Genomic DNA, 144,179 nt, shown 5'->3' with positions numbered 1-144,179 from the left:
ATTCAACACAGACAACGATCTCGACTCGACCACCCAGGCCCAAACGTCGTCTCTCTTTAAAGCACGTACTCTCACAAGGACCCAACAGGTGGAAACCGAAGACGCTCCTTCCGAAGAGAGCGTCCCCTGGTCCTGGGCGAGAAACATCATGCTTGAGAAACCTGTACTAAAAAAGACTGCTAATCTGTAAACTGTATTTTGTTGTTAAAAAAAATAAATAAGCCAACAGTTTACTTTTATTATTTAAGAAAATGACTGAGCAGTAAAATAAAAATTTATAATCAAATCCAATTTTTTGAATCTTATTTGTAGCAAATAAATGTGTGAAATATTGATTTATGATAAATCGAAACATATTTTGCTTAATGTTCGTTTGCATGCTTATAGTTAGATATAGAATGTTTAGTTAGTTTTGGCAAAAAAATCAGTCTAGGATACATTTTTTTCTCACGTTTAAATGAATTGTCGTTATTAAGTAATTGCATAAAAAAGCAATTTTTGACTATTTTCTAAGAAAGATTGAACAGTTCCATTGTAACATGTATTTAAAAAATCTATTATATCCCAAATGTAAGACTTAGAAACGAAATAAAACGACTTATCAAATCATTTTAGCAATAAACATTCCTCCTAATCTCCTATTTTCATATTTTTTTAGTGTGTTGTTCCTTGGTCGACATAACCACCATTGAAGATGACGATAAGCCGACCATAATAATCGAAAACAACGAAGGCGTTCGGTACGAAAATAAGGGTAGTCGACAATATCCCTAGGTCCTGAAAGCCTTCTGGAAAATTTAAATTGTCTAAAAATAACCCAACCTGTAATAGAGATGATACAGAGTCAAATAAACAGCTCTTAATTTAAAAAAGCAGTCCAAAATGTTACCTTTAAATTAGCTAATTCCAAAAATATAAAACGAAAATTGAAACTATCTGTACGTTCAATCTAGCATCTTTTTTTTCTATTTTCTCCCGATTGCAAATCCGAAACGGGCGACGACGGAACTGAGAAACTGGCCTATTGCATGAAAAACCTTTTTTGTAATTAAGATATTTCTGTTTAAAGGGTGTATGATTGGTTGCGGAGATGCTGCTTTACAGTTTGTGATGAACTTCCCATTTTAATTCGAAACAAGCTGTTGTCAATAAGAGTCTTTTACCGACAACAGAGGATTTATGCTGCTTTTGTTAATCAAATTCATCATTTTGCAAACTGAATTAATATTTTTTTAAAATAATTCCATCCTTTTACAAAAGAATTTCTCTCTTTCGAAAATTACATCACTCTTTTGCAAATCAATTTTGCACTTTTATTAATCAAATTCATCATTTTGCAAATTGAATTCACATTTTTTTTTAAGTAATTCCAGCCTTTTGCAAAAGAATTTCTTTCTTTTTGGCATTACATTCACTCTTTTTCAAATCAATTTTGCACTTTTGTTAATCAAATTCATCCTTCTGCAAATTGAATTCACACTTTTGTAAATAATTCCACCCTTTTGCAAATCAAATTCTCCCTTATGTAAATTAAATTCATTCTTTTGCAACTCGATTCCAGCCTTTTGCAAAACAAATTCACCCTTTTGCAAATCAATTTCACACTTTTGCAAATTTAACTCACTCTTTTGAAAATCAAATTCACGTTTTTGCAAATCAATTCTACTCTTTTACAGTTCAAGTTCATACTTTGGCAAATGAATTCCACTTTTTCAAAAAACCATTTCCCATTTTTGATAAACAAATTCATCCTTTTGCAAATCAATTCCACCCTTTTGCAAATTAAATTCACTCTTTTCCAGATCAAATTCACATTTTTGAACATCAATTTCACACTTTTCCTAATTAAATTCACCCTTCTGCAAATCAATTTCACACTTTTGCAAATTTAACTCACTCTTTTGAAAATCAAATTCACCTTTCTGAACATCGATCTCACAATTTTGCTAATCAAATTCACCCTTTTACAAATCAAATTCACCCTTATGCAATTTAAATTCCCTATTTTGCTAATCAAATTCACCCTTTTATTTACACACAATTTAAGTTCATTCATTTGCAAATCAATTCTTCACTTTTACAATGTAAGCTCATTCTTTTGCTAATCAAATTCACGCTTTTGCAAATCAATTTTGCACTTTTGCTAATCAAATGCATCCATTTTTAAGTCAATTCCACCCTTTTGCAAATTTACTTCACTTTAAATTCACACTTTTGAAAATAATTCCACCCCTTTGCAAATAAATTCCACACTTTTACAATTTAAGCTCATTCTTATGCAAATCAAATTCACGCTTTTGCAAATAATTTCACCTTGTTTCAAATCAATTCCACATTTTTGCAAATCAAATTCACCAATTAGCAAATCGATTCCTTCTTTGTACAAAACAAATTCACCCTTTTCTTAATCAATTTCCCACTTTTGCAAATTTAGTTCACTTTGTGCAAATCAAATTTACGCTTTTGGAAATCAAGGATTTCTACATATACATTATCTTTGGAAAACATCAAATAATGTTAATTAGCTACGAAGACATTTATTACAAATGATCGAATGAAAATTATAAAAAAAATAACCGTATATCCCGTTTCCAAAAATGTCGCTAAACACGCGATTTTCGTTAACTTTATAAAAATAATTTCTACTCGATAATTTTTACTAAATGTCTTACTAATTAACATTACTTGATTTTTTTAAATATAATATATATGTAGACATAGATACAATGTATTCATACCCTATAGATATTACATATGTATTAGAAAGAGCCAATTTAATTTGGAATAGGGTGAATTCGATCAGCAAAACACTTTTTTGATCCACTTTATCCTTGATCATTTAAAAAAATAAAATTATAACAATCGAAGGCCGATAAGTAATTATATAGACTATTCAATAAAAGATAAGTAATACAATAATTACTACTACGAAGACAGAATAGATTGAAACAATGATTTGGTTAAATTGATTACAAATAACAAAGTTAAAAAAAAAAAAAAGGTTCGTTCACGTGGAAATTGGTCGTAGGTTAAACTCAGAACAAGCAGAATATGGGGAAAACACGACCCTTTTGAAAATCTCAAAACCAGGCAAACATGCCAGAGGATCTGAAAGACCAATTATAAACCAAGAATGAGAAGGTCAATAATGGGTCCGCACAAAGCAAAAGGAGAAGTGGACAAACCTCAGAGGTGACAGACACAGAAAATCTATTAAAGAACCCTCGTCTCATACGTGAATACACGTTGCTTCAGCTAAACATAGTAAAAATCAAAAGAACGATAGGGCTATATACCGGCTAATATATGGGAAAACATCTAAACAACATGGAACAATGAGGAGAAGAATCTGCCTTCGAATGCGACAGCTCAATGGAGACATAACTTAGGATATCGAGAAAAAGGACCCCAGCAATGACAATCAGTGTATTTCTACTTCTTAAAATAAGGATTTAGGATCGAACTGACCGAAGGACCAAGGAAAAGTTCAATAAGCCAGGCTGCAATGCTTGGGGAATAAGAAAATTTAATTCATAGAAACATTATATGACAATGGAACCCACCTGGTCGGAAAGAACATAAAAACCTTCGAATCTCTTTGAATAAGAAGTATTTAATTGCCTCCTGCAATCGTCTTTGGTCCTAATATTCTCTTTTGGCCGGCTGGGAAAGCATAATTCGCTTAATGGAAGGGGCGCGTTTTGTTTCCGCCCCGGTCACGGTCGAGAGTGTATTTTATTGTTTGGATTTTTTTGCAATATGGGTTTATGAGGATATTCCAGGGTCATCGATTTACCTGGAAAAGATGGGAGTGGTCCGAGAAGATAATGGCCGGGGCGCCGTCAGTACCGTGGGCCTTTTTCCAGAGGGTCAAGGAGAAAATTGATGATGCTCATCAGGCAACGCGTATAACCCATGTCAGCCGGCCGAAACTTGGACAAGTCGGCAAAAACTTTTACCTCTTTTCCCCCGGTTTACCCATCTCCAAAGATAATTTATGAGTAACGTTATCGTGCAAAATGTGTCTTATTGTCGAGTAAAAAGGTCAAAATTTTTATCGGACAAAGTAAATAAATCCTCGTAATGATTTTTCCTTCGAGTTTATTCAAAACTAAAATTCCTTTTATCACAGAATACACAGGGTTCCGCAAGGCGTTTTCTTCTGAGAACAGTGCAAAAAGAAATTTTTTGGATTCGTTTTGATTATCAAAAATTATTGCTTAAATGAGAAAATGTCAAATTGTCAAATACAGGGTGTCTGAAACATGACATATACTTTTTCTTCTTACAATCAGGAATAACTAGAACCAAATTTTAAATAGTAACCCCATAAAATCCAGCGTAAACATCTGCAATGGTGAAGAGGTGAGCAATAAATGTAAAAAAATATAATATGTTAATTGGACAGTGAAAAACACGGTTGAATTTATTTTTAATGACACCATTTAAGTTAAATTTTTCCTATCAAATTACCCTTTTTAACTTCAAATTAACCTTTTTCAATTTCAAATTAACCCTTTCTTTAAAGCGTTAAAAAAACATAAGAGATTGTATGACATCTAAGCATGTATTCAAATTCCTGTGTAGTTGATTTTTTTTTAAATATAGAATAATTAAAAAACACATGAAAATTACAAGTAAACTTCAAAAATTATATAAAATTAATTATAAAGATTTTTTTAAATTAGAGAATTATTTTAAAATATAAAAAACTTGGCTTCTTAAAACCATGAAAATTATTTGCAAATTAAAATTTAAAAACTTATATAAAATTAAATATTAAAATACAGGATTTTAAACTGAAGTACATGTACTATACAACGCCAAAACCTTTCATTGTTAAAAAAATGTATTAAAAATTTTCGGTCAAAGTAGCCCATTTCAATTTCAAATTAATCCTCTTTTTGCTTCAAATTAGCTATTTTCATTCTCAAATTTACCCTTTTTTTAATTTAACATTGACATTTAAAACATAGAAGAAAGTTAAAAGATAGTTTACGCGTGTAAAGTAAATTTCATGTATATTAGCTATTTCTTTTTTAAATATAAAATGGTGGGTATGTTACAAGATCAATTTCAAATGAACCTTTTTTTTCAACCCTCAAATTAACCATTTTGAATTTCTTATTAACCTTTTTTGACAAACAAATGAAGTCTTTTTAAATTAATATCAACTTTTTACTTTAAAATTAACGTTTTTTAATTTTATATTAATCTTTGTTTACCTTACAATTAAACCGTTTAAATTTCAAATTAACTCTTTCTAATTTCTAATCAAGCATTTTTAAATTCGAATTCACCTTTTTTCATTTCAAACGGTCCCTTTTTAATACTAAATTAACTCTTTTTTAAAACATTGAAACAGCATGTATATTTGTGATTTCTTTTTTAGATATAAAATAGTTGGGATCTTAGAAGATCAATTTCAAATTAAGTGAGGGGAAATTAAATAAATAGCCTTCGCCCCACCTGAGGAAATTCAATCTATCATCCATCGCGTCTGGACAGGATGCACGGCCCTATCGGCCGACCGAAATTAATTCAACGGTTTAACCATTTCCTGGCAGAAGCGGAGATATATCAAAGGTACAAAATTTGCATATACCCAGGCCAGGATGAAGGCTGTTTCGTCCGCTGCACTTTTATATATACTATATATACAGCTTTTTTCCGCCAAATTAACCCTTTCTATAAGCAAGGAAAAAAGATATACACGATGTACATTTTCCCCCATTCAGTTTTTGTACATTCATCAATACATTTAAAGTCTTCCTGTATGTTGCAAGTTGCTTGGATAGGATTCGGATTAGAAGACAATTCAAGCAGTGTATATGTACATTGTATAAAGGATGGAACCTAGAATGCTCCCGTACGAGGCGCCGCGCCGGCCTGTATTGGTCCCAGGAGTTCGCCGATGTATTCTGTCCTCCTTACTGCAGTTTTTATGTTGAATTAGTTTTACAGTTTCTAAGTCGTTCTCTTTTTTTTTTTAATAATTATAATTTTTTTATCATTTTAATGTTAATTAATGTTTACGTGATCTCTACTATTTTATAAATTAAAAAGGGTTAAGATTCACTTTGCCCCGGGCATTGTTTGGACGAGGACCACCCCGGTCGAAGCAGGTCAGCAGTGCATTAGCTTAGCCGAATATCTTGTACATCTATCACAGCACATAGGGTGCGGGGGACCGAGAATATCACTTAAAAAATGTTTATATTTTTTGGAAAAATACAAAGAAATTTCATGTTGAATCGACATAAATAGAAATATAAAGTCGGCTCTAATATAAATACTGCTCGCAAATGAGTTTCTACGTGAATTCTCAAAGCTACCTTCATAATTTTAATAGGAAATAAACAAGTTACGGTTGAGGTGCACGGTCTTACGTGGGAACTTTGAAGAAAGGAATACAATCGGCCGCTTGTTTTTCGAGAGAGTTCAATGAAGGTTTGTAATGAGGCGGTCGAGTAATTCTTCTTTTCTTGGCCATGGGAAAGGACGTGAGGATGAGTGGAGACGGGGTCATCGTCAAGGCACCATCCTTCATCCTGCGACATGTGCGCGTACAGAAAAGTCCTTTTGTAAATTCTTTGCTTTAGATAAAAATTACATTACAAGCACAATTACGTATTATCGTTCCATTTTTACTATCTATCCTCTGTGACCCTGAGTTAAAATTAACATGTTTGCGTTATCCCTCATACTTTTCCTACTTTTGCCCTAAAATATGACCCTACATTTATTTCATTTTAATTAACTATCGCAAATTTAAATTTATAAATTCATTTACGAAAACAACTTGAAAGAACAACTCAAAATGTTTAATATATTTCATCTTGCCATTCATAAAATGTATTGTAATAATCGTCATCCTTTGAATAACTGTTAAAATTTGATCGATTACTGTTGCGATATTTACAAAATATCGATGCATTAAAAGTATGGACGCTATCCTTTCGATATTAATAATGATTAATACATCGATGTATGAAAAATATCGACGTATTAACAATATCGATACTGGAAAAGTATCGACGCCATTCTTTCGATATTAGTATTACTGAACCGATGTTAGAAAAATATGGGATCAATTTTCAAAAATTTCGATATGTCAAAACTATCAGTACATTGAAATTATCGATATATGTACAACCGTCTGCTTTGATTTTCGTAAAGTATCGATATTGGTAAAGCATCGACATAATACCCACCACTCGTTCGGTATTTGTAATTATGATGTATCGATATTAGAAAAATATTGGATTAATTTTCAAAACTTTCGATACATCATAACTACCCATATATTGAAATTATCGATACTTTACAAAAATAGTCTGTATCCATGTTCGAAAAGCGCGTATCGACACTGATGAAGTATTGACGCCATTTTTTTTATCTTAGTAATTATTACAGTATTAATATTAGAAGAATATCGGATCAATTTTCGAAAAATATCGATACATTAAATTTATCGATACATATATTATAGAAATTGTCTGTATCGATATATTAAAAGTATCGATATGTGAAAGGATCTATATAATACAAGTATCGATATAATAGAAGTATTGATAAAATAATAGTAACAATATATTAAAAGTATCAAATAATAAAAATATCGAAACAAAAAAATTTCGGCATGATAAAAGTATCGATATATTAAAAGTACCGATGTATGAAAATTTGTTCAGTGAACATTTAAACCGTGTCAGCCAGTTTTGTCTACAAATCAGCCTCAATCACGAAAGGCATTATTGTGACTCGGTTTAATCAGAGAAGAGGACAAGATAAACCAGAACTCCGACAGATGCGTTCGAGACAATACAGTATCAATGATTTTAAAAAAATATTGTGTCCAATAAACAAAATTATGTAATTAAAACCTTTTATTTTGTTAACTTTCAAAATTCCTCAATTAAATTTTCCATCAGTAAAAAACAAAATAATTATAATAAATTTTAATGCAATTTATAATAGAAATAAAATAAAAATGCTAGCGAAATTAAATACTACAAAATTGGTAATGGATCCCTGTTCATTTTTGAGCACTATATATAAAAGTGTCCATGTAATACTAGTATGAATACAATAAAAATAACCATACAATGGAAGTATCGATGTAATAAAAGTATCAATTTAATGAAGTATCGAAATATTAAAAAAGTATCGATATAATAAAAGTATCAATTTATTATGAGTACTCTGTTGGAATGAATGTAATTTAAGCATGAAAGGAAGGGGTTATTTACCCCGCCCCGAGGAATATCGAGTACTCTGGGGTGAGTGTGTGACGTCTGGAGAGTAAAAGTAAGTTATTAGCGCGAATGGAGTGGGTTCAACCCCGCCCCGAGGAATATCGAGTACTCTGGGGGAGTGAATGTGACCAGACTTCTATGTTTGTGGCGATATATATGTTATGTATTGTATGTTGTGTATCTATTCTTAAATTGACAACCTGAGGTACTAACAAGAGGCTAGCTTTTTAAAATAACGACGTAATATACAAGTAAAAGCAGAGAGTCAGTAACCAGATCGAGATACTCAAATGGCTGCAGTTCAATACAAAATACGCGAGAAAGACAGAAAAGAGAAGGAATACATGCGGAGGAGGATATATATATATATATATAATGAGTATCGATTTAATATAAATATCGATATATTAAAATATCTATATAATAAAATTATCGATATATTACAAAAGTATCGATATATTGCAAAAGTATTGATACATTACAAGTGTGGATATAATAATAATTCCTATATAATAAAAGTATCAATATATTAAAAATGTCCGTATAATCAAATTGTCGATATATTAAAAGTCTTGATACAATAAAAGATGACAATTTCTATATAATAAAAGTATCGATATATTGCAAAAGTATCGACATATTAAAAGTATGAATATAATAACAATTTCTATATAATAAAAGTATCAATATATTAAAAATGTCCGTATAATCAAATTGTCGATACATTAAAAGTCTTGATACAATAAAAGATGACAATTTCTATATAATAAAAGTATCGATGTATTAAAAATATGAGTATTTTCTAAATAATAAAAGTATCAATGTAATAAAAGTATCGATATATTAACAGTATCAATATAATGATAATTTGTATGTAATAAAAGTATTAATATTAAAAAAGTATCAATATAATACCAATTTTTATACGATAAAAGTACGATATATTGGCAATTTCTATATAATAAAAGTATCGATATAATGACAATTTCTACATAATATAAGTATCGATATATTAAAAATATTGATATAATAACATTTTAACTCCCACATGTGGTTCACCCCCCCATTGTATTGTACGAACGTATTTATTAGCGTGAGTGGTTTAGCATGCATGGGTGCGGCTGTGACTGAATATTGAGTAACTCACAGGCCCACCGCTTTAGGTTAGTGATAATACATTTATAGTATGATTGTGGGAAGGGTCGACAGAATCTTGGTTGTAGTAATACTACCGAGATGCTGCGTCCTTTCTAGTATGATCGTATTTATTAACGTGAGAGGTTATGTGTGAATGGACGTGGCTGCGAGGAATATCGAGTACTCTACAAGCCTGTCAAAAAAACTTAGGATTAGTTTTATGGATGAGTGGAATTTGTACATACTGTTTGAATGTATTTATTCGCGAGAATGGAATGAGGTCGGTAGGATTAGAACCATCTTGCCGACCTCCACTTTAGTTGTAATATTAGGAAACTAGGTTTATTAGTATAAATGTGTATTATGAATGTGTGTGTATGCAAATGGTCAAATACTTCAATTTACCACCTGTGGAGGGATACAAAGAGAAATGCAACAAAAACCGTAAGGTCCGATGAGTAGCCAATTAGAATGAAGTTATCAGTAGAAAGTGCAGATTTTTCAAAATGTGAGAAAGATATACGCGTGGTGCCGGCAATGACCGAAAAAAAAACATTTTCTATATGATAAAAGTATCGATATACTAAAAGTAATAAGCATCGATATATGAAAAGTTTTTCAGGGAACATTTAAGCGTGCCAGCTAGTTTTGTCCCCATATCAATTACAATCAGCAGTGACATTTTGGTAACACTGTTTAATCAGAGAAGAGGGCAAGATGAGGCAGAGCACCGATAGATGGGTTCGGGTCAATTCCACCGCTGGCGCTGGTGCATGGTTTGTACTGGATCCAATCGTCCGTGGAAAAAGTGTACAGAAGTGAGAACACATGTTTCGCGAGACGGGCGGCTGTACACAGCAACAACTGCGAGTTGACACTCGACATCCAGGGAAGGCGTCGATGCTGGTTGTAAATAAAGGGCGATTCAACGGGAGGACGGAGCGGCACCGGCTCCTCGTCTCGGCTCAACCCACTTCTTAAAAAAGTCCCTCCCGAGATGGACGTAAAAGTCCACTTGTTCAGAGGAAACGGCTCGATAAACAAATAAATCAAACCCCTCAAAACACTCATCGCCCCCTCGGATTAAAATGTTCAGTAAAAAGCTTCATGCGGATATTAAAAAGTCAACACAGAAATTGCAAGATCCGAAAAAAGACACCGCCACTCGGTTCAAACATCTTAGAATCATTTTAGGTAAGCGATTTTTTTTTTAATCCTCTGGAAATTTTTGTCGGGACGAAACGTCAAACGGCATCCAAACGACCCAAAACAAAGACAACAACTTTTAAAAATCGTCGTACGACAAAGGACTCCAGAAAACTTCTCTCAACTTGAACGTTACCGATTTTTTCCCCACAGGCTAACTTTATTAACAATTATCACAATGTTTATTCTATACCACTTTTCACACGGTGAAACAAAAAAAAGTATGCAAATTTTTAGTCTGATTAATTAATCTTCCTACAATGATCACAGGAATCGTTCACTGTTCATTTAAAAGTCGCCCCATTTTTTTTAAAAATATTTTTTATACCCATTAACATTTCCTTTCTGGCTCCGACTGATCAACTAAGTCCGTCATCGTTTCCACTTAGTTTTACACACTCGACAATTGCTTATATATAACTTGTCTCACTTGCTGTCTCCTTACTGGCATTGGCAGACTGAATTTTTTGACTGAGTCTCTGGATGACTGAATCAGACTATACACTCAAAAGTCAATTCTTCGACTCATCTCACCGGCTGTTCTCATTTCTTGTTCTGCTGACAGAGTGTGTTCTCTTTCTGCTGTGTGCTAGAAACTCAACACTCAAACAGAAACTCTTCTTGCATCGGCTTCTTCGACAGTCGATTCTATTTGACTCATTTTGACCCTTGACAATAGGCATCGTGTCTTGACCGAGTGGCTTACTGAGTGTATGACTGAACGGTTTTTTGCTTTTCCAATCTATCCCTTTTGTATTTGTTTACCAATAAGGGTGGTGGGAAGGAAAAGCAAAATCCATTGGGCCTGATGTTCACCACCCTTCCTGTAAGGATTGGTCATGATCTGGCTGTATGCGCAACACCCTATAATTCAAGGGAGCTTCTATTACGCAGCCTGTTCCTCTATCAATGTCCTTCCAGGTTGCAAAGCTCATCTGGCTGATGGGATTTTATGGTGAACCTCAACCCGATGAGCCCTGTCCATGATGTACAAATTTCTCCCAATAAATAACTTTTTTTTTGTACACATTTCTGCACCCTTCAGGTTTGTGGGAAACATTCGTTTCTTACTGGATTGGTTTATTTTTACAGCCCCATATAAAAATTACATACAAAATTCTCTATACTATTTCCTTACATTAACAACTATTACTAACTTACTCATTCTAACTTATATAAAACAAAGACCGGCTTATATCTGATTCCATTTTAGGTAAGAAAATAGTCAAATTTCTTCTGTTCCTTGGGTCAAATATTTTTCAAATGTTGGCCACTTGTGGTGTGGCTTCCTTTTTCTACATTGAGTGCTTTTTATAAAAGTTAAAATTGTCTCTTTATTTCGACTAGATTTCAGCAAATGATCTAAATTTAAAGTCTGTAACACTAGATGTTGGTGTATAATAAGTAACGAAAAGTTAAATAAATTTAATAAAAGCTATTTACAAGGACTACATTGAATTTGATGACATGTGAGCTTGATAAAAGGAAGTTACTAAAAAAATTGCATTTGTACTGAACATCTAAACTTTAAATCTGAAGGTCAAAACTTTAAAATCACAATGGTAAAAAGTTTTGGACTTACCCAGGTTTATCCCGAGGGTGCAGATATATCCAATTATCTGTTATGTTTTTATTTCATTTATTTCTTTTTATTTTTAAGGGATTTCCCTCCTTAGCACTTAAACTTTGCAGTTCTGTCTAGTTTTTCCTCCCAATATTATTTTTTTGTTTCTTTAGTTGTATTCTTTGGTTGTTGCCCAAGAGTCCAGTCCGACAAAATGGATTTGGGCCTATGAATTGTTCTGAGGCTCCGTTTTTAGCTAAGACGTCTGCTGCCTCATCGCCCTGAAATTTTCTCATGACCTAGGATCCATTTAAGTGATAGGCCATTTGCATATTTTTTTAGGATATTTACGCAGTTTCAGACAAGTTTTGAGGCTTAGAGAACTTTTAGACCTGGCTATCTCATAGTATTATTGTTGCACTCTTGAGACGTATTTCTTTGGCTAGTTCGGCTTGGAAGATGGTTGTGATGGACTGATGTGGGGATCATTGTTTGGCCCCTTTATAACCATTTTTGTACCATTGATCATTGAGCACCAGGTCTTTCTTAATAGAACTGCAATATTTCCATTTTGACTCCTTCAATGTTAACTTTTGTTAAAAGTAATATTTTTCTGATGTCAGAGATAGTTTTAGACATGTTATATATGAAATTTATAGAGCCATCTAATAGCCAGCCTATATGAGTTATTCATGATAGAATGAGTTCCCAGAATCATTGCATAGCCATGGCTGACTGATAAATTTTTATGGTCGTCGCCAAATAAGTTTAATTTCCTTTTATCTTAGTAATGAACTTTATCTGTGGTTCAGTGATATAGTTTTTAGCAATCTCATGTTCTTTGTGTTTCTATATGTTCATGTTCTTCTGAAGTTTTAACAGTTTCACTTTTAATCACTTTTTTTTAAAATAATTTTTTTCTTTGTTTTGCATCTTAATAATTTTGTGTACCTCCTGCCAGTTTCTTCATACTGTTTTTATTACATTTGGCACTATGGAGAAATTTAATTTTTAAAATTTGCAATTACCTGAATTTGTTAACAAAGCAGTTAATTGAGCCTAAAACTCAATGCCCTCATGTTGAGGTTTTTGTTACAACCGAGCTCTTAAAAAAACCTGACAACTTAAAAAAAATGTGTAAATAAATTAAGAAAAAACTAAAACAACAAACAAACATTTTTATTTAATCGTGTAATACTTTTTAATTGACGTGTCCATTGTTTTATATTATTTTTAACGCTTGATGAGTGTTAAATTAAATTATGTAACGAGAAATTATTAATTAAGGCTGATCAGTCAGTTTAGCAGTAACAATTTAAAGTCAGGAAATAATTCAGTCATCAGTCAGTTGAACGGAGACTTATTTAAGTTAGAAAATTTTTATAATACAATATTTACTACTGTGTTTAACTGATTGCTCTTAGATCTCTAATGTTGACAAGTTCCAAAATATTCAAATCAAATTTTTTCAGTCAAAATTTTTGTGTGTATTTTATTACTTTTAGTAATTACGTTCTCCTTTTAAAATAAATTTGGCAAAAACATTCATTTTCTATACAGTATAAATGTAGCTTTTTAATACATTATATTTTATATTATAAAATTTTATCAAAATTCTAATATGGTACTCGCTGTACAAAATTGGAATAAGAGCCGTTCCATAGTGTTAGAAACTAGATTCATCATACTAAAATATTCAGTTGTTATTCAATTTTATCACATGTGCTTTTTCTTTCAGGAGATAAAGATAGCTTAATAAAGTTTGCCGTTTGTTTCAGAACATGTTGATGTGGAAGAAGCAAAAGCGATATTTGAAAATAATTACAACCACATTTACTACATATTTTATGATAGCTTCATAAATGCAGAAACGAATCTCAGACAGAAAGGTAAAAGTTTTGGTTTTGAATTGGTTAAAAAAATACTAAGTAAATCGTTAAATTTTGAAATAATTAAAAAACAAAGCATTACAAAATAACTTGGTCAATTGTATTAATATGCCAATAATTATTTTTTGTTTCTTACAGAATTGCCTTTTCACTTGGGTAAGCAATTTATTGTGGTTTCCTATTTCTTTTGAGCACGGAAAAGTATTTTATTTTTAATTTTGTAGATATTAGTTTGTGTTCATCTTCCATGTTCCGTTTCCTTTTCCATTGGTAGATAATATTTTTTTTACCCAGATTAAAAATTCCTCTATAAACTATTTGGAAAATGAAATAACTCTGTATTGCCTGTTAAAAAGAAATATGTTTTGTGCCGTTTTCATCATAACGTAGAGTTTATGTACAATTTGCCTGAATTTTGATATCAGTTTTGTTTTATTTAACTAATCGAGTGATGTTTTCAAAAAATGCATGACAATTGGAATTTTATATTATTAAAATAATACAGACAAATAAAAAGCTTATTTTTCTTACATTTTTTAAGTGAAAACATTTTATGTCTGCCTTTGCAATGATCAGATCATAATATATATGTTACAAATTTTATTTTCTCATTAATTGACATCTGTAAAAAGCATGATACTTGGTGTTTTAACGTAATGAATTGATTAGATAGTTGCATGTAAAAATAAATAAATAATAATATTAAAAAAAAAATACCGTGTTGTTTTGAGCATGGACCTATTTAAGCAACAATATATTCATTAGAGTGCAGACTGTAAGAACTTTAGTTTAAATTAAATGCTCTTTTTATTAACTAATCTAAACTGAGCTAAAAGGTAGTTTAATCATTTTAAATATACAGTTATATTGTTAACTTTGGGCTCATTTGTAGGGGGAAAAAGCTCCTAATGCTTTTTTCTTTCTTTTAATTGGATTTTCACTCAACTAATTATATTTTTCATTAATTTCACTCAATTAATTATATTCATTGCATTCCAAAAATGTTTTGAGGTAGACTAGTATACTATATATTTTTCCTGATAGAATTTTTTATTGTATCATAAACACCATTTGCAATTGTATTATACTATTAAAAAAAAGGCAACTATGAGAACCAACAATTTATATTAAAATTTAACAAAATGTCATGAAATCTACAAATTCCTTACCTTAAAAAGATACAAGTTTTTGTTAATGATAGAAAATTTTAATTATGAAGTTAAGAGTTTTCAGTTACTACTTTTAATTTAGTGAGAAACAAAAACTAAAATTCTAAATAATTTGGTACTACATATGTTGGCACATATAAATTTAATGAAAAACATTTTATTTATTTTTTAATCTTTCCATTTCTTTTGTTTGAACTTCTTGTTAGAATATTATTACCTGACAGTTTGATAGTGTCCTGTCAATATCGATATTTACATCAATATATAGTAAAATAACTGACGGAATATATAAATAAAGCTGGAAAGTGGCGATGGCTGGATATCATTAGTTAACTTTCTTTATAGATTTAAAAAAAAAAAAAAAACACTCGCATATGTTCCCTGCTTCATGGGTATCATTGAATCATGGATATGACACCATGTAAAAAAAATTATGGGTTAAAAAAATGTATTACAGCTTTTTTCCATCAAATTAACCCTTTTAAATTTCAAGTTAAACTTTTTTACTTCAAATATACTCTTTAATTCAATAAGAACCTTTTTAATTTCAAGTTAACTTCAAACTAACCCTTTTTAATTTCAAAGGTTGTAAGGCTTTTTTGTATGTAATTGATGTAAGTAAATTTCCTGCATATTTGAGAATGTTTTAAAAATACTTTAAAAAATATAAAAATATAATGGGCTCTTAGACCCCATGAAACTTAATTACAATTAAAATTAAAAATTACATAAAATCAAGCATAAAAATTAAGGATTCTTGTTTTGATGGTAGAATTGTTTAAAATGTAAAATAGGTTCTTATCTGAAATACCACATGAAAATTAAGTCAATTGAAATGAAAAGTTATATAAAAATAAATGTAAAAATAAATGATTCTTCTGTTAATTCGAGATTTTTTAATTAAATAATTATTTTATATTTTAAAAAATCTCAAAAATGGTAGAAGAATTGTTTGTTGTTATTTTTAATTTTACATCATTTAATTTTTATTGTAATTGATTTTCATATGGTTTTTAAGAGACCAAATACTCTATATTTTTTAACAATCGGGAATTTAGAGAAGAACCATGATTTTATATTTAATTTCAATTTTTGTAGTAATTTTATATCAATTTTGTATTAATTCAAAACATAAAAAATATAATTTTTTTATATTTAAAATAATTAGTAAATTTTTTTTTGTATTTAATTTTTATAAATGTTTATATGATCTAAGAGCCCAACTATTTTGAACTAAAGAAGAGTCGGCATCGTGGAATGATATGATTTATGAATGTGTGTGGGGGGGAATGCAAATAAGAAACAAACTGTAACGTTGTTAGTAGTTCAAAACGATTTTGTTTTCTCATGCCACTATGGGCCATTTTGGAGTCCCATCCTTCCTGTCTCACCACAGGGAGAGATCAGTGGGTACAACATGGGATCACAATGTCTGCTTAAAACTGATATTAACTTTGGACCACTTTGACTATAGTGCACAATGATGTGTCAATGACCTGGCGGTTCTCCTTCTGAAGACCGGAATCCAGCTATTTCTTCTTCTGTAGGTTTGGTAACTCTACATACATCCATCAGTACACTTTCAACAAGATGCAAGTTGAAGTTGAAACTTCCGTCTTTCATTGTTTCATCTGCAGTCCTCTATGCTTCAGCATAAGGGTTTTTAGCCAAAATACCTCCAAGGGCTGTCAAAACCCTGTAGTCTAGTTTTTTATTTTCTGGGTGCCCTGAACACATCCACAGCTTTGGAGGAGTCTATAAAATAAAATTGCCCGAATGATGGACCTTCACCGTGGCAACAAATTTGATTGAAAACAAATCTGATATGAATCGGTGAATCTATCTTTGTATTTTAAAACAGTAGGAGGCCCAAATTCCAGGAATTTGTTTTCTTAAAGAGGCAAATGTTATATTGTTTATAAAATTGGGACAATGAAGGATTACTTCCTTTAACTCTAAACTGATTTGTGGTTCTGGTAGTGAAATAAGGCCATTATGACAGCAGGAGTTAAAAATGACCGCTGTTTTCTCGACCTCAAAGTGTTTAGCATTGTAGTGCACACATCTAGCTGTGCTCAGGTTTGTGGTTTTCACTCAACACATTTTGTCAGAAATTGTATATGGAGTGAGAAAGACTTTTTTCATGTTTAGAACGGAAAACCTGCCCTTGCTTGGGTGGGTGGCCACTGATTGATACAAGTAAACATACAATGTACAATTAAAAAAAAAAAATACAATACTAAAAAAAATATAAATAACAACAATATTAGTATTGAAAAGTACTGTTTTAGTTCAACGGTGAGAATGGTTAATTTGAAGTTAAAAAGGGTTGATTTGAAATTAAAAAAGGTTAATTTGAAGTTATAAAGGGGTAATTTTACACTAAAAAATGTTTATTTCTAATTTCAGTTGGTTAATTTAAAGTTAAAAAGGATTGATTTAAAATTTAAAAAAGGCGAATTTGAAGTTATAAAGGGGTAATTTTACATTAAAAAATTTTAATTTATAATTTCAGTTGGTTAATTTGAAGTTATAAAGGGGTAAATTTTATACTAAAAAGCATTTATTTCTAATTGAAATTGGTTTATTTAAAGTTAAAAAGGGTTAATTTGAAGTTAAAAAGGGTTAGTTTGATGGAAAAAATCTATCAATCATATGTTCGTTGATGCAGTTTGCATTGCTTGTAATAAACGAGTGCTGTCCAATTTTTCCTCAACCACTGATCTGGGTGTAAATAGCCATATTTATTTGTGGATTATATATACTGGTTCAAAATTGCTGGCATTGTCTATATATTTATTTTGTGTAATTTTTTCTTTTTGTTTTTAGTGCACAAAGCTCATAGAGAAGAACTGGAAGCTGTACTAGCTGTGTTAGATAAACTTTTGACGTTGCTTCCAGAATTAATTTCAAAGAGATGGCAGTCGCACAGCCTTACTAGGTTAATTGCAAAATTATTGCACCATGGAAACTCGCATAAACTCAGAAGAGAAGCAATAAGGTTTGCTAATATTTACATCTGACTTTTATTTTTAAAAAGACATATATAAATAATTTTGCTTGCACCTAACTTCTACAGTTTAACGCTTAAGCCTAATTTAGAATTATATTATGTTTTACTCTGTTAAAACAACTACGATGATGTTCTAAGTTCAAGATCTGCTTGATGTAACAGACACCGTCTTTTCAGTTACCTAAGGGGCAGGAAACAAATCGAGAATCTGTACTCATGGGGCAAAACCCAGAAATTTAACTCCCTGTCCTGTCATACAAAAAATCAGATTTTCAATAACCAAATGCTGTTTTTTTTTTTTTTTTTCCTATACCAACTTTGTGTCGTCTACATTTTTAAGAAATGGGATTCATCTTCGTCTGCAATTAAAATATATTTTCATGTTTCAGGTATTTCCTTTTGTGGTACCAAATTTTAGGCGATAATAGCCATGAAGAGGCCAATACACTTTTTACTAGTCTTGTTCCTGGTTTTCATAAGTCACATCTTGACCATGCTGGTAGTAATTCAACCGCTATCTTTCATGATAATTTCCATGGTAACTATTATACAAGGACAACGTTTATGTTGAACTTCGTTACTCGTTTAAAGTCATTAAATAACTAGGCAAATTGTCAGATATTCCATTTATTCCACATTTAATTTTCAGGACCGATATCTGTCGTTGAAATACAGTCAGTATATCCGCCACAAAGCGGTGAACGCTCACCAGATGATCTTACCAAATTTTATATGGATGCATTGCTTGAATTTATGGTGACTCAGGTTAGATCATGAAATTATTTTGATCATTTTTATTGGTATTATATTTATATGATTCCAGCATAATTTTTCTTTTTTTTTTTTGTTGCAGGTATCGAGAATTGAATGGAAAGATAAAGCTTACAAACAGTCCAAGTGTTTCACGTTTCTTTTTGACCGCTTTAAAGAAGTTTACTTACCTCAAATTTTCCCCAATTTCTCATCTAATACTAACCTTTTTAAACCGTACTTAGGCAAGTTTCGAATTTTATATTTTACACTTTAGTGCTGGCATTAACAGTTATTTAAAAATAATTTCCATCAAACAATCGTTGAGGGACATCGGTGGCCACAAAGGTTTAGGTTTTGACATGGAGCTCGGTAAGTGTTCCGGGTTCGAATCCAGCAACCCTGCATTTGGACCCAACATACTTACAAATGAGCTTTAAAAAAACACAAGCACTCGGGGATTGATATGACCTCCGCTGTTGGAACCCTGAAAAAATAAATAATAATTAAAATAAATTAATTAAATTAAAAAAAAAAGTTTTTGTAAGAGTTATTCTTGAGTTTGGTTCCTGATTTTTGTTGTCTCATTGCTTACTGCCACTGAATATGGTGAAATGTGACAAAGTATATCTAATCTAAACCTTAGACCTGAAACAATAAAACAACATATTTTTGTTCAATTAAAAAATTTTTAAAAATTTACTGCAACTGTATGAATGTCATCAATAACAGTCATCAACATAGCTCTTAATACAACTTATAATTATTGGGTTGTCCAGAAAATAATGTAGGTTTTCATGTTTTCTTTCAATTACCCCTCTATATAATAAACTGTTTATAACATGGATTTGTCTTTTGAACTAATGCTAACAATTTAATCTTCTTCCTTTACAAAAATGTTTGTTTACCTCAGAAACATTTTGCTACTTGAGTATAATTCAGTCCTTGCTACGATGTCAATGTGCGATTTTCGTGTGATTTCTTGTTATGAGTTTAAACTTGTCCAGAAACATTAATGAAGTCTGGGGCCATGACAGTGTGAGTGAGAGCATTGCTCTGAGTTAATTGAAAAATTTTTGAAGGGAGACAAAGAAGGACTTCTTCCCTAGATGATGATGTTCTGAGAGCTTTGGTTGAGTAAAATCCCAAAACAACTGTCCAAGAACTTGCAAAGTTCTTTTAGTTCGCTGACCACCTTAAGGCAATTGAAAAGGTGAAAAAGCTCGAAAGTTGGGTTCCTCATGCATTAAACGACCGCCAAAGAAATCATTATGAAGTTTGTGTAACTAAACAAAGCCCCGAATTCATCAGAAAAGTTTGTGATGACTCTTTGGTGGGCTGATTTACTACAGCATTTTGTATTCTGGTGAAACAATCAAGCAGCAGGTCAGCAATGTATTGCTCTCAAATTGAACCAGAAATTGACATTATTGAAACTGTTGGTTATGAGGTTCTGCCTCACTCACCCTATTCTCCAGACCTCTCACCTACCGATTGCCTTTTTTAGACACCTGGGCATTTTACAACATACAAACTTTATTGATCAAAAGTCGTTAGAAAATGTGGTTACAGAATTTGTTAATAATAAAGATTCAAAATTCTATTCAGAGGGTATAGAGAAGTTGTCATCACATTGGGAGATGTGACTGAGAGTGATAAAAGTAATTAATAAAAAAATTTAAAATCATTTAATTAATTGTTTTTATTTTTAACCATAAAACTGCATTATTATCCAGACAACCCAATAATTATGTACTTAGCGTACTTATAAATGAATAATTATATACAAATTGGATTTTGCTTTATCTTCATTTTTTTTTTATTTTTTTTTTTTTTTTAGAAATTCCATCAATGAGGACACATACCAATGTTGATAATGGTAAACTACCTGATCCAATCATAAACTGCAAAGTAGCTGTAATAAAATGGATTGCAAATTTTACACATTTAACCAAAACACACCCAGTCCCTCAGATAGGAAGGTCTGCTAGGTATGTAATATACATATAAAAATAAATAATAATATTAAAAAATTATAAATTGTAATGCATACATAAACCGATTGTGAATGTTTAAACCTCATATATTAATTTTTGTATAAATAATATTTGTTGGTGTTATTAGTGTAACGCCTAATGAAAGCGAGGGAGAAAGATCGCCAGGCTCAGAACTAAGAAGAGTAAGTGTCGGTCAAGCAGGTAATGACACAGCAGTCAATGCACCGTTCACTCCTCCATTTGATATTCATTTAAGGTAAATGTCAAACGTTTTAAGTCATGTGCTTTTTTGTAAGCGGATGTCTTTCAGCGAGGATCCCAACCTGTCCGCATTCCAGACTGTCAGGGATGTACTATACTCAAACAGGGACAACGTGAATCTTATACACGAAATATATCGGCAGGCGTTTCTCTTGAATTTTTCTTACGCACCGGCTATCCGAAGGGCTATCACTGTTTACAAAGACTGGATTCAAATGAATGTCAGTCGATATATTCTTTATTACTTGATGTAGTAGTTATTTACTTTAATTATATTTATAGGTTATAGAAGTACCACCGTTTATGTTGGAACCTGTTGAAAGCAAAAGTTCTGGACCTTCTTCAGTGGACTTTTCTAGTATCGAAGTATGTATTTTACTTTCCTTTACCTAAAAAATGTATATACTTATATCCTTTTATATTAATAATTTCATATTTAATTAATTTCTAATTTATAAATATAATAAAGGACAAGCAAGTGTATAATAGATTTATGTATAAATTTTTTCCATCCAATTAACCCTTTTTAATTTCAAATTAACATTTCTTTGAAGTTAAAAAGTGTAAATTTGAAATTTAAAAAAAGTTTATTTGAAGTTATAAGGGTGGTTAAAGGAGTCAGCCTCTTTAAGACCTTATGCACCATGACCAATATTCCTTTTTAAAAATATGGTTCCTATCACAGTAAGCTGTTTACTGTGAGTAGGAACCATCTTTTTAAAAAGGATTGAACTCTACAACCACTCCACCATTCGTAATTTCTATGACCAATATTGGTCAATTTTGGAATCGCTATTATTACCTAGCACTCCGAGATTTTTTCTGAACTTTTACTTTCCTGGGTATAGGAATCTCAGCCGGCATAGGCACTAACAGAAGCCTTTTCTTTTCCTTCCTGGCAATATCTCAAAATATGCTTATTACACATCAAATTATTAAGGAATTCTACTCTAACAAAATTATACCAAAAAAAATTGTGCTCTACAGACGCATGTTTTCTCTGCTTCACTGAAAAACAATGAATCGTGGATATGTAATTTAACTGTAAAACCAACCCTAATTCAACCTATGTGCACTCCCTGTTATGTAAAAAAATGCATATAACATGAGTTTTAATTGTTACAATTAAGCAAGCACTAGTAAATATTTAATGCAGAGTTATTAAGTAAAAGTCTATTTAGAAGAAAACTGAATGTTGCTTGTTAGTTTAAGCCTAGTAGTATCGCATTCAGAGCTTTTGCTTTTGGTTTATCTTTTATAGGGGCCAGATGACTATTCCAAATTATCAAAGTTAAGGAATGATTCTTATTTAGGAGCTATTAGCAAAGAAAATTTCCAAATTCGAGCTGGCCTGCAGGTATGCTGTTTTAAAATTTTGCGAAAGACACTTCATATTTTGATGTTGGGTTTTATTTTTAGAATGTTTTACAAGTTTTCATAACAGATGCGGCCAATGTGTTTTTGTTAGAAGTTAATCCCGATTCGCTCGACCTCCTTGACGATCAAGTCGAAATCTGTAAAAGAGTTCTGAATATATACAGATATATGGTTATGCATACACATATGGAGGCTAAAACTTGGTACTTTATTTTATATTACAATTGTACAACATAATATTTTAATGTTATTCATTTGTAGGGAACAACTGCTTATTATACTACTACATATCACCTCCCTTATAGTCTCTCCTACTCCACCAAAGAAAAAAGAAGAAACACTCGGAGGAAGGCTCGCTCCTGCAATCTTTCAGGTATATTGTGTTGTATTGATTATAATAACTTTATTTGAGTTAATAAATAGTTTTTTAGTCAGACAATTTGGCTTTATGTATGTTTAAATTTCATAAATAAAATGTACTTTTATGTTTTTAGACGTTGATAGTGACTTGGATTAAAGCAAACCTTAATGTCGTCATTTCCCAAATTCTTTGGGATCAATTCTTTAGCGTTCTAAGCATGTTGACTCAATGGGAAGAACTCATTAAAGAATGGGCGGTACGTTTTTACACATTAAAACTTACTAGTTCGCTTACTAAATATTTCTATTCAACAGAAAACACTTGAAACATTGACACGAGTACTCGCCCGCCATGTTTATAGTTTGGAATTGACTGATTTACCTTTGGACAGATTGAGTGAACAAAAAGCCAAACGTCAAAGGAAAGGAGTTTGCGGTACAAAAACGGGAAAATCAGATGCAATACCACCGGTGGATCCTGAAAATATGAGTAAAGCATTGCCTACAGCAAGAGGTACTAAGCTTCATAATTTTGTTTTCAACAAATTATTACATTTCTATTTTTAACAGCGCACATCACATACAAACTGTAGCATTATTTAATGTATAATTTGGCAAATGACTATTTGAAAGTTTTTAACCTTCGAGTGGTCACACAAGAGTACCAAGTTAACCCCAGCCTATTTCTTAAAAATTATTTATATATATGTAGGTTTATAGATAAACAAAAAATATAGGAAATTATTTTTAAAAAACTTACATAATAAGTTGCACAAGGTGGTTTTGTACCCCAAGAACGGGTTGTCCTCTTTGAGGGATGATTGCTGCACACTAACATTCCAGCTGCCACCCTAGCCATACTTCCTTATAAGTTATTTCTACAATTGAATGAGCCTAGAGGGGTTTGATTTTGTGGACTCTGCAAGACATAGTAAAAAAATTCTGGGGTACAAAACTACCCCAGTGCGACCACTCAAAGGTTAAGTAAAAAATTTAAATAATTATCATTTAATAAACTGGGTGTCACTTTTCATGTAGACAGCCAATTTTATTGTAAACGAAGCAAAACATCTTTTTTTTTACTTTTATCTGCCGAAGATATATCACAGTTGATTCCCTAATTGGCAGTTATGCACCTGAGGTCCATAAGAAGCATAAAATAGAACAGATTATAAAATAGAACTTGTCTTTTTATAATGAACATGGCTTTTTTGAACTGGATACATCATTTTTTTTACCGTTTTGCGCTATCTGGGAGTGGGCATAGGTGAGGTTAGGTTAGGTAAGGGTCGGCTTAGAAATAGGTTAGGTTAGTTGGTTAGAGTTAGGTTACATCAGGGCTAGGGTTACAGCTAGTGTTAAGCACCCCTTAGACGATCAATATTATTGCACAATATTTTGGGTTGTGCAATTTAATTGATCGTGTGTAGACGATATTGAAAGTTGGTGCAATACATTGCATGATTGACGAAAGATTGAAAATATATTGTACAACCTGGAAAATATTGCACCATCTGTTGGCATTATTGCGCAATATCAGTCAGTTTGTGAAGTATCAGCAAGTACACAAAATATTGCACAAACTTCAATATCGCTTTCAGACTATTCAAGTTCATTGCACAAACAAAATTTTGTGCAATATTATTGAACGTTAAGGGGCAACCGTCAAATTATTGTGCAATCTATATTGTACAATAATATTGACAGTCTATGGGCCACTTTATGCATAGGTTAGGTAGGGTTAGTGTTTGATTATGATAGGTCAGGTAAGGTTAGGGTTTAGTGAAGTTAGATAAGGTAAGGGTTTTGGCAAAGTTAGATTTAATTTAGAGTTAAGGTTAAGGTAATTTTTGTGTAATGTGTCAGTGAAGATATAGTTTGTGTTGATAAAAAGTAAATTTGTTACCCAGTTATATTATTATGGCTGTATACAATTTTTTGATGCCATATAAAATATAAACAAAATTATTTTAAAAGAATAAGAATTTTGTATTAACAAAATTTCAGCCATTGAATAAAATAATTTGCCTCTTTTGGGCCACCCTTTTGTCTCCTGTTTTATCGACTCATCTTTTAACTTAACCCAAATGAAATAAGCTGGATCAGTTAAAAACCTTTTAAATATTTTTTAATATATTTTTGTTCAAACTGCTTCAGACAATACAACAAACATCGAAAAAGAAGGAAATTTAAGGCGTACTACTAGTGAAGTTAATGTCGCATGGGCTAGAAGAAAAATTTCTTATCATCTCCAATCCCCAAATATTTCTGGTTTGTATACATTTATATTTTTTGAGATATAAGCTTTAGGTTTCAAATTCAACCGGCAATGCTTTTTAAAGGCGTATGTGAACTTGACTTGGAAGATGACCGATTGCCTGCTCTCAGCCATTTAGGATTGGAATCTCGACTGAATCGAAAATGGCATTCAGTGGATTCTTTAAGAGGTGACATTGATTGCTATATTTTTTAATTTTTCCGTTACATCCTATTTATTAATAATTTATTTCTGTAGCAGTTAGGGTGAACGTTGATTATGATTCAGAGTGCGCAACGAGGACACCGTCTCCTGCACCATCGAGTGGAGTTGAAAGCAATTCATTCAAAGATTCTCCAATGCAATTGGATGTACTGAACAACGAAGGTGATTTAACAGGTATTTCCGAAATTAAAATGTATAAATGACAACTTTTAGATCATTTGTCTAATGTTTGAACTATTTTTGTTAAGAAAATACTGAAGATGGAAAATCAGTTATGAGTGGTGGTACTATCCGTGGTTGGTTGCCAGATGTAGCGGCAATCCTTTGGCTGAGAATGCTAGGAGCCCTTGGAGACATAAACAAAATACAAATGCCAGTTTTGCACTATAACGTATTTCTTTTTCTCATTGATCTTTTTGAAACACTTGCCAAGGTAAGATCGTTGAATTTTTACTAATATTGTTTTATATTTTTTTTATTTTTTATTTTTTTAGATAAGACTTAATCAAGGAATTCCGAGTGATTCTCAGATAACTCCCGCTCCTCCAGAATTAGTGCCCCCTCTTACTATTTTCGCACCGTGGAGTTTTCAGGTTAGATTGTATTTATAATTAGTAATTAAATATTAATTTTAGTAAATAAACAATTTTTTATTTCAGTCTCTTAATCTGTCTGAAGCATATCATAAGGGGAAATTGTGTGCATTACGGTTGTTATGTAATATGACCGTTCTAAATCATGATGTGCCATTACATCCTAAACATCTGTCCCTTTTTTATTCTATGCTTCACAAGGGGTTGCTTTCCAAAGATCAAGTAAGTTTTTTTTAAGACTCATATATAAAATAGTGTTCTTCGTATGAAGTATATGTTATGTCAATTTTTTTAGACAGTCATTAATACTCTTATCAAGCATTGTGGCCCTCGGTTTTTCTCAATTCAGCTACCTGGTTTTTCATTGCTGATTGCAGATTTTATTGAAGCGGCAAATTCTGTGATATCTTCATCTGATTTGAGAACGGTATGTGCATTTATTATTGTTTGTTATAGTTATTAATGATGACAATTTATTTTTAGAGCCCTCGAGTAGAGGCCATTTCTATTCTTGGAGCTTTGTTATCGTTTCCTGATTATTTATTGGAGCTTCCAGTTTTAGAAGCAAATCCGGATGTCATGAGGGCATCAAAATGTCCCAATTTAAAGGTAATTCTATTTCACTTGAACATTTCAGCATAATATTCTGAATGTGACCTTGTTATCCAGGATGAAGTTTTGAAAACGATTTTGAGCGCGGGCAAAACAGAAGGTGCAGGTGTAGCACGTTGCATAGCGTTATCAAATCTTGGCATTTTTTTACATCAAGAGTTGTTAAGGGGTGCAAAACATCCCAAAATTAAAGAAGCAATCAATACTCTTTTGCTTGCACTTAGGGTAAGTACGTACTTACTTTTTTTTTACACCTTCTCTATTAAATTATTTTATAAAAACAAATTACCACTACATTAGTGTATGGTATATAAGGTATTTTCCTTATATACCCTCGGGGTGTCGATGTTTTTGAAAAAAAGCCCATTTGTAAGTATGTCGGGTTCGAATGCAGGGCCGCTGGATTCGAACCCGGGACCTTTACCTTATATTGATGAGCGCCGTGCCAACGCCTAAACTGTTGCGGCCACCAACGCCCCTATAGGCTTTATTATGTAAAGGTTTAAATAAAATTCATGATTTTATGATGTTTTGGCAATCTCTTACCATTTTGAAGACATGTATTTATTTATGGAATTTTTTCAATACACCTTTAAAAAAGGCCTACCAAAAAGAGATTTTTTGTTTTATTTTACATTTATCTTATTTTTAAATACTTAATATACAGTGAAATCCCGTTTAACAGACCCCTCTATAAAACACCTTTAAAAAATTCCTAACAAAAAAGTTTTTATTTTTATTTCACTTTTTTTAAATACCTAACCTATCTCTGAGCCTAACACTAGTCTCAACGTGTGTGGTGTTTAGTGACCGTTAGTTAATGATTATATGGAGATCATGAGATGTGTTCTGGTGTGACCTAGGTCTTAGAAAAAGTTTCTTTATCGTGCCAACATTTCGATCTTTATTGAGATCATCTTAGATCAAAGGCACAATAAAGAAAATGTTTTTCTAAAACCTATGTCACACCAGATCGTATTTCACGATCTCCATATAATCACTAGTCTGAATCTTAACCCAAATTTTTTAAAATACACCTTTTAATAAAAAAAGGTCTACCAAAAAGAGATTTTTTGTTTTATCTTACATTTTTCGTATTTTTAAATGCGTAATATACAGTGAAATTCCTTTTAACAGACACCCCTCTGTAAAACACCTTACCTAACCCTAATCCTACCTAACTTAACACTAACCAAACCTAACCCATCTGTGAGCGTAACACTAGCCCCAGCCTTAACCCTAAACTGAGAATATAGTGAAAATTCTATCTAAACATTGCATTTACCCCCTCTAACCTTTTCTCTTTCTACTCCGTTAAAATCATATAGGTCCTTCTATCTCACCCTTAAATTTTTTAATACTATAGAGAGATTTCCACATTTTTTAAAAAAATATTCTCAAGGTGTATATAACATCATGAGCTTCAATACAATTTTAGATGCAATATTGGTGTGCAATATATGAGCTTAGCCAGAACTGATAAACAGCAGAAAAATAAAATATTGTCCTGTTCCTTAATTTACTTTTGCTTTTATTTATCTGTTGTGTAAATAAAAATAGAACAAGTCAAATCGAAAATGATTTAGGTATAAGGAATAATTGTTTGTGTAAGCACATAACCACCATGTACTTTGTTTTAGTTTAATCATAAAACAGTCGCCCAAACGGCTTCAGATGTGTTACTCCTATTGTGTGACCACGCTGATGTTTTATTAAATCGATTTCCAGAAATACCACCGAGAATCGTTGAAGTATAACTTGTTGCATTTATATTTCATTTACAAGGAAAATGAAATAACACAAGCCACATTTCCAGGTTTTGGTCGGAACTTTAAATCATCTGATGCCAATTGGTGACAGTGATAAAAGACTTTTGACTTCATTGGTATTCTGTTTAGGAGAGTGGACGATGAACATTCCTCTCAATCAACTTGTAAATGTCCACAATCGCACATGTTTATTAAACAATGTTTTCAAGGTATTTTTTTATACATATATTTTCAAACTAAAACAATAAATGCTATATTTTCATGATATATATGAAAATTGTTGATATTAGCCTAACAACCTCATAACGTGTGTGTGTGTGTGTGTGTGCGTGCGTGTGTGTGTGTGTGAGAGAGAGAGAGAGAGAGGGAGAGAGATAAATATGCACTCAAAGACAAAAAACTGAGAACTCATATTTTGTTGTTCATTTCAAACTATATGTATGTATTTTTATGGTTTTATGGCTACCACTAGTCCTAACCATACCTAACCTAATCCATCTTCAGCCCTAACCCTAATCCTAGCAAACTTAATACTAAGTTTAACTTTAATTCTAACCCTACCTAATGTAACACTGAGCCAACCTAACCTAACCCATCAACCTAAGCCTAACACTAGCTCTCACTCAACCATGCAAACCCTTAGGAAAAGCATAGTTATTTTAATTTGTGTGAAAAATAATTTTTGATTTGTGGTAAATGCATTTGGTACCAATTTTTGTATGTGTGTACCTCAGCATAATACTAAACAATCATTTTCTATATATATTCTTTTGTTAGTGTGATAAATTATTTTGAATAGATTAAATGGTCATAACACCCACAATTGATTATAGGTTTTAGATGACTTGAGTGAAGGCGGGAAAGGACGAGGTGTGCAAGTTGGATCATTCCATCCTGATCTAATCCAGGAATTTAATCCGAATATCAGTTTTGACGATTTAAAGCAACAAGATATTCCACCAACAAGGAGAACAATATTTGCCTCAAACCCAGCATCGCCGGCTCATTTAATTTCCACAGCGCATTCCATTCAACTTGCTGCTAGACTTGTAAGTTTTTACATTTGTAACTTTGCTTTAGTATTGAGCCTGGTTACATCCAGCATACCGTGTCCTTAACAATCAATGTTTGTAACAGGTGACCTCACATTTGGTGAATAACTTAGGCCATTTTCCTCTTACAAACGGAGGTGCAAATCTCGGTTCAATAGTCGTGGAACAGGATGACGTCGTCGGCCTTCCTGCTGACCAATTGTCATTACAATTATTTACTGTTCCAAACATTCAGGTAAACTGCCTGATAAAAATGTTACATTTTTAATAATTGTATATCATAAACTATTATATTTAATTTTCCAGGTACTTGTTACAAGCCTTCAGCAGCTTGTTTCTTTGGTCGAAGTCCCAGCATTAGACGTTCCTGGAGGCAGTGTGGCTCAAGGCTTGGTGTCAGCTCCATCTCAAGTCAGAGTTATTATCAGGGATCTGGCAGGAAAATCTTCGTGGGATGCTTCAGCGCTGTACACAGCATCCCAAGAATCTTCTGATTCAGGTGAGGAAATATTTTTAAATATTTTGTGTAAATATAATGTACCACATATTTTGCAGATACAGCTTCTTTTTGTTTTGATGTCAATTGCACTGACGTAAATGTTAATAATTCAATAATGAATTCGCTGAGTGTATGCTCACTGCCGCAACATACGTTAAGGCACCGAGAGCCTTATTTGCTTCCGACGTACTCAAATTCAGCTGAAGACATGGACAACTTAGATGATGTCAGTAAGAAAGATTTGTCCTGTTATGATCTTCTAACAGAGCAATTTTTACATGTTTCTTTATATTTCATTCTAGCTATTGCAATACATTGGATACTCTTCTCCAGAAATATTGGAGAGTTTGGATATTCCTAGAAATGTACCTTCAGCACCTTTATGTGCAGATTTGGAGCAGGAAGCAATGGGTTCTATTTTAAGCATGCGTATAATGCAACAAGATTATATTAGCAATTCAGCTAATCAAATACCAAGGTAAATGGTAACATTTGCCTTAATATTCATTACACTGTCCATTTTATCTAAGAATTTAAAGCTAAGAATCCTTAAATCAATTGTAACCGTTCATACTTAAACTGACCCATTTTTAAGCTTAACACTAACCCTAACCTAATCTAGCTCTATCGAACACTAACCCAATGTAACTACCAAAGACTAATCAAACTTAATCTAACCATACCAAGGGATAGTAATAAAAGAGGTGGCCACAAGGTTTTCTGCACCTTGACCTGAGTAGATCTATTTGTGCTCAATACTATCAAACCCTAACCTAACCTGTACCTTATCTAACTTTGTGTAACCAAACCCTAACCCCATCAAGCCCTAACTTAACGTAATCAAACTCTAACACTCTACCTAACCCTAACCTAATCTAACTCTACCTTACGTTAACCCACAATCAAACCCCAACTAACTAACTAACCCTAACAAGTCCTAACTCCAATTAATACCAAACGATTACTTTATCTATCCTTACCAAACCCTAACCCTAACCTTATGTAACTCTATGAAACCTTAACTCTAAATTAAATCTAACTCTGCCAAAGACTAGCCCTTACCTTATCTAACCTGTCATAATCAAACACTAACCCTACCTAACCTATGCATAACACTAGCTGTTACCTAACTCTAACCTACTAACCTAGCCTATTTCTAAGCCGAACCTTATGTAACCTAACCTCACCCAACCCAACCCATGCCCACTCCCAGATAATGCAAAACGGTCAAAAAAATTATGTATCCAGTTCAAAAACAGCCATGTTCATTATAAAAAGATAAGTTCTATTTTATAATCTGCTCTATAGGACAGTCATTTTCTCAATGAACATAATGGCTATACTGCCACTTCTATTATGAAAAATTTTAATGATGAACTTTCTTCCATGTCAGTTGCCGTAGAAGCTGCAATTTCTCCATCTTTATGGTTTTCAGAAATAGAATTCCTCTTCGTTCCAATAATAAAAAGAAATAGCCTCCCTGAACTTTTCCTGAATTTGATTCCTGGTATTTTGTTTCTCCAATTTCAAAGACATTGCATTAATTGTGTATATATATTTAATATATTTATCTTTGTCAAGTGAATAGAACCATTTCTGTACACTCCTAGATACTCATTAGTGTTATAATAGGTATGAGACGTAATATAAAAGGGATTTGAATGATATTGACGATTTGCATAACAGTGCAATATTGTATATGTAAGTTGGGCCTGATAATGATATTTTGTTTTAGTGATATTGGAATATCCGAAGCACCAGTTGAAAAATGTGAAGAAGCACCGTTTCAATACTGTCGCCTCCTATTTTCTCAGTTTGGAATGCATGGCTGGGATCTACGTTCTCAGCTGTTTTTGGTTGACAAAAATGACAAACTTCTGAGGGAAATGAGGAATCTTGATTCACAAGTATTATATTTCTTAAGAATTTTTTCTCAGTAAATAATTCAAGCTTTGCTATTCTACGTTCTTAATAGTTATAAAACTTTGGAGAATTTTAAACTAATTAATGTGGAAAATAAACTTTTATCGAGCAGTAAAAGTAGACTTTATGGCAAAATTGTTAGTTGAAATATTAAATTTGCTTTTTTTTCTTCTTCTTCTTCTTTTGCCTAATTATAAATTATATTTCATTGTAATGTTTCAGAGATGTCGTCAAACACATAAAGTTGCGATAATTTATGTCGCACACGGTCAGGAGGACAAAAACTCAATATTATCTAATTCAGGAGGAAGTCATGCTTATGAAGAATTTATCGCAGGTCTGGCTTGGGAGGTGAGCAATATATAAATCGTTATTTTCTCCTGTACTGGCCTGTGCTTATAAGCTCAAAACTTTTTTTTTTCTTTCTAAAAACCCCAAAAAACACAATTACATAAAATTCTGCTTCAAATGTTACCTCATTAATTGAAAATGGTTCAGCCGTTCAGGAGCTATTTTATTTACAAAAAAGATTAAGACGATGTTGTTATTTGAATTTATTTTTTCCTTTTTAATTTATCCTTAGTCTCATTGTAAACTGTGGTGTTAAACCAAGCATCCCAACCTCCAAATAATTCACTCCAATCCCTCGAACCATTATTTCTAACCCTATTTTCTATCCAATCTTACCCATTTGTTCTTGAAACCACAAAAATTCAAACCCATTGAGTAAAAACACGTTTTTATATTAAATAAGTTTATTGTTTGGCAACATTCCAGCAGTACACCAAAATTAGCCGTTTTTGTGGTAGAAAACTGCACTTTAACCCTATTGTACAATTGTCATACCGGACAGTTTGTTTCACAGGAAAACATTGAATATTGATTATGTAACCTATCCACACAAACAAATAGCTAACAATGTGACTATACTGCTATTTGATTCGACTTAACATCTAACATTGGCCCTACCCTGTTAGATCAAACAATGTTAAATAGCCCATTCTTACAAGTCTATGTCATCCTTTTTCTTGATCAAACAACCTAATAGAGTTAACAGGGTTAAAACAAAGATCGTGAATAACCTTACTATCTATTTTTGCCATACCTTAACATTATTGATTCTACCAAACCCCAACCTCAAACCTACTAAACCTTATGTCAATCTAACTCTACCAGACCATAACCATATCAAATCCTAACCTTATCTAACTCTACCAAACACTAACCTACTAAACCTTATGTCAATCTAACTCTACCAGACCATAACCATATCAAATCCTAACCTTATCTAACTCTACCAAACACTAACCTTACCACACCCTATCAATCCTTACCTCTACTAAATCTAACGATATCCAACCCTTACCCTTCCTAACCTAATCTAACATAATCAAACTTTTATCTAACCTACCAAACCTTAAACTATTTTAACCCTACCAAAACCTAACATAATCTAACCATAACTAAGCTAGCACAATCAAACCTTTATCTAACTCTAACAAACCTTGACCTATTCTAACCCTACTCAACCTAACATAATCAATACTTACTTAACTCTAATTCTATAAAACCCTAACCTAATCTAATCCAACCCAATGCAAGCACACTCCTTGGTAAAAAGAACAGGAAGTCCGTGGTGTGAAAACATTCATGTAACCCTCCCAAGAACATATCCATGTTAAAATAGCAAGTTAATTTTATTGAGACAACAATGATTGAATTTTTCCTAGGTGGAACTAGAAACACATATGGGATTTATGGGAGGTTTACAGCGGAATAAAATGACCGGAATAACTGCGCCATACTACGCCACTTCATTCACTGAAGTCATGTTACACGTTTCAACAAGGATGCCATCATCAACCCCTGAGGCTTTACTTCAAAAGGTATGTTTTTCCTATAATGTGAATGAATAATTTCTGGTCTATTGTAAATAAATTGTGTGTGGTGGATTATTCGGGTTCACAGACAAGACATTTGGGAAATGATGAAGTGCATATTGTTTGGTCTGAGCATACAAGGGATTATAGGCGTGGTATCATTCCTACTGAATTTTGTGACATTTTAATAGTAATCTATCCTCTGCCACATCAGCTTTATAGAATTCAAGTATCTAGGAAATCAGATGTAAGTATTTAGGATGCAGTATTTTTGTTTTTCTAGAATAACATAAATTTTTGTTATTATTTCAAGGTTCCATATTTTGGCCCTTTGTATAATGAAGCGATAGTCGGCCATCAAGAACTGCCCGGCTTGGTGAGAGCGACTGCATTGAGTGCTTCACGAGCAAAACGTAGCATGCTTCAATTTTATCAGCAATAGTAATGTTTATTTTCATAAGATAGTGTTACACCTGTAAAGAAGAAATTAATGAAATTATAATCCAATTTTTCAGTTATGAAGAACGAGGCCGTTCTTTAGAAACAGTTATTAAAAATCACAAAAAGCCTTCAACCTTTGAAGAATTCACTGCAAACATATTCTCACCTCTTCAACCCACTGCTGAACTTAATTCCCAGCAGAAACATCCTGGTAGTTATAATCACGTCTTATATAAAATATAATATATAAATTTATATATACTTTTTTTTCGTTAGGTTCCATACATCCTATTATGGAAGACGGTTCGGTTTCATCAGCAGGATCGAACGGCAGTTCGACTCTCGCAGCTTTATTAGATTCTACTACACATAAAATGGCATACAACTCTCATGCCGGGGGAGGAGGTTCTTAATACCACACTTAATCTCTTGTAAATAAAGATTTCTAATGGTGATAACTTTTAGGCGAAGATACAGGAAGTTGGGCCAGCGGAGAAGGCGGGGACATTTCCTGCAACCCAGGCATTTCTCCCAGACCTCATAAAAAGTTAGTCATAAAAACAGGACATCGTAGACAGCATAATCAACCTATGCTAACACCGCCTGATAGTCCTGTATCTAAGAGATCTAAATAGTTATAATAACTGAATAATTTGTTAGCATCATTAGAAAATAACTGTTTCTAAAGCCCCACATTTTGTGATAGTAATAAGTAAGTAACATGTGTACTTACATTATTTAATATTTTGTTGAGATGTATAGTTTTATAAATGTGCGTGTGTGTTTGTGTGTGAGTGCTTTCACACATTCAGAAAAATTGACAAAAGACAATGCTAAGAGTCGTTTTACAATATGAACTTGTGTATTACAACTTGAGCATTTTTCGGTAAAGACAGACCCGTTCAAATTATAACTTGCCAACTAGGGGAAGACACAAAACCGTCTTGGTTTTCATCCTCGCTTGTCGTCTGGCTTTTGTCCACTCAATATGGTAGGACAGTCATAGCACCCGTGCTTATCGAATATGTATGGACATAGTTTATTGAATGCCCGTTGGAGGTAGCTTCTCCTTTAGACACCATGATGAAGGCGATTCTGTCAAGCTGTAACAACTGTGATTAATATGTACTGTTTTAAATTTAAATTTTAATGGCTTCTTGCCAAAAAATTGCATGTTGGTTTGTTAATTATTAAATATAACTTGTATAACATTAAATTTTCTTGTGATATTTCAACTTTTATTTTATATTACTTAACACACACAAAAAAAACCGTCCATATATGTATTCAGTATTTTAAAAATATAATATCCTAATTTGAAGATCATTTTTTTGATATTGTTTATATTTTGTATCATTTTATTTATATTTTAATAGATGTAATAAAGAAATTACAACCAATGGAAGTATAAAATTATACCTTAGTAGCAAAAATCAAATTATCCATTTTTAATATTCTTTTTAATTGTATCATAATTAATTATGTGTTCATGGCAAATTGTGGTATATCGCGACTGTTTTGTCTATCTCGCTAACATGTTTTTGCAATAAGTTGGTTTCATTAGAGATACATAAATGGCCAATATTTATTCCATATTATTTTACATATTTTTTATGAACTTGTTGAATACAAAATTACTAAATACAAAATCATATTTTACAACAAGGGCAAAATGGTATCCGAATTATTCACACTTTTGCAATTTAAATTAACCTTTTTGCAAATTAAATCCACTTTTTGCTAATGAAATTCACCCTTTTGCAAATTAAATCCCTCTTTTGTCAATCAAATTCAAATTTTGCAATTGAAATACTACCTTTTTTCATCTGAAATTCATACTTTAAAAAATTAAATTCACTTTTTCATATAAATTGTATCATTTTGCAAATAAATTTCACTTTTGCAAATCAATTTCACACTTTTACACATTAAATTCATCCTTTTGCAAATTAAACTAACCGTTTCGCCAATTAATTTCACCGTTTTGCAAATCAAATCACATTTTTGTCAATGAAATTCACCCCTTTGCTTATAAAATTAACACTAGCTAATTAAATTTACTCTTTTTCATATCAAATTTACCATTTTGAAAATCATTTTCACACTTTACAAATTAAATTTACCCTTTTGCAAATCAAATGCACCCTTTTGTAAATAAATTTTACTCTTGAAAATCATATGCACATTTTTGTAAATAAATTTCATTCTTTTGAAAATTAAATTTACCATTAAATTCACTAATTTTGTGGTCCGCTTGGCCAATTAATATATTACAATTAATTAAGGTTTTTAGTTGACGTAAAAAAGTCAATGGCACGAGGGGGATTCGAACCCACGATCTTCGGCTAGATACGCTGCTGCTCTACCACTGGCGCTATCGTGACCTCGATCATCGACTTCCCATCTCAACTACACCTTTTGAATTTTCCCTCCTTTTTTCAAATGTCGTGTAATCGGATTGGATTCTCAACGACAAATGAATAGCTCAAGTGGTAGAGCAGCGGCGTATCAAGCCGAAGATCGTGGGTTCGAATCCTGCTCGTGCCATTGACTTTTTTACCTCAACTAAAAACCTTAATTAATTGTATTAAATTTACCCTTTTTCAATTAAATTTTACCTTTTGCAAATCAGTTCACACCTATGCTACATACCACAGAACAATACAAATGTAATACAAAATACAAAAATTGTGTGTATACAAAGGCTAAATGGGATCTGAATTCTTTTTCCTTTACTTTAAAATTATGAGTCAGGAAACAGATTGGGTCACATGACATTGGAGACACTTTAGTTAAATTGGAGATTATTAAAAAAATTATTATCCCTGTACAACATCAGAATGTCTTTAAGTTCCCCCCCCCCAAAGATCTTTGAACCATGATAACCTCTATAGGCAGCTTATTTACTTCCTGTCTTCCAGCAGGTTTTTCTCAGCATTATCTGGAAAATGATCACTCGATAACAATTTAGATGGATAGTCCAATGATCAGAGGGATTCAATCTGCAAGTCACAATGAGCAGTTTATTTTTAGCAACCAGGATGTGGCAGTTGCTAAGTCGGCGAGTCTTATTTACACCCTGCTTAAATCAAGGGGTGTTGTTAAGAATGTACTATTGTCTGTATTCAGTAGTGGTGACTGAAACTTTAGTTACCACAGGCAGTCAGAAACAATTTTGTATTATGTATTTTGATAGATGGTAAATTTGTCTTGAAGGTAGCTGTCTTTTCCCACCCTCAAAAATAAAAAGAAGGCTGGAAGTAAGTAATGGCCAGGTTCTTGATGTCACGCCAGCCACAAGAATTTAATACATTACCCAAGAAACCTAAACCTACTCTTACTAGTGACTATCGCCCTATTAGTATTCTTCCATCTCTATCCAAAGCATTTGGCATCTGGCTTCCGAAAATCTTATACTTGTGCTCTTCTCAAAATCTCAGATGATATTCACCTAGGCATTGATGATAGTGTACTATTATTGTTCTACTTGATTTTTTCAATACATTTGGTTGTGTAAATCATAATCTGCTTATTTGGAAACTGATGCATCTTTTTGGGTTTTCTTCCACTGCTACTAATCTCATTTCCTACTATCTGTCTGACAGAACTCAGAGAGTTAAAGCTTCATATTCTACCTCCTCTTCTCTCTCAATTTCAGCTGGTGAACCCCAAGACTCTATTCTTGGGCCTTTACTCTTTTCCATGTTTCTACATGATCTTCATTAGTTCTCAATTTCTCCCAATTTCATCTTTATGCTGATGACACTGAGCTTTATAGTCAATGTCCTACAAGCAACATCTGAAGCTATATCTCTGCTCAACCGTGATCTTCATTCTCTCAACCAATGGTCAAGAAATAATGGCATTCTTTAAACCCTAACAAATCCCAGTCCTTATTAATTTACAATAAACCCATTAGTACAGATTGCCCATCTCCTCCTCATATCAACAGCTCCCCTATTAATTTTTTAAATTAATACATAATTAAAATTGAATCACAAATGTCCTCAATAATCTATGAACTGTTTTCCCTCATTCCTTAACCAAACGCACCAAACATATCCCAAGCCCTCAACACTCTTCTAAACCTTTAATCTTATCCTTCAGAATTGCAGGGTCAAGACTATGGAATTTGCTCCCCCGAGAAGTATGTTCTGCTTCCTCGCTGGCTTGTTTCAGGTCCAAGGCATCTGAGTTTTTAAAAATGACATGAATCATCAACTTTTCTTTCATCTTCCTTTTCTTTTTCACTCTTCCTTTTTTTCTCTTTCTGCTTTTCTTTCGTGATGTGGTTGGTAATGTTTCATTGTTCAATTATAAACAATTAGAATTTTAAAGAATATATTATTGTCATTATTGTTCTGTATATATTATTACATGTTTTATTATTATTTTATTATATTTATAAAACTTAATTTATTTCTAATATAAGTATATGTAAGGGGGCATAAAGCCCTATTAGTACTTAAAAAAAAAGATTTATATGAAAATGACAGGTAATTATTACCAAGGCATCCTCATTAAGGACCCTCTCTGATGCACACCTGCGTAACTCATTGAATCTTGAGGTTCATTGAGATGTATATAGAGCTTGGGGATCAAGGTAAGATAAAATTACTTTAAAAAAAACTCCATAGTTTGGGGGAAATTACTATTTAATTGAGTTTGTTACAAAATGCTGATCAGTGTGTAAGTATTGTTTTAGCACTATCGTTATAATCTAAATCATCTGGGTCTACATCTTCACCGACAACGGGAATTGGTAACCCACCTCCTTCTTCCGGTTTGACGATTGCTATTCCACTAGTTCCCACACGGATGCAGTCAAAAGATATCTTAAACAGAAATTACATTTAATAACCATAAAACACACATACACAAACAAATTTGTCGTACATTAAAAAGTTCGAATTCCTGCCATAATCCCACTAAAGTGAGGCAGGCATGAAGATTTCGTCCTATCATATAAACGTTATTAAATCGCAAACATGCCGTTCCTGGGAGAAATCTTCTCAATGGCAAGCAGATAGGAGGAGGATTTTTACCTGGAAAGCACAAATGTTAACCAGCACATGTCTCTTTTTGTTATGTAGTTTGGGAAAAAGATCAGCCATGATTTATAAATTCATACCTGAAATTGTGTTCTGATAGAGTTGTCTTTCATTGAACATGACTTTATAAAGGAACTCGAAGTCATCTGGATCATAAGCGACGTTGACGCAAATTTTGTTTCGCATTGACACATTGAAATTGGTCAACACATTACCAGTACAACAATTGCAAGAGCCTTCTTCGCATTTACAGGGCATGGTGCGAGTTTTGTTTACTGAGTTGACCACTGATTGATGTGGATATGTGGGATCTGGCGCTGCAGTTGAAGAACTCCCTTTAAAAGGGAGAAAATCTACAACAGAAATCTAAGCTTTCAAGATTTATCCATCTGTAGAAGACTGGACGGGTCATTAGAAAATGGAGGGTCTTGCTGAAAAAATCTGCTTGACTATGCAAACTAACACACGGCTTTAATTTAATTTATTTAAAATGGACATAATGAGGAATTATATGAAAAAAAGTTAATTGCACAATAGAAAAAAGATTAAACAAAAATTTGGGCTAGATTATAGCCTGAGGCACTTTTTTTCCCACGGTGCTGTATTGTCCCACTTAGAAATTCTTAACTACACTGAATTTTATCCAAATTCAATGTTATGACAACTGATGGAAAGCTCGATTGTTCTACTTCCAACCTATGTCAACAATCAAAACAATCAATTTGATGAGGAAATTTTTTTTTTCCTAAAAAATGATACACAAGGATTTTTGAGTATATGGGAGCAAAAAATGAATACCAACTTTGAGTCCTACTACAAATAATTAACCTACAGAGTAAGGGTGGCATAGATATTGAAATTCAAATTCACCCTTCTTTTACAAATCAAATTCGCCCTTTTATAAATAAATTTTACTCTTTTGAAAATTAAATTCATACTTTTGCAAATCAAATTCACCTTTTGTAAATAAATTTCACTCTTTTGAAAATCAAATTCACCTTTTTCAAATAACTTTCACTCTTTTGAAAATTAAATTTAAATAAATTTCACCCTTTTGCCAATCAATTTAACACTTGCAAAATCAAGTTCACTTTTTGCAAATCAAATTCACCCTTTTGTAAATAAATTTTACTCTTTTGAAAATAAAATTCACCTTTTTTCAAATCAAATTCACTGTTTTACTAATAAAATTTACTTTTTTGTAAATAAATTTCACTCTTTTGACAATTAAATTCACCCTTTTGTAAATAAATTTTACTCTTTTGAAAATAAAATTCACCTTTTTTTTCAAATAAAATTTACTCTTTTACTAATAAAATTTACTTTTTTGTAAATAAATTTCACTCTTTTGCAAATAAAATTCACCCTTTTTCAAACCAAATTAACCAATTTGTTAATCAAATTAACTTTTTGAGGAGAGTCCTTTTTTGCAAAAACAAATTATATTCGCTCTTCTGCAAATCAAATTCGCTCTATTACATATCAAATTCGCCATTTTTTCTCCGGCGTCCTATTGTTCCATTTAAAAATTATAAGAGATAATAACATAAATTATACGCAGGAAAGAAATAAAATTGAAGAAGTTCCGATGTTGTATGGTCCATATAATCAAATAATTAGTACGAGCTTATAGTTTACAAATTGTATCATCAATTTTACCCAGGATGCCTTTTTCTTTGTCTTCATTCTTTTGGCAGTGCACAAAGAATGTCGTCGCGCAAAAAATGGTGAGCACACACGCGCGTCTGAACCTAGAAAAGTTATTACTTAATTATTACCTTGCTATACAAATTGACAACAAAATTAACTAAATTAAATAAAATAATAAGCAAATTCGTATAGGAAATAGCATATTTTATGAAAATGTACAATTCTCCTGAAGAGGAGAGAACATGTTTCATTGAACTGGACATGAAATCAGAGACGTACACATTATACAGCACAGACCAAATGAAACCAAGAGAAAAACTTTCAAACTTTCAATGCAATTTTTACCATTATTGTTAGTACAGCTTTTACCAACTTTTAACTACTGACTTTTTCATTTTTTTTTTTTTTAATTTTACTTACAACCCTTTACTGACTCCCATTACCGATGAAGGTCAAAGTCGAACTGAACCGCCTTTTCAAGTCGGTCATCGTCCGATTTCTTTTCTTCTAAGAAAATAATTCCCCTCACACTTTCTCTTCTTTATCCAGCAGAGGTGTCGAGTTATTTTAAATGGATATCAGACCGATGGCTTATTTGACCAGTACATGAACCAATCAACATGGAGAAGCAATAAAAGCCTAAAAAATAAATGTGTCGCTAAGACGTTTTTAGTGATTATGTCGATTAGAATGTGAAAAAATCAAATCTTTAAAACAAACTGTGTATGTTTGTTTTATCACCCATCCCACTTTCAGGAGGGTTTCCCTCCTGAGTGTGTAGGCCACCTGAAAACCTCATTTTCGCGAACTCCTTTACAATTCTAAAGTTTTTTAGAAATGAGAAAAGTTAATTCGAAATTCAGAACCATTTTATAATATTTATGTCATATTATTTTCAATTACTAAGTCAAGGGGCAAAGCTAATACTCAATATAAAAGGGTTAAGGGGCAAAGGGTGATTATAGTAGTTTAAGGCGACGTGGCGGATCTTGATGATGGAAAAGTGAAAAAAAGGCTTTGGCAGTATGGAGGGTTGAAAATTTAATGGGTTACTTTTGGAAGCGATATCGGATCACCTGAGATAAAAGTAATGCCGGGGTCATTGTGTTTTTTAAAATAAGTGACTTCGTCTTTGACAATTTTTTTGAGGACTTTTGATCGGAAGGATGCCCTAAATATTGGATGGATTGACGGAACCTAATAGTTCTACTCTGTGTGTCCAAAATTGTCTTAGTAATGTATTGTAAAGAGTTGAGTGTTGACGGCCAAAAAAAGATTTCCATCCTAAAAGTTTTGGTACTTGTCCAAGCCCTCAGCAGTCTGCTGTATAGGTATAGTCCTAAGTACCTGACGAGTGGAAGTCGGTAGCTACCTAGTTGATGTAAAGTGGAATTTTTTCAATATAAATCGCTTTGCCCCAGTCTTTAGCTCAGTGTGTTGGATGATAGAGGTTGCTTGGATAGGGTTGGCCACCACTACAAAGTGACAATGCTATTGGCGAGGTCTCGAGGTTTAAGGCGACGGGGCGGGTACTCAAGATAGGAAATTGTGGATAAAGCTTGGGCAGTATTGCTGGGATTGGTCGAAAACATAATGTCCTAATTTTGAAAGCGATATCGGATCAACTCAGACAAAAGTAATGTCGAGGTCATTGAGTATTGTCAGGTAAGTGACTAACAAGGGAACGACCAGGTTGGTGTGTTAAAAATTTGGAGTAAACCTTTTTTAACGTCCTTGTGAATAGGCCCTGGTTTCGCCAAAAAAATCTGAAAGTTGACATTTTCCGTTTTTTAATATTTTTATTTAGCCGTTCTACTTACTCAAACCAACGATGTTGATATATCATTTTACAGCTTTTTTATGTAGATTGCAATAAAAATATAGTAAAGGTTATCAAAGTTTATCAATAAATTAAAAAATTCAAAAAACCAAATTTTTTCAAGTAACCTAGGCCATAAAATTTTGGTTTCGTGAAGCTAATATGAAATTTCGTTTTAGCACCTCTAGAGACCCCTAACTATAAATTGTTGTTTGAATTTACATTTATCGATTTTTTGACCCCTAAAATTTTTCCGATTTTTAAGAAGTTGAGAATGTGCTGGAGAGTTTTGCTGATAAACGTCCTATATAATTAATTTCGAATAATTAAATTTATTTTATACTTACAATTTTTATTAATATTTTAATTTTATTTAATATGAAATTTTTTCTCTGACAAGAGATTATTTTCATTCATTATTCAAAATTCATCATAAAGGACGTTGATCAGCAAAACTCTCCAGCACATTCTCAACTTGTTAAAAATCGGAAAAATTTTAGGGGTCAAAAAATCGATAAATGTAAATTCAAACAACAATTTATAGTTAGGGGTCTCTAGAGGTGCTAAAACGAAATTTCATATTAGCTTCACGAAACCAAAATTTTATGGCCTAGGTTACTTGAAAAAATTTGGTTTTTTGAATTTTTTAATTTATTGATAAACTTTGATAACCAAATATAATTCTGGTTTAATGAATTTATTTACATTGTATAAATTAAAATATTAACAAAAATTATAAGTATAAATTCACTATTTTCGTGATCCGCTTGACCAATTAATATATTACAATTAATTAAGGTTTTTAGTTGAGATAAAAAAGTCAATGGCACGAGCGGGATTCGAACCCACGATCTTCGGCTNCATACAAATGAGTAATCCTGTAAACGTAAACAGAATATTTTATATAGATTTTTTTTAATGAAAACTTAAAATCCTGCATTATTTTCCGGACAACCCAATAGTTTCTTTTTTTTTGTTTAATACCAAAATCCTGCATTATTTTCCGGACAACCCAATAGTTTCACAAAACAAAAATTATATAACCTAGATCACTTGAAAAAAAATTGTTTTTTAAAAATATTTTGGTTATTGATAACTTTTACTATATTTTTATTGCAATCTACATAAAAAAATGCTATAAAATGATCTATCTACATAGTTGATTTGAGTAAGTAGAACGACGAAATAAAGATATTAAAAAAGGGAAAATTTCAACTTAAATTTTTTTTTTTGCCAGGGCCTATTCACAAGAAGTGGCGGATACTCGTGAATCACCAAAAAAGGTTTAGTCCAAATCCCTGACACAACAGCCTGGTCGTCCCCTTTTTAATAAGGTGCTTTGACAATTTCTCTAAGGATTTTGTTTGGAAGGATCCCCTGGATGTTGGATGGCTAAAATGATCCCTCGTGGGACGCCGGCTTGTGTCTGTCTGATATCTCCGTATTCGTTCCCTTCTCTACTCTGCAACATCGGTCAATCAGACTCCAGGAAGCGTTTCAGTTTATAAAGGATTGGACCTAAAACGCTCCCTTGTCGCTCACACCTTACTCTGTCTTTCGATGATTTTGGACATCACAGGAAGAAAGCTGATGGTTCAGCAGGAGCTTTGCGAGCTTTAGGATTTAGAATGATGAGGTTCCATAAGAGGGAAAAATGAGAGGATGACGTTTTATATTTTGCTTTGAAATACTCTGACCTTGTGAGTAAGGTTTCGAAGTATACAGGAGATTAGTAGGCATTTAAGTACTTAACTTCATAGGATGGCTTGAGGGTGTGGTGAGGTGAGGAGGGGCACCAGTCCTAGGGTGGTAAATACGTTTAAAAAGGTTAATTATTATTGTACTTGTTATAATTATTTGTATTTAAAGTAAAGGTCCAGGAACAAAGATACAAAAGTTTTATTGTGTTAAGTAAACAAAATACAAGTTTTGTCATTACATTCGTCAAGAATAGTACAACAGTGAGGAATTTTGTTACTTTAAGTTTAAATTTTTTCAGTTAAGAGTTTGACATCACCTGGTAAATTATTGAAAAAATGTATAGCCCAATATTTACAAGAGTTTTCACATTTTTTAAGGTTCTGCTGTTCAGGAACTATTTTATTACAATTTCTCGTATATTGTTTATGTGCAGAATTGAATTTTTTTATAGACGCACTTTGTTTGTAACATGCATTACACATTGTAATATATATAAGCTGGGCAAAGTCGTAAGGTTTAATTTAGTAAAAGTTTCTCTGCAACATTCCCTATACTTTAAATTCCTTAAAATTCTTATAGCTTTACGTTGTTTTTTTGAAGATTAGTTTGTCATGACTAGAATGACCACAGACCAATAAGGCATGGACAAAATACGATTAGAAACAAGAGAAGTAAACATTTATTAAAACTCTTTGAGAAACCCATTACATTTCAACCACCAATTAACATTTTTCAATTAATTTTTATGAAAGGTATTGGTTGAGATAAAAAAAGTCAGTGTCACGAGCGGGATTCGAACCCACGACCTTCTGCTAAATACTACTCGACCACTTGAGCTACTTCGATCTGCTGGGACACCAACTTCCCATCTCAACCTCACCTCTCGAATTTTCCCTCCTTTTTGCCATTTTTCAAATGTCGTGTAATCTATTAAATCTATCTTTGAGAAACATTATATTTGAGGCTTTTCAGTAAAAATAATTGTTTGGTAAGTTTAGATGCTACAAATTGACAATGGGCATCCCAGGAGAGATGTGAATCTGTGACTGTACCCAAGTGTTTTATCGGTTCTTTGTCTAGACTATTTCTTGAATTAGAAGTTTTTAGAATCATAACCTTTGTCTTCTCTTTGTTTAGCAATAGACCATATCCAATGAACCACTTTTACAAATTGGATTTCAGTTCAATATTTTGTTCGACCAGCTCTATCTCACTTGGTCCATCCAACTGGGAACTGCAATCATCAGCATACGCTGTAAAGTGAATTGTGGGAAAGTAATTGTAAAGGTCATTCGTGAAAATTATGCATAACATGGGGCCTGGAATGGGAACCCTGAGGCCGCATTTTTTTAATCCGATGAAAACCTTCCATTATACTTAGGTAGGATCATTTGTGAAGGCGGATCTGCCAAATATGGAATATCGTCGATTTTATCCTGTCCATCGTGGACATGAAGAGAAAACGGTACAGGTACAAAGCGGAAGTTCTTGAAGGTCCGGTTGATTCGAAATGGCGTATGAAGCCTGCGGTCGCCGGTATCGCACATCCGCAGCAGACGTACGAAGACGTCTCCAAAACGGGGCTCGGGAAATGCGGTCTGCCGGAGAAGCGTATGTCCCGTTACAAACGGTTAACTAGATGTAATTGGTTGGAAATGGAAAGTAGTAGGGATACCAGAAGAGGGAGGAGCAGAAGGATCCAAAAGGAGTTCTATGGTGTGAGAGGCACAGTTCCACAAGAGCTTGCGGTCCGTTACCTTCGGCCACACCGAGACATACCAACAAGGTAAACGTTTAAATTTTTTTTCCTCACCTGATCTTTGCAAAGAAGAGTCACCCAATACAGAATTATTTTGAAAAAAAAATCCAAGTATATCTCTTAAAATTTAAACCACTGAAAATGTATCAGATCATATGAAAAGCATACTGCGAACCTGCGTATTTTTTTTTTAATCAGTAAATCTAATCTAAGAATAAAAGCTCGTTATTAAGCCCTAGTGGAAAATCAGATTTAAATTTTAAGCCCAGGGTAGGAAATATGTTGCAATATGACTGACGGACAAAGAAAGCGACCGAAGCGGATATCCTAAGAGAAAGAGGTCAACTTCATCGCGCAGTGGGTCACTAACACGTCTTTCACCGGTTCCTCGGCTCGCACCTCCTTATTTACCTTCTTCGTTTTCGACCTATTAACAAAAAGGAAAACATGTACCAGTCGTGTTTTCAACCCTTCGTCGACAGGTTTCTAGTCTGCAATTCCTTTCCGGTTAGATTTCCACTTTCTCTTCTTCTAAACATTGTGCGACATCATTTTCAACAAATTAGCGGGTAATTTTTCAACTTGATTCAGTTACATAAGTCGTAATGTTGATAAAGGTATAGTCAACATTAACTCACAACATTCTATTAACAAGTTCAATTTTTTTTCTATCTCGGTGTACCTCGAATTCGCGCTTTGAAGAAAGCAGAAAGAAACTGGAAGAACCGATGCCCGCTTTCCACTTTTACTTTCTGAAGTAGCAACGGACGAAGGCAACTCTATAATACAGATAACATCGAAAATATACGGACCAGTACTAATTCATACGACAAGGGTTAACTGTTATGGGAGGCGGCCTAAAATTCGAGAAATCACCGCCACAATTAGTGGCAATCGAGATACAAATTTATTACGATCTAAATGAAGGGGCTTACAATGTAGCGTAGGTAGAAATAATCAATCAACATCATAACTAATTAAAATTAACGGTTATATTATTGTGATACAGGTTTTTCAAATCAAATTCACCGGTTAACAATTTATATCTGATCCTTTTGAAAATAAAATTCACTCTTCTGCTAATCAAACTCACCCTTTTGCAAATTAATTTCACTCGTTTAATTATCAAACTCTCCCTTTTGGAAATCAAGTTCACACCTTTGTCTATTAAATTCACTCTTTTGCATATTAAATTCAATCTTTTGCTAATCCATTTCACCCTTTCGCATATCAAATTCGTTCTTTCGCTAATCAAATTCACCCTTTTGCAAACCAATTACACGCGTTTGGGAAATAAATTCACTCTTTCGCATATCAAATTCGTTCTTTCCCTAATCAAATTCACCCTTTTGCTAACCAATTACACGCGTTTGGGAAATAAATTCACTCTTTCGCATATCAAATTCGTTCTTTCCCTAATCAAATTCACCCTTTTGCTAACCAATTACACGCGTTTGCGAAATAAATTCACTCTTTCGCGTATCAAATTCACTCTTTTACTAATCAAATTTGCCATTTTGTTCATAAATTTCATTCTTTTGAAAATTAAATTTACCCTTTTGCAAATAAATTTCACCCTTTGCGAAATAAATTCACTCTTTTGCTAATCCAATTGACCCTTTTGAAAAATCAATTCACTCTTTCGCATATCAAATTAACCTTTTCGCTTATCAAATTCACCGTTTTCCAAATAAATTTCACCCGTTTGCGAAAGAAATTCACTCTTTTGCTAATCCAATTCACCCTTTCGAAAAATTAATTCACTCTTTCGCTTATCAAATTCACTCTTTTGCTATGTAAATTCACCCTTGTGCAAATTAAATTCACTCTTTTGCAAATTAAATTCACCTTTTTCCCAATTAAATTCACCCTTTTGCTTATCAAATTGATCCTTTGGTGAAATGTTTAACCTTTTTCATATCAAATTCGATCGTTTGCAAATAAATGACATCTGTGGTACATACCACAGCAAATTTTACAAATCAAATTCACCCTTTCGTAAATCAAGTATTACTATCTATACTATCATATTTAAAAAACACATCAAATAGTGTAAATTAATTAGTAACATCTATTACAAATGATCTAGTGGAAAGTATTTATTTAGGTAAAAGGTAAAAATACCTAAACAGCACGTAATTAGCAATTGCAAATATGCAAAAGCAAAAAAAATTCCGATGAATCTACAAATTTAAAGGCTATTTATTGAAAAACAAGACTTTCAATTTTAAACACTTTTAAGAAATTAAAAAAAAACACTAATTATTGTTGCAATGTTTGAAATTAGAAGTTGTACTACATAATAAAAAATAAATTTTATTTTGGTCGAGTAGTTTTTGAAAAAACCAGGGGTGACTATATTTAATTGACACCCTGCATACTTATTGTACTTTGTTGATAAGGTAATGGGTAAATACATTAATAAAAAAAGAAATACATCCAGAGTTTACTAACTTGACTACGAAAACATGCCATTTGTACTTTATTATAATTCCTACTCGATCATTCGTAATAAATAGACTAATGAATTAGCATTATTTGATGTTTATATATATCATATATATGTTAAAATAGTTAACAATATATATAAGTAAAAAGTTTGATTGACAAAAGAGTGAATTTAATATGCCAAAAGGTGAATTTGTTTTGAAAAAAAGGGTAAATTTGGTATACAAAACAGTGCATTTCATTAGCAAAAGTTTAATATGATTCGCAAAAGAGACAATTTGATTTTATTTTATGTACGAATTTGATATCCAAAAGTGTGGGATTATTTGTAAAAGGGTGAATTTACTTTTGAAAAGGGTAAATTTGATTTGCAAAAATGTGAATTTGATTTGCAAAAGGTGAATTTGATTAGCGAATGAGTGAATTTAATATGGAAGCAGGTGAATTCTTTTGTAAAAGGGTAATTTTTTTTATACAAAAGAGTGAATTTCATCAGCAACAGTTTAATTTGATTCGTAAAAGAATGAATTTGATATGCAAGTAGGTGAATTTGTTTTGCAAAAGGGGTAAATTGTTTACACAAAAGAATGAATTTCATAAGTAAAAGTTTAATTTGATTCAGAAAAGAGTGAATTTGATTTTATTTTATTTGCAAAATGACGAATTTAGTTTAGAAACCCTGTATTACTTCTTACGGTCTGCGGGATGATAAACCGATATTTTATAAATTAATGTGTTCTGGCGATTGGAGTCATCAGAAAAATAACTACTCTGAATTTGCCATATCAGGCGAAAAATACATCAGCTTACAGTCCTCATACTTCTCAACTCCGACGGTCCAAAACAAAAGCAGCGACGTGAGGCGGACCGAATTGACCGGAACCGTCCGTAATTCATCTTCCCCCAGATCTGAGGATAGAAAGTGAAAGAAATGTTTTTCCATCGCCGGTGAAAAGTGGCGAAGAAGTGTAAATGTTATCCGAAATTCATGGCATGTTATTTTTATTAAGGGTTCCCAGGTCTGAATGATAATTAAAGGAAAGAAAGCGACTTGGAGCTTTAACCAGGACTTGCGATCCGATCGGCTTCACATGGTAGTAACTTTGTACTTCAAAACAAAACAAACAGACTTATTATTCCTTTTGAATATTCAAAACGTAATCGTATTTTTTTTTTTTTTTTAAACTCGGCCAGTGAGATTATGGTCTTGGCATACCGATCCGAGGTATGTGAAATCGGGTACGAGAAACTTTCCAGTCCGTTCCGGCCTCATCGTAAAAAGGATTTCAAAAAGTAATCAACACGGTGTGAATGTAAAATGTTTTCACTGAATCTTCTTTGTTAGTTTGCTATGTTATATCAAAATTGACTTAAATTCAAATTGTTTCCTTGCACATTTCGAGCAAAATAAGTAATGAGGGAAACTTTTGTTTCCTTCAATCGTCTTTTATTATATACTTACTATACTTGTCGTAGTTTCATACCTTTTTTAACAATTGCAAACTATTCAAAAATTATGTGGTTTTTAGGTATATACATTTTTTTAAATCAATTATTGGCAGAATTTAAGAAGGTGTAGAATAATCAGAATAATAGTCCAATCTAGAATCAAAGTTTAATTAAAATAATCCCTTCTTATATGATATTTAATTTGTTTAATCAATGGTTCAAAAAAATGCAGCAACATTTTGCCAGCATTGGGCCCGATTTCCTTTTGCAGATCAGAAAAGGCGAAGGCAATACTTTTTTCAACTCGCCAACAATCATTTTAAAACACAAAGTAGCCCTTTTTAATTTCAAATCTAATCGTTTTACTTTCAAATGAACATTTGTTTTATTTTCAAATGAACCGTTTTAACTTCAAATTAACTCCTTTTTATAACGTGGAAAAACCTAGGAGTTGGTATATAATATAAAAAATCTAAAATAATTGGGTTCTCAGAATATATTCATATATCACCATATTAAAATTAATTGCAATTAAAAACTACATAAAAATACAGGATTTTTCTTTTAATTTGAGAAATTTGAGAAGCTGTAGTTTTTCGGACCTTTTACTATTTTAATTTCAACTTAACCTTTAACCATTATTCATTTAAAATTAAAAGGAGTTACTTTTCAATCAAAATGATTTGATGCGAAAAGGGTCAATTTTAAATTTAAAAAAATAAGAGATTGATTTGAAATTAAAACGGATTAATTTGTTGAAAATATTTTTTTTAATCAAATTCTTTTTTTTCACTCAACCCTTTTTAATTTCAAATTAATGTTTTCTTTTAAACATAAAAAACTTAGGAGATGGTATGTAATACACGCATTTATAGTAAAATGCCTGTATGTTTGGGGATTTTTTTGTTAATATAAAATAATTAGACTCTTAGAAGACCATATAAAAATTAAAACAAAATTAATTACAATTAAAAAGAAAAATGATGAACAATAAAATATAAAAATGAACTATTATTCTTTTAATTTGAGAAATATGAGTCATTGCTGTTTTTATAGCCCAATTATTTTATATAAAAAAACTCCAATTAAAAGAAGGCACTTGTTTTTTTTTAAATTTTACATTATTTTTAATTTTGTCTGAAATTAATTTTTGTATGGCTTATAGCTTGTTTAAGAAATTTCGCAACCATTATATAAAAGAACAATCTTTTATTATTATATTTTATTTTATATATTTTTTAATTTTAATTGCAATTAATTTTCAGATGGTCTTTTACCTAAGATCCCAATTATTTTATACTTTTTAAAAATTCTCAAATTAGAAGAAAAATTACAAAAGAATCCTTTAGTTTTATATATAATTTTTAATTGTAATTGTGATTAATTTTCATATGGTCTTCTAAGAGTCCGATTATTTTATATTTAAAAATAAATTCTCAAATATACAGAAATTTTACTTTACACGCTTGTATTTCATACACCTGTGTTTTTTTGACGTTTGAAAGAAAGGGTTATTTTCAAAATTTAAAAGCCCTAATTTGAAATTAAAGGGTTAATTTGAAGTTAAAAATAATTAATTTAACGAGGAAAAGGTTAATTTGAAATTAAAAAGGGGTAATTTGCTAGGTAAATAGTGAAATTAAAAAGGGTTGATTTGAAGTTAAAAATAATTAATTTAACGAGGAAAAGGTTAATTTGAAATTAAAAAGGGATAATTTGCCAGGTTAATTTGAAATTAAAAAGGGATAATTTGCCAGGTAAAGGGTGAAATTTAAAAGGGTTGATTTGATGTCAAAAAGGAATTTGACGGAAAAAACCTATATAAAGTAAAGTGCCGTCAGAAGTAACAAAATAAATGGGGTAGTACGATTTTGTAACTTGAAAGCTTAAATAAATGAAAAATGAGAACGTGAATAGTTCAACACTCGGGAAAATAAACATAGAGAAATTAAAGCAGACATTAAAGAATGCGACAACTCAATTAGTTACTCGTGAAAAGAAAATTATTCACGCTTAGAATTCGGCAAACAAGAATCACCCATGGTTGTCATAAAAGAACCCCCTGTAAATTTAAAAAGGTAAAGATTCAAGGCAGATATAACACCGAGTGGTTGTTGTCTTATTAAAACAATAATTTAAAAAAAATTAATATTAATGAAATGAAAAAGTGAAATATACCGTTTACGTTCATCTAGTTTTTGGCCCGCCAGACCCTTTTAAGCTTTGCCATCTTGAGTGGTAAGTTAATTTTGGCTATTGACAAACACACAAAACTACAAGAAGTGAAAATGACGCCAATAGTCCGTAACAATGTTCAGATGTATAACATCTATTATGCTATGGTCCGAGTTTGCGTTTTTATTTCAACTTTTTAAAGCATGATAGTGTGGATGTAAAATCAAGCAATAACTTAGTCTTTCTTTTCCAGGTGTTCTCTTCACATTTCCCACTGAGTGAAAACTGGATTCTTCAAGAATGCGGCTTTCCACCGTGTTCGAACTCCTCTTGATATTCCTTTTTATCGCTTTCGCCGCGTCGAGGAATGTCGGTAAGTGAACCTTAACAATTTAAAATGTGATTTAAAGAAAAAAAAGGAAGCTCTTTTAGTTTAATTAAAACAGCACCGTTACAAAGAGTGGGGAGATAATCGTTTAATTACTTCCCATTGATCACGAATCCTGACTAATTATGTTCCTAACCCATTTACGGGCTACTGGGTCCATGAACCCTCCCCGGAGCTTCTCTCTCTCTTCACGGGCCGAGACTAATCTCGGCGAAGGATTTTTCCTTTTTTTAATAGTTGGATGAAAATTAGGATCATGATGCGAAAATCGTGTTTGTATACGAAGGCGGCCTCGTTTCGCATCATCAGGCAGAAAGCACATTTGGCGACGAGGGAGATCTGCTCATTCCATGGTGTCAAGCCAGCAACTAACTCTTTTTGGTCCGTTTGATCCCGTCCCGCATTGAATGACCGGCCCGATTCCACTTTAAAGTTTCAACCTTTATCTTTACGCCCTGCGTTTCGGCCTTCTGATGCCTTCATTTCCTCGTTTGAAACCTAACACTCCTCCTTTCCATACTTGTATGTGTTATTAACATCAGGACCCGATCGGATGGAAGAAACTTTCTTGGTCGATTAATAGAGTTTTAGAGACCGATAAAGAAATTGAACGAAATCTTGGAAAAGCTTCAAATTTGTCATGAGAAATTCTCAAAATCACAGAATTTCAAAGGGGAAAAGTCTTCGGCTCCTTCATCGCTACGACTCTATCCTTGTTTATTTTATATACGGATCCAATGATCGTTTTAAAGTATACATTGTGAGGTAACATGCAACATTGTCTGAGAATACAATGAGTATTTAAAAAAGTTTAAAAAAATATATAGCTAGTTGAATATGATTTGGAAGGGAGTAAGAGAGAGTGGTGTAGGAGAGAGAGAGAGAGAGAGAGAAAGAAAGAGAGAGAGAGAGAGAGAGAGAGAGAGAGAGAGGGAGAAATCTTTTTAAGTTCACATTTGGGCTTTTTAAGTTCAAATTAGCCTTTTTTAATTTAAAATTAACCCTTATTTAACCACTCGAAAAACTAGGAGAATGAAATATAAACATGTAAAGTAAAATTCCTGTCTATTTGAGATTATTTTTAAAATATCCAATAATTGGGGTCTTAGAAGATGAACTTAACTAACCCTTTTTCATTTCAAATTAATATTTTATTTAACTACAAATTAATTTTGTTTAACTAATCATAATTTGAAAATAAAAAGGGTATTTTCCGTCATGTAAGCCTTTTTTTAAAATTTGAAATTAATCCCTTTTCGCACCAAATTAATCAATTTTAATTTGAAAATAATCTTTTTTATTATACTTCAAATTAATTCTTAACTAACCAATTTTAATTTGAAATTAACAAGGGTTAATTTGTACATATAAAGCATTTTTCCGACAAATTAACTTTTTATTAAATTTCAAATAAGACTTTTTTACAATTAGCCCTTTTTAATTCCAAATAAGCTATTTCTTTAAAACATAAAAACCTTGGAGAATGTATGAAATGTAAGCATGTAAAGTAAAATACTTGCATTTAAAAAAAAATGGCCCCTTAGAAGGCCATATTTTAAAAAAATTCTCAAATCAAATAAGAATCTTTTATTGTTGTATAATATATGATTTTATATAGTTTCTAATTCCAATTGTGTTTAATCTTTATATGGTCTTCTAAAAGCCCACTAATTTAATCTTGATTTTTTTTATATAGGAATTTTAATTTACATGCTTACATTTCATGCAATCTCCTAGGTTTTTTCATGTTCTAATGAAAGGGTTAATTGAAATTAAAAATGATTAATTTGATGAGAAAAAATCGTTAATTTAAAATTAAAAAGGGTTAAGTTGACGGAAGATATGTATAATAAAAATTCCGAAAAATCAAATTTTTTTTCATTTCTAAAATTAAAAGAAGATTCGTTCATTTTTATATTTAATTTTATATAATTTTTTCATTATAATTAATTGTAATATGGTCTTCTAAGTGTCTAATTATTTGAAATTAAAAACAAGATTTTCAAACATATAGTAATTTGAATTTACGTGCTTACATTTCATACAATCCCCTAGGTTTTTTTATGTTTTAATGAATAGGTTAATTTGAAATTAAAAATGTTGATTTGATGGCAAAAAAAAATATAAATATGAAATTAAAAATTGTTAATTTGGCGGAAAATAGCTATAGCAAAAGCTCCCAAAAACCACAATTTGTTACATTTCTCAAATTAAAAGAAGATTAATTTAATTTTATATTATTTTTTAATTACAATTAATTTTAATATGTTCTTCTAAGAGTCCAATTATTTGAAATTAAAAACATATCCTCAAATGTATAGTAATTTTAATGTGCGTTTCTTATTGACCTGTTGTTTCATAATTTGTTGAAGTCGTGAGGAGCGGCCAAGAATGAGGTAGTTTAAAAAGAACAACTTTTTAATTTTTTTGCCGACGTTTCGACCTTTATTCGGGTCATCTTCAGGCCCTGGGTAAATTACAAAACATACGTTGGTTGGAAAAAATACAATTTAAGATGTAAATATAAATTTCGAACCAAGTATTTCATACTCACATAAAGTGTGGTGCTATTCTTGTGGTGTCATATTGGTGTTGTTTATGACATCACAAGAATAGCACCACACTTTATGTGAGTATGAAATACTTGGTTTAAAATTTATATTTACATCTTAATTTGTATTTTTTCCAACGAACGTATGTTTTGTAATTTACCCAGGGCCTGAAGATGACCCGAATAAAGGTCGAAACGTCGGCAAAAAAAATTAAAAAGGTGTTTTTCTAAACTACCTCATTCTTGACCGCTCCTCACGACTTCAACAAAGTAATTTTAATTAACGTACTTACTTTTCATACAATCTCTTAGGCTTTTTATGTTTTAATGAAAAGGTTAGTTTGAAATTAAAAATGGTTAATTTGAAGGCCAAAAAACTATTAGTTTTGAAATTAACAATTGGACGGATAAAGCTGTAGTAGTTTATAGCTTCACCATCGCCAAATTTACCATGAAGTCTGTAGATGCAGTCACTTTAAGTCCTATTGTCTTCTAACTTTCATCTTTTGTGTCCGAGCTCTGCTAATGGTTTACAGAATTCTTCTCAATGGTGTGGTATGAGGTCTTCAGGTATAACAGGATTGAATATTGTTCTGTTGTGTCTATCTTCTCTAGGATATCGCTCCTATTCTCACTTTCCGCTTTGCAGTAATTATATCAATTAAATAATCTCCCTAGGAAGCAAACATTCCAAAAAGGACATCGGATTGAGGCAGGTGCCAGGAACCAAGCCGGCGAACGCGCCCAACCGCTATTGTCAATGCGCCAACCTCATGTGCAACTGCTGCAGGGATTTCTCACTTCCAGTCGTATCTATCAAAGGACCTGGTATCTACAAATCAATGCGATTCTCTTTTATTACATTGATATTAATATTGGCAATTTTTCCCCAGGCTGCGCGACGATAACCTACCTAAACGGTGACTCGATGCGACTCACGATGAGCTTCGGCGACAGGGTGCTGAGAAACATGACATTAACAGGTAAATTTTTTGGTTTGGTCGTTTCTCATCATCATCTCGGCCCAGCGAGGCGGAGTGCAAGCACAATGCAAACTGGCCGGGAGTCTCAATCTATAAAATACTTTCGAATTTCTTTAGATCTTAATTGATTTCGTGAAATTAAAGAGGATTGAAATCAAAAAAATTTCACAGGACAAAAATTCTAGACCTGTGCGCCTAAACATCCATGGAAAGAAAATTACCCTGGTCCAAGGATAAACCGAATAAAGTCAAATAAAACAAATAAAAGGCAATTAAAAGTTCAATTATTTTTTATCTTAACTTAAACTTAACAGCTCGATTGGTCTGGAAGCCGGTTTTCTTAAGGATATTAATGTACCAATCGACTTTTCTTAGGAATTATTAAGTTCACGATTGTAAAATGAATCTAATGTTCACAATTTCTTCATCTAAAAAGAAAAGTATTTTATTATTACTAGGTAAAAAGCCGAGACCGGTCTGCATGGGTCTTCCTGGTGGGGTGTCCAAGTTCTGCGGGAGGATCTACGGCATCCAGAGGGACGGTGAACAGTTCAAAGCGTGCCTTGCGCTGGAATTGCGCGCCCTGGACGACGTCGAAGCCGCCCTGAGGGTGTCGTGTTTCAAATTCGGCCCTCAAGGAGTTAAAGTAAGAGTTTTACTATATTTTGCGGTTTTAAACAGAAATTTTGAAAATCAGTCATGATCCGGAAAAATCAAAACAAAACGCGTCAACGCTTAAATTCCTGAATCTGCCGACCACCCGGTTCTTGGAAACTTGAATCGGATGGTATGCCTCATCCGAGAAAGTGCCGGTCAAAAAGAAAAAAAACCGACCACACTTTCTGACCCGGTTTTTTAAAGGTTTGGGTGGGGGGGTTGATGCTGAAGACATTAGACAGTAGACAGTTCTTTTTTCCACTGCGACCTAAACAGGTCTATTGTTGAACCCCTATAGCTTATAGCCAGCCATTCCTTCGAAAGTGCGCTATTCTTTATACAACTGAAAACTTTCCTTGATGCCTCTTCGTGGATCTCTTTTGGAATGAGAAATGTGGCTGTACCGTAAACGCTTTACAATCGCAAAGGATACGTGTCGACGTCTCTTCCTGTCAGAACTGGCATGTTCCCATCGTTTTAAGATGATAGTAACCTATAATTCTCCTCAAATCCTGCCTGCTGAGCCAGAGGAGTTCCTTCGCCTTCCGTTTTGAGAGTCCCTTAGCTTGCCTCATAATTGGCGCTTGAGACTTTCTTTCTTTGAGATTGGATGAGCGTTTCTTTTTCGTTAGATGTACTTTGGGTTGGTGTAGTGTTCTCTTCCTCTGGGAGTTTTTTGAACCCTTCAGAGAAGCATCCGTTTCTTGCATGTCTTGTTTTTTTAATTCGATGTGCATCTTTGCTTTACCAAATTTGAAATTTACCCTGTCCATTTTCTTCAAGACCTTTGTTGACTCGTGATTGATGGCCATGGGATCTCTAATTTGAACTTCTCCTTTCTTATGACAACCTTTCAGGCCTACTTGGAATCCTTCATTTTTTTTCTTGAAAAATCCGAGGATTTTCTCATTAGTGTCCCTTTTTATATCGCAGTTTGAGAAGTATGCCACCACTATCTGCGGTCGTGGGAGCCTTTTTGTTCTACCACGTGCAGCGTGGCGTCTTTCCAGGTTGTTAGTTCCTTCTCTAGGCTCTTTATCCATGCTTACTTAACTACGTTGGCACAGTTTAGAACCAACCATCCTTTTTAAAAAGATATAAGCCCATTGAAGGCTGGTTTTATGGTTTCCTCAACTTGCTCTATTCTCCCCAACAGGCACAACTGGATGGCATCTAATTGCTCAACCGTCAGGAGAACTTGCACATATTCTAGAGGGACGATCCCGTGTCTTACCTCTTTAAAAGCCTCTGCGTAAGACCTTTTGACAGGGCCTCTAGATTTTTGCCGGAGAACTCTCCCACCTTGGCTTTCTTATTCTCTATTTGCTCAGGGGTCTTTTTCACATCTCGACCCCTCTTTGAAGGCTGGCTTTTGCTGTTCTGAAAGCTCAGCTTCTTCTCTGCTGTGCCCATGGCTGCGAAGCCAGGCGTAGCATTTCCTACTCGACCTTCAAAATCTTTTGAGTATTGTTTCTGCCGAAGCCTCTTTGACCTCTTCCAGGTCGGTGACATTAGGTTCAGGAGCAACTTCATCACCAGAGCCTTTTAGCCTACTCACTACTGATCCTTTCGTTTTTGGCCAGATTTATCTTCCCACTGACCTTCAAGGACCAGGGGGGATTGAATTCCCCCCCCCCCCAGTTTTGCGCTTTAGTCCAAAGTTTTGGTTTATTTACTTCATAACACATTAATTATGTAAGAAAAATACGTTGGATTTGAACGTCCTAACGTCCCTTCATTCACTTTAGTAACATGCTGTATTTTTGTTTTTTTCTTTCTAATTATATTTTATAAAATATATAGCATTTTTTAAATTAATTTTTTTTTATTTTCAAATTAACTCTAGTAAAATTAAATATAAAAACAAATGCTGAGAATTGTGCTTTTACTAAAGCTATTTTCCGTCAAATTATCCCTTTTTAATTTCAAATTAACATTCTTTTATCAACAAATTAATACATTTTAGTTTCAAATTAACAGTTGTTAAACTTCAAATTAGCCCTTTTTAATTTTTTCTTTAATTATTTAATATCTTGTCATTGTACGACCCTTTTTTAAATTTCAAATTACTCTTTCGTTAAAAAAAGAAAAAAAAATTTTTTTTTGTATTTTAAAAAATTAACTTAAAAAAATATAGCTTTTTTCCGTCGAATTAACCTTTTAATAAGTGATGGTACGAAATATTGTGATGGCATGTGGAGTAAAATTCGTATAATTGAAAAAAAATTGAGATCTTCGAAAGTCATATTAAAATTAATTACATTTAAAATTATACTAAATTTTGATGAGATTTTTTCTATACCGACTTCCTTCCCCACCCCTTCAAAATCCAACGTATATAAACATAAAACAGTAACATCTCACTGGCACTCTCAACACGACACGCAAGAATGGCACTATTACACAGAAGACAAACACTTTGAGTGAGTAGAAATACTTTGATTGAATATAAAAAATATTTTTTTGCATTGTATAAATTCACTTTTCCACATCCTAAATGTATTTGTTAAATGTAAACAATGTTTGTAAATCCTAGGCCCTGAAGATGATCTCAATAAAGATCGAAACGTTGGCACGATAAAGAAAATGTTTTTCTGAAACCTATCACACCAGACCGCATCTCACGATTTCTGAATAATTATAAACACATATATTTACTTCCGTCCCCCCTGGTTTTCTCAAAAACTGCTCAACTTAAAAAATCATAAGTTTTACATAATAAATCCGTAAATGAAAACGTACAATACCATTTGAAAATAAAAATTTCTTACTTTCTATCTTTAAAAAATTGAACATACCCGCCGTAATAATTATTGTACAAATTAAAAACAGAGCATATGATTTTTAAAAAAATATTTCAATTTTTTTTAAGTTGAGTAATTTTTGAGAAAATCAAGGGAAAAACAAGCATATGTACCTTTTACATAATCAAAGTTTTTTTTTCCAGTAAAACAGGGACCGCGGTAGCCGAGTAGTTAGCGTGCATGCTCGTAACCCCGCGGTCCTGGGTTCGATTCGTGGAATTTTTGACCAATTTCCCTATCCCAAAATTACGTACTTGAGGCTTGGCTAATATGTTTGAAAGGACAGCATTATTATTATTATTTTTTTTTTTTTAACAGTGCCCGTTTTATTTTTTAGTTGGAACCAGGTAAACCGATTCCGGTTTCGAGCGGTGAAGATGAAGACGAAGACGACGATGACGACGACGACGATTATGGTTTGAGCGATGATGATGACGACGACGACGACGATGACGACGACGATGACTTCGGACTGAGCGACGACGACGACGACGACGACGATGCGGAAAATGATGTCGATTCAGGTGATTACACCGGTTTCAGCGCTCTGAGCGATGAATTCCTCGACGGTTTCTTCGGCTCGTCCAGCAGCAAAAAGAAAAAAAAAGTGACCCAGGTGCAGAAAACCACGACCGCTGCCAACCCGTCGCCGACAAAGCTTGCGACGACTACGGACAACCCTCCGGCACCTTCGACTTCGACGATGAAATCCGTATCCGAGGTTACGACAGTCACAGAAACGACCGCTACCGAAGAGTCGACTTCCTCGGCCGCCGAACAGAACCCGGGAACAGTTGTAGCGATAAAACATTCAACGCAAATGAACGTTAACGTCTTACAGAACGGCAATCCGATGAACACTACTGAAAAAACGATGCGGCCGCCTTCGACCCAGACAGAGACTGCCTCGAAACAAGAATCCGTCACCGATCCGGTTGTCGATCTTTCGGAAAACGCCGTGAACGACGACGTCACCACTCAGAAACCGCATGTCGAAGTCGTCAAAGTCGAAGAATCCACCGGGCTCGGCGATAAAAATAAAGAGGCGGCGAATAAAGAAAAAGAAAAAGAAGAAGAAGAGGAAGAAGAGGAAGAAGAAGAAGAAGAGGGAGGAGAAGAAGTAGAAGAAGGAGAAGAAGAAGAAGAAGAAGACGATTCGACGGAAAAAAGTGGAATCGTTCTTGATGCGACTTCGGACGGCGAGTCCTTGGACGGAGAAAAAGAAGACGAAGAAGAATTCCGCCAACTTCGAAGTTACGTTCCGAAAGGCGACTATCGGACGATGACTCTGGAAGAACAGGAGAAAAGATTCCCCGGCCTCTCAGCACTGATTCGGCCTTCCCCTTTCAACTCTTATCCGAAGGAAAGAATGATTCCCATACCTGTCCTCACGGGATACTTCGCACCGCCCAAACAGGACTACACTTCCTTCGCGTTTCCTCCTGTCAGGAGTGCAAGGCAGCACAAGCGGATGAGGCTCCCACCCTTGGCCAGATCCTAAGTGTGACATCCACCCTAAACTCTTAACGACAAGACTTTAACCCCCTTTGTCATGGGGAGTCGCCACTCCCCGCCTCGCAGGGGCCTTCACTAAGACTTATTTATTTGTGAGAAAAACATATTTATTGTCTAGTTTATAGTTATTTATTATTTATGAAATAAGTTAAAAACCGAGTCATTAAAGTTTTTAATTAACACGCTTTGGACTTTTCATCCTGTGCTCTTAGTTGCAATTTCCAGATCGAAATTTCTTATTAAATAAAGTTGCGTTCATGTTTGCATTGTATAATCATTCTTAAAAAAATATATTTTTTTAATGTTAAATTGATCTTTTATCTAAAGTATAAATTATTTTTATTATCGCATTACAACGTTTTTCCTATTTGTTCATGAAGACATGTAATACACTGAATCCTTTGGGTTTCCGAACGTGTTAAATGTAATATTGCTCAAAATATACTTCTTTAATTTTTTTAAGGGTTGGATACACTCAATGCATCCTCAATCTTCACGTCCTCAAATAACGTCGAAAATTGCCAGTAATAATTACAAAGTAACTCTTTTTACTTTAAATTAACGTGTTTTTTTAATTTCGACTTAACCCTTTTTTACTTCAAATTAACGCTTTTTAATTTCAAAGTAACTTTTTTGTTTTGAATTTCAAATTAGCCATTTTTAATTTCAAAATAATTAAGCATTAAAAAACTGACATAGTGTGAAATATAAGCATGTCAAGTGAAATTTCTGTATATTTGAGGGGGTTTTTTATTATAACATAATATGGCTTTTAGTAGACTATATGAAAATCAATTACAATTAAATGAAAAAATATTTAAAATTAAATATAAAAACAAATAATCTATCTTAATCTTCTTTCAATTGAAAATTTTTTGAAACTATATAAAACAATTGGGTTCTAAATATATAATATGAAAATTAATTACAATTAAGAGGAAAATTTAAAATGATAAAAATAAAGGATTTTTCTTTTAATTGAGAAAGGTCAAAAATTTTGATGTTAAGTGCCCAATTATTTTATACTTTTTAATAATCTCAAATTATAAGAAGAATATTTTTTTTTCAAATGCAGGAATTTTACTTTACGTGTTTACATTTCATTTTTTGATGTTTTTAACGAAAGGGTTGATTTCAAATTAAAAAGGGCTACATTGAAATTTAAAAGCGTTATTTTTTAGTAAAAATTAAAAAGTCTTAATGTATAATTAAAAAGGTTGATTTGACGGTGGAAAGCTAAATATATGCCTTTAATTGGAGGTTTTTTAAATATAAAATAATTGACGTCTTAGAAGGCCATATTAAAATTAAAAATTATATAAAATTAAATATAACAATAAAAGAGTTTCCTTGTAAAGAGAGAAATTGAGGTTATTAGAACCACATTGTTTTACAATAAAAAAAGTTTTCAAATTAAAAGAATAACAATTTATTTTTAAATTTAATTTTATATATTTTTTAATTTTAAATGTAACTAATTTAAATATCACCTTTTAAAAGCCCAATTATTTTATATTTAATTTTTTTGCAAAGGCAGGAATTTTAGTTTATGTGCTTACATTTCATACCATCAAAGGTTTGATTTGAAGTTGAAAAACCTGTTCATTTGAAATTAAAAAGCATTAATTTGAAATCAATTTGACCGAAAAAACCCATTTACTTATAATGGGAGATTTATTTGAAAATATACTTCGCCGTAGCTCGCGACATCGCTGCTCCATTTTTTTCGTTGCCCACTCATCCCCTTTCGAAAAAGCAAGCAGGAGCTAGCTGCCGTGAAGTGGACTTATTTTACCAAAACTTTGTCCTTGTCATAGAAAATGCCAGACGGACTGGAAATTGCACCCGCTTCAAAACAAAGGCATTTCGATATCTCCTCGTATGTTTGAATAAACTGCTCTAAAATGAATAAGGATACTGCCAATTTTGTATTTTTATTATAAACTGCATTAAAATTTAGTACAAATTTTACTGTTTTACTGTTAAATTTAGTACAGTTTTTACTGAAGGAAAATATAATTAAGGAATTTTGAAAAATAACAAAATAAAAGGTTTTAACTCTATAATTTTCTTTATTGGACACAGTATTTTTTTTAAACTATTAATACCAGGTATAATGTCCTCTGTTAGCTAAAACCTCTGTGCACCTGTTAGGCATTCTGTTAATAAGGTGACCACTAATTTCATAAGGAATTTCACTCCACAGATGTTGCGATGCAGCGCTCAGTTGTTGCAGGTCTGCTGGCTGCGGTTGGTGATCGAAAAGCTTTCTCTGCAACGCATCCCACGTGTGCTCAATGGGATTGAGGTCTGGAGACAGCGGGGAAAGGGCCAGATGGGAAATTCCCAGGTTTTCTGAACATTGACGAAGAACTCTGGCATTGCCATCCAGAAATCCCAACCAATAAGATCCCTAGTTTGAGGGATGTATTCCTTAATAATTTCTTGGACATAACGGACTGCGGTAAGGTTGTCTTCAACAATACGGAGTCCAGTTCGTCCTCCAGTGTAAATCCCAGCCCAGACCATTACACCGCCTCCTCCCAACTGCACTGAAGGGAGCATGAACTCATTACAATACCCATCCCCGTCCTCAGTACACTCTTCGACGCACTATCACTATACAGACAGAAAGCGACTCATCAGTAAACATAATAAATTCCAATTGGTGTTCATATTCTCCTGAGTCGCTGGTGCGGGCTGTTGCTGCAGGTCGTCTCAAAAGGGCATACGATGTGAGGCCAACTTCCCACAAACGATTACGAATCGTAACTTTATAACGATAAACTAATAAAGTCTTTGAAAAACTAGATATTACATTTTTTTTAAACTGTCTATGTATGAATTATAATAAAATATTTTTTAGATAAAGGTTTTTTTAAATGTATATAATACTTATTACTTATTATTATTATTATAATACTTAACTGGGGCATTGTACGCATCCCCTTTTCTCGGTGGACTCTTCGGCGTCTGCTATTTGCTATGTTATACAGACAGAAACGTGACTCACCAGTAAACATTCCAATTGGTTTTCTCTTCTAGTCGCTCGCTGCACCATATTCTCCAGAGTAGCTGGTGGTGGGTGTAGAGTAGCTACAGGTCGTGTCAATGGGGCATACGATGTTAGGCCAACTTCGTAATCGTTTGTGTTGAAAAAGGCCTTGCCAAAACATCTTGTACTTCATTAAGGATCTGGAGGGTACTATAGAAAGGGTTCCGCCTTGAAGCAAGGACAACATTTCTGTCCTCCCTTACTGTCGTAATGAGCTGAGATCCACTACCAGGCTTTCTATTGGCACTTCCAGTACCTCAGAATCGGGCTAAAGCCCCAGACACAACTCTCAGTATGAAACGACGGCTGCCTCTGCGATATCCACGTCCCGGTGACCTCGATGACTCATTCTCACAATAATATTAAGAACCTCTGGTTCAAGATGATGTCTTTCCATGGTTAAAGCCCATTTGTAAGTATATCGGGTTGGAATGCAGGGCCGCTGGATTCAAACCCTGGACCTTTACCTTACAGTGATGAACGCGGTGTGAACGCCTAAACCGGTGCGGTCCCCGACGTCCCCCACATTTACTATTCTTAAGGAAATCCGTTATTAAAAATGAGAATTAACATTTGTTTGTTTTTGGTTTGTTTTATCTAAATAGAAATAATGTATAGGTTAATTTAATTAAAATTAATAGAATTAGTATAAATTACAAATATCCCTATTCATTTTTGAGCAGTTTACTTCGAGGGATGTGCACAATATCTGCTTTTTTATTCCCTATTCATATTTCGCAGTGTAGTACCGTCCTATCGATTTTCCTACTATCAAACTGGTCCAGTTACACAATCCATCTTCTATGTATAAATTTCTCAATAGCATAACTATACATACTGCTTTTAAGTGTAGTTCTGACGAGGCAAACCCGAAGGTGTTATTGGTTGTAAATATTCAAAATGATACTGTAAACTTACGTTTTCATTGTCGACTTTGTCACCAGCTAGTGACTCTGCACGATCTGTGGAAACACACTTAACAATTTCCTTTGGTAGTCGATTCACTATAAGATGATTAATTTTTTTCACTTCATCATTTCTACCTGTCATTACAGCTCTATTACTCACTTCTTCCTCGGATAAATTTAACGGATAAAACTCTTCAATTAAATTATCGTATAACTTACAATTAATTAAGGTTTTAAGTTGAGATAAAAAAGTCAATGGCACGAGCGGGATTCGAACCTACGATCTTCGGCTTGATACGCCGCTGCTCTACCACTTGAGCTATCGTGACCTCGATCCACTGGGCCATTAACTTCCCATCTCAACCACACCTTTTGAATTTTCCCTCCTTTTTGCCATTTTTCAAGCCGAAGATCGTGGGTTCGAATCCCGCTCGTGCCATTGACTTTTTTATCTCAACTGAAAACCTTAATTAATTGTAATATATTAATTGGTCAAGCCGACCACGAACTAGTGAATTTATCGTATAACATTGCCGGGAAGGGGCGTCGGTGGCCGCAACGGTTTAGGCGTTGACACGGCGCTCATCAATGTAAGGTAAAGGTCCCGAGTTCGAATCCAGCGGCCCTGCATTCGAACCCGACATACTTACAAATGGGCTTTTTTTTCAAAAACACCGGCACCCCGAGGGGCAGGCATCTCTGCTGTTGCGAACCCTCGTAAACAAAACGAAAAAATGCCTGGTATATTTCAAGTTTTTTTTAATGATGTTATTACCGATATCTAATAACCAATTTGACAATTAAACGGAATCTCCATCCGCACGCATATTCTTGGATAATTTGAATTGCTGAAAGCTATTTCACAACAGTCTATTTCTCGGCGGCGACTGACGTTAAGTTTCATTAACTTGTGAATATTTATTAACACATTAACTACATATCACTCACATTATTTTAATGAGCTAGAATAAAGATCTGAGCCTACAATGAAATTGCAATATTGTTTCTAAGTTGCCGTCGGCAGTTACTTCAGTTTTAATCGGCCTTAGCCCTGAGAAGGAATAATTAAATGGAAAAAAAGCTGTATTTATAGCTATTAACTATAACTATGTATATTGAAGACGTTCAAATCAGAAAAGGGTAATTTAAATTCATTCGAGTTTTCCTTAGTTCAAGAGAAAGTGACTCACTGTGTAACGGTAAGTGCTACAAAAGTTCTCTCTTAATGCATAACTTTATTAAAAATGGGTCAACTTTTGGTGACAAAATAAAATACAGCACATCTCGAAGATTGTGCCTTCATTCGTACCAGAATAAAAGTGATGCTTCCTTCCAAATGCAGGAATTGTTTAAAATATGGGTTCGTTTTATAAAAATTGGCGCATTGTTTGGTATAATAAATAGTGTATTTTAAGTTTAAGTTGAATATTTAAAAAAAAAATATGAAGATCATGTAGGTTTTGCTGACGGTGTCCTCATGAGTCCGTTACAGTGTCTTTCGTCTCGTTGGCTTGTGCTTTGCCGAAATTCAAACCTAAGAAACTAGTAAACCAAGCGATCCCTTCTTCTGCGGATTCGTTGACAGCGGCAATCAGGGATTCTTCAGTATTGTCCGGTTTCAGTCCGATACCTTCCAGCGGTTTTTCTTTGTAAGGAACAGGAACGCTGAAACGACAGAACGACAACGACGAAATCGAAATGAACGAGAGCAAGGAATTATCAAAAAAATGTCCGGTTGGTTTGGGTAAAGTGAAAGTTTTAACGATCATCTCGTGCCATCCTGGTCAGCCTAAACTGCGCGGTGACTTGTAAGCCCTCAGAAAACAGTAAAAGGGTCTTTATTTCAAAACCCAGAGCAAGTCATACTTTTTACCCAAAACGAAAGGCTAGTTGAAAGTCACTTAAGGTAAAGTACACTAGAAAGAAAATCCTGAGTCAGCAGTTCATCACAAAGCTACAGAAACAGAAAATTAACTAACAATCAAGAAACAGCATTAGGAACTTTCTCGAATGTTGACGGTGCACATGGTAACACTCATTTTGTACCAATGAATCCCAGCGAGTAACTGATGTAACATACTACAGTTGGACAAAAACTAAAAAGGAGAACGTGCAGGCCTCCATGTTCCACGAAAAAGTTAAGTTGTGACAAGGAGGATGTCACAAGTAATCGCTTTCGCCTCTCCTGTGGAACGGTTATGGATGACCTTTAGTTTTTTTCCATTAATATAACCCTTTTCCGTCGATTTAACCCCTTTCTTCAAATTAACCTTTTTTTAATTTGCACTGAACCCTGTTTTCGTCAATTTAACTCTTTTTAACTTCAAATTAACCATTTTCATCTTCAAATTAACCTTTATTAAATTTCAAATTAACCATTTTTAATTTCAAATTAACTCTTTTTAATTTCAAATTAAGCTTTTCTTTAAAGCATTGAAAGACTTACGACATGGTATGAAATATAATCATGTAAAGTAAAATAATTAAATAAATAACGCAATAATTAATCCTTTTTAATTTCAAATTAACGCTTTTTTTCTGTCAATTTAACCCATTTTTAATTTCAAATTAACCATTTTTAAATTTTAAATCAACCATTTTCATTTCAAATTAATTTTTTAAATTTAAAAATAAACTTTTTTTAAAAACCTTTTGCGACTTACGACATGGTATGAAATATAAGCATGTAAAGTAAAATAATTAAATAAATAAGGCAATAATTAATCCATTTTAATTTCAAATTAATCCTTTTTCCGTCAATTTAAACACTTTTTAACTTCAAATTAACATTTTTTCCATTAGCTTAATTTCAAATTAACATTTTTTAATTTTCAATTAACCCTTTTTTTGTCAATTTTACTCTTTTTAACTTCAATGTAACCATTTTCATTTCAAATAAATCAACCATTTTCACTTTCAAATTAATTTTTTAAATTTAAAAATAAACTTTTTTTTAAATCCTTTTAAGACTTACGACATGGTATGAAATGTAAGCATGTAAAGTAAAATAATTAAGTAAATAACGCAATAATTAATCCTTTTTAATTTCAAATTACTCCTTTTTCCGTCAATTTAACCCCGTTTTAACTTCAAATTAGCCCTTTTCCATTTTTAATCAACCCATTTTTTTGTAAAAATCTTAGTCAAAAAGTAATCTGTTTTTTAAAGCAAAATTTAATTACAAACTTAAAGAAGAGTCATTTATTTTTATCTTTAATTTTATATAATTTTTAATTTTAATTGTATTAATTTTCAAATGGTGTTCTAAGAGCCCAATTATTTTATATTTTTAAAAAATCTGAAATATACAGGAATTTTATTTTACATGGCTATATTTCGTACCATCTCATGTTTTAAGGCGTTAGAGAATGGATTACTTTGAAATTAAAAAACATTAACATGAAATTAAAAAATGTTAAATTGCAGTTGAAAAAGTGTTAATTTATAATTTAAAAAATGTCGATTTGAATTTAAAAAGGGTTATTTAACGTTTAAAAGGGTTAATTTTACGGAAAAAAGCTAAGCACATTGACTGAAAAGGGAAAATTCGCCACATTAACAAAATGCACCCAAAGAGCACTGAACATGGTTCACTAATTACATATACCAGGAAAAGATACATAGAAAAAGACCCATGTGACCACAATGAAATGTTGCAACTTCAACAATGAGGTTAAATAACCTTACAATAGTGATGTAACCTTAACCCAATAACCTTACAATCATGACTAAAAGTAAGATATCAACATCAAGAAAACCCATAGAATCTTGTGGACTAAAACCAAAAATATTGGTACCATAGTAATAAAACTTGAGGTAACCTACGGCTCATTTATCTGGTGTGCCGAAGCTCAACAAAAACCAGCTACGCAAAAATTGGGCTATGCATGGGGACAACACTACTAAACCTCCATTAGAAACATTTATTCAAGGAGAAGCTAAGAAACTACCAAAAACCAACACATTACTACAGGACAGGGTAAAATTCAGAGAGACAGGTATTTTTAGATGACGATGAGGAAGAAACTGTCACTATGCGAACGCTCAATGGAATGTGGAGAGACCTAGGGTACCTAGAACACCTGGGGAAAAGAATTGCAGTAATAACCTAGAAAGAAGGATAGATCGATTGAACTGAAGCAACTGGGAAAAGTACAATAACTAAAAAGCTGCAGTGCTTGGGGAGTACAAAACTTTCCTAGTATTCCAACGTCATAAGAAATTTCAAAACTGGCTGATTGAAGCAGCGAGGACCTATGTCGTGTAGACCAGGATAATCGGAGACAATCTAAGACGTTCATCACCTCGGAGACATCAACAAAATATCTCTAAACGTTATAGAAATGAGTGAAATTAGAAAAGTAATACTGCCTGTAATTTAAACTAAGCAAAACTAGACTCCCTGTTGTCTACGGGTGATGAACATGCCTCGCATATATTGCCAAACCAAAACTATTAGTAACGACCAAATTATGAGAAAAACTGTAGGTAAAATTTCTTGTTAGTGCTTACGTCGTCGAATTGATCATTTGCATCCCCTCTGGGTTCATCTGGAAACACCCAAGGTGGTAGGTGTCCTGAGGATCGCCGAGAAGAGTGGGCTCTAAGTCGGCGCATGCTCTCATCCCGTCCTCGGTCATGGCGATATTGCTTATTCTGGCGCACATTTGTGCTAAATCTAGCAGGACGTTCATACAGGTGACACTCGTGTTCGGTCCTAGGACAAAAAAACGTATAACCTTGATTGTTTTAACATAGTAAACCATGATTAAGATATTACCTTTTATCTGTTCACCAAGAAGTTGACTATCTCCATAAGAAACGTTGAGGAATAACCCTTCTTCCTTGGATAGATATTTCATTGTTATACATCCTGTCAAAACGACAATTTTAAATTTCGCAGTGCAGGTTTAACCAGGGCCGCAAGTTTTCGTCGAAGTAAGCGTTTGTACATTTGATCAAAAGACATTAGTGAAGAAGGGAAAGTGATTTTTTTTACCTGGTCCTCCTAAATCGACATAGGTCATATTGAAGTCAACACAACATTCGCACTTTACTCCGTGGCATGTACACGGTCTCGACAGGTCGAATTCGCTCGGCCGTGATCCCTGGACTTCTTCCCCTTGCCTCTCCAGACCTGGAAACGATTAAGCCAACGAGTACTCAAATATCAGACGGATACAAGCCGGCGTCCCACAAGGGAGCATTTTACGTCCGACACTTTATATTATTTATACTAACTTTCCTGTACACTTACAGGACGATAACTTCGATACCTCGTATTGGCACTTCTTGGTGGTATCCAAAACATTGACCTTGTCAAACCCGGTCCAATGTTTTTCACATTGAAAAAACAGTCCTCCACTGTACATCGACAAAGAGCTACCAACTTCCACTTGAGTCAGATACTTGTAACGATACCTAGACAGCAGACTGCCTAGGATAAAAGACTTGGACAATTACCATGACTTTTAGGACAGAGATCTTTTTTTTAACCGTCAAAGCTCAACTCCAAACAAGACATTACTAATACAATTTTCGACACACAGACTAGAACGGGTGGGTTCCGTCAAGCCTTTCCATATTTATTGCTCCTTCCGATCAAAAGTCCTCGGAGAATTTGTCAAAACTCCTTACCAGTCACTTACTTTACGATACGGAATGGCTTCGACATTACTTTTGACTGAGGTGATCCGATATCGCTTCCAGAAGTACCACACTAAGTTTTCGATCCATTTTAACAATACTGCCAAAGCCTCTTTTACACTTTCCTATATTTAGAACCCGCCATGTCTCCATAAACTACTATGACCTCTAGAATTCGCTCCTTAATCCCTTATATCCAGCCCAAGTCAGGATACTCTTAACATCCTCCGGGTGCAGGGCTTGAGTGTCAGAATATATATATATATTATTATGTACATGTTAGAAATATGTAGTAGCCGTTGTTCGATTTGCACGACAAAATATTAAAGCTAATTTTCTTTATAGTCGAAAAAGTCGAAACCAAAACGACAAGCATGAACCTTTGAACTCTTCCCAAACGTCAGGTTTTAACAATAATTTATGTAATTAAAATTTACTAATTAATCTTTAACAAGTTTGTAAAAATCGCCTACCAGAAGAGATTGACGTTGCGATCATAGGGGTGGCCAAGGAGGCGAAGAAGAGGAGCAGACGGTTCATGGCTGAGTGCAGAAAGTGTACTGATGTTGATAGGAGTCAAGTCCATGGTCAGTAGGTCGACCTTCATCCGGGGGCTTGACACACTTAGTTCCCCTCCGTGCCTCTCACCGTCACTCCGAGCAAGACTTTTCTTTAATGTTTATTGACCATTAAAATCCAAGTCCCAGATGATAAGACCTAACCGTCAAACTAATTAAGCTGAAGTCATTTTTATGGAAATTGTGATTGAATTTACATATGTGTTAAAAGAATATTATAATTTTAAACAAATTTGAGGCTCTTGTGATCTAGCCTGAGAATATTTGGCCAAATGTTGGCAATAAATTCATACAAAAACATTTGCAAGCGACCTACTCTACTAACATAGTATTTACATCGATTTTTCAATTCGACAACGTAGCCGGATCTAGAAAACAGAAAAACTTTCTTCATTTTGGAATAGAATAAAAATATGTTTATTAATTTAAAGTACAATACAATAGTTGATATGCTACATTGAAGCTTGAGACTCGGAACAGCGAGGGTAGGCGGACCAAAATGATCTGAAACGATAGGTACGTTACGCCTCAGACCGCGTGAAGAAAACAGCCTTGGTCTGATATTCATGGGTTTCACGGATTTAGTAGCCGGAAAGATTTACGATAAAGATTTTGCAAATTGTCTTTCTTGTCTAGAGAATTGTTAGAAACTGTGTTCCACTTTTTGGCAGAGTGCAGGTGAAATTGCAGCACCTACGCCGCCCCGTTCCGTAACGGTTTTTTTAAATGTGACTTATTCAGTATGCCAGGCGTGAACGGAATTGTAGATTTTTCTACGATTATTTTCGTCTTGACAAAATTCACGAGGAATTGTTTTCATTTTGTCATTTGTTGTTATGAATTTTTATTTAGCCAACTCTCTCTGACAGAATCATAATCGTTCAATTACAAAAAGGGGCAAGAATGACCGAGATCAACCTATACGTTCATCACCTCGCAGATCCCAAGATGGAATCTCATAGAATGCGAAGGAAATGTAACGGGTTCATAAGTCGTTGCATCCACTGCAACAATACTACAATTCCACAAAAATTTTATGTACACTGGCAGGCAAAACATGTTGTAATATAACTGATTTGTATGTATTTTTATATATTAATCAAAGTTTCACGTTTTTTATCTTTGAATAATTGAGTCTTTGTCTACAAAAGAAACAAATGTAAATCCTAAGGAAATGAAAAATGAGAAAAAAGAGGGACAGATAAAATTTGCTTAAATTTTGTTTTACATTTTTAATTAACATTTCAATATCGCGTATTTTCTACTCTTCCCTTAATTACATCTCGAAGACGCCCCGGCATACTTTCTACCAGTCTGGAAATGTCTCTTTGCTGGAAGTTAGCCCATTATTCACGAAGAGACCTTTCAAGATCGTGGAGTGTATCAAGAAGTGATGGACGTGCTCTTATTCGTCTTTTGAGGTTATCCCATAAATGTTCGATGGGGTTCAAGTCTGGAGAACGGGCTGGCCAGGCTAAGACCTGATTTGATACTTTGGAAGGTACTTTTGTACTATGCGAGCGACATGAGGACGGGCATTATCGTGCATTAGCATAGAATTGTCGCTGATTTCATCAAGGATAGGCAACGCGTGATGTTCCAAAATTTCATCCACATAGCGAGTGGCCGTCAAAAACCCTCCACGAAGGACAACTAACCCTGTGCTACTCTCCATTGTAATTCCCGCCCACACCATCATTGAGCTACGTTGAAAAGGTTGGCTCTGGGAAAAATTACAGGCTTCGTAACTTTCATTTCGCCTACTCCATCTTTCACGCCCATCTGAAGATCATAGAAAGTACAGCAGATCAATCGTCCAAAGACCAATGGCTGTGTTCTCGAGCATATGCGAGTCGTGCAACTCTGTGTGTTCTGGTCAATTCTGGTCCTCTTACGGGGCGAATAGCCATCAGTCCATACTGATTTAATCTTTTTCGAGCAGTCCGTTCAGAAATTGGACACCTCGAACTTCCTGGAGCTGATGAATCGCTTGAACAACAGTTAGGTACCGGTTTCGTAAAATTCTCTAAGTCAAAAAACTGTCATCCTGTTGTCCTGTTACCTTAGGGCGTCCAGAACCGGGTCTTCTATGGTAGGTTAGTTTCTCAAAAACGTCGAACGGCGTCTCGTAGAGTTTCGAATGGAACTCCGATGGCAATGGCCGCATGGATGGAACGTCCATCATCAATAAGTGCCAAACCACGCGCAACATCCTCATCACTAAGGGGCAATTTCAAGTTTAAAAATTGAAATTAAGAAAACTAAACAGTTTATTGCTTCAGAATCCAAATGAGACTGAATAAACATTTTAAAGTCCGTAAAAGGTAAACATTGAAAAATCCTTCATCCTTGTTTTGGATTAAGGACTAAGTGTATTTACCTCTAATTGATAATCCCAATTTAAAGCATCGAATAAATAAATATTTATTGGTAAGAACAATGAGACAAATTAAGGGCAAAGTTTTCTTTTATCGAGAAAATGAAAAAATCAATTGAGTGGAATTTTTTGCCTGTCAGTGTATATACTGGGTCCTTTTTAGATGGCCCGGTTGAAATTCTCTTGAACCAATGACAATATCAAAAAACCAGAAATAAGTGTTTCATATTTTATAGTCTAGTTTCAAACTTTTATCTTTTTTGGTGAAAAATTATACAGAGTACCTTAGGCCCAGTTCAACTTCAAAATTTCAAATATGACCTATACATCCTGACACATCATTTTAAAGGATTTTTTTACGTTGAAAACAATGGTGCAATTGGATTTTAAATGGATCAAAAAGTGACAAAATTATTGCAAAAAGTTTGAAAATAATTGGCTTCTTCACTAAACACGTTCACATTTTTGTACGTTTGTTGTCATTTTAACGCTAGAACCATCAAAGGATGTTGTGTATAATTCTTTTCTGGTTGAGATGATTCTTTACGAAGGCAAAGGGTGCCGATATCATGTAGATGTAGCTGTATCAAATTGTTAACGTACTGCGCCCTTTAAGAGCTATTGTATCTCCCAATCTGTGCTTATAGCACACCGGTTCATCAACAAACGATTATTAGGCCCGGGTCTAATTGGTTGAATTTCTTCTACGCTTACGTTATACATCCCAAAACACTCTCTCCTATGGGCAAATGTGGCGCCACAGTTTGTTAATAGGTGTGTTAGTGTCTCCCCTGCTTCTTTGCAGAACCTGCACGTGACGTGTTGTGTTATGCCAAACTTCTACAGATGCCCATTCAGTCTGCAGTGCCCTGTTAAGAATCCTGTTAATATTCGAAGTTTTTTCCTCCTTGCTTTGATGCCTTCTGTTGTTTCTTTGCTTCTGAAATTTGCTAGAAGTTTCTTGGATTGTTTATGTCAAATGAGTGATTCCACCTTTCCTCATTTTCATTTTGTCCTTTTGTCTATGGTTGAGATTGGTAGCTCACATTTCCTAGGACAGCAGAGGGTGACTTTATTTTGCATACTTAATCTATTTAGTTTAATTTTCCTATTCAGCGCCATCTTTGAGCTACTGATGTTTGAACATAGTACGTTGATAGCACGGGTATCATCCCCATAGATAGTTTTTCAATAGAGGTAGGCGTACCCTACTACCCACTACCTAGTAGGATGGCGGATGATGACTTAAAAGTATCTGTCGGTTATGTGGGATTTTAGGATCAGTTAGTAGGTAAAATGAAACTATTTTAAGTTTCCAGAGTAGCGAGTGAACCCGAGGGCTTCACACCAAGTGGAATGAGAATATCTGTACTCAAAGTCATTACTATATTATTTTATAATCCTTGATGGGTAGTTTTTAAGATTGATTATGCAACTAGGAATAAATAAAACTACATCATTAATTTTAGCATGCCCTTTAGAGAAAAACCGAAGGTGTCCTGTATTGCTTCGCTACTGTCGGAGGTAGGGAAGCCTTGATTCATGTAGGAAATCGGAAAATGTTTTCTTCTACAAAATTACAATACCCGCTCCCATTTTGCGTTCCAGAACTTCATGAACAATTTTATTATATATTATTCTCCATTGTTCTACTTTAATGTGTACTCCTCCAAAACGAAATTTTCCAATCGCATTTCGCGTTTCAGACCATTTTTTTCCATCTCTGTCTGTGGTCAATTCCTCATAACTGGCAAAACTCCGGAACTTTGAGGCCAATTTTTAAGAAATTTTTAGATTGTGAGGGTTGATTTCTAGACAGTCCCCTCTGAATTTCATCGAATCGAATGGACAATGGTGTCGCCTGCGTACGCACAAACGTAAAATCACGCACACAGCTATACCTTCTAAATTACTTGTCGGATTATTATGAAATTTTCAGAGATTATGCGAGTCGCTATCTAGATGATCTCTTATGAATTTTATACTAATCGGACCAACACATGCCTGCGTACGCACAAACGTAAAATCACGTATACAGCTGTACCTCCGAAACCATTCATCGGATACTTATGAAAATTTCAGATATTATGCGCGTTGCTTTCTAGATGATCCCCTATGAATTTTATACCAATTAGATTAACACATACGCCTGCGCAAAATTTGATAATACAATACAAATAAAAATAATACAATAAATAATAAAAAATTTAATAAAATAATAATTTATTTAATAAAAAATAAAATAATACAATACAAATTTGATAATACAAAATTTGAGGAAGCTATCTACACTGCTCACTCGCTTGGCAGACGTTTTTGTCGCCCCCAAACTGAATTCACCAAGAAATGTTTCTTCTTCGCCAAACAGTGTGCACGCATTTTAAGTTTTTTTTTGTTGTTGTAATTTTAAAGAAGATGAATTATTTACATGAAAATGTTCAAAAATAATGAAAAAGTTTTTAAAAAAATGCTGATCAGGGGAAAAGGTACAATGAAGGGAAAAATAATAAAAGGTGGGTTATGTTGATAGCTTTGCTATCAGTAGGAGGGAATGTTGTTGCCTACTGGTTGTTTGCCTCCATGCGTGCCGGTGGGAAGGCTCGACGATAAAACGTGTTTAACATGATGAACGTCTAGTCTTTTGATCCTCCAAAAATAAAAATGTGGCGGCCTCTGAAAATATTGACTCTCCTCGCCGTCTGCCTTTATTCGTTGGCCGAGGCCAAGTCCAAGCTGAACGTGCCAAGAATATTACTGCCGATATTCCGTGAGATTTCCACCAGCTACACTCTGGAAGTGACACCCGGCATCGGCTGTTACAGATGGTACAAACTCTTGTTTAGCATTTATTTCCTTAATTTAATATAACGCCGTCTCTTTGTCTCGCATCTCCTGAGATTTTCACCTTGTGGGTCCGTTTCGTTTCGCTCTCCGTCCAAATTAGATAGGGGAACGTTATCACGACCACTTCCATTGGGCGACCAGCAACCTCTTTCTGCTATCTCAAAATTCTCTAAAACTTGAATTTTTCACTCAACAATTGTTAAAATTAACGTTTTGTTTCAATACGTTTGACCCAGTTCTGTGATTAACATTTAAAAAAAAATTGTATTGAAAAATAATTTTTATCGGCTGTCATCATTTGCCAAGCACATTTTTCATAACTGCATCGATGAAAATGCTCCTTTTTGAGGATTTTCTTACATTCTGCTAAAATGCTATGTATATTATATATAGTATGCAGAAGTAACAACTTTATATTTTATTTGTAGCATGAAAGATCATGTTAGCCGAGTGGTTAGCTTGTCATGGGTTCGATCCTCACCGTCGCTCCTGGAATTTTTATCCCCCCCCCAATGATAAAAACAAAAGCCTCTGAACCCTACTGGTTTCGGTTGTATTGGTTTGCTAGTCATACGAGCGTAGAGTCACTATCAGGTCTGTCTTCACTCACGGGCTTGTTGAGTTGTTCAAATGCGTTTCGGCATTGCCATCTTCAATAGACCATTTCTCACTTCTGGCTGGTCTTCCTCCATTCCTAAATATCACGATTTTGGATTTTCTTAGATTCACTTGTAAATCCCACATATCCATATGGTCATGAATTAAACGACTGCCAAAAAAAATCATCGTTATGATGTTTGTGCAACACTTCTTCGCCAAAACAGAAACAAACCTTTTCTGGATAGAATTGTTATGTTTCATGAAAAGTGGATTCTCTATGATAACAGTTGTTCTAGACACCTTGGTGTCGGCTTCAGTTGGGTTGATTTTGTACTGCTTCTTGAATCGTGGTGAAACATTCAATGCTTAAATGTATTGCTATCAAATTGAAGCAATGACTCAGAAAAAGGCTTCTGGCCAACAATTGGTGAAACCGTCGTCGGTTAATCAGAAAAGGCCGATCTGTTACACGACAACACTCGGCCCCATGTCTTATATGACAACATGAAAACTGTTGGATCTTAGTTATGAGGTTTTACTTCACCCTCCTTATTCCCCAGACCTCTCGCCTACCGACTACCATTGTTTCAGACACCTGGACAACATTTACAATTTATTGATCCAAAGTCATTAGAAAATGCTTTTACAGAATTTTTTAATAATAAATAGAGACTCAAAATTCTATTCACAGGGTATAGAGAAGTTATTTTTTCTTGCAGCATCTTTTGCTAGTCTATTCAATTTTTGTCTAAGTTCTAGATCTACGGGAGCTACCCAGGCTATCACCATTTGTTTATCCTTCCTTTTAGTGTACTTTATATTTGCGAGGATTTCAAATATCAAGTATGCATTTACGTTGTATTTTTTGAACTTAGCAGCAACTTAGCTTAAATTATCAGTTATTTGTAGAAAAACATATATAACTAAGTTCCTGGGTTTGAATCTCCCAACATACTTAAAAATGGTCACCCCAGAGGCTGATATGACCCATAGTTGAAACCTTAAAGAACTAGAAGAAAAAGTTCACAGACTAAAAGCCAGGTGTTGGTTTCAGGTCTACTTCTCGATCAGATTTGATTCAAGTTGTCCTTGAAGATCCTCATGGCGACTGCTCTGTCAACGCGACGGTAATTGTTAAAACGACTGAGTTAATGAGAAACACTGCAATCGTGTTAGCTGAGGAAGTTGACACTAATGAAGTCCTTCGAGCGGACGTTATCATTGACGTTATACATTCTTTAAACATAGTCACTACAACAAGGGAACTCTATATGGAAGAACCTCCAGAAATGTTTGAAGTCCGTGCTTATGACGACCAAGGTATGTATATTTTCACTTAAGAAAACTTTAGAAAATTTATAGTATAATTAAAATCAAGATGTCCATTCTACAACTCAATAAGATACAAATATATATGTTTGACTTATTTTTCATTTCAAAGGTAACGAATTCACCACCCTTAAGGGAGTTGAGTTTAAATGGAATATAGAAGGAATGGCTGTGGACCATCAACCTGTACTGAAATTCATAACATTCCGCGACTCTCTATACGAAACACCAAGCACAATAGTCAATTTTGAGAAAGACAAACAGCAAGGTCATATTGTTCTCATTGAAGGAGTCACAACAGGTAGTGCAAGGGTATGTAGTAGCGTCTGAATTACTTTTCAAATTTGACAGGACAAGATTCAAATATAAATGATAATGTGTTATTTTTGAAAGGACACAATTTCGGTATTGTTTTATGGTGCTTAATGTAATTTTGAAACAAAATATTATTCATTTTTAATTATTTGGCTTTGTTTTTCCACTATGGTCTTATTTTTCTGAACTTTATTAGCAGTTGATGTGATATTCAATTTATGTTTAATTCATTGTCACAAAGCAATTTGGACTATATTTCAGTCTTATACCCTTTTTCCGTCAAATTAAATTTTTTATCCCTAAAGTTTACCCTTTCTTTAAAACATAAAAAAAATCTAGAAGATGGTGTGAATTTTCAAAAACACCGGCACCCTGAGGGTTTATATGACCTCTGCAGTTACGAACCATCGTAAAAAAAAAAAAAAAAAAAAAATGGTGTGAAATATAAACACTTAAAGTAAAATTCCTGCATTTTTAAAAAATTGTCCATATTAAAATTAATTAAACTTAAAAATGATATAAAATTGAATATAAAAACATTTTTTCTTTTAATTTGAATTTTTTAATTGGGCTTTTAAAAATCATGATTTCTCTAATTAAAAGAATCCTTTAATTTTATATAATTTTTAAATGTAATTATAATTCATTTTCGTGTGGTCTAAGAGCCAAATTTTATATTATAAATTGTATAACATTCTTATACATTTATTTTTATGTTCATCAATTTTCTCATTAAATTACCCCTTTTTGATTTGAAATTAAACCTTTTTTTTCACCAAATTAACTCTTTCTTTAAAATGTCAAAATGACCTAGGAGATGGTACAAAATATAAGGACATTAAGTAAAAATTTTCCATCTTAAATAAATAATTATAAATGTTATTTTAATAGACCACATGAAAATTAATTAAGCATAAAAATTATAAAAAAAATAAATATAAAGAAAATTATTTTTCTTTGAATTTTTTTTAATTATTTTTTTTGTTAATATATAAAATAATTGGGCTAAAACCCACGATTTATCATATTAAAAAGTCCTTTAAGTTTACTTGTGTTACAAACTTTGCCAGTAGATTCTATATTCAAAATGGAACCAAAATGTCCTAATTAACTATGATTTGAATTATAACAGTTTCAGAGTTATTCCCATTTTTCTGATTTTGTTAAGATTTCACGACCTTGCTTCAAATAAACAATGATAACTCCAAAACTAAATGGTTTTGGACAAATCCGTTGATACCATTGAAAACTACAGTAAATTTCCAATAAGATGTGGTAAATACTAAACATGTAAATGTTGGTGAAATGAGTATTTTAGTAGCCAGAACTTTGAAATTATATAATATTCAAAGTTGAAAAATTGCTATGGTGGTTCTAAACTACTATTTCCAAACCTGAGACCAGCAAATATTATAAAATGTACTCCATTTAATATCCTTTTTAGTGGTGTAATTGCTTCTTTAATTACTTTTTCAAAGATGAAAAAATTGATAGAGGAAAGGAAAAAAACGTGAGTGACAGATTGGTAAAGTGGAAAGATTAATAATAAATAATAAAAAAACTTAAGGAAATTTTGAATGAATTTATTAAACTATTTTTAACTTTAATTCAAAATTAAATGCTACCAAATTAAATCTAAAGACAAATGATATTTCTTTTAATTTGAGATTTTTTAATATAAAATAATTGGGCTTTTAAAACCCACAATTTATTAAATTTGAAAAATCCTTTAATTTTATAGAATTTTTAATTGTAATTAATTTTCATGTCATCTAATAGCCCAATTCTTTTATATATTTTTAAAAATATCATTTATTTTTATATTTACCCACTTTCCTGACAAATTAACCCTTTATAACTTCACCCTTTTTAATTTCAAGTTAACCATTTTTAATTTCAACTCTACCCTTTCTTTAAAACATCGTAAAGTAAAATTCCTACATTTGAAAAAAAAGAATTAATTCGAAATTTTAGAAAAATGTAAAAAATTGTGCTATAAAAACCACAATTTTTTAAATTTAATGAAGAATCCTTCAAAAAAGAATACTAGCTTTATAACCCGGTTTTGCCAGGGGGATAATAAAAAGTGTTATTTCTCTTTTTTGTAAATCCTGATGCCCATTATTTGTTATATGCTCATTTTATAGTCTCTAACCCCCACTCGGCACTAATAAAAGTGTGAAAGCTTCACCAAAATTGGTTCAGTAGTTTTCGTTTTAATCTTTAAAACAAACATTCACTTTTATATATAGTTAAATTGTATGTATTTTTAATTTCCAACTTTCCATAGTTGAAAAAAAATCCAATCATCATATGTTTTTAATTTACCCATTCAGCAGCCAACATTCGAATCTGGCATACTTGCAAATGGACTTGTTTTCCAAAACCCCGTCACCCCAAGGATTCATATAACCTCGTAAAAAATACAGTAGGAATGTTTAATGTTCACATACACTGTTCATAGATGTTTTTAATAGTGAATTGTTTTATTTTATTTTTATTTTTTTATATGAATGTTGAAATGAATTTACTTTTAGGTTTCAGTGCATTTACCATATCCTGAATACAGTCATGTAAAATTGGTAGAGGTGTCATTAGTTGTTATTGTCAACCTTATTCTTGAGCCTGTTGAATCGTTTATATTGAAAGGTGATACAATTACCTATCGCCTTTTGCAGGTAAGCATTTTTAACTACTACTCTTCTAAGATCATAATAATAATAATTAAACAAAGCAATAAATATTTTTTGTTATTCAGGTTAAACAAAGTAGATTAATAGAAGTTGATCCGAGTGTGAGTAGCCAATATGAAATTCAAGGAGACAGTGATAATTTAGTAGAAATAAGAGAATTCACAGTAACAGGGACTGATTTGGGTGTAGTTAAAATTTCATTGCAAGAGAAAAATTCTGAAATAGATACGCCAAAATTGCCCTCCTCTCAACTTACAATTTGTGAACCTTTTCACATTAATCTAGTTATGTATCCAATTGATAACTGGATGTTAGTCACTGGTAGTTATGCAGTGATAACTGCTGAGTTATTTACAAGGTAAATATAGACAATGTTTTACTTTCCCCCCCCCCCTGTAAGAGAGTATAGCATAATTAGGCCATTTTTACAGAGATCATCACCGAATTCATTTGGGACCAAATGTAGAGATAATGATAACAGTCCCACCCAAGTTATTTCACATAGAGAGGAGGTCAAAAAATGGATCTGTGGTGTATGGTTATGGGGGCGATTCTGGTTATGACAGCGTTAAAGCAGCAGTCAACCCACTTTCGATCGGATTCTCTGAAATAGGGCCTAGACATAATTTGACCACCTCCGTAACTCTTAATGTATTTCCTCGCCTCACATTATTTCCAGAAGTGTTGTTTGTTCCTTGGAATCCTACAATGCCAAGGTCAGATTGCTAGTCAATTAAGACTTACCTCTGTGTAACTAAAATGCATTTTTATTTTTAGGTTGAAAGTCAGTTATGTCGCTTCTGGAGGGGATGGAGTTTATACTTGGAAAACAGGGGCCTCTTCTGTGGCAACTGTTTTGGAAAATGGTGTAGTGGAAACTAGAGGTATCGGAACGACTTGTGTGACAGTAAGCATGACGGTGGACCCTACAAAATTTACACAAGCGAAGCTGTATGTCGTGGAGCCGATCGCCATGGAAATCATACCTTATATCAATGAGGTCGTTGTCGGAAGTCCAGTTTACATTCATATTTCCCTCAGCGGTCATTATGAAGGTACATTGACACCTCTTGACTACTGTGACCATTTCGCTTATAAAGTCGAAGTAGCTGATAATTTCTATTATGACAATTCCTTGAAACAAAAGCCAAAGGTGAAAAACGCTTGCACCGTTTTGTCGATAGTTGGCAAACAGCCAGGTGTATCTAAGTTAAGAGTATCTCTTAGAATCAATGGCATTGAATTAACTTCCAGTACGCTTATATCAGCTTTTGAACCTTTGACTGTAAATTATCCAAAAGAAGGAAAACCCGTTGTCCTAGCTTTAGGTTCATCAAGCCCTATAGTATTTCAAAATGGACCTAACCATAATTTTGGAAGGGTTATACCTTCAATAAAATACAGTAAACAGTTGTTAACACATCACGACATAATAGAAAGGCATCAATTGTATATTTTTTCTGTAATGTGCGTTAATCTTGGAGAAACTACTTTTAAGTTGGAATTGAAGTCAGAACCAGTGTTGAAATTGTGCAAAGGTGTTATTGTGGAAGCTTACGTTACAGTGATATGTGCTCATCCGAGGATAATAAGCCTAGAACCATCATTGCCTTCCACTTGCTCACTCGCAAGTACAAATTTTGTATTTTGCCAAATATCATCAAAATACGAGTGGAACGTTATTTTGAAAGATGATAAAGGGAATGATTTTGATAATGCCACGAGCTTGTTGTTTGAATGGATTCCCGATAAAGCTGATTTGATAAGTATTGAGAAGAAATCACCTATCCAACTTCATGAAGTGTCAATGTATCCAGATGTTGCGATACCCAATGGTCACTACAAAATGCTTCTAACTAAAAATAAGACTGGACAGACGGAGCTAAGAACAAAGCTCGTCGGCTTTCAAAAGAGTGCTGTGAATTTTTTAAATAAAATATACGATGATTACGAAAATTTACTGAAAACTATTCCCGTATTGGTTGGTAAACTTCCTGTAAAAATTGTACACCAAATCACTACAGATCCCCAAACGATTTCTCTTTTCACTCATCCAAATGTGAGAGCTGAGATCAACATTTCAAATGGATCTGGTCATATTGACATCGCTGTGAGTCCAAAGGGATTGATATCGTATACAAAGCATGGAAACATGATTGAAGTTAAACCGATACAAGAAGGCAGTGCAGTTTTGTCTGTAAAAGACAATTGCATTTTAAATACTTCAGCACTAGTAGATATAAAGGTATAGTGTAAATATATTTTATATTGTTACATAACAAAAACATAAACAGCACACTGGGCTAGACCTTGTCCTACTTTTCCATATGAAAAGTAGGATATTCGGAGCTTGATTCGACCATCCACTCCTCTAAAGTTCAAGTCCAAAAATTCCTTTTTGTAAGATTTTGCTGTGTCGAATCAAGCTCAGTGATACCCGGTTTTCATTTCCGAAGGGCAAGGTCTAGCCCAATCCTTTGTTTATGTTTTTCATGAATACTCTTGATCTCAGTATGGTCTGGATGAAAAATAACAAATTCAATTATCTGCCAAGCTTTCTCCCTACTTTAAGTACATCATCAGGGCAAAACAATATGTCTACAAATTGACATAATTAAATTTTTATAAATGGTTCAATCACAGTCCTTGGCAATGTTGGGGCTAAGTCTACAAAGAAACTTGAACCCATTTATAAAAATTTAATTATGACAATTTGTGGACATCTTTAAAATTGTTTAATCCTGATGGTAGCCCTAAAATTAATCAAAATCTTGACTGATAACATTTGATTCTTTTCCCATTCAGATCCTATTTATTCACGAATAAAAAAAGTATTTGATACATCTAACATTCTAAAAACTTTATAGACTTGTGTTTTTGTTATGTAACACTATTAAAAAATGAAATCCCGGATAAATTTAGTTAATGCTTACATTTTTGTTTTGTGATTTTTTCTCAGATCGTAGAACTCAAAATGATAAAACTTGAAGTAGTAGAAAAAGTTGTGAAAGACACAATTTTTACAGCAACCGTTTCCTTCCATGGGAAAGACAACGAACGGTTGACTTTTCCTCCAACTACCATGGTGGAATTAGTAACCCACCTTTCTATTTCCTCGCCGAATATTATTAAACTTGAAGGAGTGGAAACTGGTGAAATTGATTATTCAGCTGGTTCAATCATGTTTAAGCTAAAATCCTTAAACCATGGAGAATCGACACTTGTCGCTAAATGTTTGGATTTGTTTAGCGAGTCTCATATAGTGCAGGTTGTTAATTGTTCATTTTTCGACCAATTATCAAATTATGAATTATTAATTTTCAATGTATAATTTAGGTGTTCCCTTCTGTCAAAATCAGCCCTCAGTCTCTAGTGCTTTGTGTTGGTGCTGAAATACAAATCTCCGTCACCGGAGGACCATCCCACCCTTCACGTGACATACAGTTTAGCGTAATAGACAATTACATTGTTTCAGTTGATAATGTTGGTGTTATCAAAGGATTACATATAGGTAAGTAATAAACCAAATATTTTTTTTTTTTTTTAAGTTAAATTATTAATTTTTTGTTAACTTTTTAAAGGGAAGACTCAAGTAAAAGCTATGGCATTTAATGCTTTGAGTGAAATCTTCAGTGAAGACAGTATTGAAGTTAGTGTAATACCTTTGTCAGGGATTCGTTTGATTGCACCTGTAAGCAATCTGTTAGTTGGCAATGTGATGCCTGTATGGGTCACGGGTGTACCAAGCCAACTCACGCCTTTTGTCATCGGCTCTATTAATCCACCATTACATTTTCAATGGAGTGTAAGTTTGCCAAGCGTACTGCAGATCTATAATGTTTTTCAGGATGCTAATTTAAAGGTGAGTGATTAAACATGACTATAAAAAATAGTTTGTAACATTTTAAATTTGTTCTCTCAGTTGGATCATGACAACAGTTTATCTATGAGAGTCAAGGCTCTTAAACCCGGACACAGTCACATACACGTTGCAGTATCCGGTCATAGCTGGGACGGCTCTTTTATAGTACTCAATTCGACAATTGAAATCCAAGTACTTAGCAGTTTCCACTGGGAGAACCCGAATTTTGTAAGCATCCCTTCTATAATAGTGGCTCCTGATTCACAATTTAACATCAAAACTAACCGAGATTTGGTAAGTAACAAAATCTACAATAAAACTTTTAACTATAACTAATTTTTTTTTTAATTTTTAGGAAGGACCCATTAATTACAGAATTATCAATCTGAGCAATAGCTCACACAGAAGTGTCACTTCCAGAGAGTTTAGGGCAGAGAATTATGGAGTTTCCTTAGTGGATTCATTTAGCGGAAGAGTCCATGTTAATAGTCAAAAAGGAAATAGCGTCATTGTGGCTTCGTACAAAGATTATCTTGGAGAATTACAGATAATATCACTAAATGTTATGGTAAGAATTTCAGTGCTCAAATATTTATTTGAATGTTTAGTTTTATGAAAAATTTAAACAATTGATTTTGTCAATTGTTTACACTGCCCGGCAGCTTACATCGGAATTACATCCCAACTTCTGGATAAGAGAGCAATGCAACATATCTATTACTGCAAAAAACGCAAACAAAATCCTACAGCACTGGCTACCCACCATTTTGAACAACTCAATTTCGACTTCAACAATCCAAAAATGTTACACGCAGAATAAAACAAACATAAATGTAACTTTTTAGAAAAGGTTTACATCAACAGAGATAAACACAGCATCAGTTGCAGAACGGACACATATAAACTCAGTCACAGCTACGCTAAAATCATTAATCAAATTCAGTATCGATAACATACATATATCATCACATCACACAAAACATATAATATAACATATAAAACAATCATTACATTCCTCACATCCAATATTCCTACATAGTCTAATTCTACAACAATTTGGATTCCTTTTTCCTAATTATCCCCGTCAATATAATCTTGAGAGGATAATGTGGCTGAAGCATTACCCATTATTTACCAAAAGGTAAATTATTACCCATTATTTACCAAACTACCTCATTCTTGACCACTCCTCACGACTTCAACAAATAATAAAACAACAGGTCACTAAGAAACGCACATATTTTATATATAGCTAACGAAAACATTTTGTTTAATTTTTTTTTCTTAAAAAAATCGTAAAACATTTACAAAAGGTCAAATCAAAAACTGGTCTTCACAGTAATGAGGTAAAAATACCCCAATACCCTACACCCAGCTTCGAAAGCGGGGTTTTTCCAGAAGAGATGTGTCGTTCAAGAATGATGTCCATAAATGGAGAAGGGTTTAGTGGGTAGTTCCAGAATTTCAGCATAAGATTCGGAGCCAGGATAATCGGATCCTAGATAATGAAGGTTTTACTGTATTTCATACCATCTCCAAAGTTTTTTAATACTTCAAAAAATGGTTAATCTGAAGTTAAAAAGGGTCAATTTGACAGAAAAAATTCTATAAGTCTGTCCTTATCCTGCTATATCCTAAAACTATGGGTTCAATCCTTGATGCTTTTTTATTAAGTTGAGGTTAAATAATTGTGTAGCTCGCCGTCAATCATAATTTAAAGTTATGTTATAGCTGTTTGTTATAATTGTACTTTTTATTTATTTATTTTTATTTATTTTATTTTATGTTTTTTAGATAAGACCAGTTCATTATATAATGCTGAATATACAGAATAAAATTCTGTCTCCAAATGTACTTTTGCACTCACTGCCTCAAGGGCTTTATCTTAAACTGTCAGTGACATATCACGACCAGTTCGGTACCCCATTTTATGCAGCTCCTACTCAAATAGATGCACAGTTCAATGTCTTTGATAAGGTAATATTATTTAACATTAATTAGCCCCAGCTGTTGATGAAATATTAAATGATTAATTTCCAAATGTTTGATATTAAAATTTTTGCTTTTAGACTAATATTTCTCCTCATGGAAAAGATGAATTAGAAATAACTTTAGAAAAAGAGGGAAACACGACATTAAGAATTTACGATATAATTGGTGGTTTTGAGGACTATATAAAATTACCAGTGAGAAATCATATATTTCCTTCAAAGGTAACTTTTTCTTTTAAATCTTTTATGTATATAAGGGTGAGTTTAAAAATGTACATTTTAATTAAAATTAATATTATTTTATTATAGCAATTGTCTTTATTAAGAATAAATATAAATAATATAATATAATCATAAAATAAAGCAAAAAAAATTTATAATTTTTACTAAAATGTCATTTTTGCTGTCACCTGTATTTATCTCTCTATATATAAAACTGTGCCCAATCTTTATAAATACATTATTTATCATATAATGTTTAACTATCTTGAAAGGAACTTGGACATTTTATTCCAATTCATGATGAGCTGGTTTACCACCATTTCAAATAAAATAAAACCATCTTTAATTTGTGCTAATTTACTTGGTAATATTAATTTATTAATACAATAGCGAAATATATACAATTGCTTGATGTGACATAATTGAAGGGTGTCATTCCTTGGCTCCTTACAGAAAGCGTGTTGGATTGCCACCCGATATTACAATTAAGTGAGTATTTGGGTGGGTCCACTATTCCGATTTGTAGTGAAAACGATTATTTTATTATATCTATCACTTGGTAGATATCTTGTTTTGTGTATATTTACAGTGAAACTATTTATTAGTGTGAATGTGTAGTGAGATGGATCCACTAACAAAACATTGAATACCTCATAGACAGTCAATTAGATTAGTTATATAAAGGGATATGAACGAATATTGAGTAGTCCTCCAACATAATTGAGAGTGAACGTATTTATTAGTGTAAAAGCAGTGGGGTATTGCAGAAAGCAGAATATTGAATACCTCATAGACAGTCAATTAGATTAGTTATATAATATGTATGAAGGTTGGTGGAGGAATATTGAGTACTCAACCATTCTACACTGGGAGTGAATGTATTTATTAGGGTGATAGAGCCACTAACGGAATATTGAGTTCCCCACCGACCCTCAGTTAGATTAGTTATCTAGTAAGTGAAAAGGTTGATGGAGGAATATTGTGTATGCCACCATCTTATGTTGGTAGTGAATGTATTTATTAGTGTGACAGGACCGATAATGGTGCATTGAATATCAACCCTTCAAGTGCTAAACCTGTTCATTTGAAATTAAAATCTTCGAAGTTTTGAATCAAGAGTGTAAGTTTTGGCTGCTGTAAATTTTCAAACCATAATTTCATACTGCATCACTTTTATGCTTTATGATCTCAAAATTTTTTAAACCATATATATATATAAAGGGTTAAAAATTAATTATAACATTACAGTAGAATGAGAGCGCAGTCTGCAAAACAAATTTAACGGGAAGCAGCAATTTTTTTACTTACCCCGTTTATTGTTTATAATTAACCTAAATCATATATGTTCAGTCATAATTGTCCTATAAATTATTTCAATTAATTATACTTTTTATCTAAGGTTTTGGTTAAGATAAAAAAGTTAGTGTGACGAGCAGGATTCGAACCCAGCTGAAGGTCTCTTGGGTTCGCATCCCTCCTCTTAGATAAAAAGTATAATTAGCCCAATTGGTTTTTTTTTCTTTTTTTCTAGAAAACGCTTGCTTTGGATGAGATAGTTTGTTACACAACGATGGGCAATTTCAATGGTACTTGGCACTCTGATAGTGATACTGTTAAAATTGATGAATACGGCTTGGCTGTTCCTATGAGACAAGGATCAGCAGTTCTTTCATTCAAATCAGTTCAAGCTGGGGCATATATATCATCATATTTACCAGTTGAAATATTTCCTACTGAAATGGTAATTATTATTATCATATTCCTTTAAAATTTGTATTTAAAATATTAGTAAGGAACTAAAATTGTGGGTATTTCTTACACAGAAAAGGTGAAAGTTATATTGTTATATAGTCGTTATATGTATTAATATTAGTTAATTATGATACTTAATAATGTTTTGTAATTTATACAAAAAGCATGTTTTCAGCTACAACTAGGTCCATTACCACAGAATGTGATTTCAAATTCAGTCGAAGGAGAAGTATTTTTCGTACCAGTATTATTTGGAACTGTTAAAAATCTAGAAGAACCTGTCAAGTACATGCCCACGCCTTGCAACGTCAATTCTGAAGTGCCGAAATTTCTCGCATTTAGGTGTGAGATAAGATTCAATACGCTTCAGACTTCTTATCCTATCGAACACCTGTTCGCCGTTCAAGCAAAATTCGACTTCAATTCAGGTAAATTGTTTGTCATTAGCAACTATTTTTTATAGTCGGCTTTAAAATAAGTTGAAAATAATTGTGGCGACTTTGGGTCTCCTTGTGGAACTCCTTACGTAGAATCAATCACTGAAATACTTAATAAATGTTGGAAAGATGTCAAAAAATTCAAATTAATTTGGCTTGTCTGCAGTTTAAACTTATAGTTTATGCTCTAGCTGTGAGATACTCTTTTTAATTCAAGATTATAATTCAGCACATTAAGATCAAAACTTTTTCACAATTAACTTGTCTTCTTAAAGCCTGTACTAATTCCTTTTCGACCCTACAAGAACAAAATATTTCACAAACTGTCCTATCTTGGTTACTTATTTTGATACAAAAGAAATACTGATAGATCTAAAAGCATGACCATATTAATCAGTAAATTGTCATTGTGACAAAAAAATATTCTTTATAAAAGTGCAATATACAACAGCTCATGTATTAAATATTGATTTCCAGGTTATTACGGATGTGAAATATTTACATTGACGGGGCCTACGTATAATACTAGCATAATAATGGCAAATATAAGTATTCGAGCCAATTACTACAATCCAACTGTGTCTCCGGACTCTCTTCTGATACATTACGTTCCAAGTGTATTTGTATTGCACCGGAGAATATATTTTGAAAAGGACGTTAATGAAAAGAGTCTTTTTATATCTGGAATTCCAGAAGTATTGTCACAAATAACAGTAAGTTTTAATTATTTATTTTTTTGTATGATGTATTTTTAAATTTTTAAAAATAATTACACCTGAATTTGGCCTAAAAACACAATAAAAGCCTGCAAGTTAAAAGCATTAGTTGATGAGAGTCTGAAACGAAAGGAATGTATCATGTTAACACGATTAAGGATTGGCCAATCTTGACACATGGGCACCTGCTTTTGGGTCGAAACCCGCACATGTGTCCTGTTTGTAGAGGTGGTAGGTTGCTCAGTGTGCCACACCTGATCGAAGAGTGCTTGTTTTGGCCCCTTACAGGGAGTGTGTAGGCATGAGTCCTAATGTAATGATGGTACTTAGGGGGGTAATGATGGGTCAGGGATTTTTCCTCATTTATAAATATTGTATGTATATGTGCGGATATTTATTTGTATATGATATATTTGTAAGTAATTAAATTATCGTGAGTGTGTCATTAATGTACAGCATAGGACCGACGGTGTAATATTGAGTACCCCATTAGTCATTACGAGGAGCTTGGGTGAGGCTGAAATGACTTCAACTGTTGGTACCCACATCAAAAAAACATTGTTAATTAATTTAAAAAAATATATATGCATATATATTTTAGTTATTGGATATATATTGATTGATTCATATCAATTTTTTCGTCACTAATTTTTTAACTTGAATGTAACTTTTTTTACACATAAAAATAAAACTTAAGAGAAGGTATAAAATATAAACAACATTCCTCAAACCTTTCACTGGTTATGAAACATACCTTAAGTATTTCTACTAAAACCTTTCTCTTCATACCAGAAACTAGTGATTTGGCCCATAAGCATCTGTGTGTCAACCTCGTATGGCCTATTCTTATTCTGGTGAGGACGATTCCTCTTCTCTTCAGAGCCTTCTGTGAGTGCCATCTGCAGCCCACCAATATTGCCCAAAACTTTCACTCATAATTTTTTATGCCATTCTTCAGAAGGCCAGATCTTAGTTTTTTTCTTTTTTAATTATTATTGTATTATATATATTATTTTGTATTTACAACATACCTTTCTATTATTTTATTAACGTTTTCCTTTCTAAATGACCCATAGTGGTTGAAGGTCATTTAATAATAAATAAATAAATAAATAAAAGGTTTTCATTTATTTCATATTTTCCCTGCAGGTCGATGTAAATAACAGACTGCTGTACATTGTTGGAAATCCTACATGTGATATGTCTCGAAAACAGTGCGAATATAAAATTTTTATAGATTTCTTCTACTGGAAAGGAGTAAAGACATATGAAGACGATTATGTAATAATTAGTTCGCCACTGACAAAACAACTTATCAAGGTAACAACTGAATTTCAAGTTCATTGACATGGCGAAATCTCACAATTAACATAATTATTTATTTAAAAATAACAATTTTACTCGAGATTTTGTTGTTGACATTAGTTCTAAGTCTTATACGTAGGCTAAACGTAACACAACAAACATCCTTAATAAAAAAAGAAAAAGAAGACCATAAATTCAGATAATTAGAAAATTGTGTTCATGACGTAAAGTGTTTTTGTACTTGCGTGTTTCTAATGAGAAATTATTATAAATGTAATCCTGTGCGTTTCACTATTTTCTTTTATTTACAAACTGCTTTGTAGTTTAGCATCAAAATACTATTTTATTAAGCAAACTATTTTTCCCTAAAGTAAACTTTTTTTCTTTCCTTTTAGATTCCTCTTCTAGTCGATGACGAGTTGGATGAACAGACGCTGCCACAAATTAAAGATCCTTTAAAAAGGCTTATTTTACCGCTGATTACTACAGAGGAGAGATTCGAGGATATTATGTACTATGGCTTATGGCTCTTAGCTATATTTACCCCTCTTTGTATTTCTTATTGTGAGTACAACTCTTTAAAAAAAATTTAAATTTTATCATTCAATTTTTTTATATGGTTTTAGTTCCTACCCATTTTTTAGAGATATACCTTGAGCATGATCTTTATGTTTGGGATGTGATTCTATTATGTATTACGTTTTTATTTATTTATCATTTTTCCAATTGTCCCCTCGATCTAGAGTAACTCCTGAAAAAATAGTCTCGTGAGACTAGACCTTAAAATATCAGAATGTATCTATAACATGTTTACAAAAATCAAAAGACACTTTTAAAAAAAAAGAAAAGCTAAAATGCATTTTTTTAACCATCAGATTGTTTTAAGCAATCTTAAAGGTCAAAATTTTGTAACAAAAAATATGCATTTTTGGGCTTGATCAGAGGGAGGCGAATTTTTTTTCCCTCTCTGATAAATGGCATTCTTCTTGAAAATTCATAACTCTTCTGTATTTTAACCAAATTTAATTATATTTACGACCATTGGAAAACTGAATATCTTTTCTTTCGTTGTTTGTAAACGGGAGTTAGATTTTATGTCCTTGTCAATGAGGAAGATAAGGACGGAAAAAAATAAAAACTCAAAAGTTTTATTTTACATCTCCGTTTCTAATGTATTTAAAGGAGGCCAATTCGGGACCATTACATGTAGTTTGTGGGCTTTTAAATCCTTGCACAGTTTCCTGTGGATTGGTTGAGTTACCAGTTGTTACCACTATATTTTTATGATTTCAGTAAAAAAAAAAAAAAAAAAAAAAAAAAAAAAATAGGCTTTTGGAAGGAAAAAAATTGCTTTTTAATTTTCTCATAAAAATTTTACTCTTGGGATTTTGGAGGTGCAGAAAACAAATATCAACTTTTTTCTTGCTACAAACAAATTTCAATCTAGTTTTACATGAAAAAAACCCACGGGTAAGCATATTTGAACCAATGTTTTGTGACCGAGCAACTTAACAAAGTAGTTTAAACTATTTCTGTAGCAAGAAACAAGATTGGCAGCCATTTTTTGTAACCCAAAAAAACCCTGAATACAAATTTTTGTTGGGGAAAAAATTCTCAAATATTTCACCTTTTGAAAATCGCAAAAAAAAAAAATGGTGATAACTTTTTTCCTAAGATATTTCAACTGCGAGGTTATATGAACCATCTGGAAGAGAACAGAACTATTTGTAAAAAATGCCATACAGGGCCGCTGGATTCGAACCCAGGACCTTTACCTTATAGTGATGAGTGCTGTGACAATGCTTAAACTGTTGTGGCCACCGAAGCCCCTAAAAAATCGGATTTTGAACTCCTCAATAGGCCTTTGATCACAGCCTTGCAATGTTGAGGCGATTTTTGAATTAGTTTTTCTGTTAACATTTCCTTCCATTCTTTCTGTTTCGAGAGACACATGTTCTTAATATTTCTGTTGAGCTGGTTCCACAGTAACTGTAGGATTCAAATCAGGTGACCAATACTTCCAGCTTGTTTTCCTGCATTAATTGTTGCAAATAGTCTTTACAAAATTTAGAAGTGTGTTTGGGCTCATTGTAGTGCTGGAATGTAAATTTCTTGCGAAAAATACTCACACCAGATGGCATTTCATTTTTAGGAATAACTAGGTATTGCTATTATTCTCAACCTTGTTACCGCCAAAACAAACATTCCCCAGTGGGCCTCTGCCATAATTTAAAGAAACCTCAAACTTCTATTCGTCACTCTCAGTTTTCATTTGTCCCACTTTCGTGTTTTTTATCCCATTCCAATCGTGTAATAGATTTTAATAATGGTTTCTTGGCCACTATGCATCCATGAAGTCCAGCATCTACAAGTCTATATTTCATTGTTTTACTGATGGGATCAGTTCAATTAGAGTTTATTTCTGAAGCGTTTGCAGGAGCAGTAAAGCCTATATAGCTGGCTGCTAATTATTATGGACCTATCCTCTGCTGATATCATGATCTGGGGCCTTCCAGTCTGTTGTCCGCTTGCCAAACCTTCACCGGTTTGAATCTTTTGACAGTGTAATCAACACTTAGCTTAGGTATTATTTAAGGGAAATTTGCTGGTTAGATTTGCTAATCCGGTGGTTCGCGATAATCATAGCACGTGAATCAACAGAAAGTTAATTTTCTCGCCTTCTTATTTTATTTAGTACGTTTCATTCATGTTTATGCTATTACATTCAATTCTTTGTTTATATATTGTGCCAAATTTTGTGCGTTTTTATCAGGAAATCCTCCAGAAAATATTTAACTTCTTTCTTTTCAAAGTTCTTTTGATTTTGACATCGTTGAATGTTTTTTTAACGAAACTTGCATGCCTGAGGTGTCATAAAAATTAATGTTCCCTCTTCATGGAGTGAAAGAAAACTAAATTCTGAGAGCCCAAGAATAGCTGCTAATACTATTTTTTTCTTCTTATTGATTTCTTGATATTTTAAGGGGGAAATAAGCACATAATAATGAATTTATTTATTTATAATTTTTAATCAATAGTAAATTTGTTATATTTCAATGCATTAATTATTTAAAATTAAACATGTTTCAAAGCTTCACAACAATTTCCAAACTCTCCCAGTATTTAAAAAAGGTAAAAAAAAATTTTCTCTCGGCAACAAGCTATAGTAAAATGTCATTTAAAGTCATCCACTTAACCTGTATCACAAATGTTTTCTTCATAAATTTTAAAAGTTTTCTGTTATTTAAATCTTCTCACAACAATAATCATAAGTATTACTTAATCGCTCTTTTGACTTTTCAGTTATATTTTTCTTCACCGAACAATCACCCGCTGCCTTATATAGACTGTACAACACAATACCAAATCGGCCGATCAGGGTTCCCGCTGGTAAATTCGACATAAAATTCATTTGACAACTATTTTTGTATTTAATTTTTTAAAAATATTTTTAGGATTCGACACACCACATGATTTAATCAGCGAATCGTTATCACAGTATGTCCGTCCTGGGCGGAGAACCTCGCCAGAAAGAAAGCAATTCTCTTACGGAAACACTCGAAACCTCAACGACTCGTTGTTTATGTCGTCCGGCTCTTCTGAATTTTGACTTGATTAAAAGTCATGTTTAACTTATTTACATATGTATATACATTTTGAATCATCTTGACCTATGTGCTGCCTAAATTTACATGAAAATTATGTTTTCGTTTAACTTTTCAATTTCAGACTTTTGTGTTTGACAGTTTTGTATTACTATTACTATTTTTTTATACATAATGCGGACTTAGAATAATAATAAAGTGCATTTTCTGTATTTAGTAGATTGTAAGACTAGATGTTATAAGTAAATATTTGAAATTCACTGTGATATCTGATTCTCTAAATAATAGGACTCGTAAAATTAATCTATTGATGATTTGCCATTTGATTTTTTCTTCAGGTTATTTAAAAAAAAAAAATCCTTTTATACTTTTAATTTGCATAAAGGTAAAAATTGAAAATTACAACTCAACTTGATAAATCTTTTTAAAGGTCCTAGTTCAGACTGATTCAGACTAATGTATGTTTGTTACCTTGAGCATGTAGACGGAACTGAGTACACATGTTGATGCCATTTTAAAAAATAAAATTGAATTTTAACACAATTTGTTAATTGAGTAAATAAATGTAACTTTTTTTAAAGATTAATTCACAAATATAAACTTTAAAAAGTTTCCATTTTTAAGATAATTTTGATTTTTTTCTTTTGNCACTTAAGATTTATACATATAAATGTGTTAACTTTTGTATTTTCAAACAGAAACTACAATTCGGACAATAATGTTTGTGTATTTATTGTGTTTCCGCTTGCAATAAAAAAAAATTTAAAAAGTTTTTTTGGCCTCATCCTGGATTTTGCCATCAGTGGATGGTCGTAATGAGAGCAGGCTCTCAGATTCGCAAGAAACATTTTAATCTACCAACCGGGTATATTTTGAGTATGAGACTTTAATTTACATCTAAATGCACTAAATTGTACCATTTCAAGGCGTAATTCATTAACATTTGAAACAACAACAGTGTGTCAAACAGTGACTCATCACTGGAAAAATCATGCATTCACACCCAAAGTACTCTCAATTGTTGCGCAATGTAAAGAAAACAAACTTAAACACACATATTTATTTTTCTTTTAATTAACAATTAACACTGTAATAACTACTACATTTTTTTCTTCCTCACTGTATAAGTAAAATGTAGACATCTGGAATAACTCTCAACAGAAATTTCATTTAATGCTAGTCTCTCATTCGTCCAAAAGTTTACATTCTGCTATGTCAGTGCTTGGAGACGACATTAAATAATCAATTTTGTATTCTGCTGCTTCTCTAAAAATAAAATAATTTGGATTTTATATAATATAAATACAATAGTGAGATGAGGTCTATGCGATAAAATTTTGCACCAGTCTTGTCTGGTCAAAGGATACCCAGTCGTGAAAACTGCAGAAATAGATTTTTAGTTCTTACAAGAGGCTAAGATTGTAGGGTCAACAATTGGCAATGAATAGGCCAAAAAATACTAGGTATGTTCTGCAGGTTCCATCCCAGGGGCCAATAAAAAATAATATTTTAGGTGTAAAAACTGTTGGATTTGAGTTATTTTCGTGATAGTAGAGAAGAAAAGAAATGGGAAAAAGAGTTAGGCTAATTTCACCAAATCCCAATATATGTCTAATATTTTTCAATTTACTAACTTCTCTTAAAATTTAATTCAAATTGAGAAAGTTTGAGCAGTGGCAGCTTTGGGAACACAATTTCTGGGCCCATTGGATAGACATCTAATATTTTTCGTTTGGTTTTAGGAATATATATTTTTTTTAAAGACTAAGTTCTATTTTACTTACGAAGCGATTACATCCTTAGTATATCTGAATAATGTCGATTCGTCCATTAAGCCGTTAGGCCACAACGGTACCAGCTTTTCAGTATAGAAGGCCATTATATAATTATGAAGAGTCCCTTTTCTTTTTATAGCGACTACATACTGGCGTACTACTCTTTTTGCTATTTCTTTCAAACACAACCTGAAATATCAATTTTCAGCAGTCAACTATTCAGCTTTACAAACTTTACAAAACCAGTTAAAGTATAATAAAGAAAATTACAATTTTTCAGGGGCAGAGATTTCATCTAGCTTGTTCTCCGATTTAGCAATGTCTTTCAATCTAGAAAATGAAATTTAAAATGTTAAATAGGATAAGACGCACAAATAAAATAAGTTAATAATTAAGTACTTCTGCATGTAAGTGTCGAGTTCACTATTTCCTTGGACGAACAGAGTTTTCACTTTTCTTAAAAGTGTTCCTTTGGAAATTGGCATGAAATAAGAAAGATGAGAATAAACTGATTGCCTTGAAGGATTTTTTAAGTATTTCCGGCACTGACATTCTAACCTGAATAATTTAAACGATTCATTAATTAATTATTACGTCAATTTTTACTGCTTCAAAAACAATACTGACACACAGACAGTGTAGGGGAAAATGAAATTTATGATCAAAATAAATAAAGTAATTAACAAGAAGAAAAAATCTGAACAGGAAACAGTAAAAGAAAATAAATAAATATCTTTTTTTCCATCAAATTAACTCTTTTTCACCTTGAAATTAAAGCTTTTTAATTTCAAGTTAACCCTTTCTTTAAACATCAAAAATAAGATTTAGGAGTTAACATTAAATGTAAGTAGGTAAAATAAAATTCCTGCATAAAAAATATAAAATAATTGGGGTCATAAAAACCATACAAAAACTTGTATATAAGTAATATAAAATAATGGTGCTATTAAAATCAAAAAATTTTCACATTTCCCACATTAATAAATAATAAGTAAAAGGAAAATCCTTTATTTTTAGATTTAATTTGTTAACATTTTAAAGTTTGATTGTAATTAGTTTTATGCAAATTATTTTATTTTTAAACAAAATCTCAAATGAAAAGGAATTAATTTGTTTTTAAATTTAATTTTATAAAAGTTTTAATTTTTCTTATAATTAATTTTCATGTAGTTTTTTAATAGCCAAATTGTTTTATATTATAAAAAATTCCCAAAAACAAAAGAATTTTATCTACATGCTTATATTTCATACTTTTTGCTAAGTGTTTTAATTCTTTTAAGAAAGGGATGATTTGAAATTTAAAAACATTATTTTGAAGTTAAAATGGTTAATTTATAATTAGAAAGGATTAATTTGATGGAAAAAGTTATTTAAAAACTGTTAAATTAAGAAACATTGTTTTTATATTTAATGCTATATAACTTTTAATGGTTAATTTTTATTGCAATTAATTTTATAGTTTTTAAGAGCCCAATTATTTTATTATTATTTTTTTTATTCAAAAATATACATGAATTTCACTTTATGAACTTATATTTCACACTATCTCCTGAGTTTTTTTAATGCCTTAAAGTAAGGTTTGAGTTAAATAGTTTTATTAAAAGTTAATAAAAGAGTTAATTTGAAATAAAAAAAAGTTAATTTGAAGTTAAAAGGTTTAGTTTGAATTTAATTTATAATTAAGAAGGATTAATTTGATGGAAAAAAGCTATTTAAAAACTGTCAAATTAAAAGATCATTGTTTTTATATTTAATGTTATATAATTTGAAATTTTATTGAAATTAAGTGTATGGTTTTAAAGAGCCCAATTATTTTATATTTTTTAAAATTCAGAAATAGGCACGAATTTCACCTTACATACTTTTAAAAGAGGTTAATTTCAAAAATTAAAAAAGGATTAATTTGATGGAAAAAGGTGTAATAAGAATTTCATTACCTAGAAATTTAATCATTTAATAAATTTCCTATAATGAAAGAAGGAAGTGGAATAATAAATGTAAAATTCCTATAACATTTGCAAAAAATAAATTAAAAAAATATAATAAAATTGAGAAAAACCGTTCTACTCACTCAACAAGAAGTTGGACAATATTCTTGTCGAAGAAATTTTTTTGAGTGCTTTGCACTTCTTTGGTGTAATTTTTCAATTGATCAATTAATTTTAAAATATCTGGTTGGCTGACATTGATCAAACACGGCACTGTGTCGGTTGATAGTTTTGGTTTTTTCTTGCATTCACCGGCTTCTGTTAAAATTAGGCAAAAATCTCGTCATTTTAAATATATATACTTGACCAAAAGCAATAAGAAATTAAATACAAATAAAACACAAATACATGCACACATATAATAGTGAAAATAATAAAATTTATTCTGGGACTTAAAGATCAATTTAATCCCTCATATGTAATTCATTACATTTACTGGTCTATTGACCAAATTACTTCTTTCAATTGATTAATCTTGAAAAATGGCAAAAAGGAGGGAAAAGTCGAAAGGTCAAAGGCCACAAAGCCAGCAGAGAAGATTGGCAAATAGCCAAAACAGTAATCACCTATGATAAGATTGAATGGGCAATAGATAACTTTAGCCCATCAAAATCTCCAGGAACAGACGGGATATACCCAATACTACTACAAAAGGGAAAAATAACATTAATCCCCCTACTTTTAAAAATATACAGAAGCTGCCTGGCAATGGGATACATTCCAAGCATATGGAGAACTGTAAAAGTAGTTTTCATTCCTAAAGTTGCTCGGCATAACTACACAGACCCAAAATCATACAGACCGATTAGCCTAACATCCTTTCTACTCAAAACACTTGAAAGGGTAGTTGAAGTTCTCTAAAAGAAAAACCCATTCACAAATATCAACATGTCTATCAGAAAGGAAAATCATGTAAATCAGCACTACATCAATTGATGATACGAATAGAGGATTCACTGAACAACCAAGAAATAGCATTGAGAACCTTCTTGGACGGACATTGAAGGAGCATTTGACAATACTCCTTTCGAAGCAATGGTTTCATCGCTCAAACAGCGAGGAAGCGACAAAACCTGCTGCAGATGGATAGAATCAATGCTAAAAAGCAGAAAAGTGCAGGCCTCCATGTTCCACGAAAAAGTAGAAGCAGCAGGGGCGGGAGGGTGTCTACAAGGAGGCCTACTCTCAGCTCTGCTGTGGAATGTGGTAGTGGACGACCTTGAATGCAAACTAAATGAAAGCAGAATTTACACCCAAGGCTATGCAGATGACAATGTCATACTAGTCAGGGGAAAATTCGATTCAACGTTAAAAGAGTACACCCAAAGAGCACTAAACCTGGTGGAACAATGGTGTTTAAAATTGGGACTTAAAGTAAACCCCTCAAAAACAATCTTAATTGCTTTCACCAAGAAAAGAAATATAGAAATACAAGGATTACGTTTCTATAACAAAATGCTGCAACTAAAAAATGAGGTCAAATACCTAGGAATAATCTTTGATAAGAAATTAACCTGGAACCCTCACCAGCAAGGGGGGGGGCAACAAACTATAGCAAAAAGTAAAATATCGCTAATGACCAAAAGAAGGACCCTAGGAAAATCTTGGGGATTAAAACTGAAAATGGCCTATTGGCTGGCTATACACGGCAATAATAATACCACCAATCTGGTGGAACAAAGCTCAACAAAAAGTAGCTACCCAAACAGGCAGCATACAAAGACTAGCAAACCTATGTATCACAGGGGCAAAGAGAACAACCCCTACAAATGCATTAGAAACTCTGCTAAACCTACCTCCATTGGAAATGTTCATACAAGGAGAGGTTAGGAAAAGCTCTAGGCTCCAGAAACAATTAAATTGGAAAGGAACTTAACAATTCAGGCATACAACCATAATCAACAAAATTAGACACCCATTATTAGAAATGGGGACTGATTATATGAAACATTCTTCATAACTTCCTACAAAGTCTCAACGGACTATAAAGGAAAGGAATAACACAAGAGAGCATCAGATACAATGATATGGTATGAAGATGGATCTGATAGCCAAGTAGCTATTGAAGCACTAGTATGTAAAATAATCACATCAAAATTAGTCAGTGAATGCATCCAAAATCTCCAAAACCTGGGGAAACACAACAACCTGATGATATCTTGGGTGTCAGGGCACAAAGGAATTTTGGTTAACGAGAAAGCAGACAGTCTGGCCAGAGGAGGATCTGCAAGATCATACATAGGCCCTGAACCTATACTTGGGATAACAAAAAACAAATATAGAATCCTCCATCGCAGGATGGATCCAAACAAAACAAAAGGAGAAGTGGATAAACTCTAGCAGTGCTAGACATAGTAAACTTATGATAAAACAACCCTCACCAAGACTGGCAAAAGCATTGCTGCAATTAGAGAGGGCCAAACTCAGAGGAGTACCGGTCACTGGCATCTGAGTAAACATCTACCCAACATGGGTATATACAACGATCCCATTTGCAGATTATGTAATGAGGAGGAGGAAGCAGCCACTCATATCTTCTTCGAATGCAAAGCAACAGCTCAATGGAGATTGGAACATACGGAAAAAACTCAGGGAATCAAATTGCGGCAGCGACAGTCAATGACCTGATACTTCTAAGGAGAAGGATTGAGTCTATTGCACTAAACTAAGGAACTAGGAAGGTACAATAAGCCAGAATGCTGCAGTGCCTGGGGAGCGCAAACCCAGCCTCCTAGTATCCTTTTTACCATACATCCCGCTCGTGGCACTAACTTTATCATTTTTATTCTTTTATATAATGTTTAAAATTTATGTTTTAAAAGTTAAATGTTTTTGAATACCTTTAGTCTTCTTTTTTTCAGTTTTCTCTTGCTTAGGCTTTACTTTCTTAGCTTTAGTTGATACACTTTTACCTCCAAAAGTACGTTCCTAAAATTGAACGTATAAACAGTAAAGAATGAGAAATAATTTGAACAAAAATAAAATAAAAATAATTAAAAAAAGGCTAGCCTTTAAAAATAAGCTCTGAAAATGGTTTTGAATAAATGCCATTAAAAAAAAATTATTATTATTTTTGACACTTACAACTCTCCATTTTATTGATATGGTGCAGGATGTTGCAGGAAAATGAGAAAAATATTCAATAAGTTTTTTAAAATTTATTTTATAAATAATCAATGCACATTTAACTAGTGCAGTAAAAAACAACTATAGGATCAAAGAAAACTCATATTTTATACCTAGTAGAAACACGTATCACAGTTTTTCTATCTATTGTTGAAATTTGGAACAGAAATACTCACTTTGACTACTGTATCTTTTTTGTTGAGGTTTAGCGCTCCGCAGTTAACATAAAACTTTCCGTTAAGGTTTTCAACTCCTTCTATCATGTCGTTACACTAAAAAAGTACAAAGTTCCTTACAGTGGTGTGGTAAAGGGTGACTTAATCTTTCTGGGTGCTTTTAGCATCTGCCTCATCAATTTCAACCTTTTAACTAATAGTTTAAATATTGAGAAATTATTTTTCTTTCTTAAGTTAAAAAAACTGAGAAACTTCAAAATTATTATTTTTTTTATAATGGATAGAAGTTTAAAAAGGTAAAATTTAAATTTTAATAATATGAGAAAGATTCTTATAGTCACAGAAAATTGTGAGTTTTATTTTCCCTTCTTTTTTTGCCTCTTTCTCACTGATTCATATTTTTTCTCTTGCTTTAACCTCTCGATGTTAATTCACTAATAAAAGAATTAAAAAAACACATAAAATCACATAGTACATAAAGATTTATCATGCTCCCCACCTCCTTGCTGCCAAAAACCCTTCATTGGTTGAATTTGGTGCCAAAAAAAGATTTAATTTGGCCAAAGGGTTAATTTAAAATTAAAAATATTAATTTTGAAATCAAAAACATTTAATTTGAAATGAAAAACAGTAATTTGAAGTTAAAAGGAATCGATTTGAAAGTAAACAATGGTTAATTGAAAAAAATTGTAAATTTTAAATTAAAAATTGTTAATTTGATACAAAAAAGTTTAATTTGATGTTAAAAAGGGTTAATTTGAAATTAAAAAGAGTTACTTAGACAAAATTGGTTTGTTTGAAGTTATAAAGCGTTAATTTGAAAGTAAAAAATGTTAATTTGAGAAACATGGTTAATTTGGAGATAAAAGGGTCAATTTGGTGCAAAAGAAAGGTATAATATGGAATTTAAAAGGGTTAGTTTGACAAAAATGGTTAATTTGAATTTTAAAAAACAAAAGGGAAAAATGATAATTTGAAGTCAATATGATGCAAACAATTGATTGATTTGGAGTTAAAAAGGGTTAATTTGAAAATAAAAAGGGTTAATTTGAATTTAAAATGGGTTAATTTGAAATGTAAAAAAGTTAATGTGAATTTTAAAAGAATTAATTTGACAAAATGGTTAATCTAAAATTTAAAAAAGTTATTTTGACAAAAATGGTTAATTTGAAATTTACAAAATGTTAATTCAACATAAATGGTTAATTTGAAGTAAAAAAGGGGGAAATTTTAAATTAAAGTTCAAACTGTAATTTGAAGTTGTGAAATTACTAATGAAAAACAAAAATCACATACAAGCACAAAATACAAAAAGATTTATCATGCTCCCTGTTTCTTCACTGCTAAAAATCCCCAAAAATAGTTCCCAGTGAAAAGCTGCTCACTGGAATTACACTGGAAATCTACTGATTAATACCAGTGACAAAATCGCAGTTAAAAAGGTAGATTATCAGAGGAAATTATATTAAATATATATGAAAGGGCAAAGGAAAATTTACCATTACATAAAAATATGGATTAAAAACAGTAAGGGATAATATTATACACTTAAAATCTATCACAAGATTAAAAATTATTTATAAGTCTATTCTTACAGATTATGAACATACAAAATTAGCAGTTGCATAATTTGGCCCTGGAGGACCAAAAATTTTAACGTTTACACTGTTAAACTTACTGCTTCCGAATTATCAATAAACGAATCATCTTCATCATAGCCAGACGCAAGTTCTACGTATGTTTTCATTGTATACTTGACATGCTAAAACACACATTTAATTTAATAGTTATTAACAAAATTTAATGGTAATAAATTATTTAGGCTTGATAGTTTTGACATTTTTGTAATCAGATTCTGCACCTAGTGTTGTCCAGGTGGCCTGCGGATTTCCATCAGGTTAAACTCTGGGGCTATCTACATTCATATTCTCACTTATTCTTAAATACATTCTTTCCTATTACAAAACATTTACTCATGTAAGCCGAGTGAAAAACACCTAGCTTGAATTCAACTAGAGTTAAAAAAAAAATGTATTATATATGCTTACTGATTGTGGTTTCTCTAATTCTAAGTCGCCATCTTTTAAGCAGGTAAGTTTTGAACTGTCTTCACTGCCTGCATTGCAGTTCTTCTTCTAAAACAAGATGAGATTGTGTGCATGTATAAGATAAAACATTCAAAATTTTTAAGGGTAAAGAGAGAAAGAGAGAGAGACAAAAAGTCTGAAGGAACTGTGACTGAGGGCATTCTTTGAGGTGATATCTTAAGGCCTAATTTGTTTTCTTTAGCAGCTTGTGATGATCTCAAAATCATTAGTTTATAACATGCTAGAACCCCTTAGAAGCTACAGAGAAAGATTAGAATATCCCCAAACATTATATTGATAACACCATAACATTCTTCAATGTTAAAAATGAAAGAGTTTGCGGAAGATAAAATGTTTTAGTATGGGGTTGCATGCTTGTTGTATAGGAAATTTGAATATAGACGAGATGAACATATTGCAGCTTACCTTTGGGAAAAAATTTTGGCTTATCTCAAGGATATGTCCTTGGTTCTCCTTTATTATTTAATATACATTACCTTTACACCACTTGGGGGTTTACAGAGGCAAGTTAGTTCAGTTTGTATGTTGAGTCCTTTAAACTAGAATCAATGTCTCCAAAGAGAGATAATTATTTGCTGCAAAGTGCTCAGAGCATAAACTACTAATTAACCCCAACAAATGCTGTTTATAAAGCAAAAGTGGATGAGATTTAGACTAAAAATTACAATAAATGATAAAAGGCAGAAAACAGGTAAAAAAATTTAAAAAAGGTTTCAACCACAAACACTGTTCAATATAAGTGGCTAATTTCTATGCATGTTATAAAATATTATTAATATAGTATTATAAATAGGTACTGGATTTATATGCAATAAAACTTCAGAAATATATGTATATACAGGTTTTCAAATGAAATTTGCCCAATTTTGATCAAATTCACTCTTCTGCAAATTAAATACACTCTTTTACAAATCAATTTTACCCTTAGTAAATCAAATTCACTTTTGAAAATTAAATTTACTATTTTGATAATCAAATTCACCCTTTTGCAAATCAAATTACCTTTTGGAAATCAAATTCTCCTTTTTGCAAATTAAATTCACTTTTTGGTAAATCAATTTTCACCTTTGCTTTAATCAAATTTACTCATTGGCAAATCAAATTCATCATTGTGCAAATTATATTCCGTCTTTTGCAAATGAATATCTCTCTTTTCCTAATTGAATTCACCAATTTGTAAATTAAATTAACTTTTGAATATCAAATTCGCCATTTTGGAAATTAAATTCACTCTTTGGCAAATCACCCTTGTTCTAACCAAATTCACATTTTTGTGAATCAAATTCACTCTTTAGCAAATCAATTTCACTTTTTTGAAAATCGAATTCACCTTTGCTATCAAATTCATGGTTTTGTAAATCATATTCACAAAAAAACATGATTTACAAAAACATGAATTTATGAATTATATAATGGGGAGGAGGAAACAGCCACCCATATCATTTTAGAATGCAAAGCAACGAGTCAATGGAGATTTAACCTAACATATGAAAAAATCTCGGGAATGAAAGTGTAGCAGCGACAGTCAATCACTTGGTACTTCTAAGGAGAAGGATTGAGCCTATTGCACAGAACTAAGGAACTAGGAAGGTACAATAAGCCAGAAGGCTGCAGTGCCTGGGGAGCACACATCCCACTTCCTAGTATCTTCAACACCACACTATATTCTAATTCACCCTACTCCAATCAAATTCTCTTTGGCAAATCAAATTCAATCTTTTGCTATTCGAAGTCACCCTTGTACATATTAATTTTACACTATTGCAAATCAAATTCACTCTTTGGCAAATTAATTTCGGCAATCACTTTTTTTTTTCTATCGTTATACAAAGGAGGAGAATCTTGCAAGAAAACGAAGAAAAAATATGAATATTGCATGCAATACAATTTAGCGAGTTTGCTGCAAGTACAATTTTACAGGCTCTTTCTCTCTTATTACTGAAAAATCCGAGAAAGTTTTCCCCTTTTTAGAGAATACCAGTTTCAAAGAACTTACTGCTAATTTTGTGTAGAGATTAGTGGCCGTTAATCGATAGTTATTCAGATGTCGTGAGATGCGGTCACGACATCTGAATAATTACTGCTAATTAGTAGAACGGTAAGATTTGCCGACGGGGTTGCGGGTGCCAAAAGTAACTGCATGTACCGGCGGACCCAAACAATTGGTCCAAAAGGTATAAATTCAAAAATAATAAAAGTAAACCTTCGTGCCAAAGAAAGCGCATATAATCCACTGGAAACATAAGACGGACTATGTAAAAGAATTCGGTACTTCGAATAATAAAATATATCTATAACAATTCCCATTGGTTCAAAAAAAGTTATTATAAACGTCGGCATCCTTTATGCCAAAGAGGCCGTACAACGTCTCATAATCCGAGGCAATATAATATAAATATAAATGGCGTCCTACAAGGGATAATTTGAAATCAAAATCTTGAATTTTTTATTTAACGAAAAGTTAATTTTATTTGCAAAAGGGCTGCAGTTCAATACAAAATACGCTAGAAAGACAGGAAAGAGAAGGAATACACGCGGAGGGCCGGCGATGACCTCAGCTGTTTGTCGGCCCATAAACCTTCCACTTTATATATATTTGCAAAAGGCAGAATTTTATTTGAAAAAGCGTGATTTGATTAGCAAAAGAGTGAATTTGATTGTGAAAGAGGGACTTTGATTAGCAAAAGGGTGAATACGATAATGAAATTGAGTGAATTTGATACACAAATGGGATAATTTGATATCCCAAATCGCGAATTTTCATTTACCAAAAAGTCAATGGCATGAGTGCGGTTGAGATGGGCAGTTAGTTGGTGTCCGAGTGGATCGGGGTCACGATAGCTCAAGTGGTAGAGCAGCGGCGTATCAAGCCGGAGATCGTGGGTTCGAATCCCGCTCGTGCCATTGACTTTTTTATCACAACTAAAAATCTTAATTAATTGTAATATATTAATTGGTCAAGCGACCACGAAATTAGTGAATTTACCAAAGAGTTAATTTTATTTGCAAAAGGCTGAATGTTATTTGAAAAAGTTTGAATTTGATTAGCGAAAGGGTGAATACGATATGAAAATGGGTGAATTTCATAAGCAAAAGAGATAATTTGATATGCAAAATCGTGAATTTTTTATTTAACAAAAAATTAATTTTATTTGCAAAAGGCAGAATTTTATTTGAAAAAATTTGAATTTGATTAGCGAAAGATGAAATTTGATTAGCAAAAGGGTGAATACGATATGAAAATGGGTGAATTTCATAAGCAAAAGAGATAATTTGATATGCAAAATCGTGAATTTTTTATTTAACAAAAAGTTAATTTTATTTGCAAAAGGCAGAATTTTATTTGAAAAAGCGTGATTTGATTAGCAAAAGAGGGAATTTGATTAGCAAAAAACGGAATGTGATATGAAAATGAATGAATTTGATGTGCAAAACGGATAATTCGATATGCAAAATCGTGAATTTTTTTATTTACCAAAAAGTTAATTTTATTTGCAAAAGGCTGAATTTTTTTGAAAAAGCGTGATTTAATTCGCAATAAAGTGAATTTGATATGCAAAACGGATAATTCGATATGCAAAATCTTGAATTTTTTATTTACCAAAAAGTTAATTTTATTTGCAAAAGGCTGAATTTTTTTGAAAAAGCGTGATTTCATTAGCAAAAGAGTGAATCTGATTAGCAAAAGGGATAATTCTATACGCAAAATTGTGAATCTGATTTCCCAATGAGTGAATTTAATTGGAAAACCCTGTATACTGTTCATATTCCGCATAAAAAATTGTGCCCTATTTATAATATTTCATAGAGAAATCGGGCAAAGTCCAACCACTCCAGCTTTTTGGATCACGCGTCAAAATTGGCCGTTTATTAGATAGCGTGAGCACCACCATCCATCCAAATCCCAAACAGTTCAGTCGTGTGCGCTCATGCAACCCGGATAAAATTTGTACGACACATTTTCGACAAAATTTATTTAAATACTTTTCTGACTTTTATTTGATTTTTTAACTTAATTTTTTCAAATTTAGATTGTTAAAAACATATGTTTTAAAAAATCAGGTTGATTGATTGGAAAGAAAACACATTCCAGTTTTTCAGATCATCTGGACTATAAATTATAAAACTTTTTGACTGATCATTTAAAATGTTTAATTCAATCTTTTCTCTGAAAATGTTTCAAAATTTTAAGTAATTTTTAAATAAATGAATGTGGTCTTCAAGTCCTTTTATTACTCGAAAGCTCGAAGCTTCTTTTCCCTAATTATTTGGATTTTTTTTTTACAAAATAGCTTATTTAAAATTAAATAAGTAATGCCAAAAGAGAACAAAATAAAATTGCAAGAATAAAAGGTTCCAGGCATTTAAAAGAACGATAATCATGTCTACCAGCTGCCCTTGGGTGTATAATCCTCTCGTGAGGATTAAAAATGTAAACGCTAGGTAATATTTTTAATAAAAAAACACCACACATTTTTTATTAAAGCAATTTTGGTTTTACCTAAGATTTATTAGAAATACAGGGTTTTTAATAGATTATCTAAGATTTTTTCAAACTACAAACTTTTTTTAAATTTAATATATTAAAAGACAAACCAAAGCTACTCATATAAATATTCTTTTGTGACAAACTCACGGATGCTTCGGAGCATAATTCTTTGAAGTTGAATATTGGACAATTATGGTCGTCCGGGCATAGAGGCAGATTGAACCTGAAGGAGCTGCCGCTGGGGCGATTCTCCCGTGGTGCCGGTGGTGGAGTCTTGGGCACGTCTTCATCACCCTGGAACATGTTGCGTTTCTTCCGTCTCATGTGAAAACACCGCTGGTGGAGCTTTTCGAACCTTTTGGTGTGCACTTACAACCCACAGGATGTCCCCAGCGTCGAAACGACGATCTAACAAATTGAAGATCAACCGGCCTTTTAAAGTTATTTTATTAATCACTTTTTTTTCTTTTTTTTAATACGTTCCTATAAATCTAGTATTATTTTAAAAATCGACCTTTCTATGTACTACTTATTAATTTTTAATTAAAAATACAATTAAAAAACGACATCAATTTTTTTAAAATGTTAATCTGCCATCTGGGTCGTGCCACCCATTGCTAATCTACTAAATCTACTAAATACTAAATCTAAATAAGAAACAAAAGACAAGCCTATCCTCCTAAATCTCATATCTTCATTTTCCTGAACTGAAATACTTTCTGTAGGTAGTCAGATCAAAATTGCAATAAAGATTTAAATGCTTATGCCTCTGGAAATGGACAAGAATTAATAATAAAATTAATATTTTGCCAAAAATTACTTCCACACCTTCCCGTCCGCTTTGCCCAATAAAATGATTCTTCTAACCATCAACTGCGACAATAGAGTCTCAATAATTATTAAGTAAAACACGCTAAAATTATTATTGATTTGACTTCAAGTTCATTGGTAATCAAAATTTAGCGTTTTTCAAAAAATTTACCGATTTTTTAAATATTTTTTTTTATTTTGGGACAGTATCTAATACATTTTAAAAATTATTATTACTTGAAGGAATTCATGTTTTAACACGTTTACATTACTAATTTGAAAAATAATTATTTAAGTGGTTAACAAGACTTCGTTTTAATAAAAAAATTAAGAAATTTTCACTAGAGCCTATTTAAGCAAATGATTTGCAAATTGAGAAAAGGTGAATTTGATGATTTACCGAGAAGTGAAATTTATTTACCAAAGGTAGAATTTTATTTGAAAAGTTAATTTAAATTGTTAACGCTAAATTTGATTAGCAAATGAGTGAATTTCATGTGTGAAAGGGTGAAAACGATTTGGAAAAGAGAAAATTTGATTTGTAAAAGGGTGAAAATTATTTGCCAAAGGTAGAATTTCATTTTTGAAAGGGTGAAAACGATTTGCAAAAGAGTAAATTTGATTTGTAAAAGGGTGAAAATTATTTGCCAAAGCTAGAATTTGATTAGCAAAAGTTAATTTAAAATGTTAATGCTAAATTTGATTAGCAAAAGAGTGAATTTGATTTGTGAAAGGGTGAAAACGATTTGCAAAAGAGTAGATTTTATTTGTGAACAGATGAAAATGATTTGCCAAAGGTAGAATTTGATTAGCAAATGAGTGAATTTGAACAGCAAATGAGTGGATTTAAATTGCAAGGCAGAAATTCATTTACAAAAGAATGAACTTGATGTTCAGAGGGCTGAATTCTATTTGCAAAAGAGTGAATGTGACTTACCAGAGTGAATTTAATGTCCAAAAGAGTGAAATTGATTTGCAAAAGGATGAAACTGTTTGTCAAAGTGTAAATTTGATCAGCGAAAAAAGTCAATTTGTTTTGCCGAAAAGTGAAATGGTTTGGAAAAATTTCGTTTGTAAAATGGTGAATTTGATTTGCCAAAGGGAGAAATTTATTTGCCGAAAGAAGAATTTGATTAGCAAAAGTTAATCAAAATTGTGAAAGGCTGAATTTGATTAGTTTGTAAAATGGTGAATAAGATTTGTCAAAGGCAGAAATTGATTTGCCAAAGGTAGAATTTGATTAGCAAAAGTGAATTTAAATTATGAAAAGATTTGATTAGCAAAATAGTAAATTTAATTTGTCAGAGGGAAAATTTTGTTTGTTTAATGGTGAATTTGATTTGACAAAGGGAGATATTTATTTACCGAAAGAAGAATTTGATTAGCAAAAGTTAATTTAAATTGCAAAAGGCTGAATTTGATTTGCAAAAGTAAATTTAAATTGTGAAAGGGTATATTTGTATATTGTCAAAGGGAGGAAGGATAAGGATAAATTTGATTAGCAAAAGGGCAAATTTAATTTGGGAATGGGTGATTTAAAATTGCAAAAAGGAGAATTTAGTTTGAAAAACATATATTTGTACATATTTCAGTATTTTTATTGCATAAAAATTATGCATAATTATTTATGTATAATATTTTATGAAATCACAAGGTTGTCTTCCAATCAAAATCATCAATCAATCAATCATTATGAATAATATTTTATTCTATTTACAATATTTTTATTTTAAATCATTTTTAATGGTAACGATTCTAAGAGATTTCCGTCTTGTGACGTTGTCAGACAAAGAAGAGGAGTTTGACAATTTGTCCCCTGCCCTTTTTAATTTTTTTGGCGAGAGATAATGACCAGTCTTAAACTGTCGTAGCCTATCGCTGTTTCTCTGAGGAGATTGTGCAAACAGGCTGTCGTAACATTTTACCGTTGACGTTGTGTTAAACGATTTTGAAGGCCTTACTTTTACATTGCTGTATTTTATGTCTTGACTGCTGCTCGATCTTGTAGACAGGTTTGATATCTGCGAGCCTTCTTGGATAAGTCGATTACGTATGGCGATCTTTGGTGATTGCCCTTTTTTATTTCTAGGCACCGGAGCTCTAGTGTCTTCAGTATCATTTTTTAAATTTTCTGAAGCTAAGCTGTCATATAATTTAGCCTTTGCCAATACCATTCCGAGATTTTGGTTTCTTATTTGCGTAATTGAAACTCTTCCGCTTTCTTTAATGTCCATCTTTTCATTTTTGGAAAAATATTCTTTCGCCAATTCCCAATTGTTATTTTGATGGTCTTTTTCATCTCTTGTTTCCTCCACTTTAGGAAAACTTACATCCATTTCTTCGTTAAGATCTAACGTACTGTGCACTTGAGGGGAAGGCTGAGGAAGCCCCGTGTAAATCGTATTCGGCCTTCCTCGACGCAATGATCTTGAAGAAGTCACATGATCACCGACACGTCTATCATTTACATTTAAAGAAGAGTGCCTCCTCAACTCATTTTTGAGAGAAATATTCTCACGGGATCTTCGAATCGAACCAATTTTTCTGGCGCTCGGAGATCTTATAATCTGATCAGATTTACGTCTTATTCTCAAATCTCTCTGCAATTTTTGGGAAACAGAACTGCAATTCAATTTTCCTGATTCTTCCATAGTTTTTGCATATGCTGTTTCAATGTTTGAGAGTAAACCTAACCCGTTAGGTTCAACTGTACTGTCCTCGTAATCACTGATTGTTACGCCCAATATATTTTCAAGTTCATTGTCTAAACAATTCTCTATGTTATTCACCCTTTTTTTAATCGATTCATATTCTTCTTTGGGTATCCTCACATATTCTTCAGACGTGGTTTCTGCCGAGTTCGTAAACTCTTCACATTTATTATAACTTCGTCCATTGCTGGTCTCAAATAACTGCAAATAAAGAAATATAATTTAAAACAAATAACATAATCAATGTTGTATTATATGTTTTGTGTGTTATTGACATTGAATTTGATTTATGATATTAGCATTGCTTCAGCTGAATTTACATGTGTCTGTTCTGTAATTGATGCTGTTTGTCTCTACAACCACAACTACGCAAATATCATAAATCAAATTCAATATCAATAATATACATATAACCCACAAAACAACATATAAAACAATCATTACACTTCTCAAATCAAACAATTCTACATAGTCTAAATTTCCAACAATTTATCTCTCCTTTCCCTAATAATCCCATCTATATTAATCCTGAAAGGCTAACTAGGCCCAAACGACAAACCATTACCCCTTTTTTCCCCACTGTCGGTCCCTTTCATCTCAAAGAAGCTGACTCCTCACAAAACGAATTTCTATCCCTACTTCCTTCCCCACTCCTTCAAATCAGACATATATAAACAAAAAACATTAATATCTCACTAACAATTTTAACACGACACACAACATTGACACATCTACTCAGAAAACACTCACTTTGAGTGAGTACAAATACCTTAAAATTAAACAAATTAACCTAAAATGTCTATATCGTGAACATCATCATATAAATTCATATTTTACATGTATTTGTATAATTTAAACAATGTTTATAAATCCCATGCCCTGAAGATGATCTCTATAAAGATCAAAACGTTGGCACGATAAAGAAAATGCTTTTCTAAATCTACATTACACCAGACCACTGATCTCTAAATAATCATTTAAAAAAAAGGTGGTATGAAATATAAGCATGTAAGATAAAAGCACTGCATATTTTAGATTTTTGTTTTTAAAAAAATATGTAAAAAATGTGTCTAAGAAGAAAATTAATGACAATTTAAATTAAAAATTGAACATAAAAATTAAGTTGTATAAAATTGATTTAAAAAATGCCATTTATTCAAGAATCTTTTCAAACAATTATTTTATATTTAAAAAGTCTCAAATTAATAGAATAATCATTTGTTTTTATATATAATTTTTACTGTGTGGTGTTTAGTGATCATTACTTGATTATTTAGAGGTTGTGAGATGCGGTCTGGTATGACGTAGGATTTAGAAAATCATTTCCTTTATCGTGCCAACGTTTCGATCTTTATTGAGATCATCCAGGGCACTCTCAACACGATAGACAAGAATGACACATCTACATGGAAAACAAACGCTTTGAGCCCTGAAGATAATCTCAACAAAGATCAAAATGTTGGCATGTTAAAGAAAACGTTTTTCTAAAACCTAGGTCACACCATACCGCATCTCACGATCTTCAAATAATCATAATTTTTAATTTTAATATAATAAAAGCCAGCCACATATAAAATGTTAAAAACCCCGTTTATATTTTTCAAAAAATTCTTAAATTATAACATAAGAATCCTTTATTTTTATATTTAATTTGTCATAATGTTTAATTTTAATTAATTTTTATGTGGCCTTCTTCTAAGACACCAATTATTTTATTTAAAAAATCATCACCTATTGAGTAATTTTACTTTAAAGGCTTATATTTCATACCATCTTTGTTTTTAATGCTTTAAAAAAAAAATGGTTGACTGGAAATTGAAAAGAGTTAATAGAAAGTTAAATATGGCTAACGCCAAGTTAAAAGGAGTTAATTTGGTGCAAAAATGTGTAAATACCAGGGTTATTTTAAGGTTAAAAAAAAAGGTTACTTTAAAACTAAAAATTGTTAATTTTGATGGGAAAAAGGACTAATTAGAAATTTTAAAAAATGGTTAATTTAAAATAAAAAGGGATACTTTTTTTTGTATCAAATCAATCCTTTTTAATTTCAAATTAACTTTTTTAATCATAAAATTAACCTTTTTTAAATTGTTTTTTTAATATAAAATAATTAGACACTTAAAGGTTAATAGATTTTTCCATCAAATTAACCCTTTTCCTTGTCAAATTAACCTTTTTTGTTTTTAATAAACACAACTTACAGATACATACTTTGTTTTCCACATTTTTACATTTTCTTGAAGCCATGTCCATAGCAGCATTGTTCTTTCTATGAGCAAAACAAAAACAAAATTATCACACACTATTATAAAACACTATTAATATTCTTATAAATAAAGTTAATTAATAAAATTATTTTAAACAAATGATAAATACTATTGACAAATTGATTGTTTAACAATTAAGACAATTTAGGAATGAAGTAAGCGGTTATAAAATATATATTTTATGAGTTGAAACAAGAATATTGAAAATTAAACAATAAAACAAGAATATCAAATTAATAAAATAAAATAAAAATGTTTACTTACTTGGTACACTTTGGGTTGGCAGTTGGTTGCAAATGTTTTATTTTATGCTTTTGAGGAGGACTTCCATGTTTAAAACTAAAAAATAAATAAATTTTAGGTTTACAAAAAAACTGCTATCAGTAAATTGGAGAATATATCTAAAAAGTCGTACTGAATATTATCTTATACATTTTAAACTTTAAATATAACCCAATACTGTTTTGATTATGGTGGGAGAAAGCATACATTAAAAAAAGGAGCCTGGATTGGCCAAAGCGCAAGCTTAGTTGATAAAATCTGCATTAAATATTAACGTGCTTTATTAATAATTTGCTTATCTCAAATGAGATTGAAAAATATTCAATACATAAAGGACCCGGGTTCGAAATGAATGGCCCTGCATTTCGGGGGGAAATGCTGAATGGGATTTTATTCAAAAATACTGGCACCCTGGGGGTTGATATGACCTCTGCTGTTGTGAACTACCATAAAAAAAAAAGGGGGAATTATTTAACAGGTGGACAGTTTTGCACGACAGCAACGTCGTGTTGGTTTAGCCTAATCTTAAAAAATATTTTTCTGTCATAAATAAATCAGTTTATCGGGATATTTGACTGAATGTGCTTTCAAATTTTAACTGCGTATTATATATATNTCTAGGAAAGAAATCCTCTACTGGGTCTGTACAACACAAAGATTATTAAAAAATTAAGGCAGCCATTTGATTTTTAATAAATCATAAAATACAGAATACAATTAAAGAAACTGATTTAGCCTAAACAACCCTAAAATATAAAACTGAAGACAGAATAAAATTACTAGTTCAATGAAAATTACTTTCAAAACAGCATATTTCATTTTTCCAACATTCTGTATTTATCCAAAGACTTTTGAATTATTAATTATAATAATTTAATTGAATTATAAAAATTTATATACATACCTAGAAATCAGAGTACGTGGGGTGAGCATTGTCGTTGACGAGTATTTAATTTTAAAAGGTGTGTTGGGCAGAATAACTTTTCCTGGCAGCATATCAATCATTTCACATCTAAAATGTAAAATATGTTATTTACACAGTGTTCAAAGTTTAAAGCAAGAGGATATCTAGATCATCACATAAGAAGCTTTTTTTTAATTGTTACATAGTAGCCATTTAAATTAATAAACAGCATGTTTTAAACAAGATAGTAGAAGGGAGAGAGACAAATGTTTCGATGGATTAGGCCGGCGCCACACTAGACGGAATGTGTCGGAAATTTTCGATGCTATCCCAATACTGTGGGATGACTATAGCTTCATTTGACGAGTGCCTTTAAAATTCCACAGACAGGGCCTGTCTTCCACAATAAATTGGTCCAAGTTCAGCTTCACTTGCAGTTTGCGTATCCGACTGTCAACCTCTTCTGTTACACTTGGCTGTTGTCAGTGTGATGCACCCTAACTATTTTGCATGATTTTGATCTGTTTAAACAGAACCCAGTGGAACATTCCGCCGACGGACGCTGGTGAACCAACGAAGCTCGACGGAGACATTATGATGGAAATTTCTGTTCAGTGTGTCGCTGGCTGTGTTCTGAATGTAAGCTTGTGCAGCAGAAACTTCCGTTGCATTCTGTCTAGTGTGGCGCCAGCCTTAATGGAATCAGTATACGTACTTTTTTTTGCTCGAAAATCCTTGGCTTTCATTTTTTCTTTTCCTCGAAAGAATAAGTTTCGGAGTATGAGCACTGAGGTTAGGCACAGGAGAATCCATACCCTCGGTGAAATCGGGAGAAGACTTGGACATGATTTTTTTAAAGCCAGAGATCATTTCTGAAATTGGGGAGAAAATTTAGAAATTATGTTATTAAATTATATTATTTTTCATCAAATTAACACTTTTTACCGACAAATTAATGCTTTTTAATTTGAAATTAACCCTTATTAACATCAAATTAACAATTTTTAATTTCACATTAAACATTTTAACTTCAAAATAAACTTTTTAATTTCAAATCAACTCTTTTTTTCAAGAATCAAAAAGACCTAGGAGATGGTTTCAAATACAAACACGTAAATTAAAATTCCTGCATTTGAAAATTAAATAAAAATAAATTTATATTTGAATGTTTTTTAATCTGTGTTTTTTATTTGTGCAACCGGTTGTTTATTAATTTGTTGAAATCGGGAGGAATGGTCAAGAATGAGGTAGTTTAGAAAAACACCTTTTTGATTTTTTTTTTTACGCGTTTCGACCTTTATTCGGGTCATCTTCAGGGTCTGGGTGAATTACAAAACATACGCTTATTGGAAAAAATACAATACAGATTAAGTACAAGCTTTGAACCAGGTATTTCATATTCGCAGAAAGTGTGGTGCTATTCTTGTGGTGTCTTATGTGTGTTTGGTTTTGTATTGTGCTGTTTTTATAAGATCATGGCAGAGAGGGGAATGCAGTAAATCTGAGGAATTTTCTTTCATTGTGGGTGGTTTTATTTGACACAAATGAAGCCGAGAATGGGGATTTTCTGTATTGGATTTTGGGTTATTCAATATTGGAAAGGACATAATTTGCTAAGGATGATAACAAAGGAAAGGGAAATAAAATAAATAAATAAAAATAAAATGTAATAGTTTATTTGGTTTATGTTGTTGATGAAGCTACGGTGGAGTTTGCAAGTAACTGTTCTTTAATTAATGCTGTGTGCCTCTGTTAATGTAAACCATTTCTAGAAAGTGTGTTTGTATGTTTTTTTTTGTTCAGTGTTTAGTGTTTGCATTTTGTTGAAATGGTGTGTGGTCAATGCTGTGGGATTGGGTTTTGATATTTTACAGTCATAGATGTGTTATGCTATTTTAATGTATTCTGAGGAGAGAAATGTACTTAATTTATGTGACAATGTGTGGACGATGGAATGGACATGTATATTGGTTTGTCTTAGGTGATTGGGTTAATGATTTGTTGGATGATGTAGTTTTGTGTAGTGCTGGGTTCTAATTATTTATAACTCAGTTATTATGTTTTTAAGGCAATTGTTGTTATGTAAGATTTGTTTGTACGTTTGTATATTTTTATATATTATTGTATATTTTACAATACATAATTATATATTATTTAGTATATTTTTAATTGAACAAATGTATTAAATTGTGGTTTTTAAGAGCCTGATTATTTGATACTAAAAAAAAATTGTATTTATACTTAATATTATATAATTTTTAAATTTTCATTCATCTTCTAAGAGCCGGATTATTATTTTAAATGCAGAAATTTTACTTATAATATTTCTTATTATTATTTATTATATTTTACACTATCATTATATTTATATTCTAGCTTTTTTTTTTTTAATGCATGAGTTAAAAAAAAAACTCCAATATAAAGGAATTTTACTTTTCATGCATACATTTCATACTATCTCCTAAGTTTTCGCTTTAAAAAAAAAAAAAAAAAAAAAAAAAAAGCGTTAATTTGATGAGAAAAAGGGTTATTTGTCATAAAATACTGTACAAATTAATTAGTTACTTTGAAAAGATAAATAAATTTAATTAAAAGCACGATTATAAATATAAAAGTGCAACACATAATATAAAGACATAAACAAATTATTGAAACAAATTTCATTGGAGTAACATTGAATGATCTTACTTGTAAGAGAATTGCTCCTTCTCTTCCTTCTTTTCTTAATGCTAACATTTTGAGACATGTCCATGTCAACCGTGCTGGACGTCGAAACGTTCAAATATCCTAATTTATCACATATCGCTTCAGGTAAAACTCCAACCAAAGTTGCATTTTCTATAAGCGTCTGTAAAGAAACTGTTAAAATTTCTCATAACCTTTTATCACAGTTAGTATATAATATAATGGTAATTGTTATAATCGGCAAGCCATTAATTGAAAAATGAATCACAAATAGGATAAAATAATTTTTAAAAATTTATATAGATAGACGCATAAGGTTTTTTTTTTTTTTTAAAGGATATTTTCGCATCATCAATTTCATGTTACAGGAGAGTGAACAGGTTGGAATCAATGAGTCATTGTTTAACATACCTGCACAATTAAGACGTGACGGTTTATTTTCACACTGCCTTGTGCAGTAAGTTTCGGTGCATTGACTGGCATTACGTTCGGTGTAAAAATAATCGCCAGGTTGCCAACATCCATTTTGTTAAAATCTTTCTGTTGAGTTACACGATTTAAAAACTAAAAAGGACCAAATTTAATTACAAAATTGAAAGACAACGTGATAATTAGATGTGAATTGACTGTAGTTTTAAAATATATAAAAATAAAAATAAAAATAAATCATACCACTAATAAATATGCCAATGCATTTAAGTGATCAGTTGGAAGTAGTAAGCAACATAACAAAATGGCTTCCACCTTTTTTTGCTTTAAAGAGAGACACCTGTCAACAGAAAATAATCATCTATTTTGTAATAAACGTGATAAAAATAACAAGTATGAATACATGAGTGTTTAGTTTTCGATTAGTTTTTATTTTACTTATTTATTAATGGTGAGCTACCGAAGATGGATGTTTACAGATGGGAAACAAAGCATGTTACATACTATAATCCATTAACGTGGCGTTCGCCACCCTGGCGAAACAAAGGTTCAGCCAGTCAGACGGCGTTCTCACCCCCTTACTTTTCTTTGTGCTTTGGTGGGGACTCGTATTGTTGGATTCTCTTTTACTCTGGGGTTACAGGATCACCAGCTATTCAGCCATATAGTTCGTTTCTACCTCAGACATTCCATTGTAAAGTTATTGTGCGTTTACTTCCTCCTGTTTTTTGTTAATCTATTTTTTTTTTTTTTTTAATTAATAAAGCAGGTAAGTTTAAGCATACACATTGATACATACTTTATTTTAACTATATTTTGTACACCGAAAAGGTAAAAAAATATTTCAACAATCAACATTTTGTAAAAACTTTATTTTAGTTTCTTTATTTACGTTTTTTAAATCATTGTTTATAACTGCATTTGTAATTTTTTAAATCGTACATCGAAAACGCAAGATGGCAGAATCACAACCAGGTCCATTTAATGTTGGGAGTGAAAACCCACCAAAACAGCGGGTGCAGAAAGCAGAGAGTGTAAACTTTTTTTTTAAATCGGTCGATTTCAAAAATTCAAAACAAAATGAAACAAAGTTCTATACAGACCAAGAAATAAGAACAATGTTAGAGTCAATGGTTTCTGAAGATGAATATGAATATGTGTCAGATGAAAAAGAATAAAATGACGATGATTGTGAACGTCCACAAAATACCACTAACGAAAGTAATGCTTTTTGGACACAACTGCTATTATTATAATTTGGATAGTAATTCTACAACTTTTGATTTTTAGCTGGAACTTCTCATCAAGAAAGTCTAGAAGTACATTCAGAAAAATAAGTAGAGGATTTTAAAATTACTATTATTTATTTATTTTTATTGTCCGTTTAAATAGATTTTCGGATTGCTGGAGGACGGATTATTTATTTAAATTGCCCTTTTTGAAAGGCCCACTCAACCACCAGTCCCCTTTCCAGCGCAAATAATAAACACCAAGAACAAGGTTAATTCAACAATAGAAATACACTAAAAAAATAAATAAATAACTCTAAAGAAAGGAACCTGAGAAATGTGTTGTGAAACTTATATGGTATAAGTGGTTCCGGAAGCTCTCTGAAGAATAATTTAAGTAAATTAGCCACATTAATTACGTGATGTTCATCGGTGATTTCCAATCGGTTTCCACAATCCAGTAGAGCCTGAAAATTTTGTAGAAAGGTTAGTGCCCAATTTAGTGCAGTTTAAGGACAGAAAAAAGGAATACAAGTAAAAGTTCTTTGAACTTGCTACTATGAAATCTGAATTTCTATTTTTAAATAATGTTGACATGGCAGTGTGAATTTACAAAGATATGGATGGTCCTTCCGCTCAGACTGATTCCAATAACTTTCAGATCAGATAATAACCAAACGGCTCAAAAATGAACAGTGATATTTGTAATTTATTTTTATTCTATTAATTTTAATTAAATTAACCAATATATTCTTGTTAGTTGGATAAAACGTAATAGAAAATACAAACCAACAACAAACAAATGTTAATCCTCATTTTTAATAACGGATTTACTTAAGGACAGTAAACATAAAGATTACTCATTTTGTAACCACTCGTTCTTGTCTTTTCTCCATTTTAATCCAGTTTTATTCTCTTTAACCATGGAAATACATCATCTTGAACCAGAAGTTCTCAATACTATTTTGAGAATGAGCCATTGAGGTTACCGGGAAGTGGATATCACAGGGGCAGTTGGTGTTTCTAGAGGTCATCTCTTGGGGTGTAGACCGATTCCGAGACTGGAAGTACCAATAGGAGGCCTGGTAGTGGATTTCAATGCATTACAACGCGGAAACCTTTCCATAATGCCCACCAGCTACCCTAAATGAAGTACAAGATGTTTGGACAAGGCCTTTATCAACACAAACGATTACAAAGTTGGCTTCACGTTGTATGCCCCTTTGACATGACCTGCAGCAACAGCCTGCCACCAGCAACTCAGAAGAATATGGGGCAGTGAGCATCTAGAACAGAACACCAATTGGTAAGCTGTTGTTTACTGATGAGTCGCGTTTGTGTCTGTATAGGGATAGCAGGTGCCCAAGAGTCTACCGAGAACAGGGGATGCATACAATGCATGTTCATGCTCTGTTTGTAGGAAGCAGTTTAATGGTCTGGGCTGGGATTTACACAGGAGGGCGAACTGGGCTCCATACTCTGAAAGCAACCTCATCACAGTCCATTATAACCAAGAAATTATTAAGGAATACATCTTTCAGACTAGGGATTTCATTAGCAGGGATCTTCAATTTCTGGATAACAATGCAGTTGTTCATCAATGTTTAGAAAAGCTGGGAATTTCCCATCTACCCCTTTCCCCATTTTCTCGAGTCCTCAATCCCATTGAGCACATGTGGGATGCGTTGCAGAGAAGGCTTTTCGATCACCATCCGCAGCCAGTTGACTTGCAACAACTGAGTACAGCGTTGCAACATCTATTGAGTGAAATTCCTTTTGAAATTAGTGACAACCTTATTAAAAGTATGCCTAACATGTGCACAGAGGTTTTAGCTAACAGAGGACATTATACACGGAATTAATTGTTTAAAAAATTATTGTATCCAATAAACAAAATTATGGAATTAAAACCTTTTCAAAATCCCTTAATTAAATTTTCCTTCAATAAAAGACATAATTCAATTCACTAGTTTCATGGTCCGCTTGACCAAAGGACATAATAATTTCTAATAAATTTTAATGCTTTATAATAAAATAAAATCAAAATGCTAGGGAAAGTAAAGTAAAGGGAAATACTACAAAATTGGCAATATCCTTATTCCTTTTTGAGCAGTTTATGATAAAAAAATTTTATTCACAATCAAAATCACTTGAAAACTTACTCTCAGCTCTCTTTGCTTTGACGTAGATCCTGCTTTTCTAAAAAGACCTTCAACTAATAGATTTTGTTCTATGAATCTACATGAGTCTATAATAAAAACAGGAATTTCAACTTGAACTCCACTCTGAGGTAAAAGGACGCTCTCTTTTTCAAGTAATTCTAATGCAGTTTTAAATACATGATAAACTTCAATTTGTGTTTCCCCCTGAAAAAAATAAAATACATTTTTTAAACAACAACGTATATTGCAGAATAAAAAATGATTATTCAACATTCTTTTTACAAAACTCATATAACTCAATATAAATTATTTATTGTTGCAAAAATGCATAAAAAAATGTTTGCTCATTCCATATGTACATAGTGATTATTCTCCAGTTGGTCCCATAAATATATCCTCTTTTGTGTGAGAATTTTTTACAGTACATACCTCCGTGACAGGCGAGGACCTGTTGTTTTAAGGTGGGTTTTGCTTACAAAAAAAAACACTAAGGAATTTTGATTTTTCTTTTAATTTGACGTTTTGGCCATATTTTTTATTTTGCTATTTTAAAAATGATGATAGTGAGACAAAACCAATTAATAATTTGTTTACAATTTCCACAATGTAAATCATCAATAAGGGCATTTAATCCTTTAAAAATGCTTTTTATTCACTTTTGTGTTGGTGGAGCAAAACTATGATTACAAGAATGCCTATAATCAGTGAGCAAGTTGCCCATGCCATTGTACTCATTGAGGATGGAAGAAATCAGAGTTGCACTACAAGAGTTTTAAATTTACCTAAATTGACGGTTGTCGGACTTTCAGTGGTACCCGGAGATTGCAAGATTTATTCAAAGACAAGGATAGGGATGCCCAAGGGCCAAGGGACCAGCCGACAACCGATTTCACCTCTGAGCTTTTCCAATGCTTCTAAAATGTCTCAACTTCGAACTGTGTAGGATGTGTCCATTAACGCTGAAATAGTAAGAAGGAGAGTTGCAGAAGTGAGTCTACATCCCACAAGGCCAGCATATTGTCGGGACCGCTGAGGGTTTGTAAGGGAGAGCGACATTGGACGGAAACAGTAATGAAGAAATGGTATGTTTTCAAATGAGTCCCCGTTTTCTCTCTCTTCGAGTTTCTTGAGCAGCTGTAGAGCTCTACAGCTAATGCAACATTGCCGGTTCAGTTATGGTATAGAGTGGAATTTCTTTGGAGGCAAAAATATATACATTTTCAATATGACGTCACTTAATGCAGAAATCTGACAGAAATTCTTGAGGAATATTGTTGTGTTAATTCGCGAGCAATTTTCGTTAATGTGAGACCAACTGTCACCACCATTGTTATGTCAACCTTTTAGATGTCAATGTTTACATCCTAAGACATCCAGCCTGTATTCCTTATTTGAACCCCACTGAGTTCATTTGGGATGAGCTCAGACGTTGGGTAAAACGAAAAAATAACCCTCCTATGGCCTTAGCTGAGCTAAAAGTTACGTTGTTGAGATTTGGTACAAAATTCCTCAAGAAGTGGTTAAAGGAATAATTATGAGCATGCTGAGAAGTTTAGAGTGTGTAACAAGAGCAAGAGGAGGTAATACAACCTATTAAAGATTTGTGTGGTGTTTAGTGACCGTTAGTTAATGATTACTTACAGATCGTGAGATGCGGTCTGGAGTGATGTGGGTTTAGGAATACACTCTCAACACAACACGCAACAACGACCCATCTACACAGAAAATACAAACTTTAAGCCCTGAAGATCTCAATAAAGATCAAAACATTGGCACGATAAAGAAAATGTTTTTCTAAACCCACGTCACACCAGACCTCATCTCACAATCTCTAAATAACTATTAAAGATTGTCAAGTTTGCTTATGTTTTATGTTCATACAAAAAATGATTTTTTTTCTTTGTTTTATTTTTGAGAAATATTTTTATTTTCCAAATAACCAAATCTTTTGATAAATACCTGAATTAAAGAAATATCGGTGTTAATATTACTAAAAAGTTTCCTTTTGCATAAAATTACAATTTTGTACATAAACAAAAATCAAAATTTCCAACTGCGCCACTTTTTTTGAGGAGGCGTGTACCCAGTGTTTCATTTTTCGTCGGAACAGCACATAATACTGTCCCCCCTCTCTCTCTCACTCTATCACACTCATTCACTCTCTTCTCCCGTCTCACTCTCTCTTGTCTCTCTTTCTCACTTTCCAGCCTCTCTCTCTCTCTTCTCTCACTCACTCTTTCTCACTTTCCCTTCTCTCTCTCACTCACTATCTTCTCTCATTTTCCCTTCTCTCTCACACTCACTCTTTTTTCTCTCTCATTCTTTCTCACTTTCTCTTCTCTCTCTCTCTCTCTCTCTCTCGTTCCCACTCATTCACACTCTTCTCCCTTCTCACTCTCTCTGTTCTCTTCTCACTCACTCTCTTTCTCACTTTCCCTTCTCACTCTCTCTCATTTTCCCTTCTCTATCTCACACTCACTCTTTCTTCTCTCTCTCACTCATTCTCTTTCTCACTTTCCCTTCTCTCTCACACACTCACTTACTCTCTACACTGCAAGTTGCTGTACAAATACACGTGAAACAATAACTCCAATTCAAATATATAACGTTCAGGGACCATTTTATGATCGGCTGGGTTATTGTTTTAGTGCAATAGGAAATTTGTCCGAACACCTCATTCAAATTAATGAATCAGCCACTTGTGGGTAGCAGAGAGTTAACAACCACTTAAGTAGCATTTCAAGGGACTTAAAATTAGATTGACTCTGTTTAAAACCGTAAATTAACATTATTTTTGTTCTGTTTTTCGTTATACGCGACATTATATTAATACTTAATTCACCATTGGCCTATCAATTATGAAAAATGACATAATACAAATAATGTAAAAGGACTAAGTATTTTAAGTTTCACTGAAGAATGAAACCTCTACATACATTGCATGGCCGTATCAATACTCAAAGCAACAGGTATTTTTTGCTGTTGCGACGAAAAATGAAACAAGGTATATACTTATGTATAAGTTTTGTCTCTGTTGTACGTCAAAGCGAATTTGATACGGGTAATCAATATCTTCACAGGTAATATTGATTCAGTATTAAATTTCCAACTGTCAAGATGAATTGATTCGTTTCCTTTATTAATGACATAGTGAAAAGGAAAAAAGTTGTAAATATCAACCTGAGGCTTGTAGTCGGCTTTCTTCAAGTTGTGCTTGATCCCGAGCAATTTGAGAAGTTTGACCACTTCTTCACGGACGTCGGCGACGGCACACTCTTCCAGGTACATGGCAAATGTTTCGATAGACGACAAAAACTCTCAAAGCTGGTCGCAAGACGGGAAAAGAAGAAATTCTTCTTCGGCCAGCATTCTTTTTCTTTTCTAAAAGGGGGAAATCAAAGAATAAAGGCTGGAAGGCTGGAGACGGAGATTTCGGCCGAAAGGAGACAAGGCGACACCGGCAGCGGGCAGACGCTTTGGAGTTTGGATGAAAACCCGCCGAGTCCGCTGCGTACAATTGGACGAGATTCAAATCAAAACCAACCGTCAACTCTTATCAGCCGGCGGTTCGAAAAAGCGACTGCCACCTGGCCTCAACTTTTTTCGTGACGCAAAAATCCCACTTGGGAAAATTTTTAGTAAAAAAGCATTTTTCCATCAAATTAACCCTTTTTAATTTAATGTTTCATTTCTTACACGTGTTACTTACACTTAATTTTAATTTTTACGCTTAATTTTACTCTTAATTTTTTAATTTCAAATTACCATTTTTCTTACATTAAAGTTAATCTTTTAGTTTTAAACAAACCTTTTTCTCACTTTAAAACTAACCTTTTTTAATCTTCAAATAACCCTTTTTAATTTGAAATTAACATTTTCTTTCTACCCTAAAATTATTCTTTTAGTTTCAAATTAACCATTTTTAATTTAATGTTTCATTTCTTACGGTTACTTACTCTTAATTTTAATTTTTACTCTTAATTTTTTAATTTCAAATTACCGTTTTTCTTACCTTAAAGTTAATCTTTTAGTTTTAAACAAACCTTTTTCTCACTTTAAAACACCTTTTTTTATCTTCAAATAACCCTTTTTAATTTCAAATTAATATTTTCTTTCTACCCTAAAATTAATTTTTTAGTTTCAAATTAACCGTTTTTAATATTCAAATAAACCTTTTTTTTAAACATTTTTTCCTACCCTAAAATTAATCTTTTAGTCTAAAATTAACTGTTTTTAATATTCAAATAAACCTTTTTAATTTGAAATTAACAATATTTTCTTACTTTAGAATTAACCTTTCAGTTTCAAATTAACCGTTATACCTCTTTTTTTGCTTTGCTTAACCGTTATATCATCAAATAACCCTTTTTAATTTCAAATTAACATTTTCTTCCTACTCTAAAATTAATCTTTTGTTTCAAATTAACTGTTTCTCATATTCAAATAAACCGTTCTAATTTGAAATTAACATTATGTTCTTACAATTAATTAAGGTTTTTAGTTGAGATGAAAAAAAGTCAATGGGACGAGAGGGATTCGAACCCACGACCTTCGACCTTGACTTTTTTTCATCTCAACTAAAAACCTTAATTAATTGTAATGTTTAATTGATCAAGCGGACCACGAAATTAGTGAAATTATGTTCTTACTTTAGAATTAACCTTTTAGTTTCCAATTAACGTTTTCATCTTCAAATAACCCTTTTCAATTTTTAATTAAGATGTTTTCCTACCCTGAAATTTATCTTTTCACCTTTTAGCTTCAAAGTAACCGTTTTTTTTTCTTCAAATACCATTTTTAATTGAAACTCAATCTTTTTTTCTTGCTTTAAAATTAACTTTTTGTTTCAAATTAACCGTTTTTTTCTTCAACTAACCATTTTTAATTTCAAAATAATCTTTTTTCGTACTTTAAAATTTACTTTTTTGTTTCAAATTAGTCGGTTTTATCTTCACCTATCGTCATTTCCTTGAAGTTCAAGTGGTGCTCTCAGCGGCGAGGGCGTATTGAGCCGAAAGTCGTGGGTTCGAATCCCCTCGTGACACTAGCTTTTTCATCTCTCCAGACTTTAGTTAAAATTTATAATTAATTTAAATGATTAATACGGTTTATTATGACTACTAAATGCATATATGGATTGTTTTGTATATTTTATTAATTATTATTATTGTTGTTGTTTATAAAACTACATTTATTTCTAATATATGTACTTGTAAAGGAGTTTAAAGCCGTATTTGTATTTTTAAAATAAATAAGTAAAATAATCCGAACAACCGCTTTACACAATTCCATTCAAATTGCCAGACATTACTGAATTGTTGGAGGGGACACAGGTGAAATTTTTGAGCCTTGCATCAAACAATCAACGGTGATACATTTATTGTTTTATTTATTATTTAAAATCTATAAGGTTTTTGTTTTATTTGTGAAATTCTAAAAAAAAGAAAAGGTCGATTTTGGCCGGATTCGGATGTTTGATTACATAAAAGGCTATCGCCTGGAGGTTTGACTTTGAAGTATGGAACCTCCCTCAAAAAACTGTTTTTCATTCAATTTTCGAATTAATCATGACAGATAGGAATTAAGGTGATTTTTCAATTTTCATTCTGACGTGTCTGTTTCGACTGTTTTCCTCCTTGGAAAGTGGATCAGTTTAAATTTTATCCTTTGACAAGATGCCGCTCGAGTGTCGTAAATCTTCGCTGGGCTTTCAACCTCAATTGGAAAACAAATTCTGCGTTTTGTTAAATACAGTTTGTGAGAATGACGAGTCGTCTGTCAAATTTTTGAACCGGGTTAAATTCTATCTAGGAGAATGCCTCGTCACAAGGGAAATCGGGCCGAAATTACACTTTTGGCTGAAAAGGCTTCGAAGGTAAATTCTCTCCTCATTTGTACTTCATTTAGTTGGTTTTTAACCCATTTATGTTAGGTGAGACAATAATCCGTAAAAAAAAAAAAAAATCCAGTCTGTCCATGAAACTGGTGAGGTTTGTCTTGCAAAATCACAATCTGCAATAACTTCTTTTCAAGTTTGAAAATCAAAGCAATCGTCATCGTCGTTGTACCATTTTAAAACGCTACATTTATACAATTTTCACGTTTCCTGAACACTACAGAAGAAACAAAAGCCTGATGGCACTTACCAGATGGCTGAAACAGCCTCCAATCTCATATTTAAATATTTATGATTTCTATACAGTGCTCTAGCAGTATATTACATAGGGAACCCTATGAACGGGGAGAATGGAGAATGATTAGAAGAAGTAACTTAGTTGTGTTATCTGTGAGTGTGGTTTGACCGTACACTAAACTGGGCTTACCAAATAATTTTCATAAGTGAAAGACAGGACTACTAATCCAGGCGCTTTCACATTCAGCAAAGGTGTATTGAGGAATGAGAAACGAAGGCCCACAATGTAATATACTCAGGAGCTGTGCAACCTATTTCGCAATATGCCGTCACTGTATGCCGGATGTTATGAACCGCCCTTAAAATGTCAAGAAACTGCGGTCAGCCCAATGTGAAATAATTCTACTAATAATAAAAGGTTTCAGAACAATTTCATTTGAGACTGCATGCCACCTGGCAGGAATAGAACTAATAGAAATGAAACTTTGCTGCATGATTGAATATTATGAAACGCCACACGATAGTGAATGGCATATCCTGCATACACTATCAACAGCAACATATCTCACACTCTGGGTCTAGTACGATTTTCGGCTTTCTCAGAAAAAGAAACACATCCTTTTTAAAAAGGATTGAACACCGCACTCACTCCATCATTGATCATTAATATAAAGGAACACATTTCTACTCTATAGACACTGACGAAAGTAAAATAAGTGACAAAACTGGATGTACCTTTGTAACATATGAGAACGATCAATCATTGGTTATCAGTTCGCAGCACTTCCATCTTGCTGTACGAAAAACAAAAACAATTCACTTTTGCCTCTTCTGTGTTCGTATGACTTGTTCTCCATTTTTATAAACTTGTATTTATTTTTTTTAGTTTCATAAACATATATAGACTACGGTTCTCCAAAGAAGATCATATCACATTTATAAAATTGATATACAACATTCTGGATATAATCGGATTGGATGAAGACATTCTTTTAACCTCTTTAAACGTTTTACTCAAACTTTTAAAGTAAGTACATTTTTTTATTATTTACCGTTTTAATATTTTAACAACGATTTGACATTTCTTCCAACATTTGTACGAGAAGAAGAACAAAATAAAAATTGTAACATTTTTCATCATTTTTTCGTATCGGGTTGATCTATTGACTGCAAAAATTGTTATGAAACACCGAAACAATCTCAACTAAAAGAATGCGAAATACATGGTCAAAATTTCAAATATTATGCTTTTGAGTTATTTTAAAACTTTGACAAAATCCCTTCAAAATTAAAGCAATTAAAAGAACTGCTCGAGTCAGTGGATTTAATAAAATTTAATTGGACAGGGCAAAACATTGAACAATAAATTATAATTATCTTCAATTTGTTTTTGTAAAAAAATAAATTTAATTCAAATTAAAAAAAATTGTGACTTTTTAAATCATTCTTACCGTTATGAAATCTAGTGATCACCTAGCAAACGTACATCTAAGTCTTTTAGGCAGATTTTAGGTTTAAAATTCATCAAATTTATTTTCAGATCTTACATTGTTCCATGTTTAGTCAGATTGATTGAATTATATTAAATTGAAATTTTAATCTAAATGTGTTATTTACCGCCAAATTATTTAATTATCAATTAATCCATTTGGTATAGTTTGTCAAGTTTTTAAATTTCTAATAGCAACATACTCTTTCAAAATATTGTTTTGATAATAGGTGGAAACGTCTGCTATCTCCTAAGGAGCTTACATTAGACTGGAAAATCTTAGATAAATTATACACACGGAATTTCATCGAATCCAACAACAAATATAAAATACGTCCTAACTTGTAAGTATTTTAAATTCTTAACTGTACACTACAATAATTATTTTGATTGAAGTTAAACATTTTGATAGTGCATAAGTAATACAATGACAGTAGTTTCAATCACAGTAGTTTTAATCACGTGTTCTGACTGCTCAAATTATAACTTTTTTTTTTTTTGAGGTTGGGGGTTGAATATGGATTTCAAAAATCCTTTGTAGATCTATTGTGGAACTCCTATAAATTATAACCATGATCTTTTATGGTTTAACTTTATGATCTAGGAAACTTACTGATGTGGCCATACTGTACCCATGCTAATGCTTTACTACATTCATTAAAGATGTGCAGATGTCTCTGGTTACTCTTGACAAATAGGCATGTTTCTCTCTGCTTTCCCTAACTACTGCTTACCCATTATAGAGGCCTATAATTTTTCTTAAAAATCCTGCCTTCTGAAAGGGAGTTCCTTCACCTTCCTTTTTGAGAGGTTTATAAATCTCTTAGCTTGCCTCATAGCTGGTGCTTTTGCCTAGTGCTTGAGTTTTTCTTTCCCAAGCCATTTTTCCAGTTCCAACTTAAGCACACATTCCTGTGCTCGTAGAATTGGTTCTGGTCTTGTGGGTGAAAGGGCTGCTCCTTTTTCGGCTAGTTGGTCAGCCTGTTTATTTCATTCTATACCTTCATGTCCAGGAATCTTGCGTTTTCCTAGAGCCATTAGGCAATTTTGTAGAGGGGGCACTGAGAGACAATTTTGGAGTTGAAAGTATACACATTTAGTGCCTATGACTGACTGCCTGGCTGTCTGAGAGTTTGTAAATCTGTGCACCTTTCATACTTTTCTTTATTAACTTTTAATTATTTATATATATATTTAATTAATGGAGTTGTATTGCATGGATCTCAGCTTGGAAAATTGTCGAAAAATCTGCTGATCTGGCCCACTGTATTATGTACATTAATAATAATTTTATATGCATAATAAATTATAAACATTAAATATCCATATCTGTTTGAAATAAAACAAGTAACAATATGTAAGTTGGTTTCGATCATTTTGGTCTATTTCTTGCTGAGTTGGTTTCTCAATCAAAAAATAGTTAACATTAAGAATTACCATTCTCAAGATAATATAATGAAATATGAAGTAAGTAATTACTGTCATACAGGAGGGTTTAATGCCCAACAACCCATTGGGTGTTGCAGATGAGAGTTCAAACCACATGACAACACATTTTTCATATTATAATCCATTGAAAACCCATGGGCTCTACTAGGATTTGAACCCAGAACCGCTATGCATCAAATACGAGTCAGATGCCCTAGCACTTGGCGACTACGGTCCCCAATCACTACAGTCTGTATTATATGCTGCAAGGGCTTTTAATCAGTTTTGAATGGATAAAAATAACGCTAGTTTGTGTAATCATATTTTGAAATATGAAGTAATCAGAAGTAAAAAGAATTATTATTTTAGGATGTTAAAAGGAAAAATATTGACTGTCATCTCCTCCAGCAAACCGTAAGTATCTCTAGTTTCATTATTTATCATGAAAAAAACAACAACAATTGAATTGAGAAAATTAAGGGGGGTTCCAGAGGGAAAGAGTTACACTGGTTTATGAATTATTAACTAACCCTTCACTATTTTTATATTTCAATTGTAGATACTTCACTGCTGCAGCTACAGAAGAAATATTTAACTACAAGAAAAGCAAATTATATCCTTTGGACCCGCTTAACACAGATAGTTTTAAAAATGCAGCCGAATATATTCGTTGGTTTATACCAACCATTACGGAATATGGGAATTCTCCACAGCATGATAAATGGTTACCTCATATCATGTCTATTTGGGAATCCTACAAATGTTATAAATTGGAGGAGGTACTGGTGTTTTTCTAAGATTTTTTTTTTTTTAAACTGAGAAAGGTGATTAAATATATTTAGATTATATTATTTCTTAAAAGCTCATTAAATACATCAATTACTGGCTACAATTATGTCATTTTCAAATGAAATTTTATTCTTTACCCAATTTACTCATCGGTATTTTAAGAGAATTAATGAATATTGTTATATATTCGTTATATATTTAAATTTTGTTTTGCAAATTTAGGTTGCTAAGGACTTCCCTTAGAATTGTTGAGTGTGTGTGTGTGTGTGTGTGTGTGTGTGTGTGTGTGTGTGTGTGTGTGTGTGTGTGTGTGTGTGTGTGTGTGTGTGTNAGAGAGAGAGAGAGAGAGAGTGAGAGTGAGTGAGTGAGTAAGTGAGAGAAAGAGAGTGAGAGTGAGTGGAATGAGTTTATTCTTTACCCAAATTTTAAACCAGTATTTTAAAATGTAATTGTTTGTATTTATTTCCAGCACTGAATTTTAATGTTATAAATAAAAAATACTTTTTAGTAGTATTGGTTATTCAAAAATGGTAATTGAACTATTCGATTTTTTTTTCTTTTTAAAGAGTTTTATGGCGCTGTTGGCTCACACCGGGATAAATCACGTGGGACTTATAAATTGGGAGCCATACATGGGATTTATATACTCCAGAATCTTGGCAAGTTTTCACTTTCCTGTACATTTCAAAGAGACTATCAAAGAAAAGGAATCCGGCGGAGTTAACTTGTATACTGCATCATTATGGATCATTTCAACACTGGTAAATTTAGTCTAAACTGAACCAAATTGTTTGAAACCTATTTATTTATTTTTAAACATAACTTCCATCCAAAAATTAAAATAGGATTGTTTAAGAGGTTTTGTTAAGCAATTGACTCAACACTGGATTGATTTGGTGTATTTTAATTTCTAATTTTGTTAATGCATTTTTAAGGGTGGTGGTTCTAATGGACAGTTCTATTTGACAAAACTCATGCAGTTTGTGGCTCCATATTGTCATTCGGTAAACAATGGATTGTGGACAAAACATCTGATGCAATTATATGAAAGTCTTGTCCAAATTTTTAGTAATAGGTTAAAAAGGTTGGTACATATATCATTTTTTTAAAGCTGTATTTAACAATTCAATATAGGGGCGTCGGTGGCCGCAATGGTTTAGGCGTTGACAATGCGCTCATCACTGTAAGGTAAAGTTACCGGGTTTGAATCCAGCGGCCCTGCATTTGAACTCGACATACTTACAAATGAGCTTTTTTTCAAAAACATTGGCACCCTGAGGGTTCATATAACCTCGTAGTTGAAATATCCTTGTTAAAAAAAAACAACAAAGAATTAAAACCTTAAATTATGTACTTAAAAAATTTAAAAGTTAAAATTAAATAAGAATTTTAACTTAAAAAATGTATCTCTATACTTGCATACTTGTATGTTAATTGTTTATTTATTTTTAAGAGAAAGGAGACATAATGGGGATATTTCTTGGGCTGTTTGTACATCAAACGATAACAAATTAAATGACAATGACATAGATGAATTTTTCAATTGTCTTTTCCGCCAGCCATTTATAGACTCTCTCGGTGTATCAAAATCAGTCCAAATCTTGGCAGCATTAAAACCGAATGTTGTTCTACCTACTTTAATCCAGTTGTAAGTATAATTGTATAATTTATTTAAGCTTAGATCACAATAGTTACATTTTTGAACAAACTATTTTTGTGATAGTATTTATTAGTTATAAAATTATTATTCAATTTAATGCTTCATTCCCATGGACTTTTTATAAACAACATATAGCAGTGGTGTTGAGTTGTATTTATGTATTTAACAACACTTGAGATTCCATTATTCTCATGTGATACAATTAATGACTTCAGCAGCCTGGATTTTTTGTCTGGTATTCGATTGTCTACTGTTTATCAAATAGGTTTTGTTTTTCGGCATGTTGAGAGAGGGAGGGCGTGAGAGAGAAAGAAAGAGAGAGAGAGAGAGAGAGAGAGAGAGAGAGAGAGAGAGAGAGAGAGAGAGAGGAGAGAGAAATGCGTATGGGTTCCAAGATTGGGTTAGGTTAGGTACTGGTTGGCTAAGGGTTTGGGATGGGTTAGTTTAGGTAGAATTAGGCTATTAGGGTAGGGTTAAGGAAAGGTTGGGGTAACATATCCATGATTCTACGTTTTTCTGTGAAGAAGAAAAAATATGAAAGTACAAAGTGCAGGTTTACATTTATACCTTCCTGAGTCGATTGGTGCATGAATTTAGCTCATGTTTTGAGATAATTCTGTATTAATCCTTGGAAAATTGTCTTTATTTAGTATGTGACAATTGTAAGGTTATTTATTAATATTTTCAGGTATGAAGATTCAATAAATGATATATGCAAGCCCTGGAAGAATATTATTGCATTGCAAAACATAACAGCGGCATCTTCAGTATTTGTAAACAGCAACAAATTGAATTATCCAAATGGTATCACATTCATCATTCCAACACTTGCAAAAATAATTGGAAATATACGTCGAAATGATATGGTTCATGTTTTGACTTCGCTTCTAGCCATCGCTGAGTTTTTAGAAAACTTACCAATTGTGGATTCATCTATGTTCCCGTTTCCTGAACAGTTAACAACAGTAAATTGTGTCTTATTTATTATTAACCAAAAGTGTGTACTGAAATGTTTTTGGTTTAAAAGCATGCGTAAGATAAACAAAGATATAATTTGTTTTTATTGTTTACATGAAAATATAACAAAAAGTTGTTCGGGATGAGAAATACGTACTTTTCCTGTCAAACTAACCACTTTTAACTTCAAATAAAACTTTTTTTAAAATTTCAAATAAAAAAAAACAAAATATGTAAGTTAACTCTTTTTAATTTCAAATTTACTTTTTTTTTAATCAACCCTTTTTAACGTGTTAACCCTTTTTATTTATTTTTTAATTTGGTTTAGTCTATTTGACATACAGCCAGACCCTTTTTAATTTCAAATGTACTGTTTTTTCTTTCTTTCAAATTTGAAATGAACTAACTATTTTTAACTTAAGTTAACCTTTTTAAATTTCAAATTTACTTTTTTTCTCTTTCAAATTAACCCTTTCTGACTGGGTAAATTTTTAATTTTGTTTTCAAATAACGCTTTTTAACCTGTTCACTTTTTTAAATTTCAAATTTACTTATTTCATTTTTTTTGTTTCAAATGAACTCTTTTTAACTTAAGTTAACCCTTTTTAATTTCTAATTTACATGTTTAATTAACCCTTTTTAATTTTTATCTTGTTAACACTTTTTATCATTAATTTACTTTTTTTAGAGATTAACCTTTTCTTTAAAGCATTAAAAAAAAGTATATGCAATTTCAGCTCTTAGAAGACTATATGAAAGAATCGAATAAATTACATGACATTTGAAAAATGGCAAAAAGGAGGGAAAATTCGAAAGGTGGGGTTGAGATGGGAAGTTAGTGTCCGAGTGGTTCGATGTCACGGCAGCTCAAGTGGTAGAGCAGCGGCGTATCAAGCCGAAGGTCGTGGGTTCGAATCCCGCTCGTGACACTGATTTTTTGTCTCAACCAATACCTTACATAAAGATTAATTAAATGAAAAAAAGTTATTCTGTCAATCGGACCACGAACTCTAACGGATTATATAAAATAAAATATAAAGATAAGGCACTCTTCTTTTAATTTGATAAATGTAAGAAGTTGTGGTTTTTAAGAAACAAAGGGTAAATTTGAATCATAAAGTCCAATTAAATCTCATATATACATTGTTGTATGCTTTTTTTTATCGTGACTTTAAATACATCATTGAATTGTCAATGTAGTATTTAGTATCTTTTACAAAGAGCTATTATTTTATTTCATTTTTTAAGGAAGAAGCTATTGTCAATGCTGATACTATTCAGTTTGAAGAAATAATTCTCCAAGTTGTCAATATTATTTTCGATATGATAGACACATCTACATATTTACCAACTCGGGTTGACTCTCATTCGGTAGAGTTTACTACTTTAGATGTCCACGTATTGGCGGTTATTAATTCATTGATGACTAATATACTTCCCAACTTGTCCGAGGACATTTTTAACGTAAGTTTCATCAAAATTTTCATGGTGTCTGTTATTGTTATTGAAATATAGTGTACTTTCAGCAAATGTAAATGGATTTTTTTTTTTTAAGGAATGCTTGAACAAATGGAAACAGTTTTTACTTGGTGGGTTCAAAGAGATAAAAGTGTCAGGGCAATACATAGCAATTATCACAGCATGTTTTTGTCAGGTAAACACCATTTCTAAGTTATTTCTAGTTCTTACTTATTCTAAGTTTATTATTTATAATAAAATTTTACAACTATTTATAATAAATTATTTAATAAAATTAATATAATTAATAAATATTATTATAATAATTAATAAATATTATTTAATAATAAAATTATTTATAAAAGTTTTATAACTATAAATTATAATATACTTTTTTCAAATATGCAGTAAAAACAGTGAAAGATAACTAATGGATAGTTTTAAATAAATATGAAATTATTGTATAGGTACTTTTTTATAATTTAATTTGTGTTTTAGTCAAGGCCTAAATTGGTTTTACCCATTCTTTTACCTCCTTTATGTGATTGCATCTGCTCTTCAGTTAATCAGTGTGGAAATATTAAAGAGGACGAATCAAAAGAAGCCGTTTTATACTATCTCTGTGTAACAAGCAAGGTATTTGTGCGATGCAATAATATGTGAAGTATTAAAAGAATTAAGAAAAATAATAATCAAGTAAAATAAAGACTTTTTTTCTACTAGAACATTTTAAAAGACGTGAAAAATAAATACAGGGCTCTTTCCTAAACCCCAATTTTGATACTCCCCACATTCTAGTATTCCTAACTGAAAAAAATTCAAGGGTCAGACGTTTAGAGGAAATTAAATATTATTTGGAGGATAGAAAGAAAGAAAGAGAGGGAGAGTGAGTGAGTGAGTGAGTGTGTGTGTGTGTGTGAGAGTGAGAGAAAGAGAATGAGTAAGAAAGTGAGAGTGAGTTATTGAGAGAGAAAGAAAGAGAAAAAGCGAGAGGCGAGAGGGATTGAGTGAGAGAGTGTGTGAGAGAGAGTGAGTGCATTAGTTGGTTAGTGAGAGAGAGAAATATATGTATATGTGTACATATGTATGTAATTTTGTTAACAACCTCTGTAATCCAAACATAGTATTATACATTTTGTTTTGTTTATTTCATTTTTTTTACAATCTTTAGATACTAAATTGCCAATCTACAGATGTACTCCAGTATAACCACCTTATTGAGAGAATTCTTGAATCGGTTATTCATTTTGATTTTAGGTATTTTTTTTTTTCAACATGTGTCTAAATATTATTTGAAACCATTTTTACTTTTATTATTCCACTTAGAGATGGGGTTCTTCTTACATCAGAATTATTAAGTAACGTTTTACAAAGCCTGAGTTCACACAAAGTAATAATGGATACCGCAGTATCAGCTTATAGTACCTCTATTCTCGAACAGCTGCCCATAAAGGTATGTGGAATGTGTGAGAGAATCAAAACAGTGAGGATAGATGGACCAGAATGATCAGAAATATATATGCCTAATTTAAACATTATTGCAGGATTGGGGATTAATAAGAGATCTTTCTGATGTTAAACTAATCTACTGTTCTCCAGGACCAAATGAGATTAAATGCGTGAATAACATAATTCAAAATTACATTTGGCCTTCAGTGGAAAGTTTAAATAGATTTATTGCTAATGACTCACAATTTTCAAGGTATGGGTTGAAAATTAATAACAAAAGCTGCAAGCTTAGACTTCATTCAGTAGCTGTTTTTAAAATATGCATTATTTTAATCATTAATTTATGATGGCCAAATATGATTTCAGGGATGAAATTGAAAAACACCTGAATATTGTTAAAAGTTTGACAACAATAAATGCAGTTCTCCCAGCAGTTGATGAACCGTGCTCATTTGAGTTAGAGATTATTTAATTTTTTAATTGCAAATTTTTGATTTTCGTGTTGTTTTTGTCATGTTATTTTTCTACAGAACTGATTCTACTGAGATCAACCATATGTCGACTTTCTTACTTCCAAAATTGGACATCAAAACACCAACAGGGGAAAATATGAGAACTTATTTGCTTAATCTTATGATTAGGCTTCATGTTAAATTATCTGAGTGTGATGAAGATAACACAAGAGCATTTGAAATAATAATAGAGGTATTAATTGATAATTATATATTATTTAATTAAACAATTTGGATAGTTTTATTTTTTTATTTATTTTTTGTATGCGTTGTATGTACATATAAAAAAATTATATGTACATATAAATTAATAAAAAATCAATATTTTAAATCCTTTTTGCATTTGTTTTTAAACTTTACAAAAGTCATAACATTTCCATTTAAAATATATGCTTTTAATAGATTTAGAATAAAGAACAAATAAAATAAATGATTTTGCATTACTTGGGTGTGCCCCTAGGTTGGGTTAGGTTATGTTAAGAATGTTTATGGATGGTTAGGTTAAATGAGTTTTGGGTTAGTGTTAGGGATGGGTTAGCTTAAGTTAATGATTGGTTAGAGTTAAAGATGGGTTAGGAGAGGTTAAGAACATTTAAGGATATGTTAGGCTATGTTAAGAATGTTTAGGGATATGTTAGCTTAAATTAATGATTGGTTAGAGTTAAAGATGGGTTAGGTGAGGTTAAAACATTTAAGGATATGTTAGGTTATATTAAGAATGTTTAGGGATATGTTAGGTTAAGTTAAGGATGTTTAGGGATATGTTAGGTTAAGTTAAGAATGTTGTTAAGAAGCCTGTTAAATTCGTAGTACCGTGGGTCCAAAGTTGTGGCTACAGGACTACTTGGAACCAAAAAATGTTTTACCCCCTTCTCAGGCAAGAGTAAACTGTAATTCCGCTTGCAAGGCGGGTCTTCAATGACTGAATCGTTTCCAATTTTACTACAAAACATTTTGAAAACAAACAAAATTCAAATTTTAGTAAGGAAAATGAGAACAAAATATATTTTAAATGTATTGAAATTTCACAACATTAATTTTTTTAATCCAGATGTATATTTTTAAATTTAATTATAAAAATTAATTGTATATTTGTACATCTTGGGTTTACAAATGGATATAATTGACTTAAAATAAACAATCAATCATAAAAAAAGTTTAAGATAATAATTATTAGGTAAATAAAAATTTTACTATGTTAAATGGGAGTTGTTATCTTTATTGTGAGGTTTATATTTCCGGTCTTTAATTATCTGTTGTAGATTCTATCAAGTATTCTGCATCAAAAGGTTATATTAAAACCAAAACCCTGTGCCACATTCAAGAATCCTCTGGCCAAAAAGTTAATGTCAATACCCTACATCAAAACAAACGTTAACTATGTTTTGAAATTGATTCAACATGAAGAAACGTACCCTTTAACGAAAACTATTTGTGATAGTATAAACACACTGTTACAACTTACGCTTTCTCACTATCCAAAGGTATTTGTTTTACAATTATAGTTTAATAAATTTTCAAAAGGTATAATTTGATTTTGTATGTATATTGGTATTATTATTTTTATATACCCATTAATACTATTCTTATGTATCCCAGGTTAGTTGTGATGCAAGGTCGTCGGTACATACAATGTTGAAGAAACACCCAAAAACTATTGACTTAATAATACCATTTGTTGAAAATACTTTAAGTGCTACTCATTCTGAAAGCGCTCCAGAATACAAGGTAAGAAATTGATGTTGATTCCCCCCTCAGTTCGCAAGTTAGGCAACTAATTAAATTTAGTAAAAATTTACAGGTTTTTGCTGTCTTATTTGTGTTTTTTATAGCTTATGTTTGTCACTGAATGAAAAGTCTGTGTAAAATTATTTTGTTTAAATGTAATTGGTCACCACTCCCAGCTCACCTATTTCTCCTAAAAAAAAAAAAAAACCTATCATAATCGTAAATTGTCACTGTACTGATACCTGCCACCAAATTTCCAACTACCTCCACTCCATTTAGATCTTGAGAACTGTGGGGTTCTTTCCCTGCCTGGGGCCACCACACGGTTATTGGGGTTCTGGCTGTAGACTTACGGCTTTTTTACTCTTTGATAAAACAATTAATTAATAAAATTAAGAAATTGAATAATCTGAGTTTTATTAAATATATTATTTTTTTAGAATATACTGACCCTGCTTTGTATGATTGTTAATAATAAGAGGGTAATTACCACTTCAGATATTTGGCCATATATTCTGAAACAAGAATTTCCCCATCAAAATATAACTATAGGACTGTTTTCACAAATCATGAATTTAGTCAGTGATGATTACAGTTTGCGTTATTGGCTACAACAAGTAAGTTGCCAAGCATAATAGTAATAACAATAAAAAAAAAATTCACTGAAATTTTTCTTGCTCAAAAGAATAGGTTCAATTTGATACTTAAATCAACTTGTGGCTGAATGCATGTTAAAAATTAATTTTAATGCCGTTAAGAAAAGTTTCAGGTTTAGATTGAAATTTAGACACCACCATTTACATTGGTTTTAATTTTTTTAGATACCCGACGACCTTGTCACGATAGCGCACTCACTTTGCGATTCTACTGTCAATCCTTCCAATCCAAATAGTACATCTGTCACAGATATTGAAATAGGGAGAAAAAATGAAATTGAAAATAACACCAAATTAAAAAAAAACTACGCGGCACTTGTTGAGAAGCTCCTTCAACATAATAAATTGTTTGTTTTAAAACTATTGGATATTTTAAAATTTCAATCATATTTTTTGTGTATGCTTTTTTCCATGAAATTAACCCCTTTTTAATTCAAATTAACTATATCAAATTAACCCTTTTTAATTTCAAATTGACTGTTTCCAAATTAACCCTTTTTAATTTCAAAGTAATCAAGTCAACGTTCAAAGTAACTTTGTTTTAATAGTTATTCAGATATCGTGAGATGCAGTCGGGTGTGATGTAGGTTTCAGAANCTACCACTTGAGCTATCGTGACCTCGATCCACTCGGACACTAACTTCCCATCTCAACCCCACCTTTTGAATTTTCCCTCCTTTTTGCCATTTTTCAAATGTCACACTGACTTTTTTATCCCAACTTAAAACCTTAATTAATTGAATGTTATTAATTGGTCAACCGGACCACGAAAAATAGTGAATTTAATAATTTTTAATTTTAATAAATGTACAAAATATTCCAATCATTTTATAATTTACCAAAACTCAAATATACAGAATTTTTTTATATGCTTATATTTCATACCATTTCCTAATTTATTTAATTGTTGAAAGAATGGATTCAAGTGAAAAAGGGTTAATTTGGTGGAAAAAATATTTAATCTTGTAGGCCACAGTTAGGCATTAAAAGTTAATATATATTTTTTGCATTATGCATAAACTAATACTGATTAATTAAAGCTTGATTTTTTCCAGATATTGGCAGTTTGAAAAATTAAGATTGATATTTTTGAGAAAGCTATCAGTTTTAGATATTTCTTATTCTCCATCAGTTCTTCGCCTTGTACTTAATACACTTTTGGATTCATCTGCTGATTTGAGAAAAGTAATTAATTATTACTGATATTTAATTAGAATGAAAACTAGTGGAATGTTTTCCATTATAAAGAGTTAGACGTTGGTCTTGTCTACCTTGCCCGCCAAGGAAAAGGAAAAAAAAAACAAAAAAAACGGGCATTTCAGCTCATGTGAGTGTAAGTCAAAAATTGTGAAAATTGAGTTAAGCACATGATAAAGGGAAATGTTGCTAATATAGAGAGAATCATAAAAGCATATTCTTTCCGAAACTGCTACTCTATTTTGGAAAAATTTTAAACCTTTAAACCCGATTTCTTGAATGTTTCAATTTCAGACTTAACCCAGTTTTCACTGTAAACATAGAAGAAATACACAGCAAAAGGGTGAACTGATAATTGGACAAAGCAGAACCCAAAAACAGCTTGCATGCCAACTTACTATTATCTATCTGAGCTATGGGGGAAAAATATGATTATTTTGACTGTTTTTATTGCTGCAATTTAACATCGCCTTACCAAAAATATGTATATTGCTTTAAAAAAATAAAAAAATGTTATGCTTAATATTAATAATGTGAAATACAAGTGCATTCAAGAAACTAAATTTCTTCTACTCTGGATTCTAATGTTGAAATTGGGTTTATGTTCTTTTCAGGAAGCATTGATCTGCTTTAATTGTTCCATTAAACAATTTGAGAGCACTATAAAACCAGAAATTGAAATACAACAGTTTTTGGAAGTTGATGTTAATCTTAGTGCTTGGTCGTTAGGAGAGGATTCCACAACTGATCTCATACGGTTCAAAAAAGACAGAAATTATGATACTAAATTTTTACACAAATCTCACATTGGATATATTTCTTGGCCAAGGTACGCAGTTTTGACAATGTTTCATTAAGTCGATAACTTGGCATTTGTACTAGTTGGATATAAATTATAACAAATGAATGACAATGTAAAAAGTATAATAACAATTTTGTAAGTAACAGTGGCATTTTTTTACCAGGACAATTTTTTCGCCAAAAAGGCCTTATGCTTGTAACAAGATCCTTATTGAGTTCTTTACACCAGAAAACATAGCTACATTTTATCGGTTATTCTGTTGTGATCCATCGAGTGCTATTCTTCAATGCAATATTTTATATTTTTTTAAAGTAAGTACTTTTTATTTTATTTATAATACTTTACTTCTTTTACATCTTTATTTACTTTAAACTCTTTATTTTTTAGCATTTGTTCAGAAATGCAAAGCCTTTAATTCATTTGTTTTTAAATGAAGCCAAAAGTTTTTTAACGAGTAACCATGAATGGGATCAATTTTTATTAATTTCTACCATTGAGGGTAAGTGATTTTCTTTCTTCTATTTAAGAACTACTGTAAGTTTTAGTGAAGATGTACAGTAAGTGAATTTAAAATTGAATGTAAAAAAAATATTGTAATTAATCAAAATAAAGGCAGCAATTACTAGAATTTAGATGCCACCTTATTTTATTTGTTATCTGCACTGACTTTTTTCTGAGAATTGAACCACTTTTCACAAGAAATTAACAGAGTTTAACTTCAAATTAACCCCTTTTTTGCAAGAAATTGCCATTGTTTAACTTCAAATTAACCCTTTTTCTTAAGAAATTGACAGTGTTTAATTTCAAATTAACCCTTTTTAATTAAATTGAAAAGTCATTTATTAATTTATGTTAAATTTTAATTGTAATTAATTTTTATATGTTCTTATAAGAGCTCAATCATCTTATATTTAAAAAATCTCAAATTAAAAGAAGAAAATTTATTTCATTATTTATTTATTTTATATATTTTTTTAATGGCTTTATGAGTTCACGTATTAGCTGGAGTAAGTAGTTGATTGTTTCATACTATATATAGTTGAGAGGGGGTAGCGCAGAAAAAAGGGCCCGGTTGACGGTGGGAATCAAACCTATGATGTGGGGTCTACGAGCCGTCTATCATGCTGACCACTCAGCTACCACAGTCCCCTGTTTTTATATTTAATTTCATATAAAGAGTAATTTTAATTTTCCACTGGTCTTCTAAGAGCTAAATTATTTTATATTTACAAAAAAATTGTCAAATGTAAAAATTGTAACTTTATATGCTTCTACATCATACCATTTTCTACATTTTTTAATGCTCTAAAAAAAGGGCTACTTTCAAATTTAAAAGGGTTAATTTGAAGTTAAAAGGGTTAAT

At 32.3% G+C, this 144,179-nt stretch overlaps 9 protein-coding genes across 16 annotated transcripts in view; 5 read left to right on the top strand and 4 right to left on the bottom strand.

Moving 5' to 3' along the window:
• LOC106673215 overlaps positions 1–609 on the top strand; it is a 5,529-nt gene extending 4,920 nt beyond the window's left edge. The window contains exon 5 of one of the 2 annotated variants that reach the window (XM_014405240.2): positions 1–609. This exon is cut by the window's left edge and continues 177 nt beyond it. In XM_014405240.2, coding sequence (XP_014260726.1) covers positions 1–190 — 190 coding nt within the window. In that variant the 3' untranslated portion in view covers positions 191–609. The other variant, XM_014405243.2, reaches the window with a different exon arrangement.
• A 9,563-nt stretch (positions 610–10,172) lies between these two features.
• LOC106672224 (ral GTPase-activating protein subunit alpha-1) lies at positions 10,173–35,606 on the top strand. 4 transcript variants are annotated; one of them, XM_024229516.1, is made up of 40 exons: positions 10,173–10,589; positions 13,944–14,054; positions 14,193–14,210; positions 18,053–18,224; positions 18,626–18,774; positions 18,886–19,001; positions 19,090–19,231; positions 20,827–20,977; positions 21,111–21,239; positions 21,294–21,465; positions 21,527–21,610; positions 22,506–22,601; positions 22,664–22,824; positions 22,883–22,994; positions 23,116–23,238; positions 23,297–23,495; positions 25,139–25,252; positions 25,324–25,428; positions 25,500–25,637; positions 25,712–25,896; positions 25,958–26,056; positions 26,123–26,278; positions 26,352–26,483; positions 26,540–26,665; positions 26,726–26,893; positions 28,309–28,419; positions 28,485–28,646; positions 29,271–29,486; positions 29,575–29,724; positions 29,796–29,988; positions 30,045–30,214; positions 30,291–30,466; positions 31,724–31,895; positions 32,134–32,262; positions 33,642–33,797; positions 33,880–34,038; positions 34,105–34,232; positions 34,307–34,443; positions 34,509–34,637; positions 34,698–35,606. In XM_024229516.1, the coding sequence occupies exons 1-40, from the start codon at positions 10,484–10,486 to the stop codon at positions 34,865–34,867; spliced, it is 5,622 nt and encodes a 1,873-aa protein (XP_024085284.1). In that variant the 5' UTR covers positions 10,173–10,483; the 3' UTR covers positions 34,868–35,606. The 4 variants fall into 4 exon arrangements, with proteins under 4 accessions (XP_024085284.1, XP_024085285.1, XP_014258969.1 ...); XM_024229517.1 differs by having other exon boundaries at positions 25,497–25,637; positions 30,051–30,214; XM_014403483.2 differs by having other exon boundaries at positions 10,174–10,589; positions 25,497–25,637.
• Positions 35,607–38,880: 3,274 nt separating this feature from the next.
• LOC106671431 lies at positions 38,881–41,394 on the bottom strand. 2 transcript variants are annotated; one of them, XM_024229520.1, is made up of 5 exons: positions 41,357–41,394; positions 40,943–41,034; positions 39,364–39,636; positions 39,129–39,277; positions 38,881–39,067 (listed from the first exon to the last, which is right to left on the bottom strand). In XM_024229520.1, exons 1-5 carry the CDS (start codon positions 41,371–41,373, stop codon positions 38,915–38,917), a joined length of 684 nt encoding a protein of 227 aa, XP_024085288.1. In that variant the 5' UTR covers positions 41,374–41,394; the 3' UTR covers positions 38,881–38,914. The 2 variants fall into 2 exon arrangements, with proteins under 2 accessions (XP_024085288.1, XP_024085287.1); XM_024229519.1 differs by having other exon boundaries at positions 41,354–41,385.
• A 4,762-nt stretch (positions 41,395–46,156) lies between these two features.
• Positions 46,157–61,448, top strand: LOC106671169 (myelin transcription factor 1-like). Its single transcript, XM_024229523.1, has 6 exons — positions 46,157–46,239; positions 52,538–52,657; positions 55,902–56,051; positions 56,117–56,206; positions 56,665–56,852; positions 60,005–61,448. Exons 2-6 carry the CDS (start codon positions 52,585–52,587, stop codon positions 61,166–61,168), a joined length of 1,665 nt encoding a protein of 554 aa, XP_024085291.1. The 5' UTR covers positions 46,157–46,239; positions 52,538–52,584; the 3' UTR covers positions 61,169–61,448.
• A 5,089-nt stretch (positions 61,449–66,537) lies between these two features.
• On the bottom strand, positions 66,538–71,371 carry LOC106671305. The gene is made up of 5 exons (XM_014402197.2): positions 71,265–71,371; positions 70,145–70,282; positions 69,926–70,018; positions 69,658–69,862; positions 66,538–66,810 (listed from the first exon to the last, which is right to left on the bottom strand). Exons 1-5 carry the CDS (start codon positions 71,329–71,331, stop codon positions 66,621–66,623), a joined length of 693 nt encoding a protein of 230 aa, XP_014257683.1. The 5' UTR covers positions 71,332–71,371; the 3' UTR covers positions 66,538–66,620.
• A 4,929-nt stretch (positions 71,372–76,300) lies between these two features.
• On the top strand, positions 76,301–96,001 carry LOC106672231 (nuclear pore membrane glycoprotein 210). The gene is made up of 21 exons (XM_014403497.2): positions 76,301–76,571; positions 78,245–78,510; positions 78,632–78,831; positions 81,372–81,512; positions 81,593–81,885; positions 81,959–82,243; positions 82,305–83,772; positions 84,487–84,795; positions 84,864–85,038; positions 85,109–85,389; positions 85,450–85,683; positions 85,745–85,957; positions 87,184–87,366; positions 87,459–87,602; positions 89,134–89,343; positions 89,530–89,782; positions 90,269–90,504; positions 91,657–91,827; positions 92,208–92,376; positions 95,116–95,202; positions 95,268–96,001. The coding sequence occupies exons 1-21, from the start codon at positions 76,408–76,410 to the stop codon at positions 95,420–95,422; spliced, it is 5,637 nt and encodes a 1,878-aa protein (XP_014258983.1). The 5' UTR covers positions 76,301–76,407; the 3' UTR covers positions 95,423–96,001.
• Positions 96,002–96,462: 461 nt separating this feature from the next.
• On the bottom strand, positions 96,463–109,564 carry LOC106672958. Of its 2 annotated transcripts, none has more exons than XM_024229522.1 (10): positions 109,227–109,564; positions 104,531–104,614; positions 104,161–104,244; positions 102,483–102,578; positions 102,021–102,108; positions 99,264–99,438; positions 97,592–97,750; positions 97,463–97,522; positions 97,202–97,381; positions 96,463–96,683 (listed from the first exon to the last, which is right to left on the bottom strand). In XM_024229522.1, exons 1-10 carry the CDS (start codon positions 109,401–109,403, stop codon positions 96,602–96,604), a joined length of 1,185 nt encoding a protein of 394 aa, XP_024085290.1. In that variant the 5' UTR covers positions 109,404–109,564; the 3' UTR covers positions 96,463–96,601. The 2 variants fall into 2 exon arrangements, with proteins under 2 accessions (XP_024085290.1, XP_014260306.1); XM_014404820.2 differs by having other exon boundaries at positions 104,531–104,617; positions 109,227–109,559.
• Positions 109,565–111,568: 2,004 nt separating this feature from the next.
• Positions 111,569–126,080, bottom strand: LOC106672911 (rho GTPase-activating protein 11A-like). 2 transcript variants are annotated; one of them, XM_014404719.2, is made up of 11 exons: positions 125,739–126,079; positions 122,559–122,762; positions 120,727–120,863; positions 119,411–119,507; positions 119,150–119,302; positions 118,742–118,901; positions 116,769–116,925; positions 116,054–116,161; positions 115,132–115,206; positions 114,812–114,869; positions 111,569–112,801 (listed from the first exon to the last, which is right to left on the bottom strand). In XM_014404719.2, the coding sequence occupies exons 1-11, from the start codon at positions 125,844–125,846 to the stop codon at positions 111,614–111,616; spliced, it is 2,445 nt and encodes an 814-aa protein (XP_014260205.1). In that variant the 5' UTR covers positions 125,847–126,079; the 3' UTR covers positions 111,569–111,613. The 2 variants fall into 2 exon arrangements, with proteins under 2 accessions (XP_014260205.1, XP_024085289.1); XM_024229521.1 differs by having other exon boundaries at positions 112,713–112,801; positions 114,802–114,869; positions 125,739–126,080.
• A 1,981-nt stretch (positions 126,081–128,061) lies between these two features.
• LOC106671163 (proteasome activator complex subunit 4-like) lies at positions 128,062–143,315 on the top strand (the record flags this gene model as incomplete). The annotated part of the gene is given in 25 exon segments (XM_014402051.2): positions 128,062–128,433; positions 129,578–129,718; positions 130,411–130,524; positions 131,978–132,022; positions 132,168–132,387; positions 132,964–133,158; positions 133,333–133,481; positions 133,851–134,045; positions 134,746–135,022; positions 136,263–136,478; positions 136,570–136,668; positions 136,971–137,108; positions 137,644–137,729; positions 137,799–137,925; positions 138,017–138,174; positions 138,288–138,377; positions 138,452–138,626; positions 139,696–139,917; positions 140,033–140,161; positions 140,602–140,778; positions 140,983–141,164; positions 141,873–142,002; positions 142,629–142,843; positions 142,980–143,127; positions 143,204–143,315. Coding segments are annotated over 25 exon segments (3,940 nt in total), but the record flags the coding sequence as incomplete, so codon positions are not given.
• Between the last annotated feature and the right edge of the window lie 864 nt (positions 143,316–144,179).

This window comes from Cimex lectularius, unplaced genomic scaffold (genome assembly GCF_000648675.2).
Source record: "Cimex lectularius strain Harlan isolate CLEC.00 unplaced genomic scaffold, Clec_2.1 scaffold284, whole genome shotgun sequence".
NCBI lineage: Eukaryota > Metazoa > Arthropoda > Insecta > Hemiptera > Cimicidae > Cimex > Cimex lectularius.
This window is presented reverse-complemented; position numbering and strand designations above follow the sequence as displayed.

Coding starts and splice junctions, on each gene's coding strand:
- LOC106671169 (XM_024229523.1), top strand. CDS start 52,585: ATGCGGCTTTCCACCGTGTTCGAACTCCTCTTGATATTCCTTTTTATC. Junction 52,658..55,901: donor CGCCGCGTCGAGGAATGTCG/GTAAGTGAACCT, acceptor TAATCTCCCTAG/GAAGCAAACATTCCAAAAAG. Junction 56,853..60,004: donor TCGGCCCTCAAGGAGTTAAA/GTAAGAGTTTTA, acceptor TTTATTTTTTAG/TTGGAACCAGGTAAACCGAT.
- LOC106671305 (XM_014402197.2), bottom strand. CDS start 71,331: ATGAACCGTCTGCTCCTCTTCTTCGCCTCCTTGGCCACCCCTATGATC. Junction 70,283..71,264: donor CGCAACGTCAATCTCTTCTG/GTAGGCGATTTT, acceptor AATCGTTTCCAG/GTCTGGAGAGGCAAGGGGAA. Junction 70,019..70,144: donor TGTCGATTTAGGAGGACCAG/GTAAAAAAAATC, acceptor TCGTTTTGACAG/GATGTATAACAATGAAATAT.
- LOC106672231 (XM_014403497.2), top strand. CDS start 76,408: ATGTGGCGGCCTCTGAAAATATTGACTCTCCTCGCCGTCTGCCTTTAT. Junction 85,039..85,108: donor TATCAAAGGATTACATATAG/GTAAGTAATAAA, acceptor AACTTTTTAAAG/GGAAGACTCAAGTAAAAGCT. Junction 85,390..85,449: donor TTCAGGATGCTAATTTAAAG/GTGAGTGATTAA, acceptor TTGTTCTCTCAG/TTGGATCATGACAACAGTTT.
- LOC106672958 (XM_014404820.2), bottom strand. CDS start 109,403: ATGAGACGGAAGAAACGCAACATGTTCCAGGGTGATGAAGACGTGCCC. Junction 102,579..104,160: donor TTATTGATAATTCGGAAGCA/GTAAGTTTAACA, acceptor GTACTTTTTTAG/TGTAACGACATGATAGAAGG. Junction 97,523..97,591: donor CTCGACACTTACATGCAGAA/GTACTTAATTAT, acceptor TTCATTTTCTAG/ATTGAAAGACATTGCTAAAT.
- LOC106672911 (XM_014404719.2), bottom strand. CDS start 125,846: ATGTACCTGGAAGAGTGTGCCGTCGCCGACGTCCGTGAAGAAGTGGTC. Junction 119,303..119,410: donor CATTGGCATATTTATTAGTG/GTATGATTTATT, acceptor GGTCCTTTTTAG/TTTTTAAATCGTGTAACTCA. Junction 116,162..116,768: donor GGATTTTCGAGCAAAAAAAA/GTACGTATACTG, acceptor TTTACATTTTAG/ATGTGAAATGATTGATATGC.
- LOC106671431 (XM_024229519.1), bottom strand. CDS start 41,373: ATGGGAGTCAGTAAAGGGTT. Junction 39,278..39,363: donor CTATCAGAACACAATTTCAG/GTATGAATTTAT, acceptor TGTGCTTTCCAG/GTAAAAATCCTCCTCCTATC. Junction 39,068..39,128: donor AGGAATTCGAACTTTTTAAT/GTACGACAAATT, acceptor TTTCTGTTTAAG/ATATCTTTTGACTGCATCCG.
- LOC106672224 (XM_014403483.2), top strand. CDS start 10,484: ATGTTCAGTAAAAAGCTTCATGCGGATATTAAAAAGTCAACACAGAAA. Junction 25,638..25,711: donor CAACGAAGGTGATTTAACAG/GTATTTCCGAAA, acceptor ATTTTTGTTAAG/AAAATACTGAAGATGGAAAA. Junction 34,039..34,104: donor AAGTATCTAGGAAATCAGAT/GTAAGTATTTAG, acceptor TATTATTTCAAG/GTTCCATATTTTGGCCCTTT.